The 104,668-nt window shown below is 38.0% G+C and overlaps 1 protein-coding gene across 1 annotated transcript; it reads left to right on the forward strand.

Moving 5' to 3' along the window:
* The first annotated feature begins 478 nt into the window (after positions 1-478).
* Positions 479-66,070, forward strand: LOC140239404 (uncharacterized). Its single transcript, XM_072319243.1, has 22 exons — positions 479-632; positions 3,485-3,586; positions 9,344-9,506; positions 12,308-12,921; positions 28,004-28,196; positions 28,613-28,767; positions 29,499-29,656; positions 30,878-31,064; positions 31,985-32,103; positions 33,646-33,834; positions 34,881-35,021; positions 36,661-36,809; positions 38,049-38,147; positions 38,844-38,959; positions 39,356-39,539; positions 40,284-40,404; positions 41,416-41,457; positions 55,538-55,663; positions 57,298-57,366; positions 60,373-60,532; positions 61,731-62,635; positions 63,504-66,070. The coding sequence occupies exons 1-22, from the start codon at positions 479-481 to the stop codon at positions 63,528-63,530; spliced, it is 4,173 nt and encodes a 1,390-aa protein (XP_072175344.1). The 3' UTR covers positions 63,531-66,070.
* Positions 66,071-104,668: the final 38,598 nt, after the last annotated feature.

Genomic DNA, 104,668 nt, shown 5'->3' on the forward strand with positions numbered 1-104,668 from the left:
GAAATATTCAACAAGCCATCAGCACGTATATTATTGTCATACTTAACCAAAATCTCTTTCTTGTTTTAACAGGACTCCTTGGGCATAAATTTACAATATTTCCTTGGGAGAAGATCATTACCAAGCTTGGCAGCAAGACAATGCAAACAAGTGTACCTTGAGCAAATTTGAACAAGTCAAACTTTTATTAATGCACTGTGAGCAAAATCAGTTGTGCAAACACAAATTGAGTACTGTCAGATTTGCTGTTTGCATGAGTGGCTCTACATAGAAAACCTGATTGATCAAAACTAACAGAGACACAAATTTTGATTACACAACTTCCTGTGTTGTCAAGTGCATGGTAGTGGATTGCAAATAATGTTGAACTCTGCTCAAGCTATGCAAGCTCCACCTCGGGACCTCTGACCATCATTCCTGGACAGGACGTCTGACCATCATTCCTGGACAGGACGTCTGACCGTCATTCCTGGACAAGATGAGGACAGGCAGTGTAAATGATGGAGAGAAGAGACAGATTGGTGGCAGCGGTGAGAAAGGAGGAGGAGAAGCAAGCAAGGGACAGGCTGGGAGTGAGGTGGACGATGAAGCAACCCAAAGACGAAGCAGAAAAGGCAGAGATTTTGACTCAGGTAAGAAACCCAACTTATCAACTACCGTAAAACCAGAAACATTCTTGCCATGAAATTCGAAAACCATGAAATTCAAGAAAGTTTCATGCACACAAAATTTTCTGGTTTTACTGTATTAGCTTTAGCTTGGACTAATGTAGTTCGTCCTATAGATGCCCCATATGTAACAAGTATGAATGAGAATTTGTAGTTTTTAAAAGATCCTACATGTTCAGGTACATGAGACTGTCTTTCAAATGTACAGAATGCATTGTAGAATGACAGTTGAATTCTCACCACCTCATTGAGTCCACTGTGCTTGACAACTTTTCTAATTCTGGATGTACAGCACAAATGGAGCACACCCCCGTTTTTAGTCCAGGGCATCAGATCATCAGATCTTTGTGAATCAGCAGATGTAATAAGTGAATCAAAAGAGTAGGTCTGTCAGCACTGTCATTGAACTACCACAAAACTTTTGCTCAAAGATTTTGAGAGTTTTGAAAAATTTACACAACATTTAGAGTAATAAAAACCACTGATTGTGCACGTCTTCATCAAAGCAAGAATCAATTTCTCTGATATTATGTACACAGAACTGTGAAGTTTCATCTTGAAAGGACTAGCTACTTTCAAGAGTTTACTGTTGCCTTTTTTTTTATGCTACAAATTTTGTATTCTTGCAAAATTCTTTGATACCACACCATTCCAAAAATGAAGAATGAAAACATTACCTGAGAGCAACCACATCTATACTATCAATTTTCTTAGTGCCATTCTTTATCACAGAGGGTATCAGACTAATGGAACATGAAGTGCTTTACAAATCCAACAACATGCAAATAAAGGCCCTGCTCATAAGATCCTGGGCCTTGTTGCATAGAAAGATGCTATCAAACATACATGTAAGTTGGGTATCAACCAATCAGAATCGAGTATTCAGAGAGTTATATTTGGTTGTCTGACATAGGTATGATCTCAACTTTTATGCAACAGTGCCCTGACGGATATCAATGGGTAGAAAATAGAAAATGACAGTCATTCAAGACGATGTTCAGAAATGATGCATATCTGTCTCGGTTGATGTCACTATTATTCTCAGATTCTTTTGTTATAGACACTTGAGATTCAACTTATTGAACAAAGAAAAAGGAAGTTTGGCTCTTGCATAAGCAAAGGCACAGGGTTGCTAATTGAAGTACAGCTGTTATATAATCTACACGTGTATCTTGCTTTAGTGCTGGAGTTACACATTACCACATTTTACTACATGTATCTCAAAATATATGTTATTCTGCTTGAATACCCCCTTTTCCCTATGTTAATTAGAATTAAAATCCTACTTTGTTCTTTCTCAGATTTCATAAGTATAGAGTCCTATTAAGTGCCGCATGTCATGGATCAAGTAAACATATCATTACTTAAGAGTTTATATGCTAACTTTTCTATCCTGGAAGGTGGGCAGTCTCCAAACAAAAGAGAAAGGGAGAGCAACTTTGTTTCTCGGCACTTTCTCTGTAACTTTGTCATATTCAAACAGGAATATCTCTGGATATGTCATATAGAGAGTTTCTTATGGTGGATTATACATATACTTCCAATCAAAAGTTAGACCATGGATTAACTGAATGTCATGTTAGAAAAAAAAAAAAGAGAAGAAGGAAAATCTGACTTGTCGTGCTGTTTGATGTGATGGGTCACATGTTTCATAGGATAGTCATAATATCATATATTTTGAATCAACTGATGTACACAAATTAACAACATGGCAAAAGTTGCCCTCCAATAACATATTTAAGGGAGTCAGGAGCTTTGCTTCTTTATAGGGGTAATGACTGTTCTTTATTCCATCTCTGTGGTCAGTGATAAAAAATTAAACCACAAATTGTCTCACAAGTCCCGTTTTGCAAAATACTCAGCTCTGGATATGTGTATGAATGTCGTATCAACTGCTACAGAGGGAGATGGTAAAACTATTTGCACTGATTTCTTAACAGTGCTATGTCCCGAGAGGAAGTCGAGGGACATGGCACTGTTGAGAAATCACCAAGGGCAAATAGTTTTACCGTCACCCGAAGGAAAGCAGTCGATATTTGTTTTATATCCCTCTCAAGCATTTTACTAGAGTGAAGACAAGGTTCCCTTTTGGAAATGTGCAGGCTTAACGTTAAATCTAGACCGTGGCAGTGCAGCAGTGCATGCAGCGCGTAGCGAACGACACCGCTAGCGCTGTGCTGTATGTATAGGCCACCGTGTATTAAACTGTAGTTGATTCCTACGAGCTACACAGCGTAGAACTCCAAGAGAAGGAGGTCCAGGACTAGAAGTAGGCCTAAAGCGGCTTCGCTATCCAGATCATCTTCAAAATTGGTTTTAGTTTATTAAAATAATTCCTAAACCGTACCTGATATGTTGTACTTCTGCTGCAATTTACGAAATTCCTGCGTTACTCGAAGCAGTCACTTTGTCAATTAAGCTGAACTGCATTGTTCACACACACAAGTATGCCATCGCACCACAGATTTCTGTGATGCCATTGGCATCGTGCTAGCTAGCCACCAACGACGCTTGCTAGCCGCTGTCGCTGGCATGCAAGTATCGCTACTACACGCACTGCATACATTCTAATTTGAGAGATTTAGATATCGATCACGCAATCACGATTGCGTGCAGATCGTGGATTCCCAAATGTACTATATTACGCTAGATACATGTAGTAAGCCTTTGCACCGCATCCAGCTGCTCATAGATAGCTAGTAAAACTACACCCTTTTCGTGCTCTGCACAATTATATTGCAAGAAACTTTACATGAGGGATGTTATATGTCTAAACTATCACATTTCTCTCTTGCTGTCTCTCTCTCAATCTGTAGGTGATGAAGGGAGGCCTTATTCTGGCCGAACCACTGCCTCTCTCGCTGATGAGATAGAGCTCCTCTCCAACAAGAAGAAAGAAATGCTGATGAAAGACAAAGGTTAGTTTTATGGCCTCTTAGATGTTTTTTTTTTTTTTGTGTGTATGATCATTTCTGTCGGTTTGAGTGACATGTTTGAAAATTCAATTTCAGCGCTGCACAAAAAATGATCACACAGACTCTCGGCTCCGAAATAATGACTAACATGACCGAATTATGTACTTTTATGTTGCACATACAAACACACTGCTATAGCTTCTGACCATTCGACCATTTAGAATTAAGGGTTTCTGGGACCAACACTGAACTAGGGATTTCTCAGTCGGTAGAGCACCGGGCTAGCATCCGGAGGTCTCGGGTTCGAATCCCAATGGATTCCCATGTTCTTTGCTCATTTTTCCACTAATATTTAAAATAGATACATAATGCTGAGTTGTATTCAAAGAAGAGGGGAAAATGGATCTCCAAGTTAGGGCTCTCTGAAAGATTTCAAGCCATTTTCCCACCAAAGACCAAAAATAGTTGACCAGTCAGATAGCAGACGCATTATCCGAATCATAGAATGATTGTGATTATGGTTTTTGCTTACTGAAGTCTGCAAGAATCATTGCCAGGGCAGTGGATTAAAGGCTCAAGTGGTACATGTACCCTGATCACTTAAGTGTGGAGACGCAAAATTATTAAAATTGTATTTTTTGGTGGGTTTTCCACAAGGGGGCCAAAAAGCATGACACCACCCCCCCCCAAAAAAAAAAAAAAAGAGAGAGAAGAAAACAGAGTGCTTTAGAGTTAGATTTTTGTCTTCTTTAGATATAAGTAGCACTCCTCAGTTGTAACAAGTGTAGGTATCTATAGAAGTACAGGTAAAATTAGTTGATAACACCTCCAGGTCATGCAACTTGAACTTGAGGTCAGGTAGTCAGTGTTAAGTTGTAGGCAACATTCAGTCAACTTGGTATTCCCTTTGGCTGCAGAGGGATGCAATGAAAACACAGCAGCAATTTTGATATTGTGAATACACGTATATACATATTTATCTTGAACTTTGTGGATCTGTTTCATCTGAAACACATGGAAAATACAGCACAGTTAATATCAGTGGCACTTTGGACTCAACTCAATTCATACATTTCCAGATGAATGATACAGTATAGCTTGTTTCTCCAGCATTCACTTAGAAACAGAAATGCATGGTTTTACTTGTGTGAAGAATATTAGGGATTGGGGGCAATATTCAATCCCTGCATTCACACTTCACGATTAAATATATATATTTTTTTTCTTTCTTTCTTTCTTTTTTTTTTGTCCTTGAGACTAGTAAAAACCATTCAGTGATGGGGTTTCCCCTTCACGTGTGTAGTGTATACACTGAAGGAGACATCCCCCTCATGCCCCCTTCCCCGCGGAAAAAAAAAAATGGAAGGGAAGAGAATTTGGCACACTGGCACCCATTTTTCAGTAAGCACACCTTTGAGCATTATGGGAATTAATTACTTTCCTGCGCCTTTTGCAAAGGATTTTTTACTGTAGCTCACTGTTAGTAGCACTGAAAGTAAAAAGAGAAGAAGCCAAGACTGCATCAGGCAAGAGACATATTGCCATGGCTTACCTCTCTCTGAGATTTGACTCAGGCTGGCTATGGTAACTCTGTTTACTTTGTTAGCAGTTGCTGAAGTGAGAAAGCCTTGACAAAGGCCATAACTTTCTTAGCCACTTTGTTTGGTTTCAGGCTGATTTAAACTTTGTGTGAACTGGGCTTCGTTGTACCAAAATTGTGATCAAATGTGATTTCTTCTTCTTCTTGTTCCAGTTAAGTACACACCACCATTGGCGTATTATTGTACTTGTGCTTGTCAAGTGCCCAGATGAAAAGTGCGAGTAAAAAGATCATTACAGATTCTATGTGCTGTTAACCCTAAAAAGACTGGGCTATTTTGGTAGCTCGAATGACTGGGGGGGGGGGGGGGGGGGCCTAAAGGGCCCCCCCCCCCTTAAGATCTCGGCTGTGGATCGCGCAATCGGAAATTTGCACAATGGTAGTGTGCGATGTAATCTACAAGATCGTTTATCTAAATTTTACAAAATAGTCTTCTTCTATTTTATTTTGATTAATTATGCTAATTTATGCGAGAAATAAATAAATAAAGCTCCAAAAGTGCTCATTTTTGGTCTAATTATTCTTTGTGGCATTCTTAGCAAATGTACTTGAAAAAAAATTCGGTATCAAAATTAATTTCTTATTTATTTTATTGTTTTATGAATTTCTTATGTATTTCTTTGTTTTTTCAACCTTTTGTTTTGTTGTTTTTTTTAACAAAATTTGTGGCAGATACTTTTTTAAGCATAATACTCCTAAAACAAATTGATTTTAGCCATTGAGAGTAAAAATAAGCATATTTATATGAACCATGGGAAAAAACTCAATTTGCATTGACTTTGTACACAAAATCAAATTTTTGAGCCATTTTCGGCCTCACGTGCATGTTCAAAAAGTTATGTAACTTCAGAACCGTACCCCCGGGCGTCACAAATTTGGTGTCAAAATGTGCGGGAAACTCGAAAGAAAAAAGTCATAGAGCATCGCGGCGAGAGCATTGCATGTTGCAGAGTAATCACGCAAAATGTCGAGGGGGGGCCTTTTAGGCCCCCCCCCCCCCCAGTCTTTTTATGGTTAAAGGGACATTCCAGACGATTTTCATAATTTCACATCATGTAGTACATAAATCGACAACTCCATGTATAGATTTGTGGAATTCATTGTGGTTCTTGAGCAGAGAAACAATACTTTGAAAAAAAATAAACAAATTACACTGAACAAGGATGATGACATAGGAGGTTCACATATTTCAGAAATGTAACATTGTGCTTCCAATACAATACCACTTGTTTGCGAGTTCACCTGTGTATAATCTATGCATGCCTTCTTCTTTTGTTCTGCTTCCTTGAGCCCCAACTCATGCATTCTTATTGTGACTCTGCCATGTCATCATCCTTGTTCATTGAAATTTGTTCTAAATTTTGAAAATATTCTTATTCTTTATCCCAATCATCACAAATTCTGAAACTCTGTCCTCAGTATAACTAATTTATAGTTGTTCAAATGTAAAAATCTGAAAATCATCCGGAGGTCTCCTTTAAAAATGACAGAAGAGGCGTAACGAGGCCTAATTTGTTGCACCCCCTGTTTGAAAATCTGTAGAGAGGTGCTAGTAATCATACTTGGTGGTAAAGAGTTCCATAGTTGAATTGCTTCAGGAAAGAATGTCTTCTGATATGTTTGGGTTCTGGCAAACAGGATTTGAAATTTGTTTGGATTCCCTCGTGTAGATGGTCCAATGGCTGGTATGAAGTGTTCATCCGGAATGTCAATCAGCCTGTGGATTATGGAGTATACTATGCACACTCTCTACTGAGCCCTTCTCTCCTGAAGAGTGTCCCACTGAAGTTGCTTCAGCATGTCAGTTATGCTGCTTGTCAGAATATCAAACATAAAGTCTCTGAGCATGCATTTCTGATTGGCTGAAAGCTGATTTAGGTTTGATTGTTTGACTTAAGTGTGATCATTGTAGATTTCTTGGGGAGACATCATATTCAAAGCTCAATGAAACTTGAGGCTGAATAAACTGAAGACATTTTGTGCAGTATTGTTGCATTATGACAATAGATGGCGCTCTTCATTGCATATTTGACAGACTTCTGGTGTTGCAGTGTTTTTAAGAACTCATAAGTAATATTTGGGTGTGGTTTTTTTTTGTGTGTGTGTGTGTTTGAAACCTCATTTGTTTGTGTTTTTTATTTGTTCATGTATGATTATTATATTTTTTTTCATCAAAGTCTGTACCAATATATGTAGCATTCTTGTTGTTAGCATATCATGAGTCTCTTCAGAACCTATTTTCTCATCCAATATCATCTAGAGAGTTACCATGTATGTAGTCAGTGTTATATGTGTGATCATTGAAACTTTTGTGATTTGGTCTGGAGAGCATTACATGGTCTCTGCTAATGCCAGTGCAAATATGATGTGTCCCTGTGGTATGTGACAGTATGAACCACACTATTTGGTCTACCATACAGGGAGTCATTGAAACTTTTCTTACATTAACAACTTTTTAATGTCACAAGTTTTATCTACTGCAGTTTGAGAGACAATCTCTCCCAAAGAGGAATTACAAAAATATGGAAAACGCTGAAAATATATGGAAGTATTGCTAACAGCTTTTGTTCACCTCAAAATTCTGACTTAACATCAGAACTTCAAAATTTCAGTAATATTGCCAGAATATGTCACCTACAGTACAAGACATGAAATAGGAATTTGGAAAGATATGTTTCCTTTGACGTGCAATATGAGATGACTCATAATTTGAAGAGTTATTGTTACACTTTCAGGAAAGATCTCATCATATTTCATTGATACAGAGCCACAAAGTGCAGAAAGAGTGACTTTGTCTCCAACTAACAATGTTCAGTGTTCATAAGTCAGTGTACACTGTACTTTGTTGACATTTGAAGTAGACTGGGCAAGTGAGTTGCATAATATACATGTAAGGAAATAATGAGATGCCATGCTAATGTCAGGACTTGAGTGGTTTGAGTGATGTCAGTACAAATATATCTAAAGATAGTTACATTGTAGCAAGACCTTGGATAGTGCTGTGAGATGTAGAAATAGAATTCACTGCAGAAGACTGATATGATAACAGCAGTTGAAGAAAGAGAGAGAGGAATAGAGAAATGAGCATTATGCACATGATTCCATCTGGGCTGGATTTGCTGTATTACTGGAACTCTGAGTCCTTTGTTTCACTGTGGCAGTTTGCATGCTTTGAGTTACCCTAGATTATGAATTTACCATCTCTAAATATATGCATAAAAAGGAAAAAGAGAAAAGGGGAGAGACCAGACACAAATTATGAAATGTCAAGTTGAATCCTAAGTAAGGCAAGCCTCCCTGTTGAAGCAAATCATGATTACCTTCATACTGAAATCTTATGAACTATCTATTGATAAATTATATGATTTTTCAAGTTAAGATTTCTCATAGAATATTTGGCTAAAAGCTAATGTATTATATACCATATGGAAGGTAATTTAATTGGCTATCAACCTGGTAGGTCAACAAAATGGGAAACTAACGCATGAGTGAACACCATTGTTTTTCTCTTCCAGGGCACATAAGTAAAAATTGCAAAACTGAACAAGTTGTCATTCATGTGTATGGGCTCTTCCATGGAACGATAAGAACAAACAACACATTTCACACAAAAAGAAACATGAATTAAGTTGCAAAAACAAACCTTTGATCTCTGTGATATCTTTGTGCTCACTCATGCGTAAAGTTTTATTTTTAATTAATCTATGAGCTTAATAGCCAATTAAATTACCTTCATTGATTTTCATAAAAATCTTCTATGAAAAATATGACCTCGAAAAAGTGTTTCCTTTCTTTTTTTGCTGAGTGCATGACATATCAAATATTGGACCTCCCTATTTGATACATTTGATTATAAACCAAAAAAGAAAAAGAAATACATGGTGTATGTCTACATTATTCTGAGATAGCAGATATTTGTGTCTGCAGTTTGGCTTTCCACTATCATTTTTGTATCAAGTAGAATGATAAATGGTACATTGTATGCCAGACATTATCATAAACAGAATCACCTTCTCTGTTTATTGAGTTTGGTAAAGCTGGCAAGAGTTAAAGCTCTTCATGTACAACACAGATACACATCATTGAACACAGTAACAGGTGGGAAATGATGAAGATAACATGAACCATCATGTATATTTCTTTGATATTCCACTGCCCAGAGACAGATGTATGGAAGCAGAGCATCCAGGAGCAGATTGAGCAGGAGCTAGAGCGACGGGTGAGAGATGCTTTGGAGACCCCTCCCCTGGAACGTATGCGCCGCAACCGATATCGCGCCCGCCTTCGTAAGCAGGAGCGACAGAAGAAAGAGGAGGAAAAAAAGTAAGAGCACATATTCCTCCTACTTTTTGCTCATTATGGCAAAAACCAGAACATTTTCTCTGAACTGAAAATAAAATGCACCCAGTGAAGACAAGGAAATTTAGGTTTTATTAAGGATAATTTTTTTTTTTCTAAATCGTCCAAATAAGAAAAGAATATGGGCTTCCTCTCATCTTTTTTTTTTTTTTTTTTTTTTTTTTTTTTATTGCAATCATCCATCATCTGGCATCCGGCATCCAGCATGCTTCATCCGGCATCTGCCATGCGGCATACATAAACTTTTTACATTTTCATCTTCTTGAAAACTCCATGACGGATTTTCACCAAACTTAGCAGCTAGCATCCTGAGGGGGAAAGGATCTCAATTTGTTCAAATGGGCACCATACCCCCCCCCCCCATTAAGGAATCTTTAAAGATCTTCTACTCTAGAAACAAATGATAGAGCTAAAGTTAAAGCTGCACATGAATAAATACATTGATGACTGGAGAGTCAGGTTTATTCCTTGTGGATCTTGGGATGTCTCAATCGAAGCCAAAATTTACATTTTCTTCTTTTTGAAAATGCTTAGTAAATTTTTCTCCAGTGCACGGGTGAAGGGGAGATGAAGCTCCAAAATTAAGTGTTAAGCTTAAAGTGATGGTACAGTATTGGTGAAGAAGAGAATTGGGCTTTTAACTTTTTGTGAGATAACAAGAAAAAACTTATAGAATAGTAGAGAGCATACCATTCAAGAGGAATTCAAAGTTTATTTGATGAAAATCAGTTTCGGAATGGCTGAAACATCCAAAAATAAAGTAAAACAATGCCATTGTAATAAAAGGTGGGTCCCGCCTTTTATTAGAATTGCTCTATTTTGGATATCTCGGCCATTTCAAAACCAATTTTCATCAAATAAATGTTGCATTCTTCATGGAATTACATGCCCTTTTATATTTCATAAGAGGTTTCTCATTATCTCGCCAAAAAATGTTAGAAGTCTGAAGTTGGGCCTCAACCAAACCTATACAATCCCTTTAAGTATGAGAGTGGTGCACATATATATGCATCATGAGCAGGCAGCAGCTGCGCACAAATGCCTCGCCTACTATGTGTACATATGCACTCTACAGTGTATACATACCGAACACATACTGTGAAGCGGTATGATATTCGCATTCCATGTAGCCATGTTCAGATGTATTTCTAGTCAGAGTAAAATTTTATGGCGCAGCAATTAGAATTAAAATTTATACTTATCTTACCATGACCCTGTGTCCACACGACCGTCGTGGGAAGAAACTCCGACCAATTTACCACGCCCTTCACGGGGATCACCGTGGAGGGTCGGTGTAACTTCCGGAAGTGGTAGCGCCGCGCACATTGACGATATGATTGTTTTTTACCTGCGGCATTTGTTTTCTCCATACTTATTGATGAGAATTTCTGAGTGCTAATATTCCATAGCTTCTTCGTCACGATTGGCTAGGTTAGAATTGTACTGCACGCTCACGTGTACACGCAAAGTGTCAACATTGCAATTTGACCCCGGAAGTTTTATATAGGTCATAAGGTATGTAAGTTCATATACTCCGAGGACTTGTCCGCACGGGCAATTTACTCCGACCGGCTGGTTGTGGTAGCAAGATACTCCTGAGAAAACTCAGGAGTATCTTGGTCGGAGGAAGCGGTCATGGTAAATTCCTCCGACCGGAGGAAGTTACCACGACCTTGTTCAGACGGGCACTACTCCGACCTTTCCTCCGAAGTTACTCCGACCAAAATTGCCCTCGTCTGAACACAGCTTGAGACAAATTCAACCACCCATGAAATTGTCTCGAAATTCCCGATTGGCAAAATATCTTGCCAACAAAATATATTCGACATCCACAGTAATTTGGTTTTGATCTGAAAAGAGATATTTACGATGTCTCTAGTTGGTAGAATAACTAATGCAAGGAATTCATTTTGTCACAACCAAAATAAGATGGAAAATAATTACCTCTAGAAACGTTCATGCCTAGGGTGGACGCTTCCTCAGTAAAATGATGTGATGACTTAAAATCCTCAGACTTGCCATCAGTGACGCAGCACAGACAAATCAAATGTGGTGTGCGAGTCTGAGGATTTCAAATCATCACATCATTCTACTGAGGAATTGTCTAGCATAGCTACGATAGTCTGTAAAGGTACTTTTCCATCTTATTTAGGTTGTGACAAAATGACATATTTGCATTAGTAATTTGGCTTTGTTTCCACAGTGATTTCCTTAGATATCTGATAAAGATGAAATCAGCTGTTTAAATCAGAAAATCATCTGTTAAATTGACTGAAATGAAAACCCCAGACAAATATTTTTTTTTTTCAAACACAGGTTGTAATGCTGTCATTCATTAAATAGGTACCTTGTATGGTATGCTATGTTTCATCCTTCTTGTGTGGTTCCTAAAGTTAACTTTAAAGAAAGATGAAACATAGCATACCATACATACATATGTAGCATAGCATACCATACAAGCCAAATTCCTAAAGTTAACTTTAGGAACCAGGCTTTCAACAAAGTAAAGCTTTCAACACATGTCTTCTATGACATGCCAATTTTTCCTACACATATTATTGAAAGTGCAAATATTTTTCATTGAAGTAATCTTGATGTATTGCTGTAATTGTGATGAATGCTGGTTCTCTATTTATTCCATATGACCAAACACTGCTGTTTCTATGAGACAGGTTTGTAGTTCAAATCACTTTTAGATCACTGCTCTCCAACTACCAAACTCCAGCCTGCTAATTCTCAGATTATATGGCATTTCTTTCTAAAAGGTCTCTGAGTCTGCAAGACTGTGAAAGTCATGCCCAAGCCTTGCCATCTCTCAAAGAAAGGTACCAGTGGAACGATCTCAACTCTACCTTCACCTACTACAACAGTGAGGAGGCACCCACGTGGTTTGAGCGTGAGATCAATGACAGAAGATATAGGGAGTTTGGTGAGCATGTTGAAGGCTGCTACACAGACATTAATGGAAACAAGGTGAAGTACGAGAATGGGGAAGAGCCAGATGGTGGTAGTCCTCACCACTGGAGGCACTCACTGCCATCAGGAAGCACAGATGTGACTGTAACCAGGGGTGAGCACCCGACTCCTGTTGCCAGGGATGGTGCGAGTCGTATCAGCCAGGTAGATGAAGAAGAGCAGAGGGCAATCACTCTGATTCGCAGGAAGACTTTCCACTGCTTTACTCAGGCTGGATTCAAGGAGGCTGTCCGTAAAGGAAAACTGAAACTCAAAAAGATAGCAGAAGGGAAGTATGTGGACAAGAATGGTGTGATACTGACTGCTGATGGACCCTTCTGGCCACCAGAGTGTGGACCCCTCTACCCAAAACCAGAACACATCAGTGGAGTCCCTACTGCTGCTGAGCCACTGTACAGTGATGGTAAGTCAAAGTGGGTCTACTGTGGAGTAAACCCTTGTGACTGCGGGTTGAAAATTCTTGTAATCCTAGGAAAACTCCTTTGATTAGTGTCCTCAATATCACACTCTTAGTGAGTCATCCAAAACTTAGCCAGCTTTTAAATATAAACTCTTAATTTTAATTTTTTTTTAATCAAAACAGTTTCAGGAGGCAATCTTTGTTGGTACAAACCAGTGTCTCTAAACAGAGATATCAATAGTTTATATGAAGCATTCAAACTCTCCTTCCATTGATACCTTGTCTATCAAACTATTCAGTGATATCAGGTGTTTATTGCAGTTATATTACTGTGATATCACTTACTGTGATATCAATTGCTTCACAAAGTACCCAGTGATAATTTATTCTGTGACTCATGATCTTTTCTAATCCAGTCCTTCTTGAATGCCTGATGTAACTAGGAGCCATTGCATGTATGGGTCAGTATTTGTCTTGGGGAAACCTGACAGATTGCAAGTGATCATAGTGACCAGCAGCTGCAGGAAGTCACAACACTTGACCATCCACCACAGCCTACTGGAACTGACCTGGTGGCTTGTAGCATCCATCATTGTTTTGGGTCAAGGCTCGTGGGCAGATTGACTAATGTGAAATGATCAGGTCCTACTGAGCAGTCTCAGATAGTTAAACCTATCAATCCACACATCTTTATCACCCTGTTGTATTAGACAGTAAGACTGTGTCTACGTGACAAATGAAGAAGCTTTAGCTCACGACTCAGTGAGCCTAGCTGTGCTGCTAAAATAAAAAAGAAAAAAAAAAACTTTGCCCCTGGGATATAGGACATAAAATGTAGGTCTACTTTAGGAGAATTACATCTCATGCGAACAAAGATCCACCCCTTACATCTTGTTATAAGTAGGGTATTGACCCGTGCAGCAACACGAAACACACACACCAGAACACTGACAACACAATCCCTACCAGTTGCCCATGAATAGTCAGCTAAGGTATGACCATATTACATTGTGTCATACAAATGAATGTGCAGTCCTGTCCTGTCACTGGTGACATGACCTATAGGGCCAGGCCTCTCTGGAACCTGACCAGTGCATCCTGTAGATGACTGGACTATCTGAATCACCTGAATGGGAATTCAGACTGAGATTATTGTAGGGAAAGAACGCCTTCATGTTGATGTAACACTGGATGCTGCTTTCTGGGCGACTGTAGCGGAAAAAGAGGATGGCTTCACAGAAGACCTGGTGGACTTCAAGATTATCAAGGAGCAGGAGAAGAAAAAAAGCTGGAGAAATGAACAGAAATTATGCAAGGAAAGGACAAGGAAAGGAAAGACAATCTGTAAAGAGGAAGAAAGGCATTACAAACATTAACAGTCAGAGAAATTACAAACATATGGAATCCATCTCCCTGGACTGAGCATGAACAGTCTATTGTGTGAAAATTTCTACCTTCACTGTTGTTACATTTGTGATTTCTCTACATCAGAACCAAAGTTTTGGTCATTACTGAGACTTTGAAAAAGAAGAGTTGAATGAATTTGATTTTGTATGATTTGTAAAGCTGTTGTGGGAGCAGTTTGCCTGATTGTGAGAAATCACAAATTTGCAAGGTACTTTGGACCTCAGAAAATTAGATAGGATATTGAGATGCGAGTTTTCCTCAATTTTTCTATTTCAAAGATTGCAGCTGCTGATGTTTATGATTTAAAAAACATGTCGGAAAAATGGAACCACAGGACTCGAAACTATCATCTACTGCTTTCCGAGTAGCAACACAAAAAAAATTGAAAGACAAATTGAAGAAAACTCACACCTCAACCATTACCCCTCTGCATAATATTTTCCTGCTTTCAGATATGATATTGTTTTACTTCTGTCTTGTGTCAAATTAGTTGTCAAAGTTTATTCAGAATAAGCAAGCACAATTTCTAAACCAACTATCCCCTGAAACTGGGATGCCACACTGTATGTTCTTTTCACATCTGAAGTAGGAGGAAAGGTGCCTTGACTGTGCATAACTTTGCCAGTAGAGGGCAGCATAACATAGTACCTCTGTATGGGAAACCATTGTACAGAAGGAACAATGGAGAGGGGATTGACTTGAACATAATGTTCCTCTGATAGAGTTTGGTGTCACTCATTTCTGAGGTTAAATCAATGCTAGAACAATGCAAGTTGAACAGTGATGACAATTAGAACACTCACATTGCACTTAACAGTGGAATGATGAAAATGATTCCAGAGAAAAATGGGAGCAATCTTGGATTTTTTTAGCTGCTTATTTTAGTGCATTGTCTTTTTATGATTGGTGAGACCATATCTAATTTTTATTTTTCTGTACAGCTTATTTTCTCTTCAACATTTGTTATGGAAGGAGTTGGCTCACAAAAACAAAAACACACAAAAAAGTGATAATAGAAATCTCCACCAAAATCTTGTGTATTTGCACACAAAACTAAGTATGCTGAATGCACACATGCCATACTGCACATGGTTTTGCTGATTTTTTTTTCCAATTTTCTTTTCTGCTTTCATGAGCGAGAAGTGGTTACTTTCATTGCTGAAAATTGAAAGGCACAAGATCTGATAATGTCAACTGCAGGCATGCCACAATGGATACTATTCAGCTACAATTTTTTTTTTTAAATAAATGTATGATATGTAAGCAAATTTTTATGGAGTATATGATGCAGGGTAGCAAATGATACCCCATGCTGTAGGCATAGTAATGTTTGACAATATGGTACTCTCTTAAGATTATGAAAAAAAATATTCAGAGACCCAAGAAATGTCTTCTCTTTTCTTCTTCAGTCTCCTTCCCTTTTTTTCAGTCTAGCCGAGATCTTCCTTGGTGGGATTATCTACCCCTTATAGCAGTTGTCAACAAACACGTTAAGAACAAAATCAAATACAGGCAGATCCATCTCAGTCCCTATTTAGATGTTTGTTTGTAACTGCCCGTTACAGAGGGAGAGAAACAGAGGTTTGATTTTGCGTACTTCTAGCCTAGGGACGCATTTAATATAGCATCTTGCAACAGTTGTTAGTTGACATAATTACAGTTACTATGGTAGCAGTCAAGCAATGACCAATCAGCTGTGGCTGTTTCAATCAATACTGGGTAATTGAACTGAATCATTATCACAGTGATTGCTAGTCTCGTACAATGATGCATACATCTGATCATGAATTGATTGTATTTAAGTTAATTCAGACTAGTATTATAAGCAAAGCGTCTGGTTTTTATTAAGACTACTTTCTGTGAGGGATATTCTTCCTCTAACTTTTCCAAAGCAGCTTGATCTGAAGAGTCATGAGCTGAACACAAGAAAAATTCACTAATGCTGCACTAAAAAAGACGAAGAAGAAGAAGAAGAAGAAGAAGAAGAAGAAGAAGAAGAAGAAGAAGAAAAAGCACCATTCTGAAATGCAAAATAAAGCCATTCTGTGCTATTCACAACAGCATGTCATAGAAATTATAGCTCAATATCAACAGCAATAACAAAAAGGAAAACAGCAAAATGATTTGTAATAACATCTCCCTCACTGTAGAGCTCTATAAAAGTTATGTTCTTTCTTGAACAAGACTTTTGGGGCGACTATATGAAGAGTTTGTTTGCAAAAACCGATAAGTCCATATTTCCCAAATGGAGATATTTGCCATTAAAAGTCAAGGAAAATATAGAGAATAATAAGAAAATTTTTGCTTCTTTTGACCATAACTTCAAAAATGTAACTTTATATGTAGTGACCAATATATCATTTAAAAGGTATTATTTTGCACTTTATGACAGAGACCGTACTTCAAAATCTTCAAAAATGGACTTATATGTTTTTGCAAACAAACTCTTCATATGATGTCCATGCCAAAATGTGGACAACTAGCATTCTAGAATCAATGTACCATGCATTTTATTTTATAGTTTGAATAAATAATCATGCAGAAGTAGGGTGGTCCAGACTGTGTGCTTGAGTGGGGGCAATGTGTCCCAGATCTGTGTAGTCTTGATAGTCTTCTGGCCCTCGGGACAGACGACAAAACCCAGGGAGTAGTAATAGGGGCATTCTTTTGTTACTGGTGGGTGTATTCTTTTCCGCTCTGCTCCCTTAAGACTTCTTGTCATCATTGTGGCCATGAATTCGCAGACAGCCCACACTACCTGTAGATGCAGTGGGTTTGCAAACAAACAGTATTAAAAGTACAGTCATAGTGCTTCTTGTGAGGGTACAGGATCATAGCAACCTCCTTGCTCTCAACAACTTTAAGCAGAAGATACCACCAAGCATTGTCCTAGCATGGACGATATAGATTCAAGTTTCAAAGCAGAGATCATAACTTGATAGAAACATTTATCTCTTAAATCATCTGATCATTTGTAGGTCTTCCCTGTATTTTATGAAAGCAGCCTCCACATGCTTTTTAATAGTTAGTAGGCCTTATTTTTTATCCTTCAAAAGGAGCTCTGCATGATCACTCAACATGATTTCATGCTTTATCAATCCATCACAAGAATGTGTCTGTGTTTTCACCCATTAGACAGGAAACAAATTATTGTGAATCACATGTTTGTTTGTTTTTTTCTCTCTTTTTTTTTTTTTTTTTTTTGAGTTATGCATTAACCAGAAATTGGATTGTTCTTTTGCATTAGTTTATACCAACATTTCTTTGGTCTGATAAATGGCTAATATATCACATCAAGATTGCCAGGTAAACAGTCTTCATGTGAAGACCGCTTACCCTTTGACTTTGTGACGATAATAAGTAATATTAGGTCTACAGGTAGTGGTTGATTAATCCCATAACTTCTTCTTCTTCTTTGATATTGTATGACATATGCCCAGTAAATCCAGGTTTCCAAGCCAGGCTAGAGTGTCATCTGTTGTGTCTTTAATCCCATCACTTGTTTTATACCAACCAATGTTCTAGGAGAATATGTATCTAAGTCTGATGTCATAGGATAGGTACTATATTATGTAAGCTCCTTTTTTGCTTTCTCCATCCTCCCTACAAGGATAGTGTGCGTTTCTATTGCATCACTTGTCAGATTTCGCTCAGGTTTGCATGGCCATGGTAGAGAATAACAGCACACAATTGTGATATGGAATGGCATTGAAGACACAGTTTTTCTGCTGGAGAAACAAAGGGAGTGGACAAGGACATTCACAAAGGGAGTGCAGGATGGCCGTTTTGAGGCGTGAGACTTTCGGGAATTGAGGGCTATGAAAAAATTATGAGTATACTACATACTGGATTTTGTGGACAAGACTTTTGCAAATCAATCATGGCTCCTTGCAAAGTTCGCAAAAGTTTCATGCATGCGAAATTTTGGTTTACAGTATTTAGATTTTTTTGCAGTCAATGATAGCGCAAGGGTGTCAGTACCATGTTATCTACTAGAGAAGGAAAGATGCCAGAAGCTGCAAATGCACTGATGTGGATATAAATATATTGTGTTTATTCATATGTGTATGTGTATGTGTATGTATATGTGTGTGTGTGTATGTGTGTGTGTGTATATGTATGTGTGTTGTTTGTTGTGTATATTGATACCATTTATCTCCCACATTCCTTTAGTCACAGGGTGTGTGATCATAACTCACCAAATGATATACCTTCAGCATTTTAACAGCATGAGCAAGACTGTTGACAGTGGGGACTACAGCTTCTTGCATTCAAATTTACACTCATGCATATAAACTTCATTAAATGGCTTGTGATCGATGGAATACAAATTAGAAATTATTCAAAATTGTCAGTCACCCTATAAATAAAAATAATTTATATTTCTAGGTCATCTTTGGTATAGAATATGGTCTCCAAATGAATCAAGAATACAATAAATAACATGATTTATGACTGTATGCAAGCTATTTTCATTTACACTGGAGGTCCAAGCACATTGAATATCTCATTTGTTAAACCTACACAATGTATGTATCGTGTGGTCTTTTTGTGGGATACACTAAAAAGAGGTATGAGCGCAGCTGAGTATAGAACTTAATATTTTTAGTTCTGCCATTTTCTGCACCTGGCTTTCAGACCATGACCTCGGGTGGCATCCTTTTCTGTGCTTTGGCAGCTCTTCTTTTTGAAGTCTGTCAAGCATGGAAACTGTATGGAGGTGTGTTACTGACTGGCATGGTAACTATTGTTTGTGTGTAACCCTCCAGATAAGGTGCACCTGTGTAAAAAGCAACCATGTGTGGATCAGTAGATTCATTCAATCCATGCTGACAGTAGACATTCCTGATGTTGGGTTTGTCTTTACTTGCTGTCATTTACATTACTTTGACATCAGACTAGGACACAGATTCCGCCTCATACCTTGGGTAGTCTCTCTTTTATTTTTGTCTCGAGCCATATTTGGTAGTCATCTGGTACTTTATTTTTTCTTTGATTCCACTGTTGAAGTCTTGGGTTGCTCTGGGACAAAAAAAAAAAAAAAAGTTCTCTCAGTGTTTTATTTATTTGTCTAGTAAATCACATCTCTTATGTGCATTTGTAGCTTTTATTTATAAGATTCATTTGAGAGAATTATGTTATGTAAAACATGAATAACTATTATGTTAACAAAAAAAACAGGAAAGAGGTTTTAAAATCATCTTTAAAATAGTTACTCTGTCTCTAAGTTTACAGTTCATAGTATATGTATTTGATTTCAATTACAGTGGTAATACAATTGTTCCCTTTGAAAGGCATAATTTACCATTTGCAGATGAAACATTTTACAAAAACCCAGCATTAGTGCCTTAAATTCTAAAATGTGAGTTAGGTATACAAACAACCAGTGTAAAATTTGAATCACTAAAATTGATGTTAAATATCGCTGAATTTACAAAATGTGATCAAAAGTTATGATAAAAATATTTTTAGACTAAACTGTCTACAGTTACAGTTTATTGAGAAAAATACAGATCTAAATTTCCTTATATTTTAGGCTTTATCGCGAAAATTTTATATGATACAATGTTTTGTGGTACAACAGACCTACACATATATGCATTAAATGTCATATCTTGAATTTTTTGTTTAGATCACTGTTCCCAAAGGTAAACAGGACCTTTAAAAGGGGATGCTATGGGAGCCTGGGATTTGCCTCTGCTGAAGGTTATTTCCCCAGAGTTTAATTGAATATTATCAAGCATGTATTGAAATGGTTTCTGGGGAAACATGCTGTTAGAACCACTACATTCCTTTTATCTGAGTCTCATTGGAAAAGAGACCAATACACCCATTTTACATAATTGTAAAACATGCATAGCAGAGAGAATAGAATTGTTGAACATATGCCTTAGGCTATATGAACTTAAGTTTAGAAACCATAGTAGGCAACTGTCCAGTAGATGATATATCCACACATATACCTGTTTTAATGAGATTAAAAACACAACACCATGTCCTTCATTCTACAGAGTCCTTATATTGTTCCTCCTTTTTCCGAAATTTAAAACTTGGGTCATTACCCAGAAGGAAACAAACACTCTATTTACTCCCAGGGAATCTAAAAAGAGGGGAGTACTTTGCACCCAAATAATAGCCTCCTTTTGAATGGGGCCCTGGTCCTGTATCTAATGCCACCAGGACCCCACATGGACTGATACACTCCCGCTGCTGTCACTTTTACGCTCTGCCGCATCAGAGTAACACTTAAGTTCTGGGTGCTGTGCTGTACCCTTATACTGTGGATCGCAGAACCAAAGTCCAGAGAGCAGTGTAGGATGCCTGTGCTACATGATTCTTGGAGAATTTTCTTTTGATACTGTTGTGTTGGAATACTTCACAGGATTTACTGATGCTTTGTTTTTATTTGGCATACCACTCGTTCATGGTCTGCACATACTTCAAGTTCTCTTCTTGTTCTGCATTTTGTGATGACACATTGTGTTTGTGCTTGGCTGTTGTGATGTTCTCCAGGAAGACCTAGTGTTTTGGTCAAGGTTTGGTGTGAACTTTTTGTGATTGTTTTTGGTAGGTTTCTTGAGCATATTTTGCTAAATCTGCATTCCTCCTTCTCTGAAATATCTATCTCAAGTAGCAATGCCAGCTGCATACTCCTATACTAGTAACTGTCTATTGTAGTGTGTATAATAGGTCTGCCAGCGGAATTTTAGCTGCATGCACAATGTCATTGAATACATTTTCCTAGTTTCCGGAAAAACATAAACTACACTTTCCATGTAATTATCTGTAAGTTACCAAGTGTCATCATGTGACAAGTGTAAAACTGCTACAGTTGTAATAAAGAGTTGTAGTAAAGCTCATTGACAATATAAGGCATTGCAGAGGACTCTTGACAGTCGCATTCCCAATGTAACCATGTGTACCTTAGGATTACATTTTGTCAGTTTGGAAGGCTTGCCATATTTACTACTTTCAGGCATCAATGCTATGAATTGTACCAGACTATTTGTCTCCAAACAGGACAGCTTGAGCGGTGAGCTTCAAGTATATATTTTGAAATAGCATTCATTGCATTATATTGAAATGAAGATTGGGCTGAAGAAACCACAGCTACTTTGCATTTTGAAATTCAGCAGGTAAACTATGTGTAGAGGTCACATAAGTACTTAGTATGCCATATTTATAGCGCATATTTTGTCTCTTTCTTTCTTTTCCTTTTTTTTAATGCATATAACTATAAGTTAGACTGAATTCAGAAACTGCAGGTGTTCAGTAACTGGCCTCTGTAGGAAAATGATCATGGTCATAAAGTTTTGCGTCAGTTAATCCCTATTTATTTTATAATGTGCAGTGCATGGTATCTCCCATACTTCTAAATGATTCTGACTTCACTGTTCTTTTCCCATAGAAGAAGAAATAAGATAAACATCACTGACATGTGTTGTTAGAATATATAGTGTTTATCAACTATGTTTACCAACAGTAGATTTCAAGACATGCAAGGTAATGTATGGCATACCAGGTTAGTACATCAGGTCTTAAAATACAAGTTCATATATGCAGAAGGATCTATCATAGTTTATTTGGTGCCAATTTGAACTTAGCAGTGGAGCAAACCTTGTCAGTTTACATGAAATCCATGTTACTAAAAGAAAGCATTTTGTGTACAGGCAATGATTTCATTTTGAGTTGGATATTTCTGATAGTCAAACTCAATATGAACACAGAGAAATGCAATTCAATGTGAATATATTAGCAGCCATAAAAATAATGAAAATTCTTGCAGCATACTAGGTTATTGCTACATGATAAACTCTTATAAATTACATGTAGTATAACTTGCAAAATTTTTGTCCTTGTTGCTATATCAGAAGTCTCATTTTCCCCCAGAATTTGTTGCTCTCTCTCTCTCTCTCTTAAAAAAAAAAAAAAAAAAAAAAATGAGCAGGTTCTGTTGTATTGTAAACTCTAATGCAATGATAATACATACAAGATATTGTGCACAGAACCTGTAACTACATTGTATGTAGGAGGAAAACAGAAAGAGACTGTTTTGCAGATTTCGATCACATAAAAAGTAAACGAAATGAGCATGTGGTTTTAGTTTTTTGTTAGTATTTGGGAGGGGGTGCATTTTTTTTTTTTTTTTTTTTTGTGAAAATAATAGGCAGCAGAAGCAACAGCTGAATCTTGTAGAACCAACCTGGTTACTTAAATGCTTTTTTGTTTATTTGTCAATCATGACTACATTCCACAAAAGTTGCATTTGGGACTGTCATACAGCTCAAGTCAGTAGTTTGGCCACAATAGATGAGTTATTGTGCTGCTTCTCCAAGGAATGCAAGTCACCATCATTGACAATTGATCTGCAGTACGAAATCAGCTCCTCGTCGCTCAAAATCAATTTTGTCTTTCTCCGCTTCCTTCAGCTTGTATTGTAACAATTCAATAAGTTCTTTGTTCCAGAGTTGGAGTAATCCACATCCTAAACTCCTTCCCAGTAAGGCTTCTATTTTACCATTCTCTCTTCACCCTCTTCTCTTCTTCACAGCCTACAGCCTATTTCTCTATCTTTCTCAATAACAACCTGTTACTTTCCCATAATTGGGGTGTTAACCATCATAGAGGTAACTGGACACATTGATGATATACCTTGCACTGGATATAATACAAATCAGTAAATGATGACATTTTGACATTCTTTCTGTATCATTTGGTGTTTCTTTTCATCTATGTTAATTACCGATGCAGTTCCAAAGATCTCATCATTATCATTTAGTCTGGTGTTTCAATCATCATTTTGCATTCCAAGAAGCTGCAGTGTGTCTGATTTTGAAAAAAAAAAGTGGCAAAATAAGAAATATGAATCATGCTTCTCATTGTAATAAACTAAATCTTGTTTGATTCTGTGAAGTTTCAGTCATACCACAGTTGGAGGTGACCAGTGCCTAGAAGTTATCTATCAATTCTATAATATTGTTTTAGCCCCTCTTCTCAACTAAAGAATGCAGCCAATGTTGTTAGCCCTGGAATGTAGGGCATCTTGAAGGCCCTCATGTAGATATATATATATATATATATATATATATATATATATATATATATATATATATATTTTTTTTTTTTTTTTTTGGTAGTAGAGGTTCATCTAGCATCATTTAATCACACAGAACCTAAGTACAGCACTTTTTATCTTTACTTCTAACATGACAGGAAAGGTTGCCTTTTGCCTGTATCTCATATCAATTCATAATCAGGTACAAATGCACACTCTGTTCATCCAATAGTTGTATCGCGAGTTCTGTCTTTACCCTTCCAGAACCACTGTCTTGATGGTCCATTACTTTGACTCATTGCAACTTCAACTTCCTTTAACAAGAATAAAGTTAGTAGTCCTGTAGACACACATTTATGAGTATTTATCACATCAATTAGCAGTAAATATAATGCCTTCCAATAAAAGAGAAGGTAAGTCTGAAATCATCAGATGAGTAGTATTTATTAAAGCTCCATTCATGCATATACTGAAATCAGTTGTGCCGTGTGTCTTCTCAGTTTTTGGTGGGGTTTCTTTTTCATCTCATTGTCAATCATTTCTATGGAGGGCCTATTTCTTCCTTCTTCTTTTTTAAGTATCTTCATATTCTTTGCATCCAGGAGTTCTTGACCCCTCAACCTCCTTATGAACTCTGTTTTTGCTTGGGCTGCATTCTCTCTCAGGTTGAAATTTGTCCATTCAGCCTTCACAATAGGCCATATTGATTTCCTTTCCTAAGTTGAATAGCTCCCTATTGAACTGCTAATAAGAGGAAGGAGTATTGACATTGTAGTGACTTCTAAGTAGTTTCGTTTCCAATATATTTCCCTCTCAAAATAGCTACCGCTGTTGTCAGGTACATAGCCAGATTATGGTCAGGAACCATAGACCTTTGCAATTTGTTTCATTGTTTCTATTCAAGAGATAACCATGACTGTGTGCTCTACTTAATGTTTCAATTTTATTGTGAAGTATTAAGACATTTATGTGCAAAGTCAGTCTTGTACATGTATCTACAGGTAGCTTGGAATCCATTTACCCTAATGTGAAATGAGATGTTTGCCAAATTATGTTATTCACATCATCATAAACCAAAGTGAATGCAAGGGAAGGAGACTACCAAACTAACTGCAGAAAGAGATGGTTGTAACTCTTAAGTACGAAAGGGGGGCGGAACCTTAATATAGTGAAGACATTGATCCAAGTTTATTCCGTTTTACCTCTTGGACAAGCCGCCACAAATTTAATAGTGTTCAAAGCGTAAAACATGTCTCAAGAACAGGTGTAAAGTTCATATTTGCATTTTGATACTCATGTTGAACATTTAAACATAAATGTATTCATACATGGCATACCAATACCTGAAGCAAAGACAATTAAACATTAATAAGTACTTTGCATAAACTATGCCCTTATGGGTGCTTTTTATGGCAGATGAAACGTTATTCTTTTTTTCTTTTTTTTTAGTGGAAGGAAATGAACTTGTAGGAAATTGAACAGGCAATATGCAATATCTTCCTACTCTTCATGTACTATTGCTGAGCAAAGTGACATAAACATACGTTTATAAGCAGGTACAGTACTTGATGATCTACTGTAAGACATAGATTTCCCTTTGGTTTTCATATCAAATAAATTTTAAAAGATTTAAAGCATACATCTTTAAATAGATATTAGTAACTTGACAAAAAAATGAGCTTACTGCAAAGAGGCATTTCTACATGCAAAATAGCTTGATAAATGTACAGACATTTCAGACTAAAATAGATGGAATAATTTGAATTGTGAAAGTTCATGCAAATTGTCATTTAGCTTGTATTTTTTTTTTTTTTGTGAAAGGATGTGATTTTATAGAATTAAACATGTGAAATTCTAATACACAGCAGCCTACATCTGCAAATGAAATGGAAATACTTTCATCATATTGCAGGTTACATACAGGTCTTCTGAAAGAGATCAGCCTGTGTACATATAGATTTCGTCAGGTTCACAATGGCACAATGCAAGGATATACTTACGTTTAATGGTCATTAAACCTGAGCATCATATTTCTGTTGCTCCATCATTTCCTGTAAGAGAGGGAGAGAGTAGCCACACCCTTTTTATCTATTGTTTTCATACAGTATGAGTCTGTTTCACAAACTCTCCACCTCCTCATGTTTCAGAAGCAGCAATTAGAAATTTAATCAACCAGTAGTCAACAAAGCCTTAATGACTGCATGACCAGAATTAACAGATTTTATCATTGGATAGGTGCATGGTGTTTCCCTTTGTTGGCTTACTTACAGTAATCATATACTCTCTTTGTTTTCTGTCTTCTGTTTTCTCATGATTGATTCTTCTCCATCTCTCTCTCTCTCTCTCTCTCTCTCTCTCTCTTTCTCACTCTCTCTTTATCCTGTTTTGTGTGTTTTCTTGTAATGGCTTTAGGAAGTATTTTTTGAATGAACATGATAGTGGTGACAGGTCAAAAGGTCACTGTAAATTTCTTTAAGATGATAGTATTCTACCAATTTCTGTGGTCATTACTGCCATTTTGGATGCCTATCTGTAACATTATTTTGTGAGTAGGGTACAAACTAATCAAGGATTGCCTGAAATGACAGTAGCAAAATGCTGTGGCTCAAAAAACAGTTGCCTACGTATCATGTCATTTTCTGGCAATAAACTCCACTAGTTATAAATCCAATGCCAATAATAATGGTATCATTTGATGCAATTGATAGAAATGTGATGGAAATTTTTTCCTTTTTGCAGACAGGGTTAAAAATCAATCCCGTGTCTATAATCATAATCAGGGGGCATTTCATGAAGCATTTGTCTGATGAATTTGTCAGACAAATTTGCTCTCAGCCAATCAGATTCAAGGATTTCAGTAGCTTATAAGTTTATCAGAAGAAAAAAAAAATCGGACAAAATGCTTCATAAAATGCCCCCAGTGCTCTGCAGTTAGAGACTTCATGAAATTGCTATGAAGTCATATTTTCTAGTAATAGAACTTTACTTTTTTCTTTACGTCATACTTCAATAATCTGAAGACTACTAGTAATATCTGCTATCAAGTATGTCTATGTGTGAATGTTTCCTCGGTAGGACCCTTTCTTTCTTTATTTCTTTCTTTCTTTCTTTCTTTCTTTCTTTCTTTCTTTCTTTCTTTCTTCTTTCTTTCTTTCTTTTTCCTTTTCATCATTTGTGTCAACCCATTACTTCTCAGGATATGTATAAGTTATTATGAAACCATGACTTGTTGAACTCTGGAGCATAGTGCATAGGTCAGAATGTTTTAAGAGAGCTTTCTTTAATGTGATGTATTGCTGCTCCAATATCTACAACAGGCTGCTCCTTATGTACTGCTTGAAATGATTCTGAGCGATATGTTGTATTTTGATTTCAAGGAAGTGTAAAAATGTCGTTGAGAATTGTCCCTTATCTAGCTGTGTATGTTGTCATGGTGTGCAGGCTTATGACAAACAAGCTGAGTGTCTGTTCATTCAATACTGGCTAAGAGTCAACAAGATTACGCTAATGCTTCTGTCTTCTAGTTATACTGAGCCTCTTCACTACGGATTACTCAGATTATACAAGTAATCAACTCACCAGATTGTATGGAGTCTTGCTCTGGCCTCTTGAAGTGTAACTGAACCGGTTAGTGTGATGGAAACACAATCTTGTGGTACTTAGTCCTCCCTGGAGTAGCTGTGGACACCTGGAAGACAATGTGAACAGTGGTGTAGTCTTGGCTCAATCTCATACAGAGGAACAAATTAAGGATTCTTTGGCATGAATCTGTTGATCAAAGTTTGTATATTGACAGCAGTTGCAATATGTGATGTGGCTGCCTTATGAAGACACTATCACACTGGGATATACTGTATCATTAGTGAATCCAAATAAACAGACTGAGAAATATGGGAGGCATTCAAGGCGAACTTGAGGGAACAACGTTGGCATGACGTGGACAGAAACCCCCCACTCCTGCAGTAGCAGTGGCACAGTCACGCCATCTCGGTTCCCATTCTATCGCTTCCTCCCCCCACTCACTTCACCACCTCCCATCTCAGCTGCCCCATCACGCCCTTACTTCCGGGAGGAGCACTTTGGGAGCCAGACCTACACCTCCTTTGACACCCATCGGTTTTGGGTCCATGGACCTCACTGGCCCATATACTACCTTGGCGAAATTCTGCCAACGCCAAAGCATGTGTTCAAAACACCGAAGCAACCTGAACCACTTTGGCAGTATGGTAGGTTTTTGGCAAGGGTTGTGTGGATCTCATTTGCTCTCTTTGCTGCTCCATTGTCATAGACTTTATTTGATAATCCATGTTTGTTATCACTCAACACTGATTCTCTGCTTGTTCTTAATTCTCACTCTATGCTGGTATCAGGACTCCAAAATAATTTTTCCATTTTGTGATTTTACACAGTTGTCGATATCACTTCTCTGAATACAGTGATAGTGAAGATTAAAGGCTAAACCTTTTTCCCTTTCTTTTCGAAAGCATTATAGAACAGCGTAAGAATATGAGGCACTGTCCATTGTGCACTTAATAAAAGTTAACTACATGACAACTCTCCAGCTTAATCTTTGCCCACCTCAAACTCTGCCTCACTTCTCCTTGATGTTCTCTTCTTTTGTAGTCTCTCATGATGGGAGGACAGTCCACACCCAGCGCACAAAATGGTACAGGCCATGGGAAGGGGCACAGAATGTGTTTGACTCTGAGAGGACCTCCAAGGGGACCATTCCACACACCGTACCAGAGGGGTGCTGCCCTAGCCTTGTCTTTGAGTCTCGCTTTGAAAGTGGCAACCTCAGGCAGGCTAGAAGAATGTGAGTAGAAGCATGAAGTGTGTAATTTCAGAACGCCATATCTTGATGGTATGCCCATGAGACTTTGGAAGTACCTTAATCACTTAACCTCGTGACTCACAATAAAAAAAATCTCCTCACTCTTTCCTTTCTTTTCTTCAATGAGGAGTTGTAGTGTGACGTACATTGTAGGATAGAACTTTATTATGCATAATTATGATACACATTCCTCCACTAATACACCAACTTAACAATCTTTGCTGGCTTTATGATAACACAAATCACCTAAATTTTACTTTGGTCTGATGTGAATTATGGCTAGCATGATTTTTTTTTTCCCCTCAAAGGATGCTTATTTGAGTCTGCTGCATTATTTTAGGATACTAAACCTATCTAATCTTTCTTGCTTCATTTATTGCCTTTTCCCTACAATGAAGTGGCCAATTTGAGTATGACCTGGTTCTGAAGACAGATCTATACACCAGCCGACACACCCAGTGGTTCTACTTTCGAGTCCAGAAGATGATACCAGGTGTCACCTACAAGTTTAACATCATCAACCTGCTGAAGAAGGACAGTCTATACAACCATGGTAAGTACTGGGAAATTTCCAACCTCTACCTTTTCTCATGATTTTCAAGACTCCCATTTAATATCAGTAGAAACCTTCATTTACATATTCTTGTAATTCCCATTAAAAGCCCTGTACAGAAGGTAATATCTAATTGCTCTCTGATTTGAAGGGAAAATCTAAAGTTTCTCAAGTTCAGCTGACCAACTTACAGTCATAACACAAATGAGAATGAAGTATAGTTGCTTTATGCTGATTTCTTGCAGAGGCATTTTTTTTTTTTTTGTAATACTCAAGACAAAGTGGTGTGCCGCTTATAACCTAGATTGTAATGCCAAGAGACTTTAGCATATATCTCCTCTTTCCAAGTGACCTTTGATAGGGATATGAAGAAGCATTGGGGTTGGGCTTTGTGAGTTAGAGTATTTTCTTGTTATTAGGATCTGAGATTGCAGGCGCCTCTTGTGTATTTAGCTGCTGAGCAGTGAACAAAGACTGACAGTATGCAATTTGCAACTCATTTTTGTCACTATGTTATTATTATTATTGTGGTCTTTCCCAATTTTGGTGATTCTGTTTGATGGTTTTCCACTGTACAGTGCTGTAACAGCATTGTTTGTTAACCTTTTAAATGAGTCATCTATATCAGACACACACACACGTGTATAGCTGTTCACACAGACTCTCACAGTATATTGTACAGAGAGCCAGTAAACATAGTTTCACCATTTCTGTGGATGTGATTTGTGCAGGCATGCGACCTCTGATGTACTCTGAAAAGGAAGTGTCATCGAGTGGTGTAGGATGGGTGCGTACTGGTCATCATATCATCTACAACAGGAGCTGTGGATTCAACCGCAATGGTCTACTGCATCCTGAGCTCACCTACTACGTCTTAGAGTGGCAGATGGTAAGAATTCTAGTTTCATTTACTATCATTTTCTCTGTCTGCTTGTGTTACTTTGGAAGTTTTTTCCCATATCACCCCCCTGCCACCATTTTTTAGAGGCCAGTATTGTCACATCCTTATTAACTATTTTTATGTTGAATAGCAAACATCAGCAATCTTAATTGTGAACTATTAACTGACAATTGTATGCGTACACATAATATTTCCTTCCAAAACCAACAAAGAATTGCTAGACAAGATATTGCAGTTTGGGTTAGATTTTGGAAGAAGAGATTCTTTGCTATCAAATGACATGCAACTTAAAAGAATGGGATTATTTTCCAGCTTGAGTAAATGTGATCTCATGTAACGTTATTTTGAGAAAGAGACTTTAAAGTGTAGAGACCAGCATATGAACTTAATCTCTATTATGTATATAAAAGAAAGAGATATCAAACTCCATAGCAACAGTTACGAAGAGATTATTCTATCATTCTGGATCTTGGCATATTCATTTAAGTTCCTTTGCTTCATGATTGCTGACTGTTGGCAAAATGGTTTTCATCGTTTAGATTTCATTGCTTCCACAAGATTAAGATTAGAAAGATTAGTCCTTTAGAAAACACTGCATTTGAAAATCAGCAGTATTCACTCAAACACATATTTTCCAAGGTGCTGAGAATTTGCCCTGTATGTCTTTATGTGTGGGTTTTGTGATGCAAAGCTACAAATATCATATCAAATCACAACTGAACTAATGTTGTATGCAAACAAGGCTAGTCACTACTTTGAGCTTCAGATAGTATATTTGATACTGATAAGCATATCGAAGTCCAACAGTCAATGAACACTAAATAATTAGATTAAAGTGAGAAAACAAAAGAAATCAGTTAGCTATGCTTCACATGTTTCACACTCCTGCTAAATCATCAGCATAACTTTCAGTTCAGAATATCCTTTTTCTATGGGATTGCCATTTAGTGCATGTTACAGCAGAAGTCTTTAAAGTAACAATTTTTGTCTCTTACAGCACTTTCATACTGTTTATTTCAATCATAAGAGCAATACAAAATAAACATAAAATGCAACATGAGTCACATGTAATTCTATACAGGTTTATGCAACAGTCACAATGAAATGGGACTCAAAAAAGTGAGAAAATTGTATTAACAGTCCCCAAATTTTGTAAATGTACAATGAGCCATGTTACACAATGTTGATTGTTCCCTCTCCTCGTGACAGGAATTCCACCATGCAGATGACACTTGCTATCTGGCCCACTGCTATCCATTCACCTTTACTGACCTCTGCCAGCATCTAGACCAACTCATGAAAGAGCCAGAACGTAGGAAGACGATGAGGAGAGAGGTGTTGTGTGAGACTCGTGCTGGTAACAGCTGCTTCTTACTCACTGTCACTAACTTTCATGGTAAGCTCAGCTTGTTTCTTTCTCTACTAGAAGCTTATCCCCGGTGCACAGATCCATTTTTGTGAGCTTCAAAGGTGCTTGATAGATCAAGCAATATCACACCTTCTTATGAACTCAATGATATCAGCTAATGAAAATAATTGCTGTCATAGCCTACCCAGAGATACTACACATTTATGCAAACTGGTCTGACACCCTCCTGACCTTTGTGCAAGGCTTATGATTCTCTCTGATTTCGAGTTTTTGTATACACTTTAAAATTCAGGTAACAAATTTGTTAGATGTGAGGAATTACCAGTAGAATATGAGTTTTAATATCACTTGATTTTAATGCTTTTGACCAGTGTAGGTTCTTCTGAAATCCAACTGAATTTCATTGATTCTTGTTTTAACTTTCCACTTTAACTAATAAGATTCACACTTTTCCTCTCCAGGTGGCTTGTTTGATATGATAAAATCTTTCAGAATGACTCCATGTAATATTTTACATGTAGATACATATATGTATGTATACATGTATATCGCCCTGAAACATCAAAGTTGTTAGTGTCCTGAGTTTGTCAAAAGTGTGAATGTTTGGGTTTACTGGCTTTGTTACTATTTCTGAAGTTAGTTTTGGAAGTAAATAAGGAATATTTGTATTTTTATGTAGAAAAATCTCGAATCAGGGAATTAATAATTGATAAACTTTATTGAGCTTTTAGTAAGACAGGTTCCATATTATATATGAGTAGTGTATGCTAGGATTGCCAATGAAATAAGAATTCCTGCGTTGAATAAGAAGTGATTGAATATCATTTACACCTGCAGTGAGCTGATCTGCAGTGAAATGTGCTAATGCTGACATTGGTCACTTCCAGAATTGTATGATTTAAGTGATGCTGAGTGCTTGCTTTATATTTCCTGCCAAACCTCTGTAGATCAGCAAGCCAAGAAGGGAGTGGTAGTGACAGCCAGGGTTCATCCAGGAGAAACTAATGCCAGCTGGATGATGAAGGGTTTACTGGATTTCATCACCAGTTCAGATCCTGTAGCCAAGGTGAGACAACATATTCTTGTTTCTTGTTTTCTTTTTTCCCATTATCATCATCTTCTATCTTTTCTTCTTTTTTGGCTAGCTCATCAAAATCAGTGATCACAAAGAAGTCTTTGTGAAGTGAAGCAACTAGCTCCTTTACATGATTTACTGTATAAACTGTTATTTTTGCAAATTACTGCTGGACAGGGAATTTGACAGCATGCAAAAATGTTGGCATGCACTAGGCTACTAGTGCACTTGCAATAAGCCTTTGTTTCAGATCGCAGCATCTAATGAAAATGTCCATGGCCTTCCCATTTGCAAAAATATCTGTGCGCAAAAATAACAGCTTATACAATACACACTTGACACTATGGTTGGTAAGTAGTGCATGAAGATAAGGCACAAAGAGTCCCAGTGTTCGAGTTACCTGACATACAAAACATTAGTGTAACCATAGGTCTATTAGTTCTCATGTGATGCTTGCATCATCATTGAAAAGTTATCAGTTGCAAGTCAACATCTTGCAGGTTATCTTATTCATCGTATGATGTGAGAAAGGAATTCTACATGAAACCATTTTCTCTATATATCTTTTTTTTTTTACCATTGTGGTATTCATTTTATATTTCTGATGTTTCGGTGCTAGAATGTAAGTGGATGACTGTGAATTTACAAAAGCCACCTGCATACAATTTCTCCATAGAGAGTTTATTCAGGTGAAAAGGAGACAAGCTGTGACTCAACTAGACTTTGAATCAAAAGCATTGATGCCCTCCTGGTTTTAATTGATGAGCTAAAGCAGTCGTTACCTCCGCCAAGGAAGGAGGTTATGTTTTTGTTACTGTTGGTTTGTTTGTTTGTTTGTCCGTTCGTGTGCAAAATAACTCAAAAAGTAGTAGAAAATTGAGCAAAGAAAATGGGATTCCATCAATGGAATCCCATTTTCTGTGCTCAATTTTCCACTAATAAATAGTATTCCTTTTTGGTCAGTTTTCCTGTTTGCATTTGTTTCAAAAAGTAGTAAACAGATTTAATGAAATTTACAGGAAAGGTTGAGAATGACACAAGTAACAAATGATTGAATTTTGGTAGTAATCCGAGAATTTTGGGGGAATTTATGAAGGATTTTTGATATTTTGACAGATAGAGTCAATGAACTTGGGAGTTCTGCGCATTTTTGAGGTTTTCAAACGCGCTAAAGTGCGTGCTCCAGTTTCTGCTAATGCAAGGCACGCGGCGCAGCTGAGGGTTTATGACGTAACAAAGGCGTCTATATTGGGAAATCGGGCGATTTTTCAGCATGTATACCTATGGGTGGAAATCACTGCTCTCGCCCAAAGAGCTTTTCCCCGGTGGTGGAGAGGAGAAAAATCTCTTTGGGAAGAGCAAGATCATCTGTGGAAAGTAGCTGCTTGGCAGAGGTCTGCACTCTCAGGGTGCTTTTCTAGTTTTAAGTAAGTGATACTGCTCGTAGATGAATGTATATTCCAGCTTTGCATGAATTTGCATAAATTTCATTCATTCAACAAGTGTCTGTTCCAATTGCTTCTTGGTTTACAGGAGCTGAGAAAGTGCTATATTTTCAAGATCATCCCAATGCTGAATCCAGACGGTGTTATCGTTGGTAACTACCGCTGCTCTCTGGCTGGGCGTGACCTGAACCGGAACTATCGGCACCCAAAGAAGGAGTCCTTCCCCACCGTCTGGAACACCAAGCAAATGCTAACAGAGTTCTCACAAGAGTGTGGGGTGAGACACAGTCTTACTTTACTTCATTTCTTGGCTCCACACACCAATAAGGCCTGAATTAGTTTCATGCCAAGACTATGTGATTGATGTAATGTTGTTAAAGACATACATTGTGTGGTGTCAAGATACTGTAAAACGAGGAATGTTTGAGTGCATTTTGATTTCGCAAATTTCGTGAGTGCGAACATTCGCAAAATTAAAATGCATGCGAAATTTCGTTTCTACACCATATGCATTGAATATCAGTGGCAGGTCACGAAAATTTCATGCCGCAAAAAAGGCGGTAGGCTCCAATTCGCGAAAAATTCATGCCACGAATATATCATGTTTTACAGTACTCTTGTCATATTCCAAACAGGGTAAAAACAACAGCAATCTGTTCGATTGATTTAAGACTGTTTATCAGTTACATACCATGTGCGAAAGCTGCAGAGTCTAACTAATTCTGCAGGAGACGTCTTGAAAACGGAAATATATCTTTGTGTCTGGATAAGAGAATATGAATATCTATATGATGTGGGAATTATTTTTGCCCATTGAGATACATGTAATATGCAGGTATCTCCCTGGTACCTCTGTGGAATCTCCGTGATTTTGATGGCTGAATGTTGGTAGCCCTGTATGAACACAGAATAAAAAACATGCAATGGTAAGGGAGCCATAATGGATAGATATGTATATGTCTTCATAACTAAAAGACATAAATGTCTTGATAGACCTTGAACCTGATCAGTTTCCTGAACAAAAGTTCAGTGTGATTATCAAAGGTAACATTGTTCATGGTCACTCAGAATACTTGGGTGCATGTTGTGTTGTTCGTCTGCAGGCTAGCTTGTTTGTATTGCATGCAATCCGTGATCTGATTAGTGTCGCATTGTAATCATCCTTTAAGTTTAATATTTTTTGTGAAGAAGGACAGCACCTTGTGATTTCCATGATCTTTGTGTTTAGTAGATTGATATTCTGGTAGGATTCATGGTGTAGCAAGTTGTGTCCCTGTAGCTGGAATATGTGCCTTGATTCCTTGCATGACTTCTTTGACACAGGAAGTACTTGTGTACTGCGACATGCATGGTCACAGTCGCAAGCACAACGTCTTCATCTATGGATGTGACCCAGAGAGCCAAGAGGTGGACATGGCTGCCTTTCTCTGTCAGAGGTTGTTTCCATGGTTACTATCTCAAAAGGTCAGTGCTATCTCATCTGATTATGACATTTCTACATAGCATTCTCCCCTGTTTATTGCTGAACTGAGATATATTTTTTATATATCACTTTATGTCCGTCTTCAGATGTCCCACATTTACTTTCTGCAAATTGTCAACATTTTCATCTTGATTAAAACCTATGGTAATATTTAGGCTGAATTTAATGAGCATCTACTGTGTGAAGGGGCAGAAATTACAGTCAAGTCATAAGAGTTTGTGAGCCAGCAACCATGAGACCAATTACTGTAATCCTTATTGCACTGTGTTCACCAGTTGGCATGCACACTGGTGTGCTTTCTGGGCTGGTTGACACAGATGTCTAGAAACTAATTGTCAATGAATAGAGATTAACTAATCCCCCTAATCCCTATTGTGTCACAGTGGTTTTCTTGCTGGATGAAGGAACATTGCTATGAGTGGGCTGCATAACTTTACAACTAGGTCACAAATGGAAGAATTATTGAATGGTGGTGAAAAGCATGGCAAGTAAAGTTTAGTGCATGGGCAGTTAAAGGGTCCCTCTGAAGAACTAGACAATGAGGATAAAAGTACCTTGGGTAGGGCACACTGATGCCCTTGACAGACTGTAACCAGGGACTTGGAAATTTATTGTTTGTGGTGAAGTCCACTAAACCACAACAGCTCATTATGTATTGTTCTCTCTTCATCTGAATCAACTCTTCTCCATAATTCAGGAAGAGCCTTTTGTGATAACTTGAGAAGAATGAAAACTGTCAACATGGATGTCATCGTCAGTAACAGAACTTGTTAAATATGACCTTGTATCAGAACACCAACGAAAAGTTGCCAGACATGGTTTATTAGTTGAGGGCAGATTCTGGAAGAGCAGACTTTAAGCTTAAAAATGATGTATAACTCAATTCAAATGGAATTTCCTGACCTATCAGAATATTGGAAAGAAAGCACACACTCTAGACGAGTGTGCACTAAGAAAAGAGGCTCTGAAGTGTTGGGTCTATTCAAGCACTTAATCTTGACAAGCTGTGCTCTGGGCAATGAAAGCAACAAAGAACAGGATGTGAAACTCCTTAGCAACAACAATGAAGGGATTATCAGATTAAGCTGAAATCGAGCATCCTCTATCAACACATTCTATCCCTGACTCATGACAACATTCAAATCAGTAGTATACCAGGTAATCATTTCAATAGTTGCTAGAGTTAAAAGTGAAGAGTGTGTACAGGGTTTTAAGAAATGAAAAGGGGACTCTAGACATACCTCTATTAAAGACATACCTAATCACACTATTACTCAAAAAAAAAAATTCTAGAAAAAAAAAATGCTAGAAACACAATTTCACATTTGTTTTATGATCCCAAACTTTAGAATAATGTGCAAGAAGAGTTGCTGTTTCAGAAAATATGAAAAACTCAAGATCAACTAGGTTGACCTGTTTCACGTATTTTGAGTCCTCGTGTAACATCAGGATGTGTCACTTTTTTGTTGGCTTGCAGTGCACAGTCACACATACAACATTATTGACAAGATTTTGATTTTTGATCACTTTGAAAGGATAAGGTGAGTCGTCATTCATTTACAGCTTCCTAATAAGCTGAATTCCAGACATGATTTGATATCTTTTCATATCTCTTTGCAGGCACCAGACAAGTTTTCCTTCCGAGGCTGCAAGTTTCGTGTGAAACGCTGCAAGGAGGCCACTGGGCGTGTTGTCATGTGGCGTCAGATGGGCATTAACAACAGCTTCACGTTAGAGGCAACATTCTGTGGCAGCAAGAACATCACAGTGTAAGTAGTCTCCCAACAATGACTAAAGTTCAAATCCACCCCATGTGCAGAGTCGCTTTAAAAGATGGAGTAAAATGAAATGAACAGAGTATTAGAGTCAAATTCAACCCTAAAAAATACACAATTGTGCAATATTAAAGTTGCACACAAAACAGAGATATTACTAACAACCATTTATTCAACTATTAGGAAGTCTGTGCAAGGCATGGCAAGATTATAAGTTTATTAAAGTATGCAAAGGAAGTCATTCAAAGTAAAAGAAAGTACATCACTATGAAAAGCAGTTAGTTCCCCAACGTGATAAATGGATGTCAAGTGTACCAGCTTCTACTATAAGAGAGGTAAAACTACTCTAGCCTTTGTTTATAGAGGTAAAGAAGATGTAGGAGGTAAGTCATGAGTTGTATAATAGTTTTCAGTACAAACCCTTAGAGGTAATGGCATCATAGCCTCTTCTAGTTTGCTTGTGTGTTTTCAACCAATGCTGCATTTAGGTGAAATCAGTCTTCAAAACAGTTTATTTTATTTCCTTGAAGACTTTCCTTTTCAATGATAACCGATAGATCACTTTTATACATTTTCCATTTTTCATTTGATATTTCCCTTTCCCTTTAATGCAAGTTTGATATTATCATTTTGTGATGTGCTATGATACATGTTTACTTGTTAAAAGTACTTATTATTATATCATATTGTATTGTATCCATTCTTTTACCGTGTCATTTGTATAATTTTAAATTATCTTTTGTTGAGGTCAACTTTAACATGGTGTGAGAATATACTTATTCTCTTTGGAGAAGCAAATTGCATGATTGGCTTTAAATGCAATCCAGATATCACATCTCCATCATGCCCATGCTAGTTTCTTAATTTGGTAGATAATGTTTGCTTCTGTCATGGAGCTAGTTGAAATTCTACATTAATCCATCTGTCAGGTCACAGGAAAACAGAAGCACTCTTGAAATTTCCTCCTTGCAGCTCATAAATTATTTTAAATATGAAGTCTTATGAGGTTAAGTGACCAATTGGACATTACCCAATTTTGTTTCAAGACTCACTTCACATGGTAAACAAAGGATGCCTTTCACAAATAATCAGAGTTATATTGAGAAATGAAGAGATGTGGAGTGAGACATTGAAATAGAGGTTCATGTTTTTCATATGAAGCAAAATTCAGACTGTAATGTTTGTATGTGGTTGTAGTACTTGACTGGCATGCTTTTATTCTCTTGACACCAGTGAGGCACCAAGGCACTTCAATCTGCAAGACTTCCAAGACTTGGGACGACATTTCTGTGAGGCTCTCCTTGTCTACCACCAAGCTCAGGAAAATTCAAGGTGAGTGGTGTTGCTTAGTGCTAGTAAGGGTGTCATTTTTATTACTATTTCTATTACTGTTGGTGTTTGTGTTGTCTTGGTGTGAATGAGTGTGTCAGTGTTTATGTGCAGTGTGAAGTGTAGGTGTACAGCACAATTGAAATTGGGTTTAAAAACAGTGTCAGCAAATGAATAAAAGCATTGGTGTCAGCATTGGTTGCAAGAGCATTGATGATGCTACAATGGTAGTTGTCAGTGAAATATTTTTCAAACTAGGCTGATTTTATTTCTATGGTTCATAAATGGGTTCGTCGTTTTTTTAAGAGGTGTCGGTTCAATTATGTTTGTCTTTAATGGTATAAAATGTAATCAATATGTGACCTGCTACAACAAAAGGATCCTAAAGTCGCTGACGGGCGAGCCAAGCATGGCCCAGAAAAATGTTGTTTTCAGGCCTTTTCTTTGATCATTTAGCTTCAAAATTTCGGCAGATGATAGAAGATAAATTAGACTATAAAATTATGTAAAAACAGAAATCCGAACGTTTTGAAAAATTTTGGTGATCTGACTTCAAACTCGATTTTCTCGGCTCACCCGTCAGCGACTTTAGGATCCTTTTGTTGTAGCGGGTCACATATATTTCATATTGATTTGTATAGAACCTATTAAACAAGGCAGATTTCTTCCTCAGGACTGTTTTTTGCTTCTTTCTTTCAGCCTTCACTCTGAGTTGATCCTTGAGCTGACTAAGGAGATAACTCATCACATTCTTCGTAGCCGAGGTCTTCTCCCTCCTGACATGCCCCTCCCAGACTTGACAACCCAGGGACTCGGTAGGTCTAGGGTACCAGTACTTCAGAATCACAAATGTCCAGAGGACCTAGGCATTAACAAAATTTGATTGACATGACAAAAATATACACTTATTTTATTTTAATACCAGACAAAGAACTTGAATCATGCACTTTCTTCTTGGGAACCACCATGAATTTGTTAGGTCTTGCAGATGAGGACTTCAAACTTAAAGAACTTCTCAGAATTTAATTTCTTCCATCTCCCATCTTGCACAGTTTCAAGGATGTCCAGCAGTTTGCTGATTCAAGTGTGGTTTTGAACACTTCAGACAATCTTTGGTTCAACATGTTTTGTCAAATGAGTGTACTTGTTCATCATGGAGATTGATGAAATTGAAGGTACATGATAATATAAATTCAACTTTGTACCAACAGATGACAAGCTTGCAGCCCCAACCATCAGCAGGCGTAGTGACAAGGAGTGGGCGGGGCTTGACAAGAGGACCAGGTCCAAGCTGGCAGCATTAAAGATGATTGACACCCTGAGCTCAGAGACCATCCAGGGTTGTGTTGACCTGCTAGCTGACCTCCATGTTCAGAAGGAATTTGCAGAGTCAGAGTAAGAGATGGTCATCATGCCTAGTACAGATCAGGATGATGGTAGTGCAGTAACATCAAGTGACAATCAAGTGACAGCGCTTCTTTTATGTGATGATCGTTTTGACAATCATGTCAGCCTATATTACCATGATGAAATTGTAGTGCAAATATCTTTGGTTGTGATGCTTTAAACATTCTACATCACGAATGTGTATGTGGTACAATGATTATGACAACAATCGTTATAGTCCTGCAATACTTAGGAGTGATAAAATGCAAGAAAATGTAATGATGCTGAATGTTTGATTGATAGATCACTTTTAATAGCTAAAGGTAAACTATTGATAACAGTTACTGGCCGAAGTCTTGTTATGCAGAAATAGGTTTCAATTATGTGACTTGAGTTTTTGTATTTTGCACAGCATGTGACAGTGCAACCTGTGAAAGCAATAGAACTTTCTTTTTTTTTTCTTTTTTTTTTTTGATGGAGGATTCCATGAATGGCTACATCTTGACTCAGTATTGTGATCACATGTGAGGGATTTAGAAAAGAATTAATGTGATATTGGGTCAGCACGACAAAAGTAAAGTTGAATGTAACTACATCTACCAAATAATTGCACAACATTATGATGATGATGATCCATTATAGACAGGTATGTAAGAGAAAGCAAAAAGTAGAAGAAAATAATGCAAGCAGTTTAATGCCAGATGGAAAGAATGATCTAACTTTGCCCTATGGACTGGTTTGTGTGATGCATAGGACAAGTGACAGTGACAGTGCGTCAGAGTCTGAAGTAGCCAAAGATGTCAGCACTGATGATGACAAGAATCGCAAGAAGAAAAAGAAGAAGAAGCCGAGAGGCCGTTTAAAAAGTGATCAGGTGAGTGCTGGATGAATGTATTGACAATGAATTAACCTTCGTGGGAAAAATGTAAGTTTATTGAATGTCTGGATTATTTCCACAAGGTATAACATGCACCGACCAGAGGTACATAGTATTGATATTAATATCTCTGTACAGCTACTGATATACACTTTTATACACACTGCACTAATGTCATTGTAGATGATTTCAACAGTCATTATTTCATCACATCCATTGTCATGCTGTGGATCTAATTTTCCAGGGCTCTGTTGCACAAAATTTTCCTTGTAATCAAACTAAAGTCAAAATCAAACATAGATATCAAACATAAATTCCATTGCTTAAAATGTGTTTTGATCAAGTATGAGTAACATTTGATATGCGCTCAATAAATCCAATGTTGACATGATCGCTCACTTGTGCTAGCACTTCCATGAGGGCAGCCCAGGTATCTAGATCAGTGTGCTGGCCATGCCAACCTTCCAGAAACTAGTACCGGTGAATATGCTAGAAGAGATTCTTCCACTGGCCTGGGACAATTTTGAATATTGTGATGATTTTTAGTACATAGTGAGATGACACTGTTGATCCTTATTGTATTTCACACGTGACCTTCATCTCCCTTTCTTGTGAAAATTCATGTTTCTTGAAGATCTGTCCATCAGTGCATACATCTAGTGGATGAAATCTGTCTCTGAAGACTCACTCACATTCCAAATTCCTTGTTGAAAGCTCCAGACCAGCCAGGTTGGAAAACACTTACTGTAGTCACGATTTCATTATGATTGATGTCTTACTAAGGGGTCAAATTATACTTGATTTAGGATACTTACATTTGATCGTAATATTTTAAATCAAATGTAACTTTTTGATGCAATGAATTTTAAATCAAACATTAAGTTATGTTTGATTTTTTGACTCTACTTTGATTAGGGATATTTTATGCAATGGGGCCCAGGAACTATTCTAGGTATGTCTGTAATATTTAGACCCTGAATGTGTGTTATTACTTTACTACTCAACTAGGCTCATCAAGATGCCGAGAATGAAGAGAGAGCCAAGAAGAAGGTACGACAGCCTTTACTTTTGGGTGTGAAGTGGTCAGATGGGTTTTCTTTCCCTTACACTCAAATTCCGCTCTTGAATTGATAATGGCTTTTATTCTGTTCAAATTGACTTTGTCAGTTTCAGTGTTTGTTTGAGGAAGAAATATCAATTTCTGTTCTCTTCTCTCGTATTGCAATTGATTTATTGTGCCTTTCAAGTTTTGAATTGCATTCTGTCCTCAGTATTGGAAAGCTTTACTTCTGCAAGCTTGTTTTTGAAGTATTTTGGGTTTTTATCTTGTTTATTTTTACACTTTGATCTGCTTGAAAGCTGTATGTCATGCTCCTTCGCAGCCCCACCTTGAGTTGCAGCGTAGACTATGTTGCCGCAGTTTAGCACTTTAGGTTGTCAACGTAGAAGATTTACCATTGGTCACCTTTCATGCCATTCAATGGTAGGGTTGTGTCTGTATAGAACCATGTTGCATTATATAGCACCAAAATATAGTTCATATCACTTTGTGAAGCAAGCTCTAGAGAAAGAGTAGACAGAGTAATGTTAATTTTCAGTACCTTTTACTCGGAATAAAATTTCTTAGTTTACCTTTACAACAGACACTCGGCAGATACAAACACTTTGTATCACCTTGTGCACACAAGGTTGCTAGTTAACATACCATAAACTCACTACATGTATTTCACTTTCAAAGCAAGAATAGCATTAACTCCACATATATATTTTTCTTCTGTTCCCAACTGACACAAATAGAAATGGTTACCTGCATTGATCTTATTATTGTCAGTAATTATTTCTCTCCAAGGACTGGCATGGAGAGTTGTAGAATTGCTTGAAATATACAATATGACATGTAATCTTTATCAAACTCTTTGAAACATAAGCAGAAGGTAGGTAATATTTACCATAGAAGGAAAATGGTGCATTTAAAAAAAAAAAAAAAGCACTCTGTATGTTGTTGGTATTTACATTGTATAATTTGTCTTGTCTTGATAGTTCTGTAAGAATATTTGATTAATTCAAAGATCTCTACCAGAAGTCTCCTTCATTCAGCAAAGGATGGAGACTGTTAACTAGAATTGTCATCATGGATACTGGCTTATTAACCATTCACAGTTAACCCAGGGAAATGATGATACTAATGATTATTCATTGAATTTGTGATATGGAAATAAGAAAGCAGGTCACAGTTTGGGATTTTTTTTAAACTATCATAGGAAACATAAACCTAAGTGGGTATGAAAGTCTTAATGTATGGTATTGGAAAGTTGTTTTCTGTGGTGCAAGTGGACACATGTTGTTACAAGTGAAGCCCCGCAGCACCATTGAATACTAGGACAAAATTGTACATAAAGTCCACTGCAAGTAGTGGTAATCGAAAGACTATTCACATTTATGAACAAACCACACACACACACACACACACACACACACACACACACACACACACACACACAGAAAATCCACTCTGTCACATGCATATGATGAATCACTTTCAAAATATGTGCAACAAAAGGTGGATTGAGAATATAGAATCCATAGTATCCCTTCATTGACTGATGATCTTACTTATATGCTGTAAGGCTAAGCAAAAATGAGATGGTTTTTCTCACTGGTTCACAATTACTGCTTGCTGGACAGCGTGGTGTCCAAAGCCTCGACCGGACACCAGCCACAAAACAGAAGACTGTGCTGAAACTGGTGCCTGTGGAAGAGGTGAAATGTGAAAAGATAAGAGAGGATGTGAGAAGTGGAGAGGAGTGGGTCTCAGAGTCACTAGCTCACCATCCTCAGGGCTGGGGCAGTCCACAGGTGTGTGTTCTACACAACTCATCCTCCTACTGTGACTGAAAAGGGTGCACAAAGTTTCAAGGCACCACATTATAACAGTCAAGATCAGTGTTCTACTAGATTTGCTTCCAAAATGTGCTTGTAAATGACCTGCCTGCCTCTTTTATCATATTGAGCAAGCCAAGATTTCCCCCATCAAAAGATACAACAGACAAATCTGACAAATTAGAGCTAGCCTTGGACTGCTCATCTCAATAGAAAAACAAGCAAACAAACTTTATAGCAAGTGAAGAGAGAGTCTATCCCAACAGAAGTCTGTTTTTAAGCTTTTACTGAAGTTCATTACATGCATCCAAAATATCACTATAATTCACATATGTGATTCTTTCCTTGAATGATGAGGGCTAGACAGACCCTGATTTCATTTATACCTGTCAAAATCTGCAGCAATTTAGGAATCAGTGAACAGTTACAAACTCTGATTGGGGCTCTTCTCCCCACAAGTTGTTTTTTATTGGGGTTTTGTTTGTTTGTTTTGTACAGCTTGTTTGGTATGTAGCAGTCTGCATCTAGTAGAACGTTAATCTTCAGTAGTGATGGTCCATGAGCTAAACAGATGCTGAAAACTCTTACCTGTGTTTGTTTCCTGGTATCCCTCTGTGACACTTGGTGCTGGTGTTTGTTTCCCTCTAATGTTGGGGATGCTATCAGGCTTCATTTGGCTTTCCTGAGTCTTGGACTATACTTGTCTTCTGTTTGCTATGAGGAACATTAAACTTTACCTTTAGTTACCTTTCTGCCTCCTCTTCTTTCTTTCTCTCTCTCTCTCTACTATACTTCCTCTGGCTTTTTGGTAAACTAGAAACCAAGAAGAGGTTGCTGTACTATTTTTTTTCATCTTTTATTCTATTTTATTTTTTTCTTTTGAAAATTTCAAGAGACTTGGATTGTGTAATTATAACAAAGCAATCAAACTTTTTTGTCGAAGAAGTTCTTGTAAAGTGTAGTATTACTTTGTATTGTGAATATTCTGTGTTCTCCTAAATAAGAGGTATTACTGACTTGGAAGTGTAAATCTTTGCGAAAATGATAATGATCAGTGGTCAGTGAAAATCAAATGAGAAAAAGGGTATGCCCTCTTGAATGATGTAAATTACCTAACACATTGATCTACAGGCATTGCGAGTATCTATCCTGAGTCACATTACCTTATCCATCGTTAAATATTCATCAATTTCTGATGAAAATGCATGGAAGAATTTTCTTTGTGTACAGGATGTGTGAGAGTTATATCCTTTAAAGGGAACACAAACCCAAAGAGCAATGTGGATTGAGTAAAATCAGTAACATTAGTAGAACACATCAGTGAAATTTTGAGGAAAATCGGACAATCGATGCAAAAGTTATGAATTTTTAAAGTTTTGGTGTTGGAACCGCTGGATGAGGAGACTACTAGAGGTTATGACGTATGAGAGGACCACAATATAAAGAAAATATAAAAGGAATTCCACAAATATTCACTTTTCTAGCAAAATGAAAGAGTTCTTGACTAACCGCTTTCAGAAAGCAGGGGGAATAAGTGCTACCCCTAACATATGTCAGTATCAAGCTGACGGAATGTGCAATTTTCATGAAAAATGAATTTTTATTGAATTCCCTTTTTATTTTCTTTATATTGTAGTCCACTCATACGTCATAACCTCTAGTAGTCTCCTTACCCAGCAGTTGCAACACCAAAACTTTAAAAATTCATAACTTTTGCATCGATTGCCCGATTTTCCTCAAACTTTCACTGATGTGTTCTACTAATATTACTGCTTTCACTCAATCCACATTGCTCTTTGGGTTTACTTTCCCTTTAAAAATGCAGGGTACAGCTTTAGCAGAATGGGAAAATATTTGATATGAAACAGTCTAGACATTTGCTACAGATAAATTAAATGAAACTTTTCCTGATATTGATTTCTTTGCATCAAAGCACATAATATTTTATTCATTTTGTGTTGCCAATTTCCTCAACATTTGTGTTATCTTTTCATTTTATTTGTGTAGCTTTGTTGAACTTGTGTAAAACATTTGAGCAAGACATTTGATTCAATTCAATTCAGAATTTCTTTAAATTTTGTCAACAGAATATACAATGGACATACATTTGAATGATACAAAAATCACAGTTATCTTTATATTTATTTGTAAATTAAAAATGAAAGGACACACACACACTGATATTCTGGGAAAAAATGGAGGGTCCCACTCAAAAGACCATTCATGTAGTGTGTGGGTTCCTTGGAAAGAAAGAAAAACTACTAAGATTGCAGAAGAGAAAGGAAGGAAAAAGAAAACAAAATAGAAAGAAAAGGAAGGTGTAAAATGAAGAAGGAAGAAAAGAAAGAAGAAAATAAGTGAGCATTTAATGTCATGAAACAAAATTCTAGTAATCACTTGTCAAATGAGCTGAAATTCTACTGATGAATTACACGACCTCTTGATCATCAATGAGATATAACAGCAATCTTTCAAACAAAGGATAGAGTAATATACAACAGTTTACAATATTCTCCTTTCCTTTGAGTGCCTCACTGTAACTGTTTAATGCGTAACTGAGAGAAATACTAAAGAGTGATTGTCAATGTCGTTAGTCCTTTTTTAACTTTTGTGATTATTCTTTAGGAGAGAAATAAGGTGAATTGTGTACTGATTGTTTGTATTTAATAACCATACAAACCTCAATTGACTGCTGACAAATAGAAATATTATCTAACATGGTTTTTTATTTGCGACAATATCTAATACAATTTTTTGATCGTATACATTCATGTGAGAAAAGGTAAGGTCAAATATGTTAGCGTAGCATGAATTTGTTCAACCATAGATCAAGTTGTTCATAAAAACTTTATCTGGAATATCAGAAGAAATTGCCCTAATTCATATGCAGTTGATGATTATTCAGTATACCATTGTTGATGACTTGATGCTCAGCCAAAAGAAAATGAAAAGAGTAAAACTTTCCAAAGACCATACATTACAAAATGAATAATACAGATGTGAATGTCAATATACTGTATATTTTCTTTTCCTGAAGAAGAAAAACAAAAACCTTTTATCTTTGTCACAATATTTTAAGGAAAAATTTGGTCTTGAAATAATACTTTTCTTTTAAGTGTCACCAAATTTTGAGAACATATTATATTGCCTTCGTAGCATATTTGTATTAAAAGTGAATATTGAAATTTCACAATGTTGTAGAGTTGTTTTCCTAGAAATGTAGGGAAGTCCAAAAGCATTACTACAGTTTGTTAGCAATAATTAGTATTTTTAGATACTGACGGTAAGCTGCTCACAATAGTTTGTGATGCTTGCTCCAACAAAATATCTTACATGAATTTGTAAAGATTCAAGCCAAGAGTATCATCTGGATATGAACAGAAAGTTTACCGTTTGCTCGTACGAAATATCAACTGTCGGGGATTCAATTCTAAAGCTCTGGCCTTGGAATTTTTTTTTTCTTATTCAACACATCCTCTTCACATAACTGATCAAAATGAGTAGATTTTCATAATATTCAAATGTCTTGCAGGGGCTCTAGAGTTGCACAAAATGCTAGAAGGCTTATCTTTCTCATTCAATGTAAAGCAAATGTCATTATATCTTTTCACTCTGTCTATACTTAGGGTTTGTAGCTAGACATCCTATCATCTTATTCAAAGCTGATATCATTTCTATTCTAGCTCCACACAGCAATAGTACAGGGTCCTTTTGTTCACTCTCTGAAATGGCTTTTAGTCACTTAAAAAATCGCAAACATCTATCACAGACTTTTTATGCTGTACAAATCAGACTGAATTCCTGGTATAATGAGGTTGCATACAATTGCCAAGATTTCTGAGGTCTGCACTATACAACCAGATAATTCACAAGTTTTACTGTTTTCTGGCAGATTCAACAGTCAACTTCAAGTCACTTTTTATCCTGTTTATATTATATTCATGGCAATAGTTTATGCTACATTGGTAGTAAGTTTGAAACATTTTCAATACAGCATTTGTCTTTAAAGTGCGGATGGGTCCATCCATGAATGTTCAGTGTGTACTGAAAACTATCAATAGAATTTCATTTTACATCAATTACAATGACAATGAAAAGAAAATTGATGCAGTGAATGCAGTGATTTTCAAGCTGTTCTTTTTCATTTGCTTTCATTCTAGTTCAGATTTTCATTCTGATTAAATGTTTTTCATTCATGTTGCAAACATTTGGAAAACAAACATTTAGCAGCAAAAGCCGAAAGTGACAAAACGACGATTGTGGCAAAACCCTACCTACGTTCACACGTGGGTTTCTGACACAATTGAAGAAAATGCTGAACAAAGTGAGAGGGTAATGCAAGAGGAGCCGGACTCTCCAAGATCAGCACAAACCAAGGTTTGCCGCCCTCAAGTCTATCTCTGTGTTGCTTGCAGAGGGATAAGCTACCATAACGTGAACAAACAAAAAAAAAAAAAAAAAAAAATGTATTGTTATGGAAAGCCAAGTCTTGCAGTGTTGAACAGTGTATTTTTGCTGGTTTTTGTGTGTTTTCAAGGACAGTGATTACCTGTATGCTTTGCAAAAAGGTGGAGTCAGTGCTTCAAAATGTGCCATTTGTCCGTCTGCATTGCTTTGCTTGCATGTGTGCTTCTACACACCATCTTATTTGTTTCCTTTCCACAGGGAAATGTTCACTTATCATGCTTCTGCTTGTGTGTTTGCTGACAGCTTCTTGGTATATTTTGGGAATGGCAATATCTTGCTTATGCAGCTTGAAATTTACTGCCTTTTTTCCCCCACAGGCGTTATGCATTTTCCCATGCACACACAGATGCAGTATCTTCCAGTACAGCAGTGATAATCCTTTCATTTTGTACTCACATGATCCATGATTTGTTGTGCTTTTTGTAATTTATTTGCAAAATTCTATCCATGTTTTATACCCTCACTACTTTTTCTACTAACACTTGATTATTGTCTGATTTCAGTTATTCCAGGCATTTTTTTATTATTCTGTTTATTTTACTTGTTTCAAGTTTGAGATTCTAGATTCAAGAAAAAAACCTTAGTATTTAGTGCTTCTGAGCTTAGATGGATATTGCTAAAAGGATTTACTGTTTGATTGCAGCCAAAGAACTGCAATTTTCGTTGATATTAGTGAAGACTTACTCAAAATGTCTTCATCTCCTAATAGCCTGACTTCAAATGAAAGTCGACACTTCCATGATTTTCTTTGAAGTACCAACAGATATCGGCTTTGATATGATGTACATGATTTAGATAGAATACTGTGTCTTTATTACAGTTTATTCTGTTGTTGCTACAGGTGATCATATAGAAGAAATACAGAAAGCTCTAGTGATATATAACATTTTGTCACATTTTCTGTGTTCCAATATTCAAGCCTCTAAAGTTCAGGGTTCAACATCCTGTGTATGGTGTGTCGCTAAACCTTACAGGGGTCTCATCTGGAGGCAGCCTAAGACCACATCTACAGTAAACTTTTAAAATAATTTGTTAAGCGACCTAGATTACGTGATCCTTACATTCTAATGGCAGTCCTGTGAACATGTTGATTTGTCTCATAGTAATGATAATGATGATAAATAATGAACAATTTTATTAAGCACATATCACAAAGCCATAATCACTTGAATCTGTACTTTGCTTCTGATTTGATTAAGCATGCATAAGAGGTAGTAACTTTCATTTTCAACCCAACCCTAAATTTCATCTGTTCTGTATCAACTGCTGTCAAAACGACACATGTCAAATAACAACTGCCACCTCATTGGACTCCACCACATTGAAAAATGTGAAAATCCCAAATATTGTGCTTGACTCTCAGACATATTTGGATCCCATATATATATATTTTTTTTTAGAATCAAAGTGTTGATTTGCCCATGAATGTATATGCAGTAAAGATTCAAAAAGTTGGACACATTCATTATAATAGTCCTCATGTTGAACAAGATAAAAATGTTTCCTTGAAGACCATCATAGAGATTTGACAATCAGGTTTGCTACCAAATCTACCTTTGGTGATGGGTCATATCTAATCTTTTCCTTGTTGTGACTTTTTTGGATATTGGAAGGGATTTTTTTGTTTTTTTTTCATTTAACACTCTTTCACATTTGATTGTTGAGTTATGTCACGTGTTTAGCATCAATTTTGGAGTAGAAGAAATTAAATCATGGGCTTTGTGTGCTGCCAAAGCCCTCTTGTTTCTAAACCACAGATGTGTGTACTTTAAAAAAACCCTTGTTTTATGAATATTACAATTTATGTCTTTGGCATCCAATCAATAAATGCACAGATGACTTATGATATAAGAATTATACATAGAATGACATTGTTTATTTTACTGCAGTGTTGAGCTTCAACCCCATTTCAACTTGAAGTGTTCAATGACAAAATCACATGCAGCAACATGTACTGTGAAATCAGAAACATAAAACTTCAAGCATGACAAATATGTAAGCATAAAACTTTCCAGTTTAGAGCCAACGGCCCTTTTTGTGGCATGAAACTTTGGCGAATTACCAACTAGCATTCAATGCATTGTGTATAGAGAAAACTTTTACGTGCAGTTTTTTGTTTTTTTCCAAATCTTGATTCCTTGTGAAATTCACCAAATTTTTGTGCATGCAAACATTTCTGGTTTTACAGTGTGCAGCTTTGTGTGTATCATTATTTCGTATCGTCAGTGTGATTACCGGTATGTCTATAGCTCAAATTGTTTACAGGCAGACTGAATGGGTTTGAAGCACGGAACACAATACTTTATTTCCCTGAATACTATACAATACCCTGAATTTACGAGTCTATGTTATTATACTCGTAGGGATGAAAACATGTGTTTGCTTTTGTGATTGCCAGACAGTTAGAATGCTCTGGCCTCTAGCGTGATAATATCAGAGTGATGAGGATTTTCTACCTACGTAACAAAGGCAACAAATTACTGGTAGTCAGAATCTGACTTTGCAGTTCCATTGTACACTGTTTCCTGGTTTAGTGCTGGATTTACCTCATGTAGCTGGAGACTTTAATATCAAAAACATCACTCTGCTCAGATTTTTTTTTTTTTTTTTTTTTTTGTTAAGGGATATTATCATGAGTATATTAATGAGTGGTGACTTTGGATTTCTCACTGTTTTAATTTGTATTATGAATGCTGAATGTTATCATTGTAACCATGTTAATTGTATGACTTTGTGTTTTGTGTTATTTCCAATGCTATCCATGGAATGTATGTAAAAAATTGAATACAAACAAACCAACAAACACTAGAAGGATGCCAAGACACAGCTGAACATCACACTTAAGAGTGAAGAGCTCAAGTCCCTCCACCATGTTCCATCGCCTGATGTCCGCACCACTCATTTCCCAATAGAGGCGCGGCAGTACGACCTGTTCCCCATCCAAGACGCACGGGTTGTTATGGCCCGTGCCGAGACCACTCAAAAGGGACACATGTACATGGATGTGCGACCTTTCCGCAATACTTACCATGCTAAGAGCCGATCGGGATTCATGGGTGCCCGCAAACTGCCCCAACTGTATGGGCGTGAGGGAACGTCAACTCTGTACCGCCTCGTGGAACCTAAAAACATGGAGGTTCCCAACGTTCTGAGCAGTGAGCCTGACAGAGAAATGGTGAAACAAGAACCCACTGATGCCAGCGATCAATATGTCGTCTATGGGCCTGAGAATCCCAATGACAATGTACATGTATTGACATTTGTATCATTTTGCACACATACACACACAAATACACATTCATTGTGCCTTTACACGGTCTAATACAAATTTCTGTTTTGGCACCCCTAATGATAATACAGTTTATCTGCAATGCTGTGAGATGTTAGATGAATAACCAAAGCTGATATGGGAGGGATTCTGCCCATTGTAGAATGCCTTTATTGTGCCCTAACTAGGACTTATGCTGTATAGACTTCATAAACTTGTATAACATTCCTGTTTTATGTTTCTTATATTGATGATGAAGAAACAAATTCAGGAAATCAACAGAAGAGCAGTTTTAAAGAAGTAAAGTATTTTGAACTTTTGTTTGACACAGTCTTGTGTCAAATTTTAATTTTGGGGGTTTGCTATACAAGTAATGTCATTAAAAAGCCATATGACCATATGCTTAATCTAATCCCAATTTGATTTATGTAAATTGTAGAAAGAAGATTGTGGAATTTGTTTTTGTTATCTATATAAGCTGGCGAAAGTCGCATCAATGACAGACTGGTGAAAAACAACATTGATATCTAAAGCTACTATCACAATGGTTAACTTTTTTTGTTTTTGTCTAGATATAAGTACCATGACTTTATATAATATTAACCAAAATCTTGACAGCTACTCAAAATTGCAAGAGACAGAAGTGGATCATGTTTACTCATTTGCAAAACCAGAGAATGAAAAAAGAGAAGATTTATGTGGCTGGGATGGGTTACATCTACCTAACGATATAGTTGTCCTGGTTTAGATGGACATGTATTATTAGGGAATAAGACATAAGACAGTCAGAGGTTATAATGTATGTAGCAGCGTTATTTGTATAAACACACACATATAAACATGCACAAATGTATACTTTACCCATCATGCACTTTCATTGGTGACTGGATAGCAAAGGTGTCATTCTGGATCATTTCATCTTTACCTCATTTCATGGTTCCATCTAGAGTTGTGCTTCACACCCTCATTTTAGAAGACTCTCATGCAGCAATCACACTATTAGACAGCACTTTGGATTGAAAGGGTCACATGCCTGTAGGGATCTTTATATGTACATGTGTATACCAAACTGGTAACCTGCTCAACACACTCAAAAACACGGCTGCAGAGTAACATCAGCGCCATTGATAAGCAGGGTAGTGACCACGTATATTGACAGAGTTAAAGAGAGAACAACAAGTACCTAGGCAATGCTAGGAGGGGATGTCATTCATTTACCAATATTAATGACATTTATTAACTAACTGATTAATGGTGTGAAGAAAACTAATAATAATTTTCACATGTATTGTTCATTAGCAATGAAGGCCAAGTACTGACTGTAATATTAAACATATCTCTTAATTAATAATTGCTTGACTTTTTCTCAACGTGCAGTGTGCCAAAATAAAACGACGATTTTTGTCACTAACGATAAGAAATACCTGGTGACTCATTTTTTAAAATGTTATCATGTAACTTTAACCCCTTAAAGAGAAGCTGATTTTGCTTTAACACACATTTCCCATAGATACCTGTCCAAGTATACTGGGAAACTAGTCTTTAGTGGATTAATATACACTATAAACCTTCTTTCAATCAGATTATGCAAAGTTGGTTTCTAAACTGTTCATCATAAATGTAGCATGTATAAGGCTTGTGTGACAATCTTGCTTATCAGATCATTATTATATGTAGCAATCATTTGTATTACCAGGCTTAGCACAATATATCCCTGATGGTTGTCTTTCTTGTCACATTGTTTCTTTGTGTTTATTGCTCCAGTGATAATGTCAGTTGATTGTAATGCAAAAGATACAATGCTGTGCAAGTCATTACAGCACTGCAGCAAAGTGAATTCTTGCAGTCATTTTCACACCCAGCTTGTTTGTCAGCACTGTGTTTTCACCTAACATTAAAACCAATCCTAGTGAGTAATACAAATAACATTGTCAGCTTGTGTAACTTGCACACCTGCACAACTCTAATCCTTCGCATGTGACAAAAGCCAGTTGATATATGTTTGGAAATGTTATAGATGAAATAGACAATACCATGTACACATTTGGAAGAATGATGTATGATCATAATCGTCGCTGGGGCGACAAGGCCTCGTATCTACAAAATGACAAATGTTCAGGAGAGCAAAAAAACATGGCAGCCAAAGCACTATATCAAATGGGAGAGCCTTTCCTAAGACAGCTAGGATTTGGAGAGGACAACATTTACCTGATTATCTGACCATTAATCCAAAAAATTCATTTTCACCAAAATTTCAGATATGAGGTCTTGTTGCCCCAGCGACGATATGCTTCTTGTTTACTTTTGTCTCCTGTATGACAGAAGAAAAAAAAAAAAAAAAAAATATATATATATATATATATATATATATATATATACGTAGTGTAGAGAAAATTAATGGTTCTCTACATAATGTTATACTGATAGGGATCAGTAATGTCAGCATTAACATTTATTGACTTTTGTCATTGTGTCAGGGATGTATTTTTCTTACAATTTTTTTGCCAATGTGACCATCAATTCATGCAGTTCTCAAATGATGTATATGTTTTAATGTGAGCTTGACATCCTCAGGTGAGGAGAAAAAAAAAATACTTGAATTAAGGAATCTAAATAGAACATAATCTGTCTTTGTGAAGTAGATCAGTAGAATGTGTGATGGTGATTTGTCTGTTTTGTTGAAATTTTATATTAGGCCTTATATTTAAGAGTTTCAGAGTTTATATCTAACAATCTTTTACCCCCTTTTTGTGATTCTGCCTACTGCATGCTACTCACTGGGTTTGGATTTGGTAAGCAATGTATTGATGCGTACTTCAGTCTTACAGATTACTATATACACCCAGACTTGTGCAGAAATGTATTTCACCTCTCTTTCTTTTTTTTTTTTTTTTGTCCCTCCCTCAAACCTCAATGACAAACCTGTCTAATATAAAACAAATGCTCATGCAATGTATTTTCTGTAATCTTCATATATACTGCTGACATCACAGCCTGCATCTGATCAAGACTCCCATAAACCTTGGCATAACAGCCTCTAGAGCAGCTGTACATGCACCACTACTTCATATAAAAATTTGTGGATATGAAATCTATGTGTATTTCACATGTTTTATGTTATGAAAAGTACTGAGCTGAGGGAGCCAGTAACTGCCCACTGATTTCATGTTTTTCTGTAGTTGGTAGGAATGTGTAAAACTGCATGTTTTTGTCTCACCATTTTATTTTCTTTTTCTGGCAGTAATATGAAATTTGGCTTTGATATTGATGAGATTTGATACCTCCATTTGTTTTCTTACACTGTTTATGGATTAAAGGATTAACAGTGTACCCACTATATGCAGTACAAAACACTAACAAAAGGAAGACAGTATTGATCATAATGCGCAAAATTTGCTGCAAGCATGACTTTAGAACTTGCTACTGTTCTCCCAGGATCAGCTGAAGTGATCCACTAACTGCAAGCAAAGAATGCATTTATTCCATATTATACATTTCCAACAAAAGTTGTCTGAGAATGTGGTGATTGATGCTCCTGGAAAATTACAAAACTTGGCACTAATCGAGGCTTGTGTTGAAATGTTTACACTATAATACTTTTCCATGTGTCAGATTTACCCTTTCAAGGTACACCATACATGTTGTATGTTGTAAAGTTCCTGTTCTTATACACTTAAACAAAGGGTTAAAACAAAGCAAAATGTCAGTGGAATTGTCAGGATTGAGTGAATCTTCAATTCCTATTAATAATCTTCTCAAAAAACAGGCTTGTTCTTGTGTTGAAGACACTTCTACCTAGACTTAATATTTAAAAAAGAATCTTCCTCTCAAAGTGATTATTACATTTAAGTGAGGTACCTGGTACTCTTTGCATCTTGTGTTTTGCTTTAAAAAGTATGTGATGTGAATGATTGACTGAATTGTTCCTGAGTTGATACTGCTTTAATAGCAGCATTTTAATGTAGTGTTATCTCTACTAGTCTTCTGAGGAGCTGTTTTCAGCTGCACAAGAATCTCTACATGTGACAGTAAAGTTGCCCTGTGAGATATTATAGTATTATCACACATACATCAGACGCAGACAGGAAACTTACTATTAAGACATGGAAGGCTTGAGAGTAGGTATAGCCAGTTCATCCCCATTGTTTGTGTCCTTTTGATTTACATGCCAATATTCAAACCATGCTTTGTCATCAGATTTGCTCTGTTGGCTCTGAAAATTATCACACTTAACTTGCTCAATATCTAAGTGCCAATAGAGACACTTGTACACACATCTATGGGAAACCAGATTAGTTGCAGGAAAAAACAATATATTATTTTTCAATTTTGTCAAGGTGTGTACATTCTTTTTATTTCACTATATGATATTATAGTTACTGCATATACAGACTATAGGGAGGGATGATACTGTGTTAATTTCTCTTCTCGACTTTTACATATTTGATATCCTTGGACACAAAATGACTCAACCCACAATTTTTTGTTGTTGATGTGTTGTCTTTTTACATGCAGGTATTTCAACTTGGCAAATGTCCACAGGCTGTGAAGAAGTACCCACCATTTGTAAACCGCTACACCAACCGCAGCAACAACGGCATCCCCATGTTTTCCCAGGAGCGTATTGAAGAAAGAGCCAAGGTATGCCAACTAACGACTTTCTTGTATTAATTCACACATAATCAAGCTTCCTTGTGCAACTACAAATATATCTCAATCCTTTCTGCAGCAAAAGACTTCAAGAATATAACTGCTTTCTAACATTTTAGTAGCTGCAAAATCAAATAAACAATCAAAAGTAATTTTGCAGATTGGGGTTTTGTAATTGGAGAATTGCTAAAGAGCAGCTTACATTCTAATGTGTGTGCATATACATATTATGTTTTTTAAGTGGAGGTGACAAAATGTGCACTTATTAAATTTGATTGTACCCTGAAGAGGAGTCTATGTGAGGAAGGAATTGTTTTTCAAGATACATATGAATCTCAGGAAGAAGGCTTCCACATTAATTATGAACCTCAGGAAGAAGGCTTCCACCACAAATCAACACCTGTACATAGTCTTCTGTAGTCTTTTTATTTGTATAAAATAGAGAAAATCAAACAGTATGTCATATGTGTTTCTTCATAGTGATTTGTCATATGTTATGTGTTTGTATATTCAGTGAGCAGGTGATGGTATATGTGTAGTCATTTGGCCATGTTATAACTCATCACTTTCTGTCTTGGCTTATTGATTGTGTTCTTTATTCTTCAGGGTCATTCAGTAGTTAATTCATTTTTCTTGCTTCATAGTATTTCAACAAGAACAAATATTTTTGTTTTTCATTTTTCTACTTTATCTCTTATCTCCAACATAGATTTTATCTTTGTTCTAATGTAACTTTTAAAGGACAAGCTGTCTTAGCAAATCCTCCCAGTTTTCTTTGAATTTTGTGCATACTTTGTGTTCAAATTAAAAAGAAATTAATTCTTACTTTCTGCAATTCAAAAAGAATGCATTTGCTGTGTTTGCTTCTTAACATCTTTTCAACAATATTAGGTGATTACATTGTACATGCTAATATTTGATGTATGTAGTATATATAATAACTAGGAATTTGATAAGACATTCATTTAAATGCTCCATTAATATTGTGCAGCCATCAAGAGGCGCACAGCTTTTTTCAAAACACAATGCCCAACCCTGTGTTTAAAGAAGTTTAACACTTTGTGTTAGATTGTACAATCACCAGCTTGTATTTAGCAAGAAATTAAAGTTAAATTTTATTGACAAAACTTCTCAAAATGTCATATTCAAATTCCAGATAAATTATAACAAGGACACTTGTTTCATATGAGATGATTCTTAAAAGTGATGTGTACATTTCAAATTTAAGATGAGGGCTTCAGTCATATAGTGGCCCCTTAATGATATACTGTTGTCTTGGATATTCTGAACTCCCACACTAGATTCCTGTGCATATGGAAGAACTTCAATCAGAATTTTTTCAATCAATCATTTTCCCCCCACATTAGATTCCTGTGCATATAGAAGAACTTCAATCAGATACAATCAGTCAGTTTTATACACTTGTTAAAAATATCTATTTGTCATCATCCAACCATCCGTTACCATTCATTATTTTTTTCAAACCTGGAAATACCCCATGTCCATGTTTGCATCAACACTCACTTCTTTATACCTTGGGTTCACTACCGTCATCATCCATCTCACTACCATCATCACTGGCATTACTGGTGACTAACCTCTGTGTGCTGCCTACCACCCAGCAGCAGAGGATGTTGGGCACCAAGGGTAGTGATAAGGACACCGCTGACGGGGATGATGAGACAGTGGATCAGGTAGGGTATTCCCCCTCCCCAGATTCCACACCTCCCTAGGGTATTCCCCCTCCCCAGATTTCACACCTCCCAGGTCACATTGAAGGCTTGTAATCTAAAGTTCTTATCACTCTGATCATAACCATACATTGTAGGATGCATTACCACTTTTATCATAGGCTGAATGGATAGTTTTACCATTCATTAAAATCCTTCAAGAAGGACTGAAATTGTAAAGCCAAGTTAGTTCTAAAGAATTACCCAACAAACATTACTTAAATGTTATTATTGTTAAACCACTGTTAAGTATGTGTTTATGAGTCCTTCAGCTGTAATGCATATTATTCTCTTATTTTGACGATTTGTGGGCAATCAATTTATTGCTACATCAAAATAGATTTTATGTCCAGTTAATCAATGCAGAAGACATCGTTGACATTCATGAACTGAAATTTAGTTTGTTTTGAAGGGGAAGGGGTAACTTAATGCTGTTGAAACTTGAAACATATTTTTGTGTGAATCTGTCAGAATTGATCTATGTCAGGTACATGTAAGTGTATGAAATGGCTGCACCTTACCTGACCTTATCCGAAAGCAGGACATAGCATTCTAAATGCAAGATGTGCTACTTTTTTGTACAGAATTACATTTAGTGAAACCTCTTCTGCAGTTGAGACTGACAGTGATATCAGCTGCCATTGCAGTCTCAAGATAACACCAGCCAGTAGTGTGCAGTTTAGATCATACTATTAGGTAGCAGCAAATAGTATCACATACAAGTTTTACAAGTTTAAAGGGGCCCTGAAATCCAAATGCATGTTGATCTGTGTTGATTTATGATACCCTCAACATCACTTTTGCGGTGAAACGAATATCTAGAAACATTCCATATATTTTTAATGATTTTTTCTTCTATTCTTCTTCAGATTACTTGGGAATGCCCAAAAAAAATCTTTCCAAACCAATCAATATTCATATTCTTGAGATGACATCATATGTCAATCATTGCTAAAGTGCTGAAATGTTCAACAAAAGACATTGGAATGCACCTTCCACCTTGACTCAGCATAACTTGCATGTTTCTATCATATCAATGTGACTAACAAAAGACATGGCGAGGGAACTTGCAAGTTATGCTGAGTCGAGGGGAAGGTGCATTCCAATGTCTTTTGTTGAACATTTCAGCACTTTAGCAATGATTGACAGATGATGTCATCTCAAGAATATGAATATTGATTGGTTTGGAAGGATTTTTTGTGGGCGTTCCCAAGTAATCTGAAGAAAAATAGAAGAAAAAATCATAAAAAATATATGGAATGTTTCTAGATAGTCGTTTCACCGCAAAAGTGATGTTGAGGGTATTATAAATCAACACAGATCAACGTGCATTTGGATTTCAGGGCCCCTTTAAATGGGCCCCAGACTTATAAATAATACTTGCTTCTGAAATGGCTATATTTCTTTAATGCTTGCTTATGCTTTGCTTACAAGTATGCTTGCTTTATTCAAAAAAAAAAATAAATAAAATAAAAATTGATGTGAACTAATCTGTAGTTTTGCTGCAAAGTTGTGAAAGCAAATATAGACTGAAGTTTATCTTTCTGTTTACTGGTATTTGCAACAGTATAATTGTGTATAAAGTGTAATTGATTTTTACAGTTACACTGCTTCCCTGGCTTAGATTGCCATTTCTGTTGCAGTCCAGAGGAAATGTTTGCTGTGTTTGAAGCCCTGAATTTAAATGTACAGAAGTGATATAAGATGACAAGTGCCAGTGTAAATACTGATCAGTGTGCATGGCTGATAAAGACTGTATGGAGGCTCCTTCTTTTTTTAATCTATGATTGAAATTTTCATACATAATTATCACCACAGATAGGTACCATCTGTATTGTATATTGATAACGTCATTGTGTTGATATGTGTAATACGGCCATGCTTAGAGGGAATTAATGGTATCTTGCATAGTTGTGTGATATTTCATGTTAAGCTAACTGTAGTGACTAACTTGCTATTCTCAGACTAATTTTGTAAATACAAAATGTTTATCATGATGCTGACTGCATTTTGTTTCATCATGACTAATGCTTTAATGTGACAAAAACATTGCATTTGTGCCTGACAATTTAAATCTGACTTTTATTTTCATGACTAGAGAGCTGCCAAGTCTCCCTGATCCTACAGGAGGCTTCATGAGAAAGTAGACATCTCTGTCAAACCAAAGAATAAAAAAGCCTGAGTCCCTGATTTGGAAATTATTCTGTCCTAGTGAGGTGCAAGTTTCAAACAAGTATCTTCCTGATAGTTCTTTGATTTGTCTACAATTCTCATTTGTGAATACTGGCAGCCACTGATTGGTAGCTCTGTCTTAAGTCTACCTGATATGCATGGGAAGTATGTAGTGTCATCATGAAACTAATCAAGAGATGTCATTGTGTCATCTTTGCATTTTCATGTTCAAATGATATCCGACAGTCTCAACATGCATTCTATGCAAACTGCATACATTACATTGAAATGAATCTAAATCATGAGGGCAGTGTATGCATAAATGTGTTAACAGTAAAGCCTTGGCAGAAAACAAACATTGGAGAAATTGTGTGAGATCAGGGGAAATCTTGCCTCTTTGTCAGTCATTCTAATGCTAGAGATTTGGTTGACTGTAGAGACGATTGTAAAGGCACATTTGGTAATGTGCCCGCTCTCGTGTGATTTACCACATTGAAAGTAAATGAATATTCAGTGTTAAACTGATGTTACTACTGGAACAGAAAGGATTTTCAGGAGCGTTATCAACCATTGATATGGATATGGCATAGAATATTTATACACATGCATTCGATTGTGTTGCTACCACTAAATTATGAAGTCAACATTTTTGTTTCTCGTTGTTTTGAACCCCTTGAAAGTTATGTGTTTAGAGGCAGCATGTATTCTGCCTCACATGTGCAGTCACTACAGTAATAAAGATGAAATAAATGTGTGTTGTTCCTGTTTGTTAACACAGTGACCTCTTGCTTTTTTAAGGTTGCTCATGACAACGAATATGCTAGGCTGATAGCCCTGAGCCGAGAGATGCATCGTCAGAGTGAAGAGGTCCGCTACAAGCTGATCAACCCGGCCACAGAGGGCTCACTCCAGAAAAGCCTCGCTGGAATGACCATCAAACATGGCTACACTCACGGCAGTAAGTCTTTTTCTGTGGGTATTACTGCAACCCATGTGCAAAATGGCCTGGATCACAGGTACACAAGGCAAACTACAGTGTATGATGTGGTCTGATGCCAGTGTAAAGAAAGTTGCATTTGTAGTTACCTAAAACTCCAACTGAACAAAACTAATTCTAGCTGTGGTAATTTACTATTCATCTGTTAGTGTGAGTTTTCCAATGTACATTGATTAAAGAGTCTAAACTAATGTGTCAACCTATTACATTTGAATGTGCCATCATACAAACTTGCTTTGAAGATGGTAAACGGAACAGGTGTGTGACTGACTTATTTCTCCTTGAGTTGTTTTCCCCATCTGTGTATCATTTTTTCTCCCACCCCCCATACACGATGATGTAGCTCCGTAGTGTACTAGATATAAGGCTATGGTGTAGTGGACAAGGCTGTGGTGTAGTCGATTTAGGCTGTGGTGTAGTGCAGAAGGCTGTAGCATAGTAGAGAAGGCTGTAGTGTAATGGACAAGGTTGCAGTGTAGTGGATAAGGTTGTTGTGTAGTGGAGAAGGAAACAACACAATGTCCCTCTTGACCTAGGTTTACAAATGAGTTTCAGTGAATACTGGGAAGAAAAGAGTGCTCTAGACAAATGGACTACCCTACTACCCTATACAGATAACACTGTACTAATTATTACAATTATAACTACTTTTATTATTGTTTTCATTACCATCTCTATTATGATTATCATCGTCACCATCATCATTATTGTTAATATTTATTTGCACAGGAAGCATTTTAAACATGTTAATTTCATGGAGCCTATCTTTCCTTCTTGGCCATTTTGGTGGAATATAAAATACTTTGTACACTAAAGAAGTTATGCCTCTTCATATTGAAACAGCAGTTAGTGCACTTTGTTGGTCATATGCCCATTTAGTGTACTAGTGGCTTCAATTCCACAGCAAGTTACTGATGATCATGCAAAGAAATTTTACATTCATAAAGCAGGCATAAGTTATGAAAATCTAGTTGTTACATTTAGGCAGATCTTTGGACCAACCAGTTTTAATGCTGATGCTAGGATTGTTAAGTGAATGCTGCTGAGCCTTTGTTAAATCTGAAGAGTGTGCCTTGGGAAAAATAAGATTTGTACACAAAATGCATTATACAACTTTCAATTCAGCCTTTGTAATTTCATTTCATGTGTATTCATGCAGACTCTTTAAGAGGGGCTACCCAGTTCAACTTTGACCTTGAGAGGACTGACTCTGATGAGAGTCCTGCTGCAGGTATCCCTCCTAGAACACCCCCTCGGAAACTCAATCCTGTAAGGGGTGCAGCCACCAAGGGACCAGAAAAGAAATCAGCGTTTGCCAGCTATACCATCGGGCTACGTGTCAACAAAGTGAACAGCAACAATCTGGATGTCACACATGGCAATGGCTCAAGCAGGCTGGACAGCAGCTATGCTATAAAGGATGGCATTCTGGTTGATGGGGGTATGAAACCAAAGAGCAAAGAGGAAATAGTCAGTGGTATTGTGAGACACATGCAAAGTGTAGGGGATAAAGACCCCACTGATCACACTCACAGACACAGTATACCAGGACCTCTGCACAGCTCAAAGCTTGTAGACCAACAGGATGCCTTGTGCAATGGGGAACCTGGCAGTATGTTGCCCAACAGCAATACAGCAAAGCAAACTGCATCTTCACTCAATGCTACCTCCTCCTGGGCAACACGCTCAAAGTCAGACTTCTCTCAGCCAAGTGAGCCAAAGTTTCACTCCGCCAACGCAGTCCATGACAGTAGGCGGCACGTCCGAAATGCTCAAGCCCGTGAAAACACCATTGACTTCATTCAAAGGCAGTATGGGCATTTTCTGACAGGTATCAACACAGGGACAAAGGGTGCAACCCCTACCACTGCTAAGTATCTAGAGAGTATTGCCAAGTCACTGCCAAGTGGGAATCAGCTAACAGTGCCTGTGGATAGGGGAGGAGGTGGGGCGGTGACCCTGTCCAAGTCAGCCAGCTTCATCAATGAGGAGCGGAAAAAGCAGACACCCACTCGGAATAAGCTGGGAGACAGTGCAGCCATCCTTAAACTTGCCGAGTCCAAGGTATGGATATCCACTTTGTATTTGATTTACTAGATCCATATCCAATACTTAACTTGTTCATTGTCCCCAGACATTGCCTTTTCTGTAGTATGTGCAATTCATGATGACAAGTGTACTGTGAGTTAAACCTACTGCAAGGTTTAATATACCCTTTTTGTAGGTACCACCAGGTTCTGTTTGTGTTATTTGTCTCTTTTTTGTATACATACAGTTAATTCAGTCTGACAGCAGTTTCCAAGTTAACATTGTAGACTGTGCCAAGTACATGAAATGATTTACAAAAAAGTTCTATTGCCAGCTGAATTAGTGCTTTTGTATGGTTTAATTTTTATAAAGGCTGTAGCCCACCATGGTTTGATGCATTACATGTATGTACCACAGTGGCATATTGTACCTTACATCTTCTATCACACTACATTTTGCGTCCATGTCATAATACCTCGTCAGAAAGCTCCCTTTCATTATCCTTTGTCATGTAATGATATTTATGCCTTTTGTCCCGCATTGATTCACACTTTGTTTGAAAGCGTACATTACAATTGTCTTCAGTGTATATACAGAGAATTTCTGTGTCTCAATGAATTACAGGGCAGCAATCCTATACAGACTTTTATCATGTCTAGACAATAGCTGGAAAAGTTTGAAATGATGTGAGAAAGTGGCCTGTTGTATAAAGGCAATAGCACTCCATGTCTTGAAACGAATACTTGAATGTTTTAAAAAGCGCCCCACAATAACCTGTCGTATAGAAAAGAGGTTGTGTTGGTTTAAGCCATGTATGACATCACCCAGCAAACATTCTTGTCTCATAAAGTGCATCACAGTGTGTATCTCAAAATGTTCAGTTTTTGTTTGGTGTCTTTTGCAGAAGAAAAGCAGTCTTCATAGGACATGACAGAGAGAGAGAGAGAGCCACTGCCAGAGAACTTGCTGAGGAATTTGCTACCAAATTGCTGTGTTGATGGATGCATTCTCTTCCACCAGAAATGTCTTTCCAGTTGTTGTTGAAACCTTTCCGTATCAAATCAAAAGATTTTAAGAATATATTGATAACAACAGAACAAAATACCATAATGTGCTTTTATCAGACAAAGGAAGGACAGAAACTACTGATATCTACATTTTTGAAAGTTTCTTTGTCTGTCCAAGGCCTTGCTAGTTCCAGTAATTCTAGAAATTTGGGATAAATTAAGCTAACAAGCAGCTTATGAAGCACTGCTTTCAGAAGTAGTGTTCACTCTGAACAAACATTGAAACCATGAAGTTGGTTTCAGTGAGCTCTGAAATCATTCCATGTTTTAGGCCTGATTGTGAACGATTTGCCAAAGACACGAATGGCGAAGTCCATTATTCGAATAAGTTTTTCTCCAAATGTGTTGGACAATGAAGCTGAAAACCATTCTTGCGCAATTTGTGTGAAGTTCTCAAGACGCATGTGCGGATGTCGTGTGTGCCATTGTTAAAGTACATATGTACAGCATGTTACGTACACGAAGTACGCGCGACGGAAATGCGAATGACACAAATTTTTTTGAATAATCATTGGAGAAATTCAGTGTTTCCAAGGAGAAATGATAGCTGTCTTGAGTTGAAGTTTTTCTCTTTCCTGTATTTTTCCTTTCCTTTTCCTTTCATTTCCCTGTTGTGTGTGTGCCTATAGTTTGTTTTTTCTGAGGACCTACCTCCACTGGTAAATCATTTGATTTTTTGCAGTTTCTCCTACACAAAATCTCTAGTTCCAAATGTAATTTTGGCATACTTTAGAACATTTTAAGTGTATTCTGTGATTTTTTGTATCTCAAACATTTCATTCTCTTTGCTTGTCTTTATTATTATTATTTTTTTTTTTACTATATAGTAGTCAATAGTTGTTTGATGTGTGGCTGTATGCTGCGTCTTTGATTTGTAGAAAAACGTAGAGCTTTAAAGAGGTCATACATTCCCCCAAACATCCGCTAAACGTTGGTGAGAATGTTTCAAAAGGTATGCAAACAGTTTGCGGTTATGTCGTAAAATGATGGGAAAAACTTCACAGATTTTGCGAAACATACGCAAGACATTCTCCAAAGTTTTAGGGTCTGTTTAGGGTTTCACTGAGATTTTCCAGACATCGCGCATGTCTTGCGAAGGTCATGCGCACATGTCAAGGCCTTAAAGACACTTTCAAGAACAAATCACGAGCAAATCACGACCAAGTGCTTGGAAAAGGTTCGCAAAAAATTTCTAAATATTTTGAAATTCTCGCCAAAGTAAAAACGACATCCGCGAACAATTGACGATGCTTCCGAACCTCTGCGTTCGTCTGGCGATCTTTTGCAGACTGAAACACGAATGCTGGATTTTGCCTTTGCGTCCTTCACAAATCGTTCGCGTTCTCTGTGAAATCAGGCCTTTAGCAGTATTTATCTTGAAATATGATGCATGAACAATCTTTGTACTTCTCAGTGTTGTCGTTATATAATAGGGTGCACTAACTCCATGCCTCCTCTGTGCATTGAGTTTCATATATCGTTGAATTATGTTGATTTTTGTCAAACTTACTTAAGTACCAAAACAGGTACACGTAATAATCAGTCATGAAGACTTTGCTGATGCACTGAAGATAATACTATGATGATATAGGCCATGGATCAGCTGTTGGTATTCTGTCCCATAAATTTTGTTTTTCATGCAAGAGTAAATTAAGTTTGTACTTTGTCACAAACAACACTTTGATGCTTATGAATTTAGTATGTGCATGTCCTGGAAGTTGATGGAAGTCATAATGTACCCCTGTCATCAATGTAATGCCAGTCAGAGTTCATGCATGTTATCTTGGATACACTGAATTGATATGTCTGCACAACTGTAATGCTAAAGGAATTATAGAATGATGTCGTTTTAGGCCTTGAAGAGGGATACATTTGTTGAGACTTGGAGTGGTGTGCCATCTTAGCCAAGTGTCATGAAGATACCAAACTACTGTTAGCAGGTACCCAGTGAGCTTTGAGGGCATATTTGGATAAAAATTGGTGTAACACTTTTCAAAAACACTTGTTATGAACAGTCATGAATAACATTTTTAATAATGTGCCCAAATGTTGAACATGCAAATTCATCTGATTGTTTTGTTGACTGTTATTTATCAAGTTTACAAGTCATTATCACATTTAGTACCATATGAAATCGAAAGTTAATGTCACAAAAATTCAGTAAGTCACAGCAGCAGTTTTCACAAAAATACTTGCATTATAGCTGCATTCACACACAGGAATTAACAGAGGTTTTTCATGGCAATGCAAAACTGAAGTTTATTTTCCTCCATTCACACTCACTGTGCGGGAGAAATTAACCAAAAAAAAAAAAGTAAATGTGATTGATATTTGCATCATGATGCATATTGTGATAATTGACATTTTTGCTTATGTCCACACACATGGATTCAAAGATTTTATATTTGCATCACTTGAGTTTCAAAAGTGTCAATTATGGGGGGGGGGGGGGGGAGGGAGTTGGGTGTGAACGAACATGATTAAACTTGGAATGGTTGATTTGGGGATTATTGGCATTCTAAGAATGATAACATAGGTTATCTACCTCCTGCATGAATATGATGGCCAGAAGTGAGCCACAAAGATTTGATGTTTTTGTGAGTACATTTCTAACTGAATGTTATATTATGTGTTACACTTGCTGGGATAAAGGGAAGAATACATGTACATGTATATGTGACCCGCCACGACAAAAGGATCCGAAAGTCGCTGATGGCTGAGCCGAGAAAATCAAGTTTGAAGTCAGATTATCAAAATCGGACAAAACCATGGACTTTCTGTTTTTGACATGATTTTGTAGTCTTAATGTTTTGTCTATCATCTGCTGAAATTTCAAAGCTAAATGATGAAAAGAAAGGCAAGAAATCAGCGTTTTTCCGGACCATGATTTTCCAACTTTCAACGGAACAGAAAGAAGATTTGGATTTAGCCGCCACAAATACACTCCGCCCCTAGCAACGAGGGAGTGATCTTATCGGAAACAATGTGGCATGTATATTACTGATTGGTTGTGTGTAGACTGCTGGGGCTAAGCTTGAATGAACATCGCAGAGGTTGCTATGAGCGGACCTTTTATTGTCAAGAGGTGAAAACTGGAATACCTTCCCTTGATCACGATTGCGTCGGAAAGAAAACTTTGAAGATGGTTTTCTTAAAACTCTGATTTCCTAGACCACTCAGCATGGTCTCAAAAATCATGAATATCTTCGCAGCTGAGTACTTTTATGAGTCATGTTATATATGAAATCAAAGCGGAAGAACAAGGGAATAATGTTGTTTCATTTTCAGAAAATTGCCCTCCCTCGACTTCGGATCCTTTTGTTGTAGTGGGTCACCTATGCTGTCCTAACTCAGGCACCCACCTGTAATTTTGACAGAGCAGACAGATATTTTCATCAGGCAGAATTAAAGAAGACTATGAATTTAAACAGCAAATCAACTTAATACAAACCCTCCATAATGGTTGCTGTTTGGGTATGGTTCCATCTTTCATGCCATGCACAATGTGACTCAGACCAGGGAAGTGTTAGAGAAGAAGAAACAAGAATCTCTCACAATTTGTACCCATACTACATGCCATGGAGTATTTACTGTAAGTACTATGTTGCAGGTGTTTATATATTATTCCTCTGACAAAAGCCAACATTTCTGTTAAATATGCACTATTCCTCAATTACAACAAACCAAGCAAGCAGCAATTTGCTGACCCTTTCCATATTTTTGGCAGCAATTATTTAGTATGCAAAGAACAGGTTGCATAAACAAAAATTAGTTTAAAAAAAAAAATGCACTTCTTTGACAGTAAAATGCTATGAAACACACAGAAACACCCACTGGGCAATTATTTAATCTGAAAGATTTCACATTCAGGTACTAAACCTGGCAAACAAAATTATGCAGAAATATATGCTGGGTAAATATTAACTTTTTATGCAGTACCAATATTCCTTTTTTTTTCAGTCGTAGGTGTTGATAACTAGAAGAAAGAAAAAATGAAAGGATTTATTCATTAACATACATGTATTACCAAAAAGTCCATACATGATTTCAACTTAAAATTTTTAAAATCAGGAATCTCTTTTTTGGTCGCCATATCCAATATCAATGGAAGAGGGGCTTGGAGCATGGAACATCAAAGCCAGTGGAATGCTAGGCATTTATGCATAAATTTACTTAAATTGGGAAGAGATTCCACCTTCTCTACTTCCCTTCGTAGATCAGAGTAGTGGCCATGGTGTCACATTTGAATTATCAAAAAGTGTAAGACCCATTTTCTACCATTTCTTGATAACAGCTTCTGTAAGAATCGTGACTGCTATTAAAGATGTTCATGTTGTTTTTATATGTTGTATAAGGCAAGTTGTTTGTCATTTATAACAAGTGCCCACGCAATAAAAGTCTATGTGAAAAAAAACCCAACAACAGATAATCACTTTTGGTGACTTGTTTAGCATTTTGTTATGTAAGATCAGAATGATATAGAATTATCTACAGTGGACTCCCATTATAACGAAGTCCTTGGGACCAGCAGTTTTCTTTCGTTACACTGAAATTTTCTTATAACTGAACAAATAAACAATAAAGAACAAAGAGTGGATAATTATGCGGCCTGAATTTTTACTTCGTTGTAACAGGAATTTTGCTATAACTGTGTTCGTTATGATGGAAGTGCACTGTATCATCAAAGAATAAGCACGAGTCAGTGTTTCAAAAAACCCTCACTTTTCTTCTTTTTTTGTGTGTGTGTGGGGAATCAAACATAGATAGATGTACACAGAAGACCAACATCTTCTCTTAATTTGGTGTACTTTTTTTGGATTTTGATTGATGTAATGTGAGTTGCATCGATTTCAATCTGCATATGAGATTTTTTTTTAAGGTTAAAAACAAGTGGCATAGACACTACACTATCACACAAGTATGAAGCTTGCCAGAGGTGACATTGATGATATGAAGATATAAACATGCGGGAAATTAATAACAAATTTACCACAATAGATTGTATACCTGAAAGTTACAATAATGAAAGGGACAACACTAATAATGACCCGAGACCGCCAAATATTCATAAGAATATCTCCACACCAATTTCAGGTAAATTCAACTTTTGTGTGAAACATTTCAATGCTCGACCATAACTTTATCCTCTGAAGCATTTAACACACACACTCTCTATCTCTCTTTGTTGAAAATGCATTACAAAGCATGGAATGAAAGTGATTTATTGATTGATGAATTGTTAGACTATTGGCAGGTATAACTAAAATATTTTCTCTTTCAGACATGATGTTAATCTATTAGATCTCAGTCTTGCTGAAGAAACAGATATCATTTTCTAAGGCCTATCGCATGTGTTCCAAAGTGTGTTATTGTTAGTAATATTTCATTTTTTTCTCCTCTTCATGCCTCTACATTCCTCATAAATAGTATCAAGCTTTGAACAACCACACACACAATATCTATGACATTCATTTCTTAATGACATGCAACAAGACACATTGTTATCATGACAGAAGTAGATTTTTTTCTGTTCCAATAAGAACAATGCTAAACATCCAGGTAATGACTATGTCATTTTGCCACCTCCAGGTCAATTCACAAAGTTCTGGTACATGCAATCATTCTTTCAAAAATTATAGTGATATCACTATGGTATCAATGTGCACTGGGAACAAAATCTCAAGAGAGCAAAAAATTCAAAGTTTGGCTTTGTTTGATCAAGCTCATGATACTACATTACTCTGACAAAACTCAGTTTATATTGACTATCGTGAAACATTACAGTGATGAAGGACTTATGACTCTTGCAGAAAAACAAGACAAAATGAACACAATATAATATTTAGCATACAGCAGTCCTTGATAGCAGTCTATCCAAAGTGGTATTTATTTACTGTCCCCCTGTGTACTTCAATTCAAAAAGTCGGTAATGGTGGTCAACATAGGAAGACGTGTTTTTGAGGAGCTCCCAAGTGACACTCGGTATATGCGGATTCAGTTTTGCCTGTTGTGAGTTTTTTACATCAAATGACGGCGTTTTTGACTAAGAATCTAGTTATCTGATTGACATCTGCATTAAGTGCTTCTACTTCGCGTATGGTGCGATTATTTCACTCATTTTCGCTGTTTTGGGAAGATATTTTGTTTGAGACTATTCAAACAAAACTTACCTGGTGCGTATGCCACGCATCCTTCCTGCGTACTCTTCCATCACTACCACATCGCGCATAGCAACCATCCCTTTATTTCGCGCTTAGTGTTAAGAGCTTTTGTGACATCATCAAAAGATGCCTCCGAAGAAGAAATCTGGGGCCTGTTGCATAAAAGTTACAATTATGGTAACTTTGCCATCCAATGGTAACTTCCATAGAATTCTTGATTTTGATTGGCTGTTGAGTATTGTTACCATGGTAGTTACCATTGGATGGCAAAGTTACCATAATTGTAACTTTTATGCAACGGGCCCCAGCTGAGGAAGTGGATCTCAGCGCGTTGAGAGATGAAGTAGCAAATCTCTCACGTATTCTTAACGGCAAATTTTCTCAACTGGAGAAAGCGGTCTCGGAGGTCAAGGAGGGCCAGCAAGGCATATTGAACTCTATTACTTTTCTAAATGCCAAATTCGAGGAGATGAAAAAGACCACCGAGCGACTGGAGGGAGAAAATCACGAGCTCAAACAAAATCAGCAGCTGGAGGGAAGAGTGGACGATCTGACTCACAAAATTAATGACCTTGATCAGTACCACCGTCGGGTCAACCTTGAAATCGCCGGCGTGCCGGAAGAAAAGGGTGAAAACCCTGAAAAGATCGTCTTAAAGATTGCTCAAAAGATCACCGAAGATGTGAGCGCTGGCGACATCGACATTGCTCATCGAATAGGAAAAGAGGATGATCAGCGGGGACCACGGCCGATAATCGTGAGATTCACCAACCGACGCTCACGAAACATGATCTACGACGGCCGAAGAAAGCTACAGCACTTCACCACGAAAGATTTCGGGCTCCGCAGCAGCTCTAAGGGCAACGGACGGATCTACGTCAACGAAAACCTTGTCGCGTCCACCAGGGAGCTGCTGAAGGAAACTAACAGAGCAAGGAGGCTGGCCGGATACAAGTATGGTAGGGGTCCAACCCACCGACCGGGTCCATAACGACCGGCCGCGCATTATAAAGGCATTGCGCGTACAGAAAGAAAATGTACGCATGGGACTACGCGCAACGGTGTTCGATTCTTCACTGGGCTACGCTACCGAGTAAAATGTGGCGAAAACAACTAAGTATTCCCTCTAAATTACCGAAATTTAGCAAAATCGAATAAGGTTTATCGTGTAACTACATATAACTAGGCCTACCTTTGCTGACTCGTTGTTAGATGTAGAGTATCCTTCCGTAATAAATTTGACGATTTTGACCGCAAAATTGTCACCGCCGCTTGTACGATCGTGCACAGTACGTTACACATACACATGACATAAACATTTTGTCGCCCGCTTGCGCTACGACCGTACGAGTTGATGCAGAAACGAGAAATGAATACCGTGAAAAAACAAACCGACTCATCTAATTTATTTCAATTACGATGAAAAGTTTCCTAATGAAAATCAAGTCAAATTCATCAAACAGTCCTTCAAAAGTAATATCGAAGGATTCAAAATATATTCAAATATTATTGGGGAAAAAATTACGACTAGAAAAAAACAGCAGCTTGTCGAAAAAACGCGTTTAAGTACGCTTTATACGTATTGTCAATAGAGGGCGGGGTGGTCGGTCGATATGAGCCGGGCAACTGAGTGCGGAAAAAATGACACCCCACGCGTTCGAAGCCGCCATCTAGAGCGCGTACCTCAGATCGCATTTTCAGTGCGCGCTTGTGAATCCGGAGTATTTTCTCCACACGTGAGTAAAATTTCAGGCAAATCGTGAGATTTTTCACGTTTCTATTGATAGAAAAACGTTAGGTGTCCGATATTATGAACACCCAACCATACCTGTGGACCCACAACGGGCGAATCTACGTGAAGAAAAATGACGGAGGCGCAATCAGTGTCATCAACAGGAAAGAGGACCTGTCAAAGCTACAGTAAATATACGAATTATACCTCTGTTTGTTGTCTACCACTATGATCCTTCCGCTAAATGCTGGATAACAATATTTTTCCTTTTAATCTCTTAACAGATGATGACTTTGTTACTTTATTTCAAAAAGACCGAAATGTAGGGTTGGACCTACTACTAATCGACCGCCTAATGTTTATTTGCTTGATAAGAATATTTAACACTGAAATTCACGTAAAAAACTTGACCTACGTGATTGAGAAAATCCAGCTCTATCAAATGCCGTTGTTCCCTTTTCGATTCAAAGTTTCAGTGCAAAAATATCGCCGACGAACTTGCGTGGCCTCGTTTCAGCTCCCCGCGGTAAATCGCGTTTTTAGGATCGACCGCTGATTTTGCATTGACAATGCACGTACAGGGTAAACCGAGTTGTATTGAACACCGTGTTGTACGAAGCTTTTTAGAAGCCTTTTAGAAACTTCCATAGACATTACATTGTGCTGTCATTACGATTCGGTGAAAATATTCATTCGAAATTTTGTCCTTGATTAAAACCATTAATGAAGAGTGAATTATCGCGTTTTCCCACACCATCCTAATCTACATTCAAAGCCAATCCATTTTTATGTGCTTTGCGCGCAGAGAAGTGCGTATTAAGTGTTCAGTGCGCGAATTATACGCGGTCGGTTTCAATAAGGGTGGTCGATATGTAGTAGGGCTACCATACCTGCTGGAAACACCAAGTTTGATAGGACTGCAACTAGAATCTTAGCCGACAATCTAGACGAACTTAACATTGAGTTTAACAGCCACGATGAAGCGTGTCAACTTGCTAAATCGCCATACTTTACAGAAGCTACCCTTAGAGAATATCTACGAATGCTAGAACGAGACGAATTATTTTGTTTCCATTTGAATATAAGAAGTGCTAATCGAAACTTTGAAAAGCTTCGCTTATTTCTTGATAATATTGATTTGCCCATGTTACCTATCATAGGCCTCTCTGAAACGTGGTCTGCTGAAACCCCAGCGTCAGGTCCAATTAATGTTCTTGCTGATTATGATATTGTCATTAACAACAGATCAAATAGACCAGGTGGTGGAGTAGCTATATATGTTCCCCGAATATATGATTACGCTATAAAGGAAGAACTGAAATATATGAATGATGTAATAGAATCATTATTTATTGAAATTTCAGTCTGTAAGGGCAAAAACATTCTGCTTGGAGTTATATACAGACCTCCTCAATCTAATTATGATGATTTTGTGAATATTATGAACGATATTTGTCGAAACGATGCATTCCACAACAAGGATTGCATCATCATGGGTGATTTCAATATAAATCTTTTGTCAAGCAGTAATGCTGCCTGTGATAACTTCCTTGATAACATTTTACAAGCCTCATTTCTGCCTCTTATTTCTAAACCAACAAGAATTACTGGTCATTCTGCTACTCTTATTGATAACATTTTTGCTAACCTTAAACCTTTTCTAAAATCTGGCATAGTGGTGAGCGATATATCAGACCATTTTATGATATTTTGTCACTTTGATATTGGACCAAGGAGTCAAAGTACAATTCAAAGGCATGTATTTCGTCGTAGATTCACCCCTGAAAACATCGCTCTAGTTCAAGAAAAACTTCAATCTGTGGACTGGTCAATTGTGTATGACGCAAATGAAAATATTGACCAAGCTTATGATAATTTTCTTTATCTTTTGAATAACTGCCTAGATGCATGCATTCCATTAAGGAAATGTCGTACTCAGGATTACAAACGAATCCCCAAGCAACCATGGGTTTCCAAAACACTCTTACGCTCAATAAATAGCAAGAGTACTTTATATGTTAATTTTATCAAAAACCGTGACGAAACCTCTCGAATGAAATATATTTCATACAAAAATATTCTTGCCAATACAGTCAGATTAGCTAAAAAGAAATATTTTGCGGACCAATTGAGTCAATTCAAATGTGATATCAAGAACACTTGGAAAGTAATAAATACCGTTTTGAATAGAGGGAAGGCTGTAAATCTCATTTCTAAAGTTCAAGTTGATAATACTATCATTGAAGACAAGTCTGAAATTGCCGAGATTTTTAACTCATACTTTTCAAAAATAGGTTCAAAATTAGCACAAACTATCACTCCAAGTGATAAATCATTTTACGAATTTCTTTCCTCACCAAACGACTACTCAATTTTTTTCAAGCCAATTGACAGGCAAGAATTAATCAAAATTGTACTTCAGCTCAAAGCAAACAAAGCCCCTGGCTATGATGACATTGGCAATGTCCTTATCAAAGACATTATACATTGTATAGCAGATCCTTTATTGTTTTTATATAACCTTTCACTACAATCTGGTCAAGTACCATCTAAAATGAAACTCGCAAAGGTGACTCCAATATTCAAGAAAGGAGACAAATTATGTATCAGCAACTATCGCCCAATATCTTTGTTAACTTCGTTATCAAAAATCTTAGAGAAAATTGTTCACTCAAGGACTACTACCTTCCTTGAATCTCACAACATCATATCTGACTCCCAATTTGGCTTTAGAGAAAAACATAACACAACTCATGCCATTCTAAGTTTAATAAATACCATTTCAGCTTCAATCGAAAAATCCTGTCATACTATCGGTTTGTTCTTAGATTTTTCTAAAGCATTCGATACTATAAATCACGACATTGTGTTATACAAACTTGCGCACTATGGTATTAGAGGTAAGGCTCTGGAATGGTTCGAAAGTTATCTTTCTGGAAGAAAGCAATTTGTTACCATTGATGGATATAATTCGTCTACGGTACCAATCACGTGTGGAGTTCCCCAAGGAAGCCTTCTTGGTCCACTGTTATTCTCTATTTATGTAAATGACATTCGATGTTCTTCGAGTGTTCTCTCTTTTATCCTTTTTGCTGATGATTCAAACATATTCTATACTCACAGTGATCCTAATAAGTTAGTAGAAGTTTTAAATGTAGAACTTACACATGTAACAAATTGGATAAAAGCAAATAAATTATCTTTAAATAAACAAAAAAACAATTACATGTTATTTAGTAACTCTGTTAAACAACTTCCTGACCAAGTGATATTTGATAATTCTGTCATTAAAGAAGTCAAGACTACAAAATTTCTCGGTACAGTATTACAATTGACAATAAGCTAACTTGGAATTGTCATATTGATAATATTTGTAAGATAGTGTCAAGAAATATTGGCATTATTAATCACGTTAAACGGATTCTCCCCAAGTCAGTGCTTCTTATGTTATATTCAACTCTTATTCTTCCTTACCTTAATTATGGCGTAATGGCATGGGGAAATGCAATACAAACAAAAATGGACAGGGTACTTCTCTTGCAGAAAAGAGCGATGCGTTTGATATGCAATACCGCTTATAGATCACACACTGATGTCTTGTTTAAAGAAAACCGTATTCTTAAGATTACTGATTTATATCGTCTTCAGCTGGGTTGTTTTATGTACAATGTAGAAATTAACGCTACCCCTGCTGTATTTAAGGAAATATTTCAAAAAAATAATGTTATACATAATTACTCAACAAGGAATGCGAATGATTATCATCTTCCTAAAAATAGAACTAGTTTTGGTAACAGAAACTTCGTGTTTACTGGTCCTAAGCTTTGGAATTCCTTTGATCGTTCACTAAAACAAGCTCAGAGCTTGAATAGCTTTAAGTATAAGCTCAAAACTTTGTTTCTTGATAAGTATTGATAAACAGTTTTATGGTAATAAAACGTATGTATACTTCAATCAATGTTTTCTAGAAGTACTTTCATTAAGTATACTCGGAAGGTTATCTTCTGTTTCATTCATTATTCTAATGGTATATAATGTACACTGTAAACACTTTATACATAAACCTGTGCTTTGTAACATATACATGACTTATTGTATATCCATAGTACGGTTCATAATTGTGCCCTTGTAAATAGTGTATATATGGTGTTTTTGTTATTCCACTCAGCCTTATCTTTGATACTATTTTGTCTATAATATGTAGGGGGACTACATTTAACAAGCAGTGCTTCTAAGTAGTCCCCTCCACATTTGTACATGGTGTGATTTTATCTCAGAATATCACGATATTTTGTATGTACATGTTATATACTCTGTATAGTATTGATATTATATCCACTATGTGTTATACCCTGTATATTTTATCATATAATGTCCACTATGTGGAATATGAATAAATTTCATTTCATTTCATTTCATTTCATTTCAATTCAGGTTTTGCAGGGATGTTGTTTGTTGGAATATATGATTATTCAACTACAATGTACACAGACATATCTGACAGTCAATTGTAAGACCTTTTTACCTTGAAAAAATACATGATGCAGTTTCAGTATATGTCTTGCCCATTTCAAGCAGCTATTAGTCTACGGTAAACAAGCATAAAATTAGGATACAGCAGTGTGAGGCTGGTGACTGGACAAGAATCTTTGTGAAGGACATTGTAATTACATGTAGTGCAGTGTGTTTTCACTGTACATAGAAAAGCTCCTTTAATCATTCCACCCATCATGTTTGATATGACCCCTATGTTTCTCACCAAAGGATAAAGCTAGATTATTTTTATTTATTTTGCTATATTTTGACTTTGTACACCCTATTTTACCTCTGGCCTAACTGTTGCTCTGCATACTGACCTTTGGATGTAGAATTACCCATTTTGCTTTTCAATGAAATTTATGAGTGCGATGTTCAGCAATTATTTTGTTGTGTTGCTGCCATATAATTATTTGCAACATTCCTCAATATATACAATGTGTATGGTGACGGTATAGTGTCCTTGTGCTTTTCTCTCTCTCTCTCCAACATCGACGGATTAAATTTGTCAGCTAAGGCAACCTTTTAATAATTGTGGATAATAATGATTCTGCATTTACTTGGAAAAGAGCTGATGTAAATTCTTCTCATTTATCCAGTTGAAGTACAAGATCAATAATTAGTTGAATCAAAAAATTGGAAATAAACTCACTGTTGCGATGTCTCGCCAATTATCAATTGGCTTCTTCAGGAGAATGACGCTCCCGTTGATGGAATGGCCCTTAGTACAAGATTGTGCAGAGCACACTGGACCTTGTCCAGCACACAAAAGACAAAAGCTTGGAATCTTGCGAACGGCCCGGTCCCACGCGTGTGATAAATTGAAGCAGAGACCTCCTCTCATGTTGAGTGTGGGTCTCTCCACTTGTTCCCAGATGGCTTCCTTGACACCCCTTTTAAACCATTTGGATTCTCTATCCAGCGTCAGTCTCCCAAAGGAGCCAATTGATAATTGGCGAAATGGTGCAACAGTGAGTTTTTTCCAGCTTTTTTATTCAACTAATTATTGATCTTGCATGGAAAAGGATATGTCAGGGCTTTGAATGATATCATAAAATAGGTTGACGAATTCTTGCAATCTGACTGGTCAATTGCCATGTAATCATTTATCACTGACTGCATGCATACGAGATGTGTCAGAAAAGTTCCAGGACTGGTGTCATAAAAGATATATTTCAACCCAAACTTCAAACTAAGGGGTTTGACCTTCAAAGTATTAGGCAAATAAAGCAAATATGAGTTCGACACCAGGCAAAAAAGGCTAACGAGACTGACACTACGCAAAGATTGAAGGCTCACGAAACCGACACTATACGCAAACAAAGCCCATGAGACTGACACTACGCAAAAGAGGCTCACGAGACCGGCACTAGGGGAAGAAGATGGCAATGGATTCTCAATTTGTTGGCTTGTGTTTGTACATTGTAATATAGTTATTCTTCTTGAAATGGTAAATTTTTGAAGGAATAGATAGCTTTTTTCATGGATGCATTTCCTTTTCCTGAATCATAAATAATACCTTGATAGACAGTTATCTTATTTTCTGTCCATTAATACTAAATCCACACCTTCACTGGTTACTATGCCATCTCCAGATCAAAAAAAGCAGGTGTGCGCAGTGACATTGATAATTTGGTAAAATATCTCATTGTAAACTTGATTTCCTAACTGGGCGTTTTTCTAGTAGGCTGACCTGAATATGCATATCATGCACACACACACACACACACACACACACACACACACACAAACACACATATATATATATATATATATATATATATATATATATGAGATTAAAACCTAAAATGGCATTAAAACGCTTTATCCTGGCGAGGAAAGCGCATGTTTTTGAAACAAGACACCAAACAGGTTAGTCATCGCATTCTTCATCAGCGACCAGGATGCGATGTGATGTTAGATTAAAAATCCGTTTCTGAAGCAGAACATACACACACGGGTATACGTCTGCTCCTGGTCGGACGGATTTCAAAACTAACCTGCTTGTGATGGAATGCGTCTAAACTGGTGGTAGTTGTTGCCACAGTGATGGTAACCGCGCAGTTTGTATGTGCGCGTTTGGCGTAGCAACGACGCATCCATGGACTGGTTCCCTCCACGAAGAGCCAAAGATGAAAGGATGAAATCAGTTTAAAAAAACATGACAAACATGAATCCCTGATAGCTTTTCAATGGACTTACATTGCCAACGTCATGCTCCGATTTACTATCACGAAGATAAACGGTTCAGAGACCCACCTCATCTTGTCTTTCACTGACGCAAACTCACACCTCCGGCCCCCATAGAGACATCCCAGCCAGTAGTTGTGCCTTGTCCGTGATGGAATACTGTATCAGACTTTCCTGATAGTCAACGGTCTTTCCCGTAGTCAATCAGACTTTTCCTGATAGTCAATCAGACTTTACCTGATAGTCAACCAGCCTTTCCTGGTAGTCACTGATCAATAACGAACAGAAGTGAATGAGATTAAAACCTAAAATGGCATTAAAACGCTTTATCCTGGCGAGGAAAGCGCATGTTTTTGAAACAAGACACCAAACAGGTTAGTCATCGCATTCTTCATCAGCGACCAGGATGCGATGTGATGTTAGATTAAAAATCCGTTTCTGAAGCAGAACATACACACACGGGTATACGTCTGCTCCTGGTCGGACGGATTTCAAAACTAACCTGCTTGTGATGGAATGCGTCTAAACTGGTGGTAGTTGTTGCCACAGTGATGGTAACCGCGCAGTTTGTATGTGCGCGTTTGGCGTAGCAACGACGCATCCATGGACTGGTTCCCTCCACGAAGAGCCAAAGATGAAAGGATGAAATCAGTTTAAAAAACATGACAAACATGAATCCCTGATAGCTTTTCAATATATATATATATATATATATATATTTTATATATGATGGTATTATTATCCGCGTGTTGGAATAAGAGCATGAAGACGATGAAGACAAACAAGTTGACATAATGCATTAGAATCCAACTTCATTTATTTGTAAACCAAATTTTCGACCCTTGCACGGATCTTCCTCAGGGTAACAGTGATATTTGTATTTGAAGCTCAGCACAGAAAAATAATAATAATAACAAAGAAACGCGCCTGGTTGTCAGCTTAGAGTTTGAGTTAGGTTAGCAACCAACACGCACGGTTGTTAGCTTAAAATTTGCGCTATCTTCATGAGTGCAAAATCCTTAAACTCAATTATGACGTAACAATGCATCATAAAATGCATAAGAAGTAAGACATAGACATTTTCAAATCAAAGTGATCGTTTACCAGCCGCGCAAAATACATACCAACACGCACGGTTGTTAGCTCATAATTTGCGCTATCTTCATAAGCGCAAAAGCCTTAAACTCAATTATGACGTAACAATGTATCATAAAATGCATAAGAAGTAAGACATAGACATTTTCAAATCAAACTGATCGTTTACCAGCCGCGCAAAATACATACCAACACGCACGGTTGTTAGCTCAAAATTTGCGCTATCTTCATGAGTGCAAAATCCTTAAACTCAATTATGACGTAACAATGTATCATAAAATGCATAAGAAGTAAGACATAGACATTTTAAAATCAAACTGATCGTTTACCATGATGCAGCCGCGCAAAATACATACCAACACGCACGGTTGTTAGCTCAAAATTTGCGCTTTCTTCATGAGTGCAAAATCTTTAAATTCAATTATGACGTAACAATGTATCATAAAATGCATAAGAAGTATAGTAAGACATAGACATTTTCAAATCAAACTGATCGTTTACCAGCCGCGCAAAACATATAGCAACCCGAAGAGAGCATAACGATTAAAATATGCAGATAAAACATTCTAAAGGCATGTTTGAGTAATAGCCGGTAAACTTTATCGAATTGGGCCTAAATTGAGGCGCAGAGACAAAGAGATATACTACTTATAGAAACTATATTTGCCTAGCCATGACAGGTCTCTATTCAGCCCAGTCTGAAAACTCTTGCTACGAATTATAGCGCGCAGTTCAGCCAATTTTCTCTCATCCGCGGATTTATACCCGCCTCCGAAGAGGCAGATCTTAAGATCACTTAAGGAATGGTCGGTTTGGCTGAAATGCTCGGCTACTGGGAAACCGGTTCGGCGTTGCCTGATTGTACATCTGTGGTTATTGAATCGCATTCTGAAACTTGTACTTGTTTCACCAATATAGGCTACTCCAGGGCATTTGTTACAAAGAAAACAATACAAAACGTTACTTGAATCACAGTTGTGAGCAGGTGGATAGATGGTATAATCAGATGAGAGCTGTACGGAGTTATCCGTTATTATGTGAGCGCATATCTGACAGCGCGTTTTGCCACATTGTTTGTTACCTCTAGGTTGAGGTGGGCCGGGTAGCTGATTCCTCACCAGTAATCTTTTCAGACTGGGCGGCTGCCTCTGTGCATGTAGGGGGGCCCTAGGCATGATTTTAGCAAGTTTTTCATCGACCGTGATTGTGGGCCACTCTTTCTTGATTGTAAGGGCAAGTTGGCGACCTTTCGGGTGATACGTGGAGACAAAGGGGACTGCTTCTTCCCCTTTGTTTTTTCTTTTTTGTACGAGAAGAGCCTCTCTACTTTTTCGGCTCACCCTTTCCATGGATTTCTTGATCAAGTTGATCGGATAACCGCGCTCAATGAAATGCCTGCCTAGTTGCAGTGCATCCGATTCGTAGGTATGAGGGTCGGATGTTATTCTTTTGTACCTCAATAGTTGACTGTACACTATTGACTCCTTGATGTGCGTAGGATGGAATGAGTTATAATTAAGATAGGTGAAGGAGTCAGTCGGCTTAGTGTACACCGATGTTTGGAGTTTCTGCCCATTTGGGGAAAGAGTGACCGTGACGTCAAGGAAGTGGACTTTCTCTTGTGAACTTTCCATGGTGAATTTGATGTTACCATCGTGTGAATCAAACCTTTCATGAAAGGATTTGAGGTCATTGGTATCATGTGGCCATATCATGAAAATATCATCTATGTACCGGAGGTACAAACTGGGTTGAAGATGGGATTTTGAGAGAAAGTCCTCCTCCAACTCGGCATCCAAGTCCTCCTCTACATCCAAGCCCCGATGGACGCCACCTGGAGGGAGGAATCCCTTTATCGACAGGTACACGTCTAGTGTGGAACATCATCTCGACAACTTCTTGCGTGACTTCGACGACCACCACACTGTCCAACCGGATCCCAGCCAACGCCAAGCTATAAAGAGTCTGCAGAACAACGTCGACATCATAATCAAACCGGCAGATAAAGGAGGTGCCGTTGTTATCCAGGACAAGAAGGACTACATCACCGAGGCTACCCGACAACTATCCGATGAGGACTACTACACACAACTTGATTCGGATCCTACAACGGACTACGTCAAACAAGCACTGGACTGTGTAGATAATCTGAGTAGTGTAAGTGATAGCCATAGCCTTGTGCCAGCAGTACCCAAGGTAAGTGAATTTTACATGCTTCCTAAAATTCACAAACTTCCTAAATTGGTAGCTAGTGTGACTGACTGTAATGAGAATGATGCGCAAGAAGTGGTATCAAAAGCAAAAGAGCACCACATTATTCCTCCTGGCAGACCCATTATTTCAAGTGTAAAATGCCTTACGGAGTGTATGTCAGAGTATGTCGACAAAAAACTTCAGACATGCTTACCTAATATCAGAAGTTATGTTAAAGACACCACAGACTTCTTGAACAAGATAAACTCTACCGAAATTACGAAGGGATGCACTCTTGTGACTATGGATGTGAAAAGCTTATATACCAACATACCTCATGAGGAAGGTGTTCAGGCTTTGCAATCCTTCTTGCGTCGTCATTCGGAATATTCTCATGCTGAAATTGACGACTTAGCGACATTGGCAGAATTCATCCTCAAACACAACTATTTCAAGTTTGATGGTGAATAGTTTCTTCAAAGCAAAGGTACTGCAATGGGTACAAAAATGGCTCCCGCTTACGCAAACATCTTCATGGCCGAGTTGGAGGAGGACTTTCTCTCAAAATCCCATCTTCAACCCAGTTTGTACCTCCGGTACATAGATGATATTTTCATGATATGGCCACATGATACCAATGACCTCAAATCCTTTCATGAAAGGTTTGATTCACACGATGGTAACATCAAATTCACCATGGAAAGTTCACAAGAGAAAGTCCACTTCCTTGACGTCACGGTCACTCTTTCCCCAAATGGGCAGAAACTCCAAACATCGGTGTACACTAAGCCGACTGACTCCTTCACCTATCTTAATTATAACTCATTCCATCCTACGCACATCAAGGAGTCAATAGTGTACAGTCAACTATTGAGGTACAAAAGAATAACATCCGACCCTCATACCTACGAATCGGATGCACTGCAACTAGGCAGGCATTTCATTGAGCGCGGTTATCCGATCAACTTGATCAAGAAATCCATGGAAAGGGTGAGCCGAAAAAGTAGAGAGGCTCTTCTCGTACAAAAAAGAAAAAACAAAGGGGAAGAAGCAGTCCCCTTTGTCTCCACGTATCACCCGAAAGGTCGCCAACTTGCCCTTACAATCAAGAAAGAGTGGCCCACAATCACGGTCGATGAAAAACTTGCTAAAATCATGCCTAGGGCCCCCCTACATGCACAGAGGCAGCCGCCCAGTCTGAAAAGATTACTGGTGAGGAATCAGCTACCCGGCCCACCTCAACCTAGAGGTAACAAACAATGTGGCAAAACGCGCTGTCAGATATGCGCTCACATAATAACGGATAACTCCGTACAGCGCCAGTGTTGTTAATGATTATCAATGTTACAAGTCAAGCTTGTTATATAGCGCCACCTCTCGGTGACTGTAGGGTTACTGTCTGCTACACACTGCTGGGTATCTGGTCTGAAGCTGGGTTCCATTAAATGCCTTCATCATCATCATCATCTGGTATACGGGAGTGAGGTAGTCCTGTGATCTCCCGGTCGACATCAGGATAATCTCGTCGTTGGTTCGCGACTTAATACAGTGTATGCATAAGTGCGTGGATGTCAGATTACATAAAATTTTTTGTCTAGCCAGAGTTTATCTAATCCAGACTTAAAAATATCAATATTTGGCACAGTCACAAGAGATTCCGGCAATTTGTTCCAAGACTCGATAGTACGTATACTAAAGAAACAACTTCTCACATTAAGTTTCCGGTGGGTATTGAAGAGTTTAAATGAATGACCACGGGTACGCTGATACTCTGGTTTCTTGAAGAAATGTTCTGGGTTTAATCTGTCAATACCATGAAGAATTTTGAAAACTTGAATCATATCGCCCCTCTCGCGCCGGTAGTGAAGTGAAAAAAGATTGAGTCTTTTTAGTCTTTCAGGATAGGGTAATGAGCTCATACCAGGAATCATTCTTGTGGCTCTTCGTTGTACAGCTTCAATCTTGCGGTCGTCTGCTATGAAACGAGGATTCCAGGATACCGTACAGTATTCAAGATGTGGGCGTACAAGAGTTTTATACAGAGGTATGAAAACGTCCTGGTTGATATTAACAAAGGCTCGTTTGATGATCCCTAACATCTGATTGGCTTTCTGTATCATAGCTGCAATATGTTTCCTGAAGGTCAGATCACTGTCTACTAAAACTCCTAAGTCTCTTTCTGTGTCAACATTCTCTAAACGTCTACCTTCCATGACATAAGACTGTTGGGGGTTGTTGTAACCAAGATGAAGGGTTTTACACTTTTGAGAGTTCAAGGGGAGTTGCCACTTGGATGACCAAAGAGATATGTTGTCAAGGTCACTTTGTAACTGTTGGCAAGAGGTCTGGCGTTGAACAGATGAGTAGAGTTTGGCATCATCTGCATACAACTGAGCATGACATGTTGCGACATCCGGTAGATCGTTCACGAACATCACAAAAAGAGTTGGTCCGAGGACGCTCCCCTGTGGTATTCCACTAATTACATCAGTCCATTCAGAAAAACATCCATCAACTGTTACTCTTTGGACCCGATGTAACAGAAAATCTTGAATCCATGCAAGAAGTGGACCGCTTATTCCATAGGATGCTACCTTATGTATAAGTCTGACATGTGGTACAGAATCAAAAGCTTTTTTGAAGTCAAGGTACACGACATCTACAGGATTCCCATTGTCTAAATAATTAGTCCAATCTTCTAGTTGAGTGAGTAGTTGAGTGGAACAGGATCTTCCAGGAACAAAACCATGCTGAGCATCAGTAAACAAATTATGCAGGTACATATGATCCACAATAGCATCTCGAAGTATCGACTCCATTATTTTAACTACTACTGATGTTAAACTGATGGGGCGATAATTCCCTGGGTCCTTTCTACTGCCCTTCTTGTGTATTGCAGTAACATTGGCTGATTTCCAGTTTATAGGTAATATAGTCTCAGCGAGTGACAAATTAAATATCAAAGACAATGGCGTACACAGTTCATTAGCAAGTTCCTTCAAGACTCGCGGATGGATATTATCTGGACCAGCAGATTTTGAACTTTTCAGATTAACAAGTTTCTTAAACACAACATCAGGCGTAATAAGTACATTATCCAGAACAGCATCAGTGGAATGATTTGAAACTTCAGGTATAACGGACAGATCTTCTACGGTGAAAACTGAGCTAAACTGTTCGTTGAGGATATCAGCCTTCTCCTGAGCAGTGCAAGCTGTGGATCCATCAGTCCTAGTAAGGTTAGCTATCTTTGATCTGGTTTTAACCTTACTGTTTACATATCTCCAAAAAGCCTTTGGATTAAGTTTACATTCTGAGGCAATATGCTGTTCAAAATCGCTACATAACTGCCTTGTCATATTCCGTAGTAGATCTCTCTCACGTACGTAGGCAGTATAATCCCATACGCAATCTGTACTCCGGAATCTCTTCCATAGTCTTTGTTTCCTCTTTGACAAAGTCATTGCTTTACGGGTGATATAAAGATTTCTCCTCCTGTCTCTTTTGACAGACCTTCTAGGAATGTTTTTCTCCATTGATACATACAACATATATTCAAGGTGACTGTTTACTCGGAAACTCGATTTGTGTCTGCTTCTCATTTACGTGGTGGCAGCTCTGGAAACGTTACCTACTCCTGAGGATTTGTTTTCACCTGCACAAGCAGACGTTAAGCTTGCTGAGCTCCAAATCGGCCAACGATCCAGAGTTGGTGTAAGTTCCTTGTTTTTCTCTTACATTACGGTCCCACCTATAGGCTTTAGTGATGGCCTCAGCTCCAAGAGCACCCAAGCAATGGTGTCTCACCAAACGTGAAACAGTCAATTCATTCGAAAATTGGCGACAAAACTTAGTGTACACTCTCACCCTAGACTCAAATTTTGCGCCGTTCCTAGATGATGATTGCTCATGGGCTCAAAAATCTAAATCTTGCCCACTCCGTGGCTTTGTTGATGACCCAGAAAGCGTCCCGACTGGGTCTCGAAAATCAGCACACCAGAAAGCCAGTATGCTTGAGCTTATGCTCGGACAGATTGCTAATTATTGTCCCATTATCTCACGCAATTCCATAGTCAAGACTTCCACCTCCCTCAACGATATTTGGGGGAAGATCAGGCTTCATTATGGGTTTCAAAGTACCGGCGCTCACTTTCTTGATTTCAGTGACATCAAACTAGAGCCGGATGAGCGTCCTGAGGACCTCTACCAAAGGGTGGTGGCCTTTATCGAAGACAACCTGCTCACATCCGCAGGTGGCATAACTCACCATGGTAAGCGTGTTAGCGAAGATGAGGAGCTTACTCCCACGTTGGAAAACCTTATCGTCCTCACTTGGCTCCAACTCATTCATTCAGATCTTCCTCGCCTGGTCAAGCAGCGCTACGGGACAGAATTGCGCTCTCGTACCCTAGCTTCACTGAAACCCGAAATCTCTCAGGCATTAGATAGTCTTTTGGATGAAATCCACACCACAGAGAGTTCTCGTGCTATGCGCACCCTGACCTCCCCTTCCCCGCGCCCTGTAGGCCTACGCCCCCAGCGTGCTCCAATGCCCCGCAGTCGCCGCAATCTGCAGACTCGCACCCCCCAGCGCAACAGTAAATACTGTCCTCTCTGTCGTGAAGCGCGCTGGCCAAACACTCATTATTTAAGTGAGTGTACGTACTTACCCGAAGCAGACAGGCGATTCATTGCTAAGGCCCGCCAGGTTGCACATATTTTAGAGTCTGATGATGAGATTGATGATTTGTGCCAAGTTGAACAGGTCCACCTGTCTGAGCCTGTCCCTCTGAAGGATGATACGGCTACCAGCGACTCTTCATCGGCCCTCAGAGTCCAGGTCCGTCAGTCTCCATATTTTGATGCGTTTTGCGGGCACCAGGTCGTTCGCATCACTGTCGACAGTGGTGCTACTGGTAACATGATCAGAGCTTCTACTGTCCAGTCCCTCCAGGGTGTCATAAAACCCAGCTCACAGTCTGCTCATCAAGCCGATGGGTCTTCCCCCCTTGATGTTGTTGGGGAGACCACTCTGTCCTTCACTCGTGACGGCAAGTCATTCGTGTTTGAGGGTTTGGTCATTGATAATCTTGATGTAGAAGTACTCGCAGGTACCCCATTCATGGAGCACAATGATGTGTCGGTTCGTCCTGCTAAACGCCAGGTGTGTGTGGGTGATGACATGATCATTTCATATGGTTCTCGCAGGCCTTCGGACAATGTGACACATGCAGTTCGCCGTGCTCATGTCCTTCGTGCCCCATCTCAGTCTACTGTGCTTTTGCCTGGTGAATTCGTCGAGCTGTCAGTTCCTGATGAGCTACTGTCTCATGACACACTTGCCCTTGAGCCCAGGATTGTCCCTCAGAAAGGTGTTCCCCCAACTGATCCATCTTGGCCTGAACCGTGCATGGTCTCCAGTGTAGCAGGCAAAGTGCGTATCCCTAATCTTACGCCTCAACCCCGCCTGATCCGTAAACATGAACATTTCTGCCAGGTCCGTCCGGTCTACGTTCCTTCAGAGCCTCAGTCTGATGACCTCCCCCGTGTACCCGATAGGCCCGTGCCCAGTGGTGTCTCACGTGATACTGAGCATCGTTTTTCTGACCCAATATTGCTCGATCCTGATTGCATTATCCCCATTGGTACGAAACATGACTTTCAGTCTCTCCATGCGGAGTTCGATGATGTTTTTGACCCTGCCTTCACTGGGTATAATGGTGCTGTTGGCCCGTTTGAGGCCGTTGTCAACATGGGCCCGGTTCAGCCTCCCCAACGCAAGGGTCGCTTGCCACTTTACTCCCGTAACTCTTTGGTTGATCTCCAAGAGAAATTCGATGAACTAGAACAACAGGGTGTCTTTGCTCGCCCAGAAGATGTGGGCATCTCTGTTGAGTACCTGAATCCATCCTTCCTTGTGAAGAAGGCCAACGGCGGCTTCCGCCTTGTTACAGCTTTTGCCGATGTAGGCCGTTATGCCAAGCCTCAGCCCTCCCTTATGCCTGATGTGGATTCCACTCTCAGAAAAATTGGTCAATGGAAACATCTCATTGCCACAGATCTCACCAATGCTTTTTATCAAATTCCCCTGTCCAAGGCCTCGATGAAGTATTGTGGTGTTGCAACCCCCTATCGTGGAGTCCGTGTGTATACACGCTGTGCCATGGGCATGCCAGGCTCAGAAACTGCTCTTGAAGAGCTGATGTGTCGCGTGCTTGGGGATCTACTTGTGGAAGGTATTGTTGTGAAACTTGCAGACGACTTGTTCATTGGTGGTGATACCCCCGAGGAGCTCCTCCAGAATTGGTCACGTGTCCTGCATGCCCTCCGAAAGTCAGGCCTTCATCTTTCAGCCCGTAAGACTGTGATTTGCCCAAAGTCTACCACGGTCCTGGGCTGGATCTGGTCCCAAGGGACCCTACAAGCGAGCCCTCATCGCATTGCGGCGCTTGCCTCATGCCCCCCCTCCTACTACTGTGAAAGGAATGCGTTCCTTCATTGGGGCATATAAGATGCTCACCCGTGTTCTCCCACATTGCGCTATCTTCCTCACACCACTGGACGCCGCAATTGCTGGTGGTCAGTCGAGTGATCGCATTGATTGGTCCGATGACCTGCGTTCATTTTTCAAGACCGCTCAGGAAGCCTTAGCCTCCCCCCGTGCCATTACCCTTCCCCGACCATCCGACCAGCTTTGGATTGTTACTGATGGTGCTGTCAAAGATCATGGTATTGGTGCCACATTGTACATAACACGACAAGGAAAGCCACAGGTAGCTGGTTTCTTTAGCTCCAAACTTCGTGATCGGCAGGTTACTTGGCTCCCATGTGAGATAGAGGCCCTTTCTATTGCAGCATCCTGCAAGTATTTCAGCCCGTACATTGTGCAGTCCAAGCACCGGCCATGCATTCTCACAGATAGCAAGCCCTGTGTACAGGCTTTTGAAAAACTCTGTCGTGGTGAGTTCTCTGCCAGCCCACGTGTGTCAACCTTCCTGTCCACAGTTAGCCGGTTCCAATGTGCCGTGCTCCATCTGGCTGGATCCGCCAATGTTCCGTCAGATTTTGCTAGCAGGAATGCCCCAGAGTGCACTGATTCCTCTTGTCAGGTATGCCTTTTCATTCGTCAGACAGAGGATTCTGTTGTTCACAGAGTGTCCCCTACGGACGTGCTCACAGGGAAGCAGAAGTTACCCTTCACTTCCCGTCCAGCGTGGGTCAGCATACAATCTGAGTGCCCAGACTTGCGACGCACTCATGCTCACCTTCTCCAGGGCACCCGACCTTCTAAGAAACTGACCAATATCAAAGACGTCAAACGCTATCTCCGTGTTGCTACCATAGCTAGAGATGGGCTGTTGGTTGTCCGCCGTGAACAGGCTCTCCTGTCACCTCGCGAGTGCATCATCATCCCCCGTAGCGTTCTTGATGGCCTGCTTACTTCACTCCATCTCCAACTTGATCATCCCACCCACCACCAACTCAAGACCGTTGTCAACCGGCATTTTTTTGCCTTGGACATGGACTCTGCCATCACACGTGTCACCGACACTTGCCATCAGTGTGCATCCCTGCGGAATGCTCCACACACGGTTGTCCCTCAGACCACTGGCGATCCCCCCGCAGCCGTGGGTACATCGTTCGCCGCTGATGTCATCAAGCGCTCGAAACAACTGATTTTACTTCTCCGCGAATGTGTCACTTCTTACACCGCCACTTGTTTCCTTCCAGATGAGCGCAGAGATACTCTTCGCGATACCTTGATCCGTCTCTGTGTGGAACTTCGCCCGCTCGATGGGCCCCCTGCTGTCATCCGCACCGACCCCGCCCCTGGTTTCGCCTCCTTACAAGATGATGCCCTGCTCGCCCAGTTTCACCTTTCCATTGAAGTAGGTCATGCCAAAAATCCCAATAAGAACCCGGTTGCTGAGAAGGCCATTCGTGAACTCGAAGATGAAATCCTGCGGCATGAGCCTTCCGGAGGACCACTGACATCCTTGTCCCTGTCCCTCGCCACTGCCCGACTCAATAGCCGTCTTCGCTCGCGTGGCCTTTCTGCACGTGAAATGTGGACTCAGCGCGACCAATTCACGCACAGCCAAATTCCACTGTCGGATGCAGACCTCATCTCTTCACAACATGAACAGCGCCTTTCGAACCATCCCCACAGCGAGCGTTCCAAGGCTCCCTCCCGCATCCTCCCCAATGATGACCCTCTCGCAGTTGGGGACCTTGTTTATCTCCGGTCAGATCGCAGCAAGTCCTCCGCACGCCCTCGATACCTTGTAACATCAATAGATGGCAAGTGGTGTAACATTCGCAAATTCATTGGCTCTCAGCTCAGAAAATCGTCATATCGTGTAAAGACATCGCAATGCATGAGGGTCCCTGTTCCCCTTGTGGCTCCTCCCCAGCACCAGATGTCCGACGAAGATGAGACAGACTTGCTTTCCCCAGATGACGAGCGAGATTTGCTCCCCCCGGACACCTGCAGAGACATTCCACAGGAACTCTCATTGCCTCCTGGGCCAGATGTCCCGTGTGTCCCCCTGCAGGAGCCCCCTCCTGAAGCCCCCCTTCCCCCTCTGCCCCAGGAACCTGCCCCCACTGTTCCGACTATTAACGGTCCAGGTTGTCCCCCCACCCATGTGACCCCCACTGGGCGCCCTCAGCGCTCCCGACGCCTCCCACCTAGGTTTGATGATTATTTGATGTAATAATCAATGATATACAATGTACATGTATTTTGTTTTCTGTGCGTACTGTTGGCTACCTCAGATTAATGCCCCCCCCCCCCCTCACTCACTGTGTATCCTTACAATGTACCTCTCTTATAGCCATGTTATCCTGGTGCCACATATGTTATTTCATTTCCCCCATCTGGTTTATTACATTATGTCCCTTAACATAACCCTTTTTCTGAGGTGCCCCAAACGGGCGTTTTTTGTTTTTCTTTTAAGCTGTACTTGTATCATGTTTATTCTTCATTTCTACCAATCCGTCTTTGTATATGACATCCTTGTTTATCTTTATTGTCTCTCACCTAGCTGTCTTGGTATGTTCTGCGAATAATTTAGTTGTGGATATGTTCTATAGGTGTATTTTTTTTCAGTCACCCCGCTTATGTCTCAGTGATTTGCCCCTTTGTGCTGTGTATAACATATGATGCTTATATCCTTAGTGGGTGCATACGCCTTCTTGTTTCTGAGTGTATGTAATACCAGGTTTATTATCACATACCCTTATCTTCTTAATATTTCCCAGTTACCTTTATATATTTACTTCTCTGGTGTCTGTTTGGTGCCTGTCCCTAATTGCACCTTTACTCGTACATATCAATGTTTTCTGCTACGTGCATATGTAATTCTATTTTCATATAGATATGTGTATTTCCTGTGTCCCCACATGAACATTTTGTACATCATTTCATATTTTTGTTTATACTGTGTAAGTCTATGCCTTTATAGGAGCTACTTATTTCATGCCATCCTAGCTTGCCCCATCAGGTCGTACATGATTGTCAAATTTGTTGTTTTTGCTGAACGGTATGTTTCATGTCAATCAGGACTGTATGACTCAGTGTCAGCACGTCTGAAAGAGGTATTGGTATGATGTGATGGTTATATACTTGTAACAATTCATGATTGTTTTTGTTTTCTTTAACGTTGACGAGAAGAATTGATGGTAGAATGCGTATCTGGTGTTATTGTTAAACGTACGGTACCCAATAAGTTTTTGTGATTACGCTCTTGGTGTCTAAGTCAGGTGTTAGTGTAATTGTTATTTTCAGGTGTTAGCTTAGTGTTTTTATAAGCCAGCTTGCCTATTATAGTTCATGGCAGTTTACTCTTGAAAGTATCATAGGTCATGAACAGTGCAACTACTTGTATGTTATAATAGTTTACACCCTTATTCATTTTAAAGGTAATGGTTTGTTAAGCTCAAGTAGAGCTTTTATATTTTCTTTATCATTCAGGTGAAAAATGAAAGAGTAAAAAAGAAAGGCAATCACGCCAGTGTTGTTAATGATTATCAATGTTACAAGTCAAGCTTGTTATATAGCGCCACCTCTCGGTGACTGTAGGGTTACTGTCTGCTACACACTGCTGGGTATCTGGTCTGAAGCTGGGTTCCATTAAATGCCTTCAAGGTGACTGTTTACTCGGAAACTCGATTTGTGTCTGCTTCTCATTTACGCAGCTCTCATCTGATTATACCATCTATCCACCTGCTCACAACTGTGATTCAAGTAACGTTTTGTATTGTTTTCTTTGTAACAAATGCCCTGGAGTAGCCTATATTGGTGAAACAAGTACAAGTTTCAGAATGCGATTCAATAACCACAGATGTACAATCAGGCAACGCCGAACCGGTTTCCCAGTAGCCGAGCATTTCAGCCAAACCGACCATTCCTTAAGTGATCTTAAGATCTGCCTCTTCGGAGGCGGGTATAAATCCGCGGATGAGAGAAAATTGGCTGAACTGCGCGCTATAATTCGTAGCAAGAGTTTTCAGACTGGGCTGAATAGAGACCTGTCATGGCTAGGCAAATATAGTTTCTATAAGTAGTATATCTCTTTGTCTCTGCGCCTCAATTTAGGCCCAATTCGATAAAGTTTACCGGCTATTACTCAAACATGCCTTTAGAATGTTTTATCTGCATATTTTAATCGTTATGCTCTCTTCGGGTTGCTATATGTTTTGCGCGGCTGGTAAACGATCAGTTTGATTTGAAAATGTCTATGTCTTACTATACTTCTTATGCATTTTATGATACATTGTTACGTCATAATTGAATTTAAAGATTTTGCACTCATGAAGAAAGCGCAAATTTTGAGCTAACAACCGTGCGTGTTGGTATGTATTTTGCGCGGCTGCATCATGGTAAACGATCAGTTTGATTTTAAAATGTCTATGTCTTACTTCTTATGCATTTTATGATACATTGTTACGTCATAATTGAGTTTAAGGATTTTGCACTCATGAAGATAGCGCAAATTTTGAGCTAACAACCGTGCGTGTTGGTATGTATTTTGCGCGGCTGGTAAACGATCAGTTTGATTTGAAAATGTCTATGTCTTACTTCTTATGCATTTTATGATACATTGTTACGTCATAATTGAGTTTAAGGATTTTGCGCTTATGAAGATAGCGCAAATTATGAGCTAACAACCGTGCGTGTTGGTATGTATTTTGCGCGGCTGGTAAACGATCACTTTGATTTGAAAATGTCTATGTCTTACTTCTTATGCATTTTATGATGCATTGTTACGTCATAATTGAGTTTAAGGATTTTGCACTCATGAAGATAGCGCAAATTTTAAGCTAACAACCGTGCGTGTTGGTTGCTAACCTAACTCAAACTCTAAGCTGACAACCAGGCGCGTTTCTTTGTTATTATTATTATTTTTCTGTGCTGAGCTTCAAATACAAATATCACTGTTACCCTGAGGAAGATCCGTGCAAGGGTCGAAAATTTGGTTTACAAATAAATGAAGTTGGATTCTAATGCATTATGTCAACTTGTTTGTCTTCATCGTCTTTATATTTTATATATATATATATATACTGGCATCAAAAGACTTGACCAAAACATGGCGGGCGGTGCAAGAACAGTAAATCTATTGACATCAAATCTTGCACATTAATAGACGTGGCTGGTGTTGGGTAGCACCCCTTTAATCATCGAGCTTTCGGGCGAAAAGCCCTTCTTCAGGATCTATACAGTCAATGACAACAACGTATAAATAAAATCAACCTAGGTATAAAATCATACTAAACTCAACTAGCCTCATATACTATACATTTCAAAATATACTCAACATAAAGCATACCTCAATTCAGCGCATTTTATAACAAAAAACAAATCAGCTAAATACAGGAACGCCCCCCCCCCCCCATATACACAAATACATATAAGATACACCCGACCACAATCTTCACACAGACAACACTACAAGACCACACTCAGCACCAACACAGTAAGTTTTGTTTTGCGATTGTATTTAGCTGATTTGTTTTTTGTTATAAAATGCGCTGAATTGAGGTATGCTTTATGTTGAGTATATTTTGAAATGTATAGTATATGAGGCTAGTTGAGTTTAGTATGATTTTATACCTAGGTTGATTTTATTTATACGTTGTTGTCATTGACTGTATAGATCCTGAAGAAGGGCTTTTCGCCCGAAAGCTCGATGATTAAAGGGGTGCTACCCAACACCAGCCACGTCTATTAATGTGCAAGATTTGATGTCAATATATATATATATATATATATATATATATATATATATATATATATATATATATACTGTATTTAGGCCTATATTTCTCTGAGTGAGTGTATGTAGGAGAGGACAGGACGGCATTGGGGATAAATTCCTCGACTCCTAAACAGAAAAAAAAAGCATACAAAATGGACGGCAAAGGTACAATTTTTATTTCTCAAAGAACTGTTATGAAGTAGCACAATAACATTATTGTAATGTGGCAATGATTAATTATTAAAGAATGTTGATATTAATGACAGTCATATTTTCTTTGAAGACCCACTACACTTTAGTAACCATTAACATGCACAGATTATTATCGTTTTTAGGGGTTTTTTTAAAGGGAGGGGGACGAGAATATGGTGCTTTTTCATTTTAGGAATTAAAGTATAAAGATCTGGTGCACGTTTTTAATGAATTTTATCAAATTTTACACACATTCGCACATGCACACGCACAAAATGATCTTGAAAATTCCAAGGGTTGAGAGATCTAGAGGGCAACTTACACGGTAACAACTCTCCCCTTTCCCATCACTCTTTTCTTGCGTATTCAACAATCGGGGCCCGTTTCATAAAACTTGTCATCAGTGACAACTGCCACATTTCTATGACAAATTTGCTCTCAGCCAATCAGATGCAAGGATTTCAGTAGCTTGTCACATCTATGACAACTTGTCACTGATGACAAGTTTTATGAAACGGGCCCCAGAGGACTCCCTACACAGCTAGGCATCTTATCCTTTCATTAGTTTATAGATGGCGCTGTTCATCCTGTCGGTCTCGTGAACCTATATACTTTGCCCAGAGTGTCGGCCTCGTGAACTTTTTTTTTTTTTTTTTGTAGTGTCGGTCTCGTGAGCCTTCTTCTTCTTCTTCTTCTTCTTCTTCTTCTTCTCCTTCTTTTCTTCTTCTTCTTCTTCTTCTTCTTCTCCTCCTCCTCCTCCTTCTTCTTCTTCTGTCGAACTCATGGGCTGTATTTACTCATGAGCCTATTTTGAATGTCGAACACTCGCGGGCTGTATAACTAGTGGGCTGTACGACTAGTGGGCTGTATTGACTCGTGAGCTGTATGACTTGTGGGCTGTATAATCATGGTATTTCGGTCTCGTTACGTCCACCCGAGTATTTGGACAGTTTTCTATCAAAAAAATAAAAAAATAAAAAAAAATGTCACATCTTGGGAATTATTTGAGGGGGGAAGGGGCAAAATGATATGTTGTTCTACGACATGTCACAATAAGCTTATCACACGCACAATAATCATTCAAGGCGTTCATGAGGATACAGTACCAGTACACCTCTGTGAAGGAATCTGGACGCTTCAAATTCTACGGCACCCATACGATTTCCAAGACCACCCAAAGAGGATCTCTCAGCATTCGCAAGCCTCTATAGAGTGCCTTGCAAATGCTGTGAAGTCTGTCATGGAACGCGGGGCCGGATGACGATCTCATCAGCCATAGTAGTTAATTCATTCCTGATCCACTGGACTATACATAAATATATATTACATCTCCTTGTCTCCGCTTACAAAAACAAAACAAAACAAAACAAAACAAAAAAACCAACAACAACAACAACGACAACAACAAAAACAAACAAAACAAAACAAAACAAAACAGCAAGGTGCACTCCCTGCTAAAAACCACTAGCCGATACCTTCCTACACATCTTCAAGCACATCACATGAGTGCGCGCGCTGTGGCAAAGTGGATAAGATCCCGACTCCCAATCGGAGGCCGACCCGAGTTCGATTTCTGCCCAGTGCTTACGTCCCTGGACAAATGTTTTACCCACAATGATACTCTCGACCCAGGTGTATAATTGCTGGTGACGGCAGGGTAATAATAATGACAGGGCCCTCTGGATAAGAGCAGTGGCAACACTGAAGAGGCTACCCTGGGAAAAGAAGACTTTTTGTTATTATCATTATCAATATTATCATCATTATTATTATCATCTTCATTATTATCATCATTATTATTCGAATATCGATACATTCACATATAAATTTATTTGATATTTCAGTAAACGAGATCATTAGAAGACGTAACAGAACCTTGCGATAAGTGAGACAATCGGTTACACTTCATTGTGTTTTGCCAGTGTTCACCCTTATCTGAATGTACCATTGGACGTGATATTTTTACCTGGGACATTATTATTGTCTGTATATTCCACTTAAGTTAGTGATGATGTTGATATTCAAATACTTATTGTTTTCTGTAACCCAAACTTAAGTAGTAAATGGGAAATGAACAAAAGCAAACTATCAGAACTCGGTTAAGCTAATATTTCTATACCAGAACACCAGCAAACACACACACACACACACACACACACACACACACACACACACACACACACACACACACACACTTTTTTTTCCATGATATTTTATTGATTTCATTCAAATCATTCATAAATGAACCCATTCTGGGTGTACCATGAACATAAAACGGTACAAATGCAATTCAAAACACAATTCCATTTATCAACTTATACTGCCAATCATCCCTCTTCAACATGACAACTCGATTATAAATCAATCCTACTGACAATTTCTTCACGAGAAAGTATTGACATGTTCAAAAAACAAATGTATTCTTTGGCTATACTGAGTCATGTTACTCACGCGTACACTAACAAGGGTATATACATAAAAAAGCAACAAAAATACTTTATACAAAACTAGAATGAAATCATTTAATTGAGAAAAAAAAAAAAACAACCAGCCCTTCCCCTATCCACCAAAACAAATCTACATCTATCCTAAATGATAAATTCTACCAATTATCTTTCATACAATTATTTATAACTATCCTTCTTCAAATCAAATCCCCATCCCCACCAACCCCGATTCACTAAAACCTCCCCACACCCACAACCACCAACCCACATACACCCACACATACACATCAAACACCAACACACATACACACATACACCCCACACACAAACACACCCGAAGCGATATCACCTTCCTTCCTAATGAAACACACACACACATGCGCGCGCACACACACACACGCACACACACACATGCATTAAAGAGACCAGTATACTCGGAATACTTTGATGGGGTTTTTAGATGTTTTCCTTCACACGTTTTTTTTTTTTTAATGCTTACAATTCACACAATAGAACAAATTTTAATGTTTTAGTATGTTCGAGTGATTAATCTATGTTTTCATCGTAATAGATTCTCTTCACTCGGCGTATTGCGCCTCACTTATCACTATGTGTCAGTGAATTATATCTATTTTTAGTTCAAAGCTAATATTTACACAGATGAAGTGATGAGAACATGAGATTGGGAAACCTGAGAAAACCAATCATCCATTAACCCATTTCATAATTTGATAGATACCTTATTATGCATATACTAATATAGGCCTATATAAGATAAATAGAATTCAGAATATGCGCAATTCACTTTATAATCATTTTCGTTTTATCGTTATATCGACCAATCATAGGATCTAAATTATCAAGAACGACTGTGCTGTGTGTTCAATTCATATGCCGTCATCTATGATGCATGCAGCCCTCGAGCTATGCGGTCCACCAGCTCGACCTAGGCAAATAAGGCCCATGAGTCCGACACTATATAGACAAACGATGTCCACAAGTCCGACACTGTGTAGGTAAAAGGTCCAATGGCTGAACCATCACGGGGTTGGGGTAAGGAACAATGAAAGCTGCGCAAATCCGTCTTGACTGTTAAACTGATTAGGACTTATCCATTCCAAGGGGGAAAAAGGTTTTAACTTGTCTGGAGGAGAACCTATACATTTCAGTTTAGTTTAGTGGGCGGCTTTTACAAGCATCTCACTAAATTCGTTTTCGTGGGTGTCTTCGCGTACTCTCCAATATAGGCCTATAGATGAGATAGAATGCAGATTAGTCGCGAAGTAGTGAATATTACGTAACTGTTCAGAAAAAAAAAATGTTTGAATGCTCCCTAAAAAACATAATTATGGAAGGGGCGACGAACTTAATTCCATGGACATTAGTTCCAGGCGATTTTCTCTTTGACGTCATTTATGTAGGGCCTACTTTCCTTCCAAGTCCCAACTACCTTTGCACAATGGCGCCTTATACCCAATAGTTACTGAAAAAATGATGATGACATCGAATTTATTTTGACTTTATATTCATTCATCCAGCCCGTACATTTCCAACCCAGAGCACTGAGAAACAACATGATATGAGAGGCCTGTCCGTCGGTCTCATTCTCGTCTACGGGCGTACGGCTCATGCTATGATTTAGGCCTACATGTACAACTTGCAAAGGTCTACCAACAGAAATAGGGAATACCCAGTAGACCGAAATTTTAACATGCCAAATTAGTGACGAAAAAAAAAGATAAAAACGTTTCCTCATTTGTGTAAGTGTAACATCTTACTTGATACATGTTATGCATTATGTTTTACTTACAAAGATCGTTCACGGAAATCAAATTATTTACATGACCAAACATCTAGATTAACTTTCTTGACAAACGTATCAGTTAGAGAAACATTGATGATATACTAATCACAAAGGGCTAGTTTATCACAAAAAAAAACCCCAAAAATCCTCGGGATGATATTAATTATAGGCCTACATGCTTGGTCTGTTTATTCATTCTGTATTTATTTGGTTCGCATAGTTATCAGCATGTCTGTAGCTATGACGTGCAATGAAAGCGTATATTATACTTTCCTCTTTATGTAATTTTACAAACAGTTCTGCAGGAATCTCCTTTTCATAGAGAAAATCGTACAAAGTGAAATTAAAAGTCGATTGTTGCGACATAAATTGTCGCCCCATCAAAAATTGTCGCCGATGGACGATGGACACAAAACGTATGCAGAAAGGACACAGCGGACGAGCAAAATTTCGGGGATGGCTCAATCCGCTTTCATCCGCTCCAGAAATTGACAGAATTGGCGAAAATTTGCGAAAACAGAACGGAAAAAGAACGGACGTGGGTAGTATGTAGCGGGGATGTTAAACGGATGTTCATCGGAAGCCTAGCGGATGAAAGCGGACGAAGGGGATGACAGCTCCGAAGGGGTAACCGGAGATAATTGCGAAACGGACGCATAGCGGAAAGAGCGGATGCAGAGTGGATGCAGAGCGGAGGAAGCAGATGCATCACGTACGCCTAACAGAAACAAACGCCTTGTCCATTCTAAATACTTTATATACGAGATGCATACGCTTACATCCTTTCTATTTCCGTGCTATTAACGATGTATAGACGTTCCATGCACCATATCTTTCCTCCCTCTTTCCGTTTTCAGCTGCAGCGGATGTGAGTTGCGAGGATGCCCAGAGGATGCAGAGAGGATACAGCGGACGTTTAAAGGATGATAACGGACATACAACGTTTGTTTCTCGTATGTCGCGGATTTACATCGTACACGGCGGAAAGTTCATCCGCTCTAAAAGTTTTAAGCAGCTTCGGATGAAATCGCAGTGGACGGATGCTCGATGGATAGAGCGTATATGAAACACGTATGCGATGAGTACACAGCGGATGCGCAGCGTTTTCCAACGGATGGCAAGATTTTTTTACGTTCTACATCCTATTTGCATCCGTAAGTGCAGTGGGACCGGGCCTTTAGGCACGAAGTCTTGAATATCACGTAACTGTTCAGAAGGGGGAAAATGGTTTTTAATGCTCCCTAAAAGGCATACAGTTATGGAAGGGGCGACGAACTTAATTCCACAGACATTCGTTCCAGGCGCCTTTCTCTTTGGCGCCATTCATGTACTACCTTTGCGCACTAGTGCCTTGAAGGATGATGACATCGAATAAAAATGTCATTTTTAAATGAAAAAGCTTATATTTCATAAACTTGTCACTTTTTGAAGGAGGTAAGTAAAGGGCTCGTTCATTCCAGAGAAAATGAAAGTATGTTGAATTCTCTTTATACATGTATTTGTATTCAACTGTATACATTCAATGATACCATAATGATTGCTGCAGTTTTCTCATCCAGTGAGTACATTGCAGTTTTATGGAATAAGAGGTAGGGCCTACATTGCAGCTTTTAATTGGTTTGAAGAGTTAGTTTTCAAATCGTGTGCAATAGGTGACATTAAATGATTTTTCTTCTTGATTATGTGTATCGGTGTATCTAAGGGATCTGTTATGATAATGATTATAATGATAATGATGATGGTGATGATGCTTATAATAGTACAGGGGGGGGGGGGCATTTCATGAAGCATTTTGTCCGACAAAATTGTCGGACAAATTTGCTCTCAGCCAATCAGATGCAAGGATTTCAGTAACTTGTAACAGTTTGTCAGAAAAATATCTGACCAAAATGATTCATGAAATGCCCCCCTGATGTATGAATGATAAAAATGATGATAATAGTACTACTAATAATAATGATTATAACAATAGTAATAGTAATGATAAAAAACAATAATAATAGCAATGTTGATGCTAATATAATAATAATAATAATAACAACAATAATGATGATGATGATGATGATAATAATAATGATAATAATAATAATAATAATAATAATAATAATAATAATAATAATAATAATAATAATAATAATAATAATAATAATTATAATAATAATAATAATATGATTTTAAAAAATGTATCGTATAACTTATATTGCGCCAAATGCATTCTGTAGAGTGCTCAAGGCTCATAAATACAGAGCAAAGGTATATGGGCAATTCCATGATATCGGCGTGACATTTGATTTTTTTGGGGGGCCTCTTCCTATCATATTCCTTCTAATTCATAACTGTTAGTTTTGGTTGAGCCTTAACTTCAGGTTTTTATCATTTTTTGGTGAGATAGTGAGAAACCTCTTATGAAATATGAAAGAGCATGTAATTTCAAGAGGGATTCAATGTTTATTTGATGAAAATTGGTTTTGAAATGGACAAGATATCCAAAACAGAGCGATCCCATAAAGTGTGGGACCCACATTTTATTACGATCGTTTTGTTTTACTTTGTTTTTGGATGTTTCAGCTATTCCAAACCCGATTTTTATCAAATAAACTTTGAATTCCTCTTAAAATGGTATGCTCTGTACTATTTCACAAGTGTTTTCTTGGTAGGGCTATATATCTCGCAAAAAAGTTAAAGCCCAATGTTCATCTCCGCCAATACTGTACCATCCCTTTAACTACCCTTTTGTACCCACACCAGTACCAATGGGAAAGACCTATACCACCAACCAAATTTTGCCCCCTTGTAATAACAATTATATGATATGCAAATGAAGGGCAGCGTAACGGTGTGACAGCCGAGAGACAGAGTTGGACTTACTTCAAAAGTTCGTTCAAAGTTCAAATTCGTGCGCCCCCCCCCCCCCCAAGAGCCAAGTTTTAGATACCATCAAAGGGTGTCAGTCTCGTGGGATGACCCCAATGTTACCACTATTATGAGGAATTATATCATCTGTGAGCCAGTCTTAGTATAGACGAAAAAAATCATAGCGTAGCGTAATGGCGTGATATATTGATATTACACTTTGTGTGTGTGTGTGTGTGTGTGTGTGTGTGTGTGTGTGTGTGTGTGTGTGTGTGTTTTAAGATTATGACCTAAACTTTTGCAATATTTATATGTTTGATGTTGAAAAAAAAAATAGGTCAAGGTTACTATAACAGGGTTCCTTGTTGCCACATTTCAAGCAATATGATTCCCTATACCTTACCCCTAAAATGGAAGTTCAAAAAATTCCAGAATCATAATTTTGACATATTTAGTCCATTTACTTTTGACTTGTGCATATCCAAAAGATTCACCCGTTCAAATTTTGGTATGGCGAGAGAAAGTCTAACCATTAGAAAAAAAAAAAACCACCAAGCACCACAAAACAAATAGATAATAATATAGTATGCGCAACGGCGTGACGAAATCCTTCACAAAATAAAATCAGCCACTGAGATGATTGGTTTCTCCAAATTGCTCAGCAATATGAAGATGATGAAAATGAATTGAGACCTGTTTTACACAATAGTTACACAAGAAGTTAAAATTTTAGAGAGAAAAAAATGCTTTTTTAACGTAATGGCGTGACACGTAACGGCGTGACATATTATTAGAATTTAGAAGATTACACAAAATACACAATACTGGCTAAAACTTATATTACTATACTGTATTTCATAAATGTTGGGTTTTTATAGTATTTCATAACAATCATATACTAATATGATATTATTCCAATGAAATTAAAATAGAGAAGTTACAATGTTTATCTTTTTAAGCGTTATATTTTACAATTTGGGTTAAACTTTTTTCCCAAACTAACCATTTTTCAAGGATAAAATCTTACAACTTCCCCACTAAAGTACCTGAAAACAAGGATATCTTTTAAAAGTGTAAAATCTCCTCTTGACCCGTGTGGTGCAAATCATTGTCTATTATATGACTTTGAAATTTTTCCCTCTGATGTCCCGGGGTGTGGAATTACTCATATGAAACAAGAATAGTTTCTGCATATTTCTTGAAAGAGTCACATGTCACGCTTTGATGTCGTCAGGAATCAAGGCTATACTAGGGCCTATAAATTCCAAAGTTTGGGGTAGGCGTATAAGCAGAAATCTTTCAAATCGTGTGAAATATTTTCTCGGTGGCGGACTTACCAGAAGGATATTTCCGAAGGAAAAAACATTGCGCAATAATTTTGTAATGATACCTAAGTGATCTGCAGATTAGATACCATGCAGGAAATATTTGTCCAAATTAGTCTAAAGTAGCCTCCTGAAGACATACAAATACATATGACAAACTTTCCATAAAGTAACAATGTAATGAAACACAAAATAGGGAATGAAAAACAAAGCTCTGCGGGCGGGCATCCAACCATCAGGACCGCGCAACTCAGTATGTAAAACAAAGAAAAAAAAAAGCCCGTTACTTTTATTCTCTAACATAAATGACTTACAGAATGCTAGCGAATATTTTAGGGGTTGTTTTTCATGTAAAGATATCCAGTATATCAGTTTAAACTTAATTTTTTAAGTTAAAAACGAAAAAGTTAATCAGTAGTTCTCAGCCAGTGAATTAAAATTAAATGCAGATAAAACATCATTATCATTAGACCACGAACTAAAGTGGTATAATTTTAAAGTAAAGATCGCTGATTATAGAATTCCAGTGGTTATAGTTTAACTAAAATTTCTTGGAGTTATTATATCGACAATCATTTAACATGAACATATTTTGTTAACATGAAGTATGACTCTCGCCTTCTTATGTCTTTTGTACTTTCTGTATCGTTTTCTAGTTTCTTGTATATTGAATTTATGTAACCATTTTTATCTGTGATGGTGGGATTGATCCTTATAGAAAGACCAACTGTCCACGTTATTCCCCACAAAGTGAAATAACTGTTTTCTTGAATCGTATTGTCTCAAATGTTTATATATATTTCACTGTATATATAGTTACACAAAAATTACACAAGAAGCTAAAATTTTAGAGAAAAAAATGCTCTTTTAACGTAATGGCGTGACACGTAACGGCGTGACATATTATTAGAATTTATAGAAGATTACACAAAATACACAATACTGGTTAAAACTTATATTACTATACTGTATTTGATAAATATTGGGTTTTTATAGTATTTCATACTATATATATATATATATATATATATATATATATATATATATATTTATAGGCCCATAGGGCCTAAGTACTTTTACAGTATATAGGCCTACAACCTAGGTGTTCCTGTGTAGTCTTTATATTATTAATGTTTTTATATGATGTGGATACGGAATATAAAGTGAAATGTCGGCACCTGAACCACAAATTCATAACTTTTGAAAGGATTAGGCCCCTATGAGCTGATTTCCCTCAATTATCGCTGATGTAGAACTATATTCTAATTATAACATTGCTATCACGGCGCGGATTCAGGCATTTAGTGGCCCACATTGTCCGCTAATCTTTATAGTCTGATGTGTCATAATACATCTATATTGAGGAAGCTTGTGAAATGAATGAATGAATGCATAAGAAAATAAATAGACAGATGAATGAATAGTTGAATAAATGAAACGGGGCCGAAGTGATGAATGGGTAAAATAACAAAATTATGGTAATAATATGGTACGACTGAATAATTTTATACTATCCCCATCAAAAAAAAAAAAAAAAATGTTGGCACCATGACCTCATAAGGAACTGACAAAACTCCTTTTCTACGAATGGTACTACGAGTATATTTTTGCGAATAGGGACATCTTTACAGTATACGTTCTAGGAAGTCTAAAAAAATGCAAACAACAAAACACAGAAAAACATAACATAGACTTTTAAGTTATGTAGACCTATAATGTCGACAAAATTCCCTGTTATACATTGATTCCTCCCCCGGCTCCTCCCATAATAAACACGCAGATTGCATCGAATAGCCCATTAAAGAGATGTACTATTGGAAGGTCTACGTATTTTTTTTTTTCTGAATTGGTCGAATATCACTTGAATCGTATGGGGCTATGGGCCTATTATTGAAGTTTATCGATGTTTTGCATAAGTAGGTTTAGCACTGAACGTAAGGTAAAAACTTCTTCGTTCGCTCTTTTGGAGGACGCACCATACCACCCTTTGTCAACTTTTAGCAATCGATTAAGCTGCACCGATCGATAAAGAAGATTATTTTTTGTTTTTGTTTTAAAGAATATTTTATTCTTCATCAATGGGAAGCACGATGTACAAACAAATTTATACAAAACTCTCTGCACCAATTTCGTATTCATTTTCATCAATGAAAACAAAATTTATATCGAAACTTAACATCAGTTTAATACATTTTGATACACTCTGATACA

This window comes from Diadema setosum, chromosome 16, assembly GCF_964275005.1.
Source record: "Diadema setosum chromosome 16, eeDiaSeto1, whole genome shotgun sequence".
Lineage (NCBI taxonomy): Eukaryota > Metazoa > Echinodermata > Echinoidea > Diadematoida > Diadematidae > Diadema > Diadema setosum.

What these genes read in the sequence shown, in the direction of transcription:
- LOC140239404 (XM_072319243.1), top strand. Translation starts at nt 479, where the DNA reads ATGAGGACAGGCAGTGTAAATGATGGAGAGAAGAGACAGATTGGTGGC. An exon ending in GGCAGCAAGAACATCACAGT is followed by an intron (nt 36,810 to 38,048) that starts GTAAGTAGTCTC and finishes TCTTGACACCAG; the next exon opens with TGAGGCACCAAGGCACTTCA. An exon ending in ACATGGCTACACTCACGGCA is followed by an intron (nt 60,533 to 61,730) that starts GTAAGTCTTTTT and finishes GTATTCATGCAG; the next exon opens with ACTCTTTAAGAGGGGCTACC.